The 139,078-nt window shown below is 39.2% G+C and overlaps 15 protein-coding genes across 26 annotated transcripts; 8 read left to right on the top strand and 7 right to left on the bottom strand.

The window, feature by feature from the left end:
• Positions 1 to 1,500: 1,500 nt before the first annotated feature.
• Positions 1,501 to 8,508, top strand: RB195_013435 (uncharacterized protein; the record flags this gene model as incomplete). Of its 3 annotated transcripts, XM_064203244.1 has the most annotated exons (12): positions 1,792 to 1,899; positions 1,968 to 2,042; positions 3,524 to 3,637; positions 3,756 to 3,806; positions 4,504 to 4,556; positions 4,644 to 4,759; positions 4,832 to 4,938; positions 7,709 to 7,805; positions 7,921 to 7,992; positions 8,050 to 8,153; positions 8,216 to 8,378; positions 8,435 to 8,508. In XM_064203244.1, the coding sequence occupies 12 exons, from the start codon at positions 1,792 to 1,794 to the stop codon at positions 8,506 to 8,508; spliced, it is 1,134 nt and encodes a 377-aa protein (XP_064059123.1). The 3 variants fall into 3 exon arrangements, with proteins under 3 accessions (XP_064059125.1, XP_064059123.1, XP_064059124.1); XM_064203243.1 differs by lacking the exons at positions 7,709 to 7,805; positions 7,921 to 7,992; positions 8,050 to 8,153; positions 8,216 to 8,378; positions 8,435 to 8,508 and adding exons at positions 1,501 to 1,529; positions 5,012 to 5,104 and having other exon boundaries at positions 1,737 to 1,899; XM_064203242.1 differs by lacking the exons at positions 1,792 to 1,899; positions 1,968 to 2,042; positions 3,524 to 3,637; ... (2 more) ...; positions 4,644 to 4,759; positions 4,832 to 4,938 and adding an exon at positions 6,482 to 6,496.
• A 44,651-nt stretch (positions 8,509 to 53,159) lies between these two features.
• On the top strand, positions 53,160 to 60,365 carry RB195_013434 (uncharacterized protein; the record flags this gene model as incomplete). 3 transcript variants are annotated; one of them, XM_064203241.1, is made up of 9 exons in its annotated part: positions 53,160 to 53,181; positions 53,865 to 53,997; positions 55,022 to 55,103; positions 57,586 to 57,718; positions 58,253 to 58,429; positions 58,570 to 58,648; positions 58,893 to 58,981; positions 60,116 to 60,242; positions 60,311 to 60,365. In XM_064203241.1, the coding sequence occupies 9 exons, from the start codon at positions 53,160 to 53,162 to the stop codon at positions 60,363 to 60,365; spliced, it is 897 nt and encodes a 298-aa protein (XP_064059120.1). The 3 variants fall into 3 exon arrangements, with proteins under 3 accessions (XP_064059120.1, XP_064059122.1, XP_064059121.1); XM_064203240.1 differs by lacking the exons at positions 60,116 to 60,242; positions 60,311 to 60,365 and adding an exon at positions 59,111 to 59,145; XM_064203239.1 differs by lacking the exons at positions 53,160 to 53,181; positions 53,865 to 53,997; positions 55,022 to 55,103; ... (2 more) ...; positions 58,570 to 58,648; positions 58,893 to 58,981 and adding an exon at positions 59,186 to 59,210.
• Positions 60,366 to 62,299: 1,934 nt separating this feature from the next.
• RB195_013433 (uncharacterized protein) lies at positions 62,300 to 71,325 on the bottom strand (the record flags this gene model as incomplete). Of its 2 annotated transcripts, XM_064203238.1 has the most annotated exons (16): positions 62,300 to 62,416; positions 63,375 to 63,463; positions 63,530 to 63,611; positions 63,669 to 63,775; positions 63,874 to 64,025; positions 64,312 to 64,464; positions 64,539 to 64,660; positions 65,786 to 65,962; positions 66,022 to 66,138; positions 66,225 to 66,326; positions 66,411 to 66,514; positions 66,731 to 66,859; positions 67,210 to 67,279; positions 67,403 to 67,521; positions 67,642 to 67,681; positions 71,197 to 71,325. In XM_064203238.1, the coding sequence occupies 16 exons, from the start codon at positions 71,323 to 71,325 to the stop codon at positions 62,300 to 62,302; spliced, it is 1,809 nt and encodes a 602-aa protein (XP_064059118.1). The 2 variants fall into 2 exon arrangements, with proteins under 2 accessions (XP_064059118.1, XP_064059119.1); XM_064203237.1 differs by lacking the exons at positions 67,642 to 67,681; positions 71,197 to 71,325 and adding an exon at positions 68,188 to 68,206.
• Positions 71,326 to 71,511: 186 nt separating this feature from the next.
• Positions 71,512 to 72,069, bottom strand: RB195_013432 (uncharacterized protein; the record flags this gene model as incomplete). Its single annotated transcript, XM_064203236.1, has 1 exon — positions 71,512 to 72,069. The coding sequence occupies one exon, from the start codon at positions 72,067 to 72,069 to the stop codon at positions 71,512 to 71,514; it is 558 nt and encodes a 185-aa protein (XP_064059117.1).
• Positions 72,070 to 72,361: 292 nt separating this feature from the next.
• On the bottom strand, positions 72,362 to 73,165 carry RB195_013431 (uncharacterized protein; the record flags this gene model as incomplete). The annotated part of the gene is made up of 1 exon (XM_064203235.1): positions 72,362 to 73,165. The coding sequence occupies one exon, from the start codon at positions 73,163 to 73,165 to the stop codon at positions 72,362 to 72,364; it is 804 nt and encodes a 267-aa protein (XP_064059116.1).
• A 200-nt stretch (positions 73,166 to 73,365) lies between these two features.
• Positions 73,366 to 74,121, bottom strand: RB195_013430 (uncharacterized protein; the record flags this gene model as incomplete). Its single annotated transcript, XM_064203234.1, has 1 exon — positions 73,366 to 74,121. One exon carries the CDS (start codon positions 74,119 to 74,121, stop codon positions 73,366 to 73,368), a length of 756 nt encoding a protein of 251 aa, XP_064059115.1.
• A 242-nt stretch (positions 74,122 to 74,363) lies between these two features.
• RB195_013429 (uncharacterized protein) lies at positions 74,364 to 79,237 on the top strand (the record flags this gene model as incomplete). Its single annotated transcript, XM_064203233.1, has 11 exons — positions 74,364 to 74,474; positions 75,191 to 75,319; positions 75,395 to 75,483; positions 75,740 to 75,884; positions 76,526 to 76,600; positions 76,689 to 76,811; positions 76,869 to 76,989; positions 78,359 to 78,476; positions 78,590 to 78,736; positions 78,801 to 78,921; positions 79,127 to 79,237. 11 exons carry the CDS (start codon positions 74,364 to 74,366, stop codon positions 79,235 to 79,237), a joined length of 1,290 nt encoding a protein of 429 aa, XP_064059114.1.
• A 3,022-nt stretch (positions 79,238 to 82,259) lies between these two features.
• On the top strand, positions 82,260 to 85,301 carry RB195_013428 (uncharacterized protein; the record flags this gene model as incomplete). Of its 2 annotated transcripts, none has more annotated exons than XM_064203232.1 (1): positions 82,260 to 85,301. In XM_064203232.1, one exon carries the CDS (start codon positions 82,260 to 82,262, stop codon positions 85,299 to 85,301), a length of 3,042 nt encoding a protein of 1,013 aa, XP_064059112.1. The 2 variants fall into 2 exon arrangements, with proteins under 2 accessions (XP_064059112.1, XP_064059113.1); XM_064203231.1 differs by having other exon boundaries at positions 82,461 to 85,301.
• Positions 85,302 to 85,387: 86 nt separating this feature from the next.
• On the top strand, positions 85,388 to 87,624 carry RB195_013427 (uncharacterized protein; the record flags this gene model as incomplete). The annotated part of the gene is made up of 3 exons (XM_064203230.1): positions 85,388 to 85,469; positions 87,413 to 87,428; positions 87,513 to 87,624. 3 exons carry the CDS (start codon positions 85,388 to 85,390, stop codon positions 87,622 to 87,624), a joined length of 210 nt encoding a protein of 69 aa, XP_064059111.1.
• A 2,564-nt stretch (positions 87,625 to 90,188) lies between these two features.
• On the bottom strand, positions 90,189 to 90,939 carry RB195_013426 (uncharacterized protein; the record flags this gene model as incomplete). Its single annotated transcript, XM_064203229.1, has 5 exons — positions 90,189 to 90,278; positions 90,378 to 90,453; positions 90,516 to 90,622; positions 90,726 to 90,857; positions 90,913 to 90,939. 5 exons carry the CDS (start codon positions 90,937 to 90,939, stop codon positions 90,189 to 90,191), a joined length of 432 nt encoding a protein of 143 aa, XP_064059110.1.
• Positions 90,940 to 97,870: 6,931 nt separating this feature from the next.
• RB195_013425 (uncharacterized protein) lies at positions 97,871 to 98,618 on the top strand (the record flags this gene model as incomplete). Its single annotated transcript, XM_064203228.1, has 5 exons — positions 97,871 to 97,897; positions 97,953 to 98,084; positions 98,188 to 98,294; positions 98,357 to 98,432; positions 98,529 to 98,618. 5 exons carry the CDS (start codon positions 97,871 to 97,873, stop codon positions 98,616 to 98,618), a joined length of 432 nt encoding a protein of 143 aa, XP_064059109.1.
• A 2,468-nt stretch (positions 98,619 to 101,086) lies between these two features.
• Positions 101,087 to 106,428, bottom strand: RB195_013424 (uncharacterized protein; the record flags this gene model as incomplete). 2 transcript variants are annotated; one of them, XM_064203226.1, is made up of 6 exons in its annotated part: positions 101,087 to 101,176; positions 101,276 to 101,351; positions 101,414 to 101,520; positions 101,624 to 101,755; positions 101,811 to 101,847; positions 106,283 to 106,428. In XM_064203226.1, the coding sequence occupies 6 exons, from the start codon at positions 106,426 to 106,428 to the stop codon at positions 101,087 to 101,089; spliced, it is 588 nt and encodes a 195-aa protein (XP_064059107.1). The 2 variants fall into 2 exon arrangements, with proteins under 2 accessions (XP_064059107.1, XP_064059108.1); XM_064203227.1 differs by lacking the exons at positions 101,811 to 101,847; positions 106,283 to 106,428 and having other exon boundaries at positions 101,624 to 101,644.
• Positions 101,674 to 115,696, bottom strand: RB195_013423 (uncharacterized protein; the record flags this gene model as incomplete). 3 transcript variants are annotated; one of them, XM_064203225.1, is made up of 16 exons in its annotated part: positions 101,674 to 101,755; positions 101,811 to 101,847; positions 102,116 to 102,180; positions 105,631 to 105,740; positions 106,643 to 106,668; positions 107,557 to 107,628; positions 107,826 to 107,933; positions 108,257 to 108,368; positions 108,447 to 108,586; positions 109,129 to 109,260; positions 110,391 to 110,474; positions 111,056 to 111,172; positions 111,235 to 111,293; positions 111,351 to 111,461; positions 113,272 to 113,330; positions 115,688 to 115,696. In XM_064203225.1, 16 exons carry the CDS (start codon positions 115,694 to 115,696, stop codon positions 101,674 to 101,676), a joined length of 1,323 nt encoding a protein of 440 aa, XP_064059104.1. The 3 variants fall into 3 exon arrangements, with proteins under 3 accessions (XP_064059104.1, XP_064059106.1, XP_064059105.1); XM_064203223.1 differs by lacking the exons at positions 101,674 to 101,755; positions 101,811 to 101,847; positions 102,116 to 102,180; ... (3 more) ...; positions 113,272 to 113,330; positions 115,688 to 115,696 and adding exons at positions 107,710 to 107,783; positions 111,518 to 111,588; XM_064203224.1 differs by lacking the exons at positions 101,674 to 101,755; positions 101,811 to 101,847; positions 102,116 to 102,180; ... (9 more) ...; positions 113,272 to 113,330; positions 115,688 to 115,696 and having other exon boundaries at positions 106,502 to 106,668; positions 107,557 to 107,671.
• Positions 115,697 to 119,476: 3,780 nt separating this feature from the next.
• On the top strand, positions 119,477 to 126,146 carry RB195_013422 (uncharacterized protein; the record flags this gene model as incomplete). 2 transcript variants are annotated; one of them, XM_064203222.1, is made up of 12 exons in its annotated part: positions 119,477 to 119,593; positions 119,685 to 119,781; positions 122,788 to 122,867; positions 123,000 to 123,230; positions 123,310 to 123,458; positions 123,540 to 123,657; positions 123,756 to 123,872; positions 124,163 to 124,260; positions 124,398 to 124,531; positions 124,619 to 124,778; positions 125,934 to 125,984; positions 126,044 to 126,146. In XM_064203222.1, the coding sequence occupies 12 exons, from the start codon at positions 119,477 to 119,479 to the stop codon at positions 126,144 to 126,146; spliced, it is 1,455 nt and encodes a 484-aa protein (XP_064059103.1). The 2 variants fall into 2 exon arrangements, with proteins under 2 accessions (XP_064059103.1, XP_064059102.1); XM_064203221.1 differs by lacking the exon at positions 125,934 to 125,984.
• A 3,072-nt stretch (positions 126,147 to 129,218) lies between these two features.
• RB195_013421 (uncharacterized protein) lies at positions 129,219 to 133,228 on the top strand (the record flags this gene model as incomplete). Of its 2 annotated transcripts, none has more annotated exons than XM_064203220.1 (12): positions 129,219 to 129,255; positions 129,524 to 129,607; positions 130,417 to 130,503; positions 130,576 to 130,626; positions 130,697 to 130,768; positions 130,847 to 130,939; positions 131,058 to 131,150; positions 131,420 to 131,548; positions 131,603 to 131,665; positions 131,712 to 131,722; positions 133,092 to 133,152; positions 133,215 to 133,228. In XM_064203220.1, 12 exons carry the CDS (start codon positions 129,219 to 129,221, stop codon positions 133,226 to 133,228), a joined length of 795 nt encoding a protein of 264 aa, XP_064059100.1. The 2 variants fall into 2 exon arrangements, with proteins under 2 accessions (XP_064059100.1, XP_064059101.1); XM_064203219.1 differs by adding an exon at positions 131,774 to 131,838 and having other exon boundaries at positions 131,603 to 131,722.
• Positions 133,229 to 139,078: the final 5,850 nt, after the last annotated feature.

The raw sequence follows: 139,078 nt of genomic DNA, 5'->3' as shown, positions 1-139,078 counted from the left end.
GCACCACCTCAGATTCGTGGTATGCTGCCTTCAATTTCAGAAAAAAAGCGAAAAAATCATGAGCGCCAGACTGGTCAATTGGACACAATTGGATTGACAAACAGGATATATCTAAATGGTTGAAAAGACCGTAACGATTTGGAGTGGATATATCCTCTCAAACTTGACTCATACTCAGTAAAATACCAAAACTGGAGTTGCTCTCCATATCATCAGCGCTTTGAAAGTCATATTAAAGAAACAAAAACGAATTAATCATTAGAAAAAAGAAAAAAGTTAACAGGAAAACAGGCATCAACTAAATTTTAGGTCGTCATTAGGATTGAAACGATACAAATTTTGCCTGAACGGCCACTAAGCTGAACTCATCTTTTTCTCTCACGAATACATTGTCACATTACACTGCAATTGTAATTGTAATTTGGTCTTTAAAATTTTCATTCAAGGAAATTAACGCAATGATTGTACGTAACTCACCTTCTTTTCCTGTCCACAAGGCTTTTGCTAATTTTTAAAATTTATTTTACAGACATTTTTTTTAAAAATTCCATTGACAATTGTGGTAAATTTTGTAGTTTCCATCTTGTTACACATATTTATTGAGTCGTATACAAAAGATCAAATAGCAAGAAGTAACCAATATGCTAGTAAAGATCAATACCAATATTGGCCACAGTTCAAGCAAATCAATAAAAAAAGTACTTATTCAAAAAATTTGAAAATTGTGGACCAGAACAAATGTGATTGAAAAAACGCTTATGTTTCTTGCTTTTTGATTCACAGAAAAGGTGTACACTGTTATTCTTCATTTGTCCAAATCGACGAAAGAATAATTTGTAATTTTGATCGATTGAATATGTTATAATAGTTGTTGTTGTTGTTGTTGTGGTTATATTTATGTTCGGAGCTTATCGGTATACACATCTTGGATTGTATTTTGTATATAAGCGGTTGATTAACCGGTTTGGGACCTTGAACGCAATAAGAATAAATTTTAATAAGAGGATAGTGTTCTGTTCTCCTGAACAAGTTTATTTAATTTGACACTACGAGTAGACTATGACTTGCTTAGCTCAACACTTTCCTAAACGTTCTTGTTGGAGTCATCCAGTACATACATACATGAGGTAGTCGGACATTTTATTAGTGGTTGCCTTTAAACTGCAGTTTGTAGATTGCGGGATCTATGTACATACATGGGCGCATATCGCAATTATCATCGTAAAAATTGTTGTGGATGGTCGTTTACATTCATAAATCCACAAAATCGACCAACGAGGCCAAACATGGATACATGGTGGTAATTCATAAATCGCTTGTAATTCTTGATGTAAGTTTCTAGGTTTAACACACACGGTTTCATTTTGCAAAAAAAAAGTTAATTTTCGCAGGACGCATAAAATTGCGTGTGAATAATCTTCAAAAAGTATAAATCACACCTTGAACTCATCTAATGTAATTTTTCCACTTGTTCATTCTATCGTTTACCGTTAGAATCGAATGGTTTCCGGAACATCCATAAATGTTAGGTGTGGCTTTCGGATGTTAGATCCGTGTCCGAGTGAAATCGTAAACGGCCCACCTACTGTGTCGGACACACATCTCCGATCCAATAATAGAACAAACGTTGCGCCTTACGTATCCACTAGTCAAAAATAATGTCCATACTCCTGTCGTTATTTCTTTCTTCCAGTCCATTCTTAATTTTTTTTTGTCTACAAGTTACTTGTTTTCAGAGCTATGAAATTCTGGATTACTGTAAGAAACCATGCTTCCTTGGTAATGGTCACTATGACAAGTTTCTGTACGATTGGTGGATGTTTGCTGCTGATGTTTCTTGTCCGAGATGAGCTAAAAAATGTAGAAAGCTGTATTTCTCAAGTAAACCGTGATATTGATGTATGTCCATTTCTATACGCACTATTTTTCCGCTCTGCTACTTTTACAATCTCTTTGAAATTTTGCAGGAGCAGAGTACTAAATCGTGGAAAATTCTACGCGAACTCAACGTGGATTCTTCGATTATTCGCGAGCGTAGAGAAGTATGTACCCAATTTTGTTTATAGTTAAACGTTCTCTAAGAAGAAATAATTTTCCTTAAATCATGTCCTCAAGAATAGAGTGAGGAATAGGTGGCAAACAAAAAGATGCTATTCCTACTACCTGTTTTTATCCGCACGGTAGCATCGCACACGCTGAAACTCACATTCGTTCCCTTCGCAAGAGTTTTTCTTAATTTTGTCTCATAATTCACAACTTTTTAACGTGCTTTCACTTTATTTATTACCTTATTATTCTACATTAATTTTGAGTTGGTTGTTGTTGTTGTTAAGAGGCTAACACCTGAGAATTTCAGTCACACTTTTCTGTTTGACTCAGTTGCTAAAACAAACGGCGTGAAAATATGAAGAAAATGTCCATGATTGCGCTTTTTTCTTTTTTAAAAATGCCAAAGATAAAGAAATAATCTAGCTATTACTCAATGTTTGTGCGGGTTCTCTCTGTTTTTTTTTATGACAGGGTTAATAGTTAAAAAAGGCTTTACCCCTCATGCTGGTTTGAATTTCCAGCGGTAAGATCGTCGATAGGTTTTTTCTTCTTTTTTTTCGGAAGAAATCCTTCCAATTTTCTATAAAATTCGTCTTTGCCTCCATATAACAAAAGATCCCTTGTTCTGTGAAGTGTTTACGTCGTCGTCTGGGGCTCTACTAAACGATTGCATGTAAGCCTCATGGAAACAGCTTCAGATGTGACAAGTTAAGTCGTAGCGATATTCTTAGAACACTTTTTGAAGGACTTGAATATGAGGAAACGATGACGAGAATTTAAAGTAAAGTATATCTCAACGATACTATATTACTATGCTGCATAGCATTACTATGTACTTCTACTCTCTTAAAGGCATCACCGCACGAATCTGGGGTGGTGCGGTTCCCATTTGGGGGTTGCCTATGCGAGGTCCTAGATTATGGGGAAGAGAGTGATTCCGTCCATTTCTTCCTAATTGCCATAAAAAACGCCCCGGAAGATGTGGCGTTGAGCGTTTCGGAGCGCTGCCTACAAAGAGTTCAATTGGAGCGCGCCAGCCTTGTGCACGCGCCGCATCTTATATGCGACCCATTTGAAACCCCTACCACCCAGATTTATGAGCTGATGCTTTTAAATCGGATTAAGGGTAGATCCGTCAAATCATCAGGAGAGGCAGCAAAGCTCCTATTGATTAGTCAGATCATTAGTTGCATTTTGAATGGTTTTTATCACACATCAGACGCAAAGTCTATCAATCAGCTTTCTATGAACAGTCGCATAGTATTCCGCCGTACATTAGTTGAGACATAAATAACATTACTCCAAGCCTTTCTTGGAATCTTTCTGGGGACCTCTGACACCTTTTCAAATATCAAGAAAAGCTTTGGAGATTCCTATCAGCTAAAATTTTTCGGGATCGTAATTTGAGCAAAAAAATATACAGTTTGCTCTTGTATGGATTTCAAGCGCTGATCGTCCATTGTTGTTTTTACAGGCACTTCGAAAGCTGCACAGGTTGTCGACAGCGTCAGCTATAGGGATCAGCCGAAAAAGAGTAGTCGTTTCACCGATCGAACGTGAGGCATCGATAAACACTCGTGATGGATATGTACGTCATTTTTGCGAAGAGTTTTCGGCTTAGAGCTATTTTTGAACACTTTGTTACAGAAATAATAACGATTTTTTTATTTCAAACACACAACCCCCTACAAAAATCTTCTTTACAGGTCGAAGAATCCAAAGGCGGTCTTGATCAGCAGCCGGGAACGGATAGCGTGGTATGCAATTAATTGCATAAATATAATATTGAATATAAGTTTTTTCTTCTGAAAACAAACTAACTGCCAAAAAAAAAATTACAATCGTATGTGGCACTGGCGACTCACTCCAGACCTTGGATTGTAAAGCAGGAGGTTGAATTATAGAGAATAAGGAGTTAGAGGATATTAACTCAGATGATTGCGGAGAAAGTAAACATATTAGAGGCAGCTACCCACGAAATTGACGTTGTTGGGACGTCTCCCCGAAAAGATAGGGTGTAGCGATGTAATTACGAAGGTGAGCTTTATTTTCCCCCTAGTCGTCTTGAAATACAAGGTGTGAAAGGCCTCCGAGGGCAAATTTCCCCACGAGATACCTCGAAACGTGACACCCCCGCACACAAACTTTCCGCATCTCTGAGTGAGCGAACGATAACAAATGAGGTTTCTCCAGTAGCCTGTTCAATCAAATGCAATAGATATGCTGCTAAGTAGACGGCGCGCATACAGCAGCGACGTCGTGAGGTGCCTCGTCCGAAAATTCGTACAGGTGGGCCGTTTCCCATTCCATTTTTCGGAACGATTAGGGGGAATTCAGTGCAATCACGCTCATACCCGTAATCCACACACTCAGCCCTTTCTTGTCGCGGAGAGATGTGGTGTATTCCTTTTGATAGAAGTGAAAGTTTAAGAGAGATTAAAGCACTCAATTTAGGGTCCCATAAACGGCTACGCCTCAGCGACTTACTCATATTCGCCTCCTTCCAGGTGAGCTACACCTTTTCTAGCATTATTTTCTACATTGCAACTGAATACGGAAAAACTCACGAAACACAAGCGTATTCTGAATTTCAGTTTCCCGAACGCAAATCCAACGAGTAGTCAATCCAACCCGTACAGTTCCACAGGTTATGGCGGATCGACTGAATACGGTGCACAAGTAGAAGCCATTAAAAAGGCCCCAGAATGCAGTAAGAGAAAAATGTGTCGTTGCAATAAACCCGACAATCCCACCAACAAGTTCAACAACATCCTTCTTTTAGAATGTTCGTTGACAAACAACTGTCCGCCTGGCCCTGAAGGCCCCAAGGGTACTCCGGGAATGAATGGAATTGATGGTGATGCTGGATTTGAAGGAGTCAATGGGAAGGTAAGAAAAGTGAAATTTTTTTGCGTAAATATTTTCAGTTATTCAATATTCAGTTAATAATTGTAAAGTTTAGTCCGGGGAAGTGAACCATTCCAGTTCGCATGTTTTTGTTTTGTTTCCAAGAGATTCGGAAAAATCAAAATCAGCTCTCATTGATACTAACTGAGGTCACATGAAATTCGCATGATTTTCTCTGCTCGTAAACAAAGTTGAACAACACGAAATCGCAACTAAATGTTGGTAGTGACAGAATTAAGGGACGCATTAGTGCTGAAAGTGTTTGATTATTTCGTTAAATAATAAAATGAACGCTTAATATTAATTTTTTTAGAAGCCGTCGTCTGTTAGCGTAGGGCGCGCAACTAGTGATAGTTTGCTCATTAAATTCTGCTGAAATTCCTCAATCTTGGTACGAGAATGAGGGAAAAACAAAACTGAGCTTTGCAAACGATCGGTCCAAAGCAATGACAATCAGTTGATAAGTGTTGCCTGTCACTTTTTTTGTCTCACATCCAATTTTCCACAATATCACAACTTTTTTGCATCATTTTCAAAACCTCCGGGAGCAAAATGATTTCACCAAAAGACAACCAGAAAGGAAAATAGTATTTCACATAAAAAAAAAATATCACAGGATGCGGCAAAAATATTGGCCTCTTGAAAAAGCGTAGGTAAAACTAGAAATACAGATAAAACAACATGAATTTTGTATGAAAAGGTAATGGTACCAGAATCTAATTTTATCATTTCGGTTTGATCAAAGCACCTTTTTTAATTTCCCCAGAAGTAAAATTTCTCTGGAAAAATTCTTCTTCCCGTGAATATTACCTCCACCCAAAGACAATCCAGCGTCGTATCAAAATTCTTGGCTTGCTATTTGGCAAGCGATGCCTTTAATTTCCGGAACGGATAGACTCCATTCTTTATGCAATCGCTAAGAAATCTTTCTGTTACACTCTGTTGCACAGCTCAGATGAATAAATCTTCCATTTATAATCGGAAGTCGCGTCAAAAACAGCGATCGTAGGGAAGATACGAAAAGGTACCCATTAAAATGCGAAGTTGTTTTAACTTGAAGGAAAAGCGTAACGATCTGCGCCGAACGAATTCTATGTAGTATAATGATCGCAATTTCACGAGTTCACAAATAAAAAATCAGAAGAAGAATTTTCATCTTCTTCACTTACGATAAAATATCACTAAGATGGAAATTCAAGTTAATTTTTTTTTAATTGAGAACTCTTTCTTCCTAGTGAAAGCTCGCGAAACTCTGGTGATCCTGTTCTCAGTTCAAACGTGAATGAAGTGTAGGATATCTGAAATTCTATTAAACTTTTGCCATGTCTGGAATAGAAAGCGATCGACTTACGCTAACGTAGAATAATTAAATGAGAAACGTCTGATTTATTTAGATAATTAATTAGAATAATAAATAATTAAATGATTGGAAGATAAATTTTCACTTAAATAAGAAAATTTCCCACAATTCTTAAAATGTAAAAATATGTAGTGAATAGGGGCCGCACCGAAAGATCACAATATTATGCTAGAGCAACAGGTAAAGATTTTCTGAATGCTAAGATTTTTTTAAAGATTTAATCTTATTTCTCAATACAAACAATAGCTAGGTACTTGAAAATTAAGGATCTTATTATTTTTTTTTATGAATTATGAGGTTTCTTAGGGTATGCATGAAGGGACTCATTCTTTATACACAGAAAACTTAGTAGATGTAAAAACCGTCGTTTTCCGTAAAATTATTCATCCAGAAAATTCCATGTGCTGCAAACCTTGGACTTCTTAGATGTTCAACCAACTCATTTCTATCATAGGAGTACTTTAGACGTTTTTCCTCCCCAACAAAAAGAAATTTTCTGGTAAGACTATAGTCATTTGGATTCGTTGGATTTCCCTCAATTCACTCCTCATTTATTCTCACCATCGCTCCTCCTAATGTGAATTGTCAATAGCGTGCGTTGCAATGGTATGCAGATGTCACACATTGTTGTCCAGATGTTCTATCACTATACAAGATTCCGTTTCAAATCAATCACTGTGAATAGAGATTTCCAATTAATAGGGAATTCTCACGGCCACATACGATTCTGTCACTCATCTACAGTACACCGAATGATACTGTACAATAAAGTGGCAGTTATCGCGGTTCACGTCACAGCTCATGTGGAGAATTTTAGCGGACGATTGTCATCTTTGAATGCGTGGTCCTTACTGTCAACTATCTCTACTGCTACTTACTGGAAAAAAATCAATAAAATCAATAAGTGTGCTTCAGCTCTGGATAGACTATAGGACAGATAATATAAAATGCATGGAACATGCTCAAAACTCAAGCAGCTATAAAACGAGACTCAGATTTTTTTCAAATTCCTTTTTCTCCCCTTGAAAACATCGATTGTTCGTGAATTCGTAAAAGATACACGAACTGGAGTAAAAAAAATTCATCCACTTCTCGATTTTGAAAATCCAACAAGACATCAGCAATTGTATTGTATACCAATTCAGGATGAATTTCGAATTCATCAATGAAGCACAGGCAAAATATTGATTACCAATATGAACTAAGTGATGCTAAAAAGGATGGGCTTCTGGCAATATACTGGATTATATTAGGAAAAAAAATCATTAGAATGGACATATGGTACAATTGGTCCACTGTGGCTGAGAACTCTGAGAATTGTTATAGGATGACAGCATTGCCAGATGACAGCCTTCTCGTAGTTAATACGTTTTTTGTACATCAATATTACAGGACTTTGACGACATCGTCGAATATACTCCACTTCTAAACTCTTGTGTAACATGCCCTGAAGGAGAGCGAGGACCTCCAGGAAAGCTTGGAAAACGAGGTTAGTTTCCCTTTGCAAATTTCGGAGAAACTGTGCAAGATTTAGAGAAATTGAATTTTTCATTTCTTTCACTTTCCTTCAATTTTACACGTACCCAATTTGCATTCAATTTTAGGTGCTCGTGGTTTAAGAGGACCTGGAGGCTTAGCCGGTATTCCCGGAAGAAGTGGCATTCCAGGCATACCAGGTAAATAAAGATCATAATCACTAATGTTTGGAGAAGTAGATTTGTCCCTATATACAGGAACGATTGGGGCGGATGGCGCTCCGGGACCAGATGGGGAAGTTGGCCCGCCTGGTTCACCTGGCATGGACGGAATTAGAGGTCAAGGAAAGACCGGAGCAAAGGTGATTGGGGGATCGAGCTAACTTTTCTCAGTCATTAAATGAAAATTAACTTGAATTTTCAGGGACCACAAGGTCCTCAAGGGATTATGGGACCACCGGGTGATGATGGTGAAGATGGTGGTGATGGTACTTTTGGACCAATCGGTGAACGAGGGGCGCCAGGAGAAAAAGGAGAAACTGGCAAGAATGGTGAAATCGGTGCGGTTGGTGTTGAGGGTGAGCCAGGTAAGATGAGCTCTTGTTTTCTGCCGTTACACATTCCTGCTCATATAATTTTTCAGGAATTGACGGAGAATATTGCCGTTGTCCACGACATATCTCTCAGTACGCCAGCCCTGTCAATAGAATCTTATAAAGTTTTTCTTCGATAATATTTCAACCTGCTCCTTTATTTATTCGATGATTAATCATAGAATTTTTTTATTACTAACCTTGTACAATCCACGTACAGTCGGCTTAGAATTCCTACATCTGAGATAAATCGCGCCGCATCAGTCGCGACGCATGCAGTTCCCTACTTCTCTGACATTTTCTTTTCCATGTGCTCTGTTCCAATAAAGCGCAAATCATGACCGTCCAGTTAAAGAATTTCCCCTAATTGTGGCTCTCTCGTAGCAAAATATCACTCTCTGCCTATATTCTAGAAGATTTCTTTTTTAATGTATTTTTTATGAGTTTTTTTTTTTAATTTTCATCCGTATCCGTCCACTTTCCTCATTGATTATTATTTTTTTCTATTCGAATAAATAGCCATTTATTTCAACTACTTTAATGTATTTTTTTAATGGATTTTGGCAATAATACTTTAAAGGCAGCGTATCAAAATTTTGACGTGGTGCGGAATCCGCAACAAAGCCGTCGAGTTTGGGAAGAAGATTGCGGAACTCAGCGTTTTTCCGCCCATTTCCCTTAGTCCTAGAAAAAAAACGACGTCGACGATGCGACTTTCTTTCCTACAAAATCAGTTGTAACTCGTCGCCTTTGCGCACGCACCGCGTCCACGAGCGAGCGGTCGAAGATCAATGCGGTGCCCTCAGCAGCCTATTCAAGTGAAACAAATGAATAGGCTGCTGAGGACCGAACCATGCACAAGGGTGAGCGTTCTAAAATATCTCGCAGCGACTAAAGCGGTTACCGCGCCGCTTTTGAGGACGAGTAGGGGCAATTGAGCGTGACCAGGCTCTGTTTTGTAATCTGTAATTTGTAATTATTATTAATTGTAATTTTGATTGTAATTTGTAGTTTGTTCTCTACGCTTTCCTTGGGGTTTCCGTTTAGACCTCGTTTTTGACGACGATTTCAGCTGCAACGCGCTGCGTTCAAGCGCGAGCGCTCAAAAATCAATGATGTCTTCTCACCAAAAGAATAAGCTGCCGAAGGAACCGGAACGTGCACATAGAAGCGCGTCCTAACGTTTCTCGTAGGAACAAAAGCGGTTCTCACGCCGTTTTTTGCGACGATTAGGGAAGGTTGAGCAAAGCCACGTTGGGTTCCGCAAATTACTACCCGAACTCTACGTTTCCGCTGTTGGTTCCGCACCACGTCAAAATCGTGATACTCTGCCTTGAATAGGACAAAAAAATTGACAATTGCACTTTTTTACTTGAAAGAAACTGCGAAACTACCCGTAAACGCATAGTGCCGATCAATCTACGGGTTTCTTCTACTTTGTGATAAAAGAGACCTGAAATAACGCAAGTCGACTGGTCGATGCCTGTCACTGGTTAGTAGCAATAGGTTAGAGATGTATGATAATTCTAGCGACGTGAAAATGTCCCGAATGTGTGTAAACATTGGGAAGTCTAAATTGAGCTTTGGTTTAAGGATCTCACGGTGATTTTTAAACTATGGTCCATCACTCGGCGTAAATATCCAGTGTGATTTTGCAAAAATACAGTGAACTGACTTTGAGTGAGTCAAGTACTACCCAGCTGAAAGAATTCGATTTTTGCAGCCTGACAAAGATATCGTAAAAAGATGCCGACAACGCCGAAACGTTAGCCGTAATAAAATTTGTTAACAATCTTGGCTGTTGCTTAAATTTGACTATCGACATGCACGATTGTTTTCTGCTTACAGTGGCTCACCATTTAGTTAACGTGGTACTGAGCAGCAGATAAAAAAAAAGCGACATTCGACTATATGCTCTTAGCACGCGCGAGCTTCCATAACGTGGAAAGTTATATGGTGGAAGTTATCCAGATATTGCAAAAAAGGTACTGTTGTCCGGAACATTGCCAAAGCTCAACCCAAGTTGGTGAAGTACCTAGGAGGGAGCGTGAGATCTTTGCCAACAACTCTCCGCTCTGCTGAACTGACCGACGTTCCCGCCCTGAGGAAACTCGGGTCACTCGGTGTCGGTAGGAAGCTCATGCAGGCTGCTAGGTTTCGTGAGCTCTGGAATAGTGAAGAATGAATGAATTCCGTGTAAGCTCCTACCACAACTTGAGAAGGTATGGTAGCGCTCTGCTGGGTTTATACAATTTAACTTATCGGGTAAACGGTTACCTGCGGAGTGCAATGGTCTACAAAAGTTATTTTTCTTGATGGCAGGTACGAATTTCCTGGTCGCATACGTTTTCTGTCACCATACGTGATTAAATATTGGTTCTTACCATTGTATGTGGGTTCTAGGCAAAAAAAGAGATCACAGGTGTGCTGCACCGTCCAGATGGCTACAGTAGATTTGTCTAATGTAGACACGTGACAAACGCGGTAGCGAGGACGTCGCATTTCGCCGGCCGTACTGTGTGTACTTCTTCATTGTATCGTTACTGTGATTACGTGGAACTGTGGTCATCATAGCCTGGCTGTGGTTTCTTCGTTGGTATTTATCACGTGCTAGCACATATCAAGCGAGGGAACGACCACGACGGGGTGATTTATGGTGCAACATCGCGTTAGGTGTTACGTACGATGGGGTAAGATTTTCAACCGTCTGCAGATGACTAGGTATGAACCATTGTAGCAAATCGCCGTTTTCTCCCATCTCGAGGACGGAACTATGCGAAGGTCCCACAACTTCGCTTAGTCATTGCCTTTTTGGTCCGTCAAAAAGTAAGACAGGGGACCCTGGATTATGGATCGCAAAATTTGACCCTAACTATAAACATCCTTCCTCTGTCACCGAAAGCGAATTCGTAGCTTTTGCAGTGCTACTGTATCGTAAAATACGGTAAGAAACTAAAGTAAGGAAATAAGGTGAATTTTGCACCTCCTACCAATGAACGTACAATCATATAAATTCTAACTTGTAAAAAAAAACAGCAAAAATGTGCTAAGCTTTTCAATACACCTGTTACCTATTCAGCTGGTTATTTCATGTGCTAATCCAAATGCTGCGTGGACGGAATTTAATGAGGTAGCACGAGGACTCAGCTGTTTTCACCTCGTTTTCCGATGTTTTTCAGCACTCCAATCCTAATTTTTCTCTACTATCTTTCATTTTCCCATCTGTTAGCTATTAGAAATCACGATTTTTAAAAGATTCCGTAGATTTCTAATAGTTGTATATTCTAATAAATTCAATAGATTTTTGAAAGATTTAACAGGTTTCTTTGGACTAAAAAAATCGAGGTCCCAGTATCTGAAATCATTTTGGATTATTTTTGTAAATAAGTGCCTTAATCAAACAAGTCAATTTAAAGACAGTATCTGCGACAGACTCTTTTACTTTCGTTTTGTAATGAGACTGGACGAGTTGTAACGTCTGGTCCGCGAAGATAAGTGGGTCTCGCGCAGAATTTCTGCCGCTCCCAAGTTTCCCTGCTAAATCTCGTCTGATAGTGCACGTACGATAAACGTAAAGGACAAATTTATGATGGTGACAGTTCATGATATTTTCAAGTGACATGTTTGGACGTACGTGAGTACATCTATCATTTATTGAGGTGAAAAAGTACAGGTGAACGGTTCTGCAGCGAACTCGTCCGCGTAGATCAAAATTGACAGAGGTGATGCCATTCTGATCTGCTTTCACAGTCTATGGGTCCCTTTAAAAAATTGAAGATTTTTTATTTTTTCTGATTTCTCGAAATCCTCGAAGCGTTTGGAACATGGAAATTCTAAATCACCAAGCTTATCAACATGAGTTCTGTCTTTATCTCCTTTTGTTTACTTACTTGTTTACTGGGCTGAACAGGAATCTTATTCTACATGTATCGATCTACAATTCAACTTAGAGCAAGATATGAAATCCGGAAGTAGATGTGGGGCTTTTTTTTGCTGGACAGATGAGACATTTGTCCGGGGATAAGTCACTTTCGATCCGCTCCGCATCCATCCTTTTATGCTGTGAAGAAGGCGAACTCGTGGAAACGTTTGTAGGAATAAAAGATTATGACAACTTCCTGGACGGCTCAATTCAAGAAGACATACTGTTTAACGTTTTATTTATGTTTTATATTTGTATTTATGCATTTATGTGCGCGTATATATATATTTATTTATTTATTTGTTTTTCTATTTAACCTTATTATGCTCTCGTGAAATTTTCTTTTTTTCTTAAAAATAAATGGAAAATTTGTTTAAAAAACCCTGTTTTTTTAAAAATGGAAAAAGTGAAATTGTTCAAGGAGAGATGAATATTTTCGCTCATCACTTCGTGTATGTACTTCCCTAACTTCACGCAACACTGCCCATAATCAAATTGTCAATTCAATTACAATCACCACACTACGCGTACGCGGCCAATCATCGCAAAACTCGTAATTTGACCCTTCGTCTTTTTCTCAAAAGTGGGAAAAAAACAAACATTGGTCTCTCTTGTCTTTGTTTTTTACATTTTATAAGAGTCACATAAGTTTTTATACGTGAATAAAATAGTTTTCTCTAGTATTATTCGACTAGCATAATAATCTTTTAATACCATATAATATACCATAAAAGAAAAAAATGTAAAAAAAAAGAAAAAAAAGAAGAAAAATAACATACAAGAAACTACATACGATTTTTGCATTAAAAAAATTTTACTCTTACAAAATGTTTTGTTCATTTTCGCTTCTAATAAATCTAAGCACCCCTGTTTGCTTATGTTTCCATGGTTTCGAGTCGAGAATGATCGTATTTCAGATATTTACATATGTTGTGGCGCCCGACTTGTTCACTATTCTTGCCGTTAAAGAACGCAAAGTGAAGATTAACGTGAAAATTTCCTGATATCATTAATTTTTACAAATATCCAACAGTGGATTTATGCGAGATCTTCAAATTTGGTGAAATTCTCTACAACTTACGCACCTACGCTCTGAAATACGGTACTTAAAACAAAAAGAACTTTTGTAGTCGCAATTTTTCCCCAAACGCCCTGTATTTTTTGCATTCTTGATAGTTTCGTTGAAACAGAGTGATTTGCAATGCATTTAAAGTTTTAAAAAGTTCAAAACTGTTAAATTACATGGATTTAAAAAAATAGAACTTTTAGAAGGAGAATAATTTTCGTTTTGTTGAATTCATGTGCCTTCAGAATTTCTGTTTCCAAGTGCTAGATGGAAGGAAAACACCTATTGTTCTTCTCAACTCTCAGAAAATTGCTGAAAGAGCCGTCTTTTGGATTGCATATGACTTCCTGGCTGCTTCCGGCCTTGATTGTTTTCGAGGACTTTTCAGAATTCTTATATTTTTTCTACGTTCTGTGATTTTCCAGCATCTCTGCCTTTAGTTCTTCTTATGGTAACTGATTTTGACTTTGGAAATTTTTCGCCAGTGTTAAAATGTTCTTAACTTCAGTCCTGAATTATTTGTTCCTCCAGTATTATTTGTTTGGAGTAGAAGTGAAAGAATTATGAGAGCTTACTGTCTTCCATTTCTATTCATTTATTTCATTTCATTTTCTTTCTATTCATTTATTATTATTTATTTATTCATTACTTTTTTCATTTGAAAAAATCCTAGCGAAATTCTGTGGAAATTGTTTGGAGAAAGGTTTTGAAAAGTTTTTACTTGAATGCTGTATAGATTCCCAGGATTAGTACCCAGGCACAAATTTCCTTTCTGGATGAGAATGACCCTGAAGCGTTTTTTGGTATTTTTTTCAGGACAGCTATCTGGAAGTGTGTGGTAGGGTAAAAATGAGAAACTTTCTGCTAAAAAAACACAACACACACTCACTCACTCACTCACAATCGATCCCTCGTCCAACTTTGCCACATAACGATGCCAATGCAAATGCAGCATCTTCGAACTGCCCGCGCTCCTCCTCCTCGCCGCCGTCGAAGCATAAGCCAGCGTTTTTTTTTCGCACGCTCATCGCATACATTCACATAATAGCTTCGATTTATCCATATAAGATGCTTCGTGGATGACAAACGTCGTCGATGCGCGCATACCTCGAGAGCTCTTCGCTGAAGGCTGGAAGCAGTTTCGATAACTCTTCTTTTTTCCGCTTCGGATATCCTTGATCAATAGCGCATTTCTTCTGGATAATCTTCACTCTGAAGTTACTTAATTCGAAATAACCACGACTTTTTTCCACTACTTTTACTGGATCAAGGTGAGTTACACACATATTTTCTCGAATAAATCAAATTTGAAATCTCTCACAACTGTTATGTAGCATTTTTCGGAAAATAAAGTAATATTTCTGCCATTGTTGTTTCTATTTTTAAATTCTAGAATTGCTTCCTTCAACCAGTTTTTTTTTGAAAAGAATTTATCTCGTGGTTGTTTAAAAGTTCAGAAAGTCTCGTTCTGAAACCTATTTTCTGCCATTGTTGTGTCCATTTTTAAATTTTGTGAGACACATTCGAAATTTCGTTTACTTTATCGATATCAACCTCCACCAAGTATTTTTTTTAGAATAAACTAATATTTGAAAATGTGCATCCAAATATCTACGGAAAAAGGAGATATCCGGAAAGATTAAATAAGGAAAAAAAAGTTTTTTGAAAATTTCATCGGAAATTACCTCTGCCTTTCCTTTCGTAGGTGCTCCACAACTCATATCGAATACCTCAAATTGTTTTGTCTACATAAAAAAATGTTGTACTTGACAAAATTCACATATAGTTCCTCTTATTTAGACAATTATTCTCTCCGAAATAAATTCCCTCCCTATGGTAAAAATCCGCTTGGTTACTTAGCTGCTATCCATTTACTTTGTAGCAAGTTGAAGTGTATGCACTTGCGAAGTTCATTTTTCATCTCTTTTCTCGGATATGGGGTTTTTTTCTCGTTGAAGTGCAGTAGAAACGAGGAAGATTAAATGTTACTAGCTGAGCATGACGTCATTGCGAAGCCGTTATACGAACATTCTCCCTTCTCCTGTTCCAGTGTTTTTATTGCGATTAAAATTTATTGGGAAAATTATTGAAAGTCATCTCTCTCTCTCAAAACTACCTATTAATTATATCCAACTGTAATGCTAGGATTATTCAATGAGGTGAACGAGCAGTGATCCCAATGAAACGGGTGAAGGAAAAAAACAACATATCTCCTCTAATTGCCCAATTACCCGCGGTCTTACTGATTTTGAAAACCGTGTTTTTCTCGTCGATTTGACAACGAAACCAATTTTTAATCAATTTTTTAACCAGTTTTTAATCTAATAACCGATTATTTTTCAAATTTGATTCTATTTTTAATTGATTTTTCCTCAAGGCAATCTTATCTCTTATTTCCAAAAATGGAGTAGTCATAGTTAATATTTATGTTAAGAGACAATTAAATAAACAAACAAATAAAGTGGAATAGAATTATTGTGATATAATTGTACCTGTAGGAGGGCTGATTTTATTCCGAAGCAATATGATCGCACGAATTTCCAGAATACTAGGTTCGGAGGAGAGAGAACTGTAGGACTCAGTTTTTGAGCTTTTTTCAGGTTTTTGAGTTCTTTCAGTTTTCGAGTTTTTTTTTTTGCAATTTCGCTTCACAGTTTTTTTTTTTTGCAATTTCGCTTCACATTTACTTTCCATAGTTCTCCAGTTAGGGACTTTATGAAGTGTAAACATGAAGGAGTGCTGGCGATAATCAACTCCCACGAGCTCGGATTCAATTCAGGAATTTAGAGGTAATACAAATTATGTACAATATAAATGGATAACTAATTAAATAAATACGTGTAAATAAATAGAAACTGTATGCCATCCGTACAACTTGTGAAGGACCGTCGATGTGTCGATTCAGTCATTTTCATCCTCTCCAGATGAGTCTGGCACCTGCAAATTGACTTCAGAGGAGCTTGTAGTTTGGTTGCTGTGGGACGGTTTCGAACCATCGACCGTGTGGACGTTGTGGAAACATCAAACTAGTGTGCTAAAACCACCAAAAGACGCTATATTAGTAAAAAAAAAGCCACTTTTTTCCTTTACATGTTTACTGTTTTCATTTATCACAGTTTTTATAGAATTCACTCATTTTCTACATTACAAAATAAAATCTCTAAAAAAGTTGTATTGCTTCTCATGACAAAGGCTGCTCGCACGCTTACAGACCTGAAACGAGGTCAAAATTGTGACGGTCGAAAGTGTTGACGCATAGTGATTGATCAATGCCGTGCACTTTATGTGAAATAAATAAATAAATAACAAATAGTGAATAAAAATGCGAGGATATGTTGAAAATCTGTAACATCCGAGGAGTTGAGAAACAAAATCCCTTCAATTTATTAAAAAAATAGTTTATCATCACGTAGGCTTCGATGAACACAACCGCAATGTAATTAATTATGTGTTTTTATCATTTTTTTGTACTATTCTTTCCCATTACTCAATCAATCTTTTCCATCAATTTACAGGATCATACAGCAATGAAAATCAGGTGATCACATTGTTGTCAGCTAATCCGAATTATAATCTTTTGATGTTAGAATTCTGCTCATTTCCATTAATTTCGACCAACGTCCTACCCTCCTTATGTACAGATGTCTAACGATGATTTTATGTAAGTTTTTTTTCTTTCGTTACGCCGTCTCCGCGTACGGAGCAGATGTCTTCCGTTGGTTTCGTAGCATTTATGCCTTTTTGAAGACCAATAGGAAAAATAATGCCGAAAGTTGTAGCTGTTTGCAAGTTGCCGCATCACTACTTCAATTTCGATTTTTTTGAAAAGACTTAAATTTTAGGGAAACAAGGCCAAAAATGATGAGAAGTAGAGATGAGGGAAAACTTTCTGGTATTTTGTAGCTTTTTGAACGAGGTGAAGAAAAACTGATATTGGGATATTGATAATTATCCTAATTGAGAACTTCATCATGGTAGATCAGGTTTTATTCCATCCTAGAAAATTCACGTGGAGAATTTCTCGCTCAGCCTTTGCATACCTCTGTTGACTCTTGAGTCACGTAAAAGAAAAACAAAAAAAAAGAAGGAAAATCTTGATGACTTTTCCTCAAAGAAGAGACATTGGGCAAATATTCGGGGCAGTATGTACATATCTCATGCTTCAAGTCGAATTCTAGCGAACTGTTAAGAATCTGGGCTTATTTTGAGAGATGTGTTTGCTCACCCCATGATTCCTTTGCTTACTAACGGCAACGGGAAACGATCAGAAAACATTCTGTTGACTAGAAACAGTATTAGCGAAAATATCCGCAATAAGTCGTGGATTCTTTTGTGAACTAAGTACACATCGGTCACCAAAAAGTATCGCATAATCCATACATACAAAGTACAAAAGTACAAAATTCCAGTTTAATGTTGTTATTGAGTTAGCGGACAAGCTGGCAACTTACCAACATTCTGGCTGCTGTAGTTTCAATGAGTTCCTGCCTATAGCTCCTCATTTCCCCCTCGACTAACTATTTCCCGTAACTCAAAGCGATTTAAGAGGTGCTCAGCACATCCACGACCGACATGGATCTCTGAAAATCCCCATGAAGCTTTATCGAATTTCACATGAATTAATTCTGTGCAGGCACGTCCTTCTTATCCTGTAAATTTTTTTTTTAAAAAATGAGAGCTAGCATCCTTAATTGATTAAATTTTTTTAGTTCTTTATTATTTTATCTGTGTTAGGCCTTGCAAGTTTATTCTTAGAACAACCGATATTTTAGCCTCCTTTTTCGGATAAAACATGTGGTTTGTGTGCAAAGCTCGTCAATGTTTATAAAATGTTTGCAAAAATCGAGTCCAATCAATAAATATCAAGATACAATTGAATTATGATAGCACTTTAGTGGATCTGTACAGTCTGGACTTAGTAGAGGAATCTTTTGAGATCAACAAGGATTCTACACTACTATGCTCCCTCACCGACACAGACACCACAAAGAAACGCGCTTATAAAAATAAAATAAAATAATAAAATAAAAATAAAACACTAACATGACGCATCTTATTCAGAAAAAATATTTTGAGAAATTTCGGCCGACATGTGGTAGAAAAAATATTTGTATTGTATTATTTGTACAGATAGTGACAAGAGAAAACTCTCGACAGCAAATAATTGCGAAAACAAAACAAATTTATTAATAACAGTATAGTAGCGAGTCATAGAAGAATAATTAAAGGACGATATAGTAATTATTGAGCGGAGCGTTACTGAAAATAACAGAAATAATTATTAGTTTTCGCTGCTAAGCTGCGAAATCTTACAGTAGAATAGTGCTAGTAGAATTTTTTATTCTATGTTTTGTTCTTATTATTACATTCTATTATATTTTATATTATATTTTCTACAAATAGTATATTTGTTTGTATATTATTTATTTAAATTTGCCGTAATGCATCTCTAATATTCCAGTAAGACTGAAAATTCCAGAAGAATACATAGCTGTTCATCTGGAGTGGCGCCAGAAACTTTTGATTTGTGAAACGTCGGGCAGTTTTTCCGAACTTAATCGATGAATATCGAAGGAAAATTATTTTAGTAGTTTTTTGGATGAGATGAAACGTTAGATGATTCGTTTACAATTTTACCGTAATGACTTAAATCCAACATTTCAAACTAGTCCTGTGGTCCTGGTGGCATCGTACATAGATTGCACTTTCTCTTGTCATTTTATGATTGCATTGTGTTGATTGTGTGGTGTACGGATCGATTTCGATCGCCACGTCTATCAGGCCCACCCACGATACTGATTTCAATTCCATAACAAGTTTTTCATTATCTTTTTGTATTACGTGCTCGGTAGTTTACGAGCTGGCCAGCGTCGTCCTTATCTCAAATTTTCACCGCTCCCTTCTCCATCATCTCCCCTGGATAAACTTCTTCCATGCATATTTCTTTCTTTTTACGCTCTCCATACCATTAGCAAGACGCTTCTCGCAGCGCTTCCGTCGAATGCAAAGTCAATCTTAGTTTGGACGTTGAAATTAGATTAGGAGATGCTAGGTTAGCGTGAATTTCGTTCTCGTTTCTCTCTTCGCGCTTTTTCAATGTGAATGGGCGTGGTTTTTGGGATCTGTGGAAAGGTTAAGTCCACACTTGACCCGCTTATTCTATTATATCTCCATACTTCCGTTCGTTCCTACCGTTGACGGCTGAGGTTCAGTTGGCATTTCATTGACAACTTGTCAACGTGAATTATTTGCACTGTTACTTACAGGATTACTGCAGATCAATTTAAAGCGAGTCAAAAAATTTTCTTTTCACTTTAAGGACAGAATTTAGAAGTGGAACGCTTATTTTGACGTCGTTCTATGATATTTCTTATTTTGATAAAAAAAAATCATTTCTGCATCGGAGAAATTATGGAATTTTTCGTTTTATGTACCTCGGTAATGTTGTTACATTTCTTATTTTCTCTTCAATTCAGATACTATTTCACTTTTCGAATCGAACTTTCATCAATTTCGTTAATAATACAGTTAACATCTCCTTTCCTAATCACAACACTCTGAAATTAAACTATCATTCTTTTTTAGAACATAGAGTCATATTTTCCTACTTGCCAAGAAAATCCCAGTTTCTCTACCGTTTTCCATCATTTTCAATTTTGTTTCTGTTCTCTTCAAATCCTAGAACTATAATCATATCAGTTCCATTGCTACAGTAACATATTTTTCAAATAACAGTCTCAGGCTTTGAAAGAAAATTTATTTTTATTTTTTGATATTTAATCATTTCCTATTTCTATCTATTTTAGTTGAGCCGTCTGCGGCGTGTATGTTTCATGGGGGACTTGCAAATTGTGCGTGTGCTGAATAAATAATAGAAAATGATATAAACAAGACTTACCCCGTGAGTCACGTGATATGCAAAAACAATTCGATAAACACTGTAAGGGAAGTTCCTCTAATATTTCCATCACTTCTTTTTGTAATTTTCTTAAAATCATTGCACTTATAAGTACATACGTATTTCAGTGTTGAAGCGGATTCTGTTGGGGATATCGACCTCCTTTTTTTTGTTTTTAGTCACAAATCCGCTTTCCTGCCGCTAATTGGCAGCAGAAAGCAAATTTCCGTTCTCTCACCCGGCTGTAATCGAGTAAATCTCATTTTTCATTCTCACCATTTTATTGATTTTTCTGGTGCTGTCGAACAAATACGATCATTCATTGAGATAGTGGAGATCAAACAGATTTTTTTCTGACCTTCTTCAGATCAGATTTTATGATTTGCATTTTTCAGTGAGGTTTGAGAAATTTTGGGGAGGTTTCCAGAAAAAGGGAAGATATTATTGATTGATTGATTGATTGGTGATTTCGTAGTGTTTTAAACGAAAGCTTTAGGTTCTTTGCTTATGCTTTTTTCTCGAAAAAAAAAACAGTTACAATAGGTTCCATTTCCAAAAGGGCATATTTCTATTATTTTTCTTTTTTTTCCGAGGATTATGCATATCAAGTTGCTTTGTGATTAGTTTGGAGAAAAAATGACACATGTCTCATGGAGGGAAAGTATCCACTTCCTTTCACTCTTTAATTAAAATATCCAAGAACATGCATAGCGGGCGGGACGTTGTACTCTTCCGGTACTTTGATGAGTCCCGAAACGAAACGTGAATATGATCTACATGCCTGTACATTCCAGTTCTATAACAAACATTGTATATGTTGTGAAAACGAGCTGCTCGCCAAGATAATGAAGCCAGCCGGCAATTTGTCCCTCGGGATTTATGGAGGTGTCATCAAACATCCTCACCAAACCTTCGCTTCAATGGTTGTTGGTTTGTTTAACGACATTTTTGTAAAGACATATTTATCTATATGTTTATTTTCCGCAAATTTTTTCTTCGTTAGAACAATAACTATAACTATCGGAAAAAAAGCTCGGGAAAAGATATTCCTGAGATTTTTAAGCTGAAGTGTTTTTTGTATTGGTGAATCTTCCTGAAGAAGATCTTTATTTTGAGATTCTGATATATTATTCTGATATCTTTACAGACATATGTTTTTTAATCGAACAACATGCTTCCTGGATTAAGAATTACTAGAAAAAATTTAACTCGAACGTATATACTCTTCACACTCTCTCACTCTTCTCCTCTTAGTGTTCCCTTTTATCGTTCGGTTCGTTTTTTTGATTTCGATCTCATTATATGGCTGCTCTCAATCTTTCCAAGGTTCTTCTAGGAAAGCCGAATACGATTTTCTTGGGAATCTAGAAAAGCAGCAGGCAGGTTTCCTTAATCTTTTTCTCTTTTCAGTCATTTTTTTTAGAGTATTAGGGAAAGTGAGAGATAATATTAAATTGATCCATGTCACTTTCATTGCCTTATAGGTAGGTTTCGTATAAAATGTAGTATTAGAGGAGGAACAAAGTCTTTCGGCCAGATTTTTCGGATATTTTTGGAAGAATTAGGGTTTTCCAAACAAGCAGCTCCTACCCCTCCCAAAGTGCATAGCAAACCACTGACAAAAAGTCTTGGGGAAGTCTTTCCGTCCTTTAAGGGCAATATCAACGAAAATTACATACTGAAAGGGTAGCTAACGAGCAGCAATTCACTTCAAATAATTTATTCCTTGATTACGGTAATTTTAGCAATTAACTTCAGGTAATTGTAAAAAGTGGTCTCACCGCGGAGAGAAATCCATGCCCATCCTCGACATTTTTCCCGTATCGATTGATTATCTAGGAAAAATTAAACGTATTTAATCTGTGGCTCCATGGAGAAAATATATGTAGACGAAGGGAACGAAACGAGATCCAATTCCTAAGTTCTGCTCGATGTTGGAAATATCGATGAAAATTAATACGTATGGTTCTTATAGGGTATCATGTATCAAAAAGTGGATTGCTTGGAAATAGCCATCTTTTCGAGGATTTCGTCGCTATTCATTTCTTTTCTATTTGCCCCAAGCATCCAACTGAACGGACAAGTTCCAGAAGATTGGGACTGTTTTTGTGGGATCTCACGAATGTCATAGCGGTTAGCGATTTCTGGAAATTGTGGGAAAGCCTTAGGGATAGCACCGACAATGGATACGTCGCTCAGATGTCCTGGTTTCTGTTTCGCTGGGAATTTTGTTTAATAGGGTAGTTCTATTCGTGTATATTTTCATAGATTTGAAAAGCTTACCAGAACTTCGATTTTTCACAAAAATTTTGTTTTTTTTAATAGGAGTGCGAGAACCTCGTCCAGGGGACTCCTTTGGACTGCGTTTTCCACTAAACGAACCACGAAATTACGAAACCATACCCAATTCGGAGTGTGAAAAATGAAAATTGGAACGGATGGAAAGCCGGATGGAAAGAAAGATGGAAATCAATGGATAAAAAAAGGAAAATTGGAATCATGTATATATAGAAACAACTAAATGAAGAAAATAATAATTTGTCTGTGGAAAAAATTCTACGCACACAAAATTACATGAGAAGTCAGAATCGCGAAGAAGAGTTGGGCATCATGATGGAAATAATTTTTTTTTCTGGAAACATTTCACTGCTTCTATTCCCTGTGGCTGTGTGTTTCCTCCTCTTGGTTTTCAATTTCTTCATTTCCATGACTCAACTGGAGAGTCAGGATCACTTTTTTTTCTCCTTTCACTCAGTATTAATGGATGTTTTGTGTAGCGGCTGACCACATGTGCTGCCTTCACTTTTCTTTCCGGTGAGAAACTGAACTGGGCGTGGTTTAGTGCTGCTGTGTCAATTTCTGGGAGCAATTACGAAAAGAATATCTTGGCCCGACTGACTGTTACGGTAGGAGATTTTCTCTTTCACGGGCTCTCGCTTTAGCTCTAACGTTTTCTTTAAAGATTCTTTTCTTTTATTTATTTTATTATATTATATTCTTGTACAGTTATTATATTATATTACATTCTTCTATTTTATTTACATCAAGAATAATTTCTATTCTCGGCCACGACATGAAAAAATTCTCAGATTGAGGAACAGATAAGACATAGTCTGTTTACGAAGAATTTTTTTAACCTTAGAAAAGTTCCTTAGAAAAGTATTATATTCTTGTACAATTATTATATTATATTGCACTCTTCTATTTTTTTATTAAGAATAGAATTTTGTTTACCTGTGACGTTGAATTTTGCCTCAAACGTACCTGTGACGTCAAGAATAACTTCTATTCTCGGCCAAGACATGAAAAATTCTCAGATTGAGGAACAGAGAAGACACAGTCCCTTTAGGAGGAATTTTTTAACCTTAGAAAAGTTACTTAGAAAAGTTAATCTTTATTTAAAAAAAGTTGTGTCTCAGCGTTGGACAGAAAACTCATTAACTTTGCAAGTACGTATATTCAGGTTTATTGTTATTGGAAATGACTTTACAACTTCAGATTCCTTCTGAGCAATGGAGGTGTAAAGAGCAAACAACACTGAACAATCCTCAACATTATTCTCAACATCCTCATTATTTTCCCAAGATTTTCGAGAATTTTATCTTTACGAAAACACAAGGAAACGTGGAAGTGTTGATAAAAGAAAAAAATCTCAAATCCGTAGGTATTTGCAGTACTAAAGTTGTTTAGCGTTACATTTTCCTTTTTGGAATGAAAACAAAGGAAATGAATTGAAAAAATTCCAAGTATTATTTTTTTTTGAGTTTTCGATATCTCGACCTTCGGCGGAGGGATTAGTTTCCATATTCAGTTTGAAATCTATTCACCTTCATAAAAAAAACCCGTATCTATCGTATTGCGGACCGGTATTCATTTATTTACTTGCTTATTTATTTACTCATTCATCAATTTGACACATGTTAGGGCTGAGAGAACTTGTTTTTTCACAGATCCATACGTAAAAAAGTACTGAGGATTGTTCACTGAGGAGAAAAGTTAGCTATGAGTAGAACAATTAAATTTAAAGAAGTAGGATCTAAACGTTAGAAGATCAAACACTATCGGTGGACAGAGTTAATCTCAAAATCTAGAAAAAAAATTGCCACGAAAATTCTCAAAGTTATTCCACCCACGTGTCCAGCTATCCTCAACGCGACATTCATTTTTCCTCACTTACAACGTGTTAGAAGCAATAAATTGTGACTGAGCACAATTTTTCGTCACTATTGATCGATACGCTGAGTTTTGTGGTACTGTTTTATTTGTGGGTAACGGAAAAATTTTTATTTTTAAATTAGTAGCTTTTAATTGAATACGTATGACACTGGATTGGTGATAAAACTGAGCAAAAATTTGAGCCATAACAAATTAAATAACGTAAATTAATTGAATAAATAACGTAAATTAATTAAATCAAATAACGTAAATTAATTTTTAACGTAAATTTAACGTTAACTCCTTAAACAACACCTATGGTAGGTAGATCAAATAGTTCACTCGGAACTATATCGATTGGTCGATGTGAACATGTTAAGCGATGGAATGATTTATTGGTGGTTTATGGATTTACTGGATTAGCGATACCCTCCGGATTTGCAGTGGAAAGGATCTTCAAGGTTATTTTTATTTCTGACTGGTTTCACTCTAGGCCTTCTAACTGATTTTATTCGATTCTTCAACTTAGAACTGGGAAAAAAATCGGAATTTCTCTTTCATAGTCACTGTTTTCTTTTGTTATTACTGTTTTCCATCACACTATTTAAATACAGATATATATTGCAGGGAAATTAAATTAATCATTGATACTGATATTTTCTTTATTCATTTCGTTTTTTTTCTTCTTTTCCGAACCAGTTGAAAGAGAGAAAAAAAAGATGCTTTCAAGATTTCGTTTCGACACGAAATTGATTCCTGGTTTTTTTCTTTTCCGTAGTCTCGTATTTCACGCAATTTTGCGGTTATGACATCGGGGAACGACGTGGAGACGATAGGTTCAGGGTTTGTCGGTCGGAGCTTTCGAACAAAGCGAAGGTCTCTCTTCGTCCACGTACAACGCGTACTCTCTGCTGTTAATGGGCGCGTTTTCGGCGGCTCATTCAAATTTCTCGCTTCATTTCCATTCATTGTCGCCGTTACTGTCCGTACACCATTATCTTCCTATCTTGGATATAGTCCATTAAATCCCATCGCCGCATATCCCTTAACGTTTCTAGAGGATGCCAAATCATAGAATGAACTATTTTGCGAGAAAAAACAACAGTGTATCGTCCTTTTAGTAGCAGAAAAGAAAAAACGATTGATAAGACGATAACAGTACTCTCCTTTTTACGATCTCTCCCAACGGGCGATCGGCTTAGAATCAGCGCCAATTTTACGAGTGTTTGTTCCGACTCTTCGCCGTCCGTCGGCTTCCTGTGTTTCGCGAGAAAACACTCTTAAAATTCTGGTTGAAGAGTACGCTCGTGCTAATTTTTTCCGCCCGTTATCCTCTTAACACAAACTTTAACTCACTGTTCGTGTGGTGTTGTGCTCGGTTTTTACAGAATTTGATGCTCGTTCGAATTTCTTCGTGTTATCCTCTTAACGTGAACTCGCGAAAGAATTGTGTTCTTGCAAGATTTCATATTATAAAAAACAAATAAAAATGAGATAATAATATTGATAACAATATAAATAGATTTATTAGTGATAATTTGATAATGCACTATGTATAAATGAAAATATTAACCAAATTGTAGAAAAAAATCCCTGAAAAAAGTGAAGCGAGTAGTTCTTGCGTTAGAATTTGTAGTACGTCTGTATTTTCAAACTCATTTCTTCGTTTGAATTCTCCAACATAATTCTATTTGTTTTCAAATTCCATTTGCTTAGCTTTACTTACTCGGAGCAATTTTTTCTTTTCATTAGTTGAACGATATTTTACTCCTTTTTATCGTACTTCCTTATTTTACTTTAAGGTGAGTTTAATAAGCAATCATTATGGCTGGCCAGCTCAGAATTTGAGCGGAATCTACGTTTTCTGGGAAATCCAAATATTTTTTTATAGTTATTTAGTTAATTGTAGTATACGGTTGTATATATAGGTGCCAGCGTATTTGTAAAGGGAGGCGCATTCGGTCAGAGGTCGCTGGGGTCCCACAGTTCGAAACCGCCCTGATGTAAACCAAGCCTTACATCCCTCCGGGGTCGACAAATTATCACCAGACCTGTGTGTGTGGATAAATACACGAACCTTATCCATCGCCTAGACCCGTAAGTCACTTTATACGCTAACACACGTTCCAAAACCTCAACGATTACGAATTGCAATGAAACACGTTGGCGCATCCCGATAGGATTTGTACGCTAGTGACTTTATCCTCTATCCTTTTATCCTTATTTGTAAATATTTGTGAAAAAGAACGTTTTGCTTAAGACGTCATAACAGCAAATTCGATAGATCAGCAACAAAGATACTGGTAGTGGTGGGAACGCGGTGCCACTTCGTAACTCCAGACGATCGGGCCTATTTCCCCGAAGGCCAAAATGTGCAGTTTCCTCTAAATTTACGGTCGATGTTCGTCTAAAACGCCAATTGTGCACATTCAGTTTAAAAACGGCTTATTTGTAATGCAAATATGAGGACCATGGATCAATATTTATTTATTTATCTATTCTCTTTTTCATTTACGCATTCATTAATTTTTGCCTCAACATACCTATCTCTTAAAGAGATCGCTTCCCAATCAAAATTTTCGTAGATCTAGAAAAATTGCTGGAGATTTTTTCTATAGAGAAAAATCAAATACAAGAATAGGGATCTAAGGGAGTAGTGGGGATTTATCAGGGCAGTTCGTCTAATTTTTCACTTGCTTACTTTTAATCATTTTTTAAACATTTTTAAACTTTATCTGTATGTATTCTTGATATCGTTAATGAAACTATATATACACATGCTGGTTACGTTTTTGCTAGAATAAAATTAATGAAATGAAAAATTCCCTCACAATTACGATAATCTAATTTAACAATTAATAATTAATTTAATTAATTAATTGATAATTTTGTTGGAAATGCTCCATGACTAACTTTTAAACATTGCTACACTATCTACTTAGGGATCTTCCCATACTCCTAGAAGTAAAATCTTCTGAGCCTTAATCATTCAAAGTTTTTTTTTCTTTCATTCTCTTCCCCTTCTTCTCCTCCCTCTTTGACTCATTTTACAAAATGAAAGCTCATCTTGCTCATATGACTTCGTTTATAGCTCTGACACTAAGAATGTCCATCAAAAAAAGGTGAAAATAGGAGATAAAGGAGTCTCCTTTGTTAATAAATGTTTCGAATAGTAATCGGAAGAAAAAAATCTGGATACAGCAAGTTATTTGAGAGTGAGAATTATTATATTATATTATTATTTGAGAGCTGTTTTTGTAGTCGCTCAAATGTTATCAACATGATTATTTTCCTAGAAAACAAAGGTTTTTGGAGGCATCCACAGCGCAGTGTCGCAGAGGAATCTCTTACGGGCTAAGCTACGCTAATTTACTTAATTTATTTAACTTACTGTAAATTATTTATTATTATTTATTTATTACTTTATTTATTTATTTAGTTTACTGAAAATGTTTCAACTGTAGTAGCGCTAATTTTGCAGTGATTGGGCACATCCATTGGACTGTTAAGAATCTCAGTGAGATCGATGAGTCACCGGTGTCTCATCTGATCAGGTTTTTGTTTCACAGTTGTTCTACAGTAATTCAGCGACCTCGTCATCAACGTGAATTCGAATCGTTGCGATAATACGAAACAGCGAGCGATGTGCGAAAAGGTGTTGGAAGCGGCGGGGCGTCGCCGTCGCGGTATTAGCATGTTTGTGGTTAAGTTCATGTGACACACCCCGCACAAATAAATCGCATATCGGGCGTTTCTTTTTCTTTTCACGCATGAATGATGTTTAGATGACAGCTGTTCACAGTTCGAGAATGACATTCCACAGATAATCATAGTCGCTTTTTTCCACCTAATTTGATAACGGTCTACTTCACGGGGAAAGGCCGTTGATTTATCTCTTTCTTTGAACTCTACCTTTACCCTTTTATCGAAAATCCTAGTCCCATAAAAATGGAGGGAGAATAATATTTAGGCGAAATTTTCCAAAGGAGACTTTTCAGTTAGCAATTTTATCTTTTTTTTTGGATTTTTTGATTGAAATTTTGAATTAGAGTGATTTTTACCTCTTTTTATTTATTTGCTTATTATGCGTTAGCAAATGCTTTATCAGTGCCATTTCAGTACTTTTTCTTCCTCTTTTTTTCCTCAGAATTACTACGATAAGACAAATTTCTGGCGACTCTCTTCTCCGGGAAAACTTCTACATATATCGTAAGCTCCCTAAAACTCACAGCAATTTCCAGAGCGTGAAATCGGTCTTCTTCAAATTCTCTACTACTAGGATTTACTTTTCCTTAATGATCCTCGTCCTTAACGAATCCCTCGTTACTTTTTTTCGTGCTCGCTCATATGTTTTTTTCTGCTGCTGATTTCGCTTCCTAAAGCGTTAAAAGAATATTTCGGAGAAAATCTAAAATTATTTTCTTCTACATAGACGATTAATGCGGCCAATCTACAAAATCTGTTAGATTACTGGCCGTGGACTGTTCTTAGGACTACGCCAGTACTTTATGCGAACTTGAGAGATTTCTTCTACGTATTCGAACAGGTTTGAGGATAATTCAAATGCGGAACATTTCGCGGACGATAATTCCACCTTCACCCAGCAAGTAAGTAATGGAGGGAATTTGTTCAGGACTGAAGTTAGTTCTAAAAATACATTGCAATAAAAATGTGTTCCTAAGCTAAGCAGCGAAAAAGGACTGCCCACTTCTAAGTTTTATGGATTTCTGAGAGAATATCACATTCAGATTCACATAGTCATCTCAGCAGGAGTAACCTTTCCTTAGCCTTTTATTAGTCGAAGTTACAGAAAATATGAAGTGATTTAGCATCAACGTGGACTATTATGTATGAAGATAACATTTGTTCTGAACAAATTGCTTTTGGCGATGGAATTCCCGATACTATCGCGTATCTGACAGTCGTTGAAGGAACTTAAAGGCATCACCCCACTAATCGGTGGTGCGGATTTCACGTGGAGTATTCGTATACGGGATAGTAGATTATGGAGAGGGGCTGATTCCGTCCATTTCTCACTAATTGCCGTAAAAAACAGCCCGGAAGATGCGACGTGTGCACAAGGCTGGCGCGCTCCAATCGAAAATCTTATGGAAAAGAGCGCGCCGGAACGCTCGAAGCCGTATCTTTCGGGCCGTTTTTTACGGCAATTAGCAAGAAATGGACGGGATCATCCTTCTCTCCATAATCTACGATCCCGTATACGAATACTTCACCTGAAATCCGTACCACCTCAGAGTCGTGGAGTGATGCCTTTAAAATATGACAGGAGCTCTCAGCTAAAAATTTAACAATGTCATCACTTTTTTCCAGTTTTCAGGAAATGACCGGAAACCCCCTTCAAGAAGATTCAAAAAACTGTTCTACCTACGGTTTTTTCCCATGAAACATGAGCCCTATCCCCGAGAACGCTTCTTCTCTGGCCGTTTCCCATTTCATAAACAAGAATTGAGCGAATTTAACGTGACTTCGAGCATGTTCACATAGCAAAAATACCAATAAAACCAGTTAAAAGCTCATATTACGGGAGTTCTTAACATGTGCTGGATGTGCCGCGTGTTCCTAGGCTTACAGCCATCCACGAGATTACGAAATGTGTGCAGAAGAATTTCCGAGCCTGAGATCACTAATTCAAATTTGACTTCAAAATAATAAAATAGCCAACAAATAAATAATGAACAAAGGAACGGGGTCAGATACGTATGAAGATGACAAAAGTGTACCTTTTCATATGCACATACACCAAATCCTTGTACACTTTTTAAAGAAATTCGAAATGTGGATTTGCACAATTTTTTGGAAATGCTTGGTTGCTTATTTTGAGACGCTTTAATAGCGGTTGGAAACACTTCATTTGACAGTCATTTTCTAGTTTTATTTCGGTATTTTTGTCTTTATTTATGTTATATACATTATATTACTGTGAGTTGAATATTTTTATTACTATTATATCGTTTTTCAACATTTTTTTCACCTTATTTTATTTGTCCCTCATTCTATACAGCACGTGTAATGAAATAGTATTTGTCATGTTCATTTCCAAGAAAATATTATTTCGTTCCTCTCCTTCCCTAGTCCGATTCATCTTCTTCATTTTTTTTTTGAAGAAGAATGAAGAGGAGAACATGAGGATTCACGAAAATTGAAGGAGGGAAACCCCTCCAAGAAAAAATTTAAGAAGAATGTGAATGGAAATGACAATAGAACTGAAGTGTTTTAGAAATACACATTTTCAAACGTATGTCATCAAAAATGATATTCGAAAAAAATTTTGTTTGATTTCTCTGGGAATTTTTGCAAAGATTTACTTTTTGCTTCAAGATAATGAAGAGTTTTTCTTCAGTTTCTCACTTTTTATTTGTATAAATGATTTCAAAAAAAAAACATTCAGCGCTTTAACTTAACATAAGGTTTATTTTGCAGATTCTAAGGTGTTTTATGGTTACGTACTTCTGAAATTTTTTTCTGTTTCGGAAAAGAAAAATCTGTCAATTATTTTTCTGAGTATATGAAAGTACACATTTGCCGGAATAATTCAATTCCTTCAATTAACATGTATTTATATTTACAGGTTTCAAACTATTTTAAAGAAACTAGTTTATTCCATTTTATTTTAAGGATTTACACATTTTGCAATATGTACTACGTACTAACTAACTCCCTATGCACGAATATCCAGAAGATTGACTGTGTAGCGGGAGGTTGAGCATTGTTGCGGAACACTGAGTAAGCAGCGCAAACATCTCTTGGTTTTGTGACAAATAGTGATCTGCTATTCTTCGAAAGTTTAGTCATATCCAGAAAATCTAAGGCATTTTTCTTCAATAACTAGGATGATTCATCGATACGATTGTTCTAGACTCTAATCACACAACTAAAGTGCAGACGTATCCGGAAAACTGTCAGACTGCTCACTAATTAAATTCCTCAAAGTTACATCACTGCAGTTATATTTCCTTTTTTCCTTTTTTCTGCGACTTATTAAAGGATTAAGTTCCTGGCGTTAATCAATCCGCTTGGGATGCGCCCCCACGTTCACTTCAATTCAGAATCGTTTGAGGTTCACGAACGTACCTCGCCCTTACAATTACATGCGGGGGCTAGCCGATGTGTCAAGTCAGTGTTTTTATCCTCCCAGACAAGTCTGGCACCAATTCATCGACCCCGGAGGGATGAAGGGCTTGGTGAGCACTAGGGCGGATTCGAACCTCCGATCGATCGTGCAGGAAGCGGAACCTCTAACCGCTACACTACACCCGCACCCCTACTGCTTATTACTGATTATTTATATATGCATATTTAATTTTTGATACCGAATATTATTTTTCTTCTGGATTGTTTCCTCTTCTCTCAACTCCTTTTTTCCTTGTTCTCCGACATAATTGTTCATCTTCAAAGTTCACTAATCTATTCCTAAACGGCCTTCTACCGGAGCAATGACCTCCTAATGTGGAAACTCTTAATGTGGAAAAATCCTTGTCTATGCTATTTCTCGAGGTTGTTTTACCTCATCCATTGTTCTTTGCTAATTTCGCAATTGTTCGGTCGATGCGGTCCGATTAAGGCGCTGCAGGGGCAAAAAAACGGGATAGATGGATCGAGCGCAGCGTCTCTGACCTCTAACTGTTCGAATATTTCTCACCACAGATGTTCACCACGTGTATTCTTACGAAGTTCGTTTAATGACTATGGAAATCATTAAAATTGCTTTCCTCTCTTTTTTTTTTGCGGACGTCTGGATAACCTTCACGGTAATGATCGTTGAGAGGTCAGAACGAGAGCATGCGCGTATTCATGCCACTATAATCCTCTTAGACCCTTTAAACCTATTTCGAAGAGAGTCATCGTTCGAATTTTGTTGTTGAGAAAAACAGTTGGGGAAGGATTCCATAACCGTTTATATTATCCGTTGACTCATTCAAGAAATAAATTGAATAGATTTAAAACAAGTTCTTTTACCTTTTCCTTTCCATGACTAATGCATTGGTCTCAAGTGGTCTTAGGTGAACCAATACGATCCAGTAGTTGAACTTGTTGGTCGAACTTTCGTTGCTATTCGTTGGGTTCGTTTTGAACCAGAGCTTTCACTAAATGACTTCGTTTTGCTTGCTATTTAACCTCTGTTTGAGTTAGAAAAAAAGTAGAAGAGCCGGCCACAAACCCGTCCACGCAGCTTACAACTGAGAAACTTAAAGGCAGCATACCACTAATCTGGAGTGGTGCAGATTTCCGGTGGAGTATTCGTATACGGGGTCGTAGATTATGGGGAGGAGGGTGGTCCCGTCCAATTTTTCCTAATTGCCGTAAAAAACTGCCCGGACGATACGGCTTTGGGCGTTCTGGCGCGCTATTTTCGACAAGGAGTTCGATTGGAGCGCGCTAGCCTTGTGCAGGTGCCGCAACCGCGGCTTTTTAATAAGAAAAAAAAGAAGAAACCCCCCCTCCCCTAAATATCTTTCCCCAAAAAAAAAAAACAACCCCAAAAAAAAAACAACAAAAAATTTTTTTTTTTATTTTTTTTTTAAAAAGTGGTTGGGTTTTTTTTTTTTTTTTAATAATATTAATAATAAAAAAAAAAAAATATTTTTTTTTTTTTTTTTTTTTTTTTTTTTAAAAAAAAAAAAAAATAAAATTTTTTTTTAAAATTTTTTTAAAATTTTTTTTAAAATTTTTTTTTTTTTTCTCCTTTTTTTTTATAAAAAAAAAAAAAAAAAAAAAATTAAAAAATTTGTCCCATTCGCCTAGGATTCCACATTTTCGTTCCGCCGCAGCTGCGGGTCGTTCTGACCCTTTTTTACGGCAATTAGGAAGAAATGGCACGGAAGATCCCCCTCACTTAATAGGAAGGAAGCTCTTCCGTTTCGGAATCACCGTCCTCTCCATAGTCTCCTATCCCGTATACGAATACTCCACCTGAAATCCGTACCACCTCAGATTCGTGGAGTGATGCCTTTAACTTGGTCATTTAAACCTTGGGTCCGAGAATCCGTTTATCTACTGTAGGGTGCTGGGTTTGGGAAAAAGATCTCGTGTGAGGATTTCTCACGTTCTGTAGCGGGAGAATGACCTGCCAACTCACCACAAATTGTGCTGTGAAGGGTCAGGCTTTGCTGTGTAAAACTTAGGCGAAATTCTAGTAAGCCCTTCTCCATCTTGTTATTTGTTTTATGGCACATCTGGGACCGTCTTCGAATAAACAAATAAATAAATATTTATGTTTTTTTATTATGCCAACGATTTTTTTATTCGCCGGACCTTCCGACAAACTCGTCTTTATCAAAGGCTGAAAATTGTTCGAGGTCCTTGAACCCATGCATATCCTATCAAACTCCTCCTCTCTCTTCGCCAAGCCTTGATATTGTTCTAAGTACACCCCACAAGACCTTCAAAAGGAAAACAAACTGATCAGCCCCGCTAGTCGGTGAGACTGGTCAGTTTGTTTTCCTTTTGTAGATCTTGCGGGGTGTACTTAGAACAATATCAAGGCTTGGTGAGAAGAGAGGAGGAGTTTGATGGGGTGTGCATGACATCGAAGTCCTCGAACCATTTTCAGGCCTTCGATGAGGACGAGTTTGTCGAAACATCAGGCCAATAATAAAGTTTCACCTAAACCTCGTTGGTATAGCAAGAAAACATAAATACATTTCCAAATGCCGGGGTTTCAAGAAGAGAGGACTTGGAGATGGTTGGGCAATAAATAAATAAATTTGAACCTGTTATAGGTACACGTTAAGCGGTTGTGCTGTAAACTCGTACACAGAATTGATCTGGCTGATATTTCTTAGAGAAATTTAATCAGACTAAAATGAAGACTAAAATGGCACTGTATCGCCAGAGATAGTCCGTGTGGATTTCGTCGATGATGCTTTTGAAATAATTTTGGTTGGCATCGGGAAGCTACAACCTTTAGCCTCGGATATGTGTAATGGTGGTGTTGATGCAAAACCGAAGAAATATGGATCGAACAGCTGGAATACACCTGCGGAACAAACAGTAATTATATATTATCTGAGAAAAGACAGTAAACCGGAAAAGATTTCAAACGCCAATGATTTTTTCAAGTTCTAACGTGGTTTTCCTGCTCAAAACCATGTTTTATTCGATTCCAAGCAATTCTTCCCGGGAAATACACGAACAGCAGCTGATTGAGTTCTCTGTGCAGAACGTGGACACATTGAGCAGAACTGATTTATTTTTCCCTCCAGCTTAACAAGACAGATGCGATTTGTGTACACCACTCTGATAATTTCGTGCCAGGAACAATAACTGTGTGTGCCTTTAGTACGAGCTCAGCGCGAAGATTTTAACCGTGTGTAAACATACATAAAAACCTATGTTCTCTTTGTTTTAATTCTTTTTCGAATAATTACAAAATGCGGATTATTTCAATTGATTTGGCTGTGGCGCAGTTGGTTAGGGGTCCGTTGTAGCCACACAGTCGAAGGTTCGAATCCGCCCTAGCGCTCACCAAGCCTTTCATCCCTCCGTGGTCGATAAATTGGTACCAGACTTGTCTGGGAGGATAAAAACACTGACTTGATCATCGGCTGGCCCCCGCAAGTCACTGTATAGGCCAACACGTGTTCTAAAACCTCAACGATTACGAATTCCAGTAAAACGCGTTGGCGCATCTGAAGTGGATTGACACGCCGGTGACTTTATCTTTACTTTTTTAACAGCTAAGGTTTCGGTGCTTTCACCTTCGTCAGAGCCTCTTGAGAACCTTATCACCCTTCAGAAAGCATTTTCATTTTTGAAAATTTTTTCGTAATCTTACTGGGTTAAAATTGTTCGAGTGATTTTACTCGTTCAATGCAAAAAAAAGAGGACAGATTTGAAAATCAAAATCTTAAGTAAGTAGCGATTGTGAGGAAGAGAAGTTGTTCTGGTTTTTTCGTACACTTCAAAAATTAAACTAAAATTTTCTTTTATTACGCGACTGTATTTTAAAAAGATAGATTATCTTTGACAAACAGGTGTCACTAACATCTGGACACTATGAAAAGGAATTATTGTGGAAAAGTTTGGTGGTTGAATGAGATTTTGCTCATTCTATCCAGAAATACAAGAACTGTAAGCGAACGGGGTAGGCTTAATGTAATTTTATACGAGGTTAAATACCGGACTAACTTCATGTGTGTACTGTTTTTGTTTCCCTATTTCTTGCGATAAACATTACAAATTACTAAACTTTTTAAAATGTTACCTAAATTTTATATTAACCTTATTCATATATCATCACTTTTGAGTTTATTTGAGCTTTATTTGAGGTTTGTATACACCCTATATGTTAAAATATGCTCAAAGGTACAGAAGCGAAGGGGAACACCGAAAAACCAACGAATCAGGACAAAAAATGCTCATTCATCGACTTATTGGTGGTAGAATAATTCTCAGGATACGAGATCCCAGACTAACTAATCTAATCAGAATACAAAGTCCCAAATAATATATAATTTTACTTTGGTTATTCATTTAAAAAAAACTACTTATATACTAATACTTAAAAAACTACTTATATACTAATACTATAATAGTTACTACCGAAATAAACAAAATCTTTTCAGGCACAAAGTTTTTAGATCCCTCAATTATATATACAGAAAGATTTCGAAATAAATAATTAATTAATAATTCAAAACAATCAATAAATAATGATCATATAATGATCAATAATAATAATTCAAAATGACCAATAAATCAATAATTCGAAATAATTTATGTGTTGCGATGTCCTAACCTACGACAATGTTAACGGATTAAAATAGGTTCTTAAGAGTTTAAGACATTAAACCGTTCATTAATCTGTCCCACTTCCATACATTTCTCTACATATGTGCGTTGCTCGTTTTTCCCACCGTTAAACCACGTAAATGTTCCTCCGATCGTTCGTACAGATGTCGGCGTGAATTGAGCGGTTTCGGGTCCCGCTTTTTTTATGGATGCTATATGTTGTAGCACGAGGAAAACAATGAATGTTCTATGATACTTAGCATTTGCATCGATTCTACTGTTCCTCAGTTCGAATCCTCCTCCTCTTCCTCCTCCTCCTCATCGGTTCCGTTTGTTTTGTTGCTGTTCCGTTGCTTGGCGAGGAGGAATTCAATAGCATGCTAGCTGACTGGCTGGCTAGCCGGCTGAACTCCATCTATCTGGGCATTTTCCTCGAAAGTTTTAACGCTCAGCTGATTTGCGCTGTTTTTTTCTTCGCGTGCGGAGACCTACAACGGGCGGGTCCTGCCGCGTTCGAATCCTGCACCGCTTTCGTTCTTCTTCTCAACACGATCACGAAAGCAGATGGTCACGCGGTTCAGAGCGTTTGACCTACTTCACAAATCTCATTCTAAGCTAATTTAGAACTTTGAATTCTACCAATGGAGCAGTGACCGGTAACGGTGTTCCGATCGTTCCTCCTTCCCCACAATCTTCTTTCTATTCCTTTTGAACGTGACCTTGTGACGCTGCACCTTCTATGACTCATCCCTCATTTATATACTTTCCGTTTCCAATGCGCGACCGTATGTACTTATTCCTGGGAATGGTAGCAATTTTGATTTTCTCATGAAGGATGACAATTAAAAAATTCCTTAAGTGTAACGTTAAGTATTTTCTTATCGCTTCGAACTCAGTTTTCTTCATTTCAATTCAATAAATTTGAATTTCTATTTTATATCAGTCTCATTTCTTTTTCTGGAATTTCGTGACTCACGGACAAATCCACCCACACACACTCGGACTAAGCGCGTAATTACATATCATTATTACTTCATTTTCCTCAATCTACCTCATTTTGTTATCTTTTATCCGATATATTTGATTGCAAATTTCCAAAATCTCTAGCTGTACAACTTTTACTAGTATACTAATACTTTCTATACTTCCATGAGATCAATCAATACCTATGTGTCATATTTTTACAGCAGAAAAAAAATTCGTAAAATTTGTAATTTTAGAGTTATTTACATTCGTAGAAAAAAGCTTCGTTTAAAGTGTAGAGTGTAAAGTGGAAAGCAAAAAAAAATTCTGCTTTAGTACAATTCTAACGTTGATTAGTGCATATACACTTCTTATCGACTACGTGGAAAAATCGCACTCGTAATTCATTTAATGAATCATTTGACTGCTGCGGAATTACTTGACGGTCAAAACAATGAAAAAATCGGATGAAATGAAAATGCACTACACACTAGTAGTACGCTCTTTCCATTATTCTATCGCATATCTCGTTTATAGTTTTCTACAAAATTTCTGCCTCTTTGGCTACCGTGGCGCGACCTCTACGAAAAAGCAAAAAAGAAGTACGTTTTCGTATATTTCGCAAGAAAATTCGTATAATAAATGGTATCACGTGGCGCTTCCCGAAAAAAACGGAACAGCCACCACGATCGAACTATGATCCCCATCGAATGAATCTAAAGGGAAAATTTTCCCGACTGTTAGTCGTGCGGACCCGCCCACATATTCCGGATATCTTCCAGGCGCTTTGTTTTCTGTAATTTTGCGTGGTGCGGTGCTGGTTTAACACCCGGTGGGAGTTATGGAAAAAAAAGCCTAAATCTTCCTCAACAACATGACGATTGTGAGGGTCTCTAAAGTTAATTAGATAATCAAAGGATTTTCTTTAAAACAATGTTTTCACTTTTTTGAAACTTTTTTGAACAACTTTTTTTTTTGGAGCACTTCTACGAGTGGGAAAAAATCGCCCAAAAAATGCGCAACGTACGTGATTCGCCTGACCGTAGGCTTCAGCAAGGTGTGGGTTTCAGGATAATCAGAAACACGGCAAGGTTCCATTATAATTCATACGTGGTCAGCAACCGAGCATCTCTAATGAGCTGCCTGTCGCTTGCCGATTTCGTCAATGTGTTGTTGTCCTAGAAATCCATATTGATTCCCCGTTTCGTATCGATTTCTAGGACTATTTTCTGATTTTATTCTGGCTCTTAGCGCGAATATAAAATTCTTCTCTTTCCCTTCCTGGGATCAGAGCGAAACGTTATTGCTAGTGAAGCATTTTGTTCAACTTCGATAGATTAACCTCATCTCCTCTTTATTCCAATATTTTCGTAATCCTAAGCAAATAGTGTTATCAAATTTTCTGTAGTCAACCGTTTTTCCTTCTTTTCTCTCCTCTTCTTTTTTCTTCAAAATTCAAGAAATTGAGCTCATTTATATTCGATTCTCGTTCCCACAAGATTATTAACTTTTTATCCATGGTTATGACTTGAATTGACGTACTGCTTCATAAGTTAGTTATACGACAGAGTATTGAATTTCATTGAAATTTAATGGATTTCACTGAATTAAATATGTTAAGAGGTTGACTGTAACTCCATGAAATATTGTAGTCTGTATTAGAACACATTCAAGTTTTTCCTAACTCTCTTACAATTATACGCTTTTCCCAATATTTGATTGATGAGAAAGTACACAAAAAATTTTGGGCGGAGAGAATTCGAAAAAGGAGCGAGTACGATGCTCACAGTATGTAACTTGTGCAACCAAAAAGTGTGTACCAGGAAGACTAATCAATCACATTTGTACGATTGCTGCGGTCCTCCCGTTACGACCCGAGAAGAAGTGGAGAAAGAACTGCTTTGGTGCAATTTCCGTACTCTCCGTTTTTATTTGACTTCTTCAGTTTTTCCTGTGGTAAGAAAGTGTGGTAAAAAATGAAGTAAGTCCACTCAAGGACATCATAGACCCACATCAATTTTCGTTTGGATTATCTTTGTCTCTTATCTCGTCTGTTTTTCCACTTCACTTCATTTTCATTGCCTCTTTCTGTTTTTTCTGTGTTTTACGGTACTTTGCCCTTTCACATGATCATTTACTTAATGTAATAAACAATTATTATTATGAGTGGGAGATATATTAGAAAAAACAAGTGGAGTGGTAATAATTATCCTGAAAAGAAATGAAAGAAAAATGAAGTGAGCGGTGAAATTGAAGGTTAGAACAGTGTAAGCGAGTAAAATAATTCAAGAAAGTTAATGCACGCAGTTCCTTTGAAATGTGGGTGATGAATGGAAAGAACCAGTTCTCGCTCTAGGTTGCTTTTCAAATTTTATCCTCTTAGTCTTAATTTAGAGATATTATTAGTGTCCTATGATGAAAATCCGGAGTGGCGCAGTCGGTAAGAAGTCCGACTGTTACTGCACGATCGATCGATGGTTCGAAACCGCGCTAACGCCAACCAAGCCTTCATCCGTCCGCAATCGATAAATTGGTGCTAGACTCGTCTGGGAGGATAAAAACACTGAATTGACTTATCGGCTGGCCACCGCAAGTCATTGTATAGGCCAACACGCGTCCCAAAACCTCAACGATTATGAATTGCAGTAAAAACTCGTTGGCGCATCTTGAGCGGATTGATACGCCAGTGACTTTAGCCTTTATTACGAAAATTGGGGATACTACTGGTTCTTTCTTTTCAAAAATTTCAATCCCCATTAAGTGAATTTCTCATTTTTCTGAGCTTAAACCTTTTTCTTTGTTAGGGGACAAAATCAATGTGTGAGGAGGCTTCGCTGCGACGCTGAGGCTGTGGTAGTTAGTCACACCATCACAGGCGGGTGTTGATGATTCAGGTTCAACGGTCGTCGGGCACCGCCCTCACTCACTCACTATTCACTTCAACCTATCGGTTCTTGTCCCGATGCCAATTCTTCTGCACTCTAGTCGTCTTGTTCTGGATTGTTTGAACTTGAGTGTGAGACGAGTTCACATAGTTCAAATATTTTTGCCAATCTTCTATTTTTATTTTATTTATTTTATTTATTCATTATTTATTTATTTTTATATTTTTATTTACTTTTATTTATTTTTATTTCTTTTTAAAGGGGCAGCTTTCATACTGTAATTGGAGTACTTAAGTAAGTAAGAAAGTGAACGATATGAAATGAAAATTTTCTGCTCGCTCTTTCTGCTGCGTACTTTCTCATTCACTTGTTACAGAGTAATTACTAAGCAGTAAATGTTTAATGTTGATCCTATTTTTTGTTATCTGCTATGTAGTCATTGTTTACATTACCGTAACCAATACACCAACAAGTGGAAATAAAATGCTGCTCTACTCGACGTATCCATCACAGCGGGGAATTCTCCCAACCAATCCGGGAATTTGCCGATCATTTTCTTGCCTCTTAATGGTGTTTTTTCACAAACATGTTTTTATTTATTCGTTTTTTCGTTATTTTTACTGTTTTCTTTAATATTTGTTTTGTCAAAGAAAATTATTGATATCAAAAATATAGTAATAAAAATAATAATGATAATAATAATAAATATCAATTTATTCAAAATCTGTTTGTCTCATTTGCCCCCAGCAATTTTTTACAGCTCTATTTTTACGCTCATTTTTTTCATCCGCCTACCGCCTGCCTGTCTTATTTATCCTAAAAGACTCACTGAAAGTGCAATCTGTTGTCCGCTAATGTTGCATCCGCATTCATTTCGTTTGATTCATGTTCTTCCGGTCCATGCAATTTTCAGCTATTTTTTTCTCTCCCAACATTCGTTGCATCCAACCAATCCAGAAAAAAAAATTCCACAATGACTCTCTCTGTCGATATTCTTGTTCCTCCTACACCAGAACACCAATTGAAGTTTGTTGAAGAAAAAGCTAGAAAATCTAATTGTTAAGTTTCCGTAACCCGGCTAAATCGTCGTTCTTCTTCCGCCTTCCTCTTAAACTGGAAATGTCTACTCCCAGCAGTTTAGGAACGCTCTTAAGGTTTTTAAGCTACGTTGAACGAAATTTGAGGTGCACTGAGGCGAACGGCGATACACTGCGGTACTTTAGTTTCTTTTCAACCCACCCACCCACCTCGAGGGTCTCGCCAATTTAGTTCCCGTCATGAGAGGGAGTTTAATGGGTGCTTCCGAGAGAATCGAATTTCTTTTCGAGTTTTTCGAATGTTGGAAAAATTTTCCACATTCTTTCCTAAGCAGTCGCTACATTCTACACCTGGACAGTTTCTTCAAATTGAAAATTAAATATATGTAATACGTAATATACATGTTTTCATATAAAATTACATATAAAGAAGTAAAATAAATGTTAAATAAATAATTATAAATTACGAGATGAAAAAAATTTAAGAAATGTGCATTTATAATACGAATAAATGAAATATTAGTATAATAGTAAAAAGTTAAAAAATAAAGTGTCGAAAAATATTAAACAAACGAAAATAATTAAATTATGAATGAATTATGATAAAGTATGGACAAAAAAGAAATCAAAAGAAATTGTTAAGCCAATGTCCTATTGAATTCGAGGACAGGAAAATGGTAAGAGAAAATAAATATTATTTTATTCTAGAATATTAATGCAGCTCTTTCAGTGCTCCCGAATCAAATTTAATACGGTCGCTATGAACTAATCATTTCCTCCTTCTTTTCGTTTATTATCATAGCATAGTGTTTTTCTTCTTTTTTCAATTCAAAAAATGAGGTCCATAAAGAGATCCAACAACAAAATCTAGTTCCACGACCTGAACGCACTAGATAGGATTCATTTTCATACGAATAAAATTCGGAAATTTTCTGGTCACTCTCGATCGAAATCCTCCTGGTCTTCCAGTAGGTTTAGGATTCTGATCTATGTATTACTCACGCTTCACCCCATTGATTTCTTCATTGAGGAAGAAATTATGCCTCTTTGTTAAATTCATACATATTCATTAACTAATTGCACCATTCTTTCGATTGTTTTTTGGTATTTTTATGATCTAAGGAAAACACCATTCGAACGTTAGTAATACTGCTTGTCCTTATTTCCATAGGGACTCATTTGGAGTCGTTGTTTACCAGCGCAGCGTCTCTTCTGAAAGCTGTTCAAATCCAATTTATAGGAGGAAAGCTACGGGGATTCGGCCATCTTGATCTTTGCTATTTTATATCATCTGGGTGGTGAATGATGTCATCCTCTTTTCTCCTAATTCTTGACTCCAGACGTTTTCTTCTAATTTTCTTCCGTTAGGTCACCGTTGATAAATCGGTTAAAATTTTTTGTCGCATTACAACTACACCCTGATTAATTGTAAAGAGACACGGTAGCGGGGGAAAAACGGGAATCTTGAGTCACGAACTCCTAATCACATTCAGCAATGATTTTTGGTAGGTTGCCGTTCGTCAAACTTTACATATGTCCATATTGAAAAACATTGTATCAGGAAACTGGTTTCTGGACATATTTTAGGTAGGTACCAATTCGATATTTCGCTGCGCTGAAACCTTTGAACTGCATTAGATTATTGGATGGTATTGGAAACTTCATTGTGCTTTTTTTCGACTATTACATCACTGAAAATCATGGGAACTCATCCAGAAATAAATTTAAAAAAAAGAATCTTTCTTCACTTTTGGATAGTTTTTTTTGGTTCTATGAACTCCGTTCGGGATTTTCTTCCACCTCTTTGGAAACTCTTCTACCTGTGGAAAATGTTCTTCTAACTTAATCATTTAGTCGTTTACAACTGTTCTGAAATGTAATACTTCAGTATTTCAAAAAAAGAGGGACCGATTAATTACCAATCAGAAAATGTGCTATTTATCTTAGCGTATGTTGGGCAATGTGCATATGTTAAAGACATCAAACCACGAATTTGAGGTGGTGCAAATTTCAGGTGGAGTATTCTTATAAGGGATAGTGGATTATAGAGAGGAGGGTGATTCCGTCCATTTCTTTCTAATTGCCATAAAAAACGGCCTGGAAGATGCGGCTCGTGCACACTGCTGGCGCGCTCCAATCGAACTCCTTGTGGAAAATAGTACGTCGGAACGCTCGAAGCCGTATCTTCCGGGGCGTTTTCTGAGGCAGTTGGGAAAAAATGAACGGAATCACTCTACTCCCCATAATTTACTATGCCGTATACAAATACTCCACCGGAAATCCGTACCACTCCAGATTCGTGGGTGTGTCAGGATTAAAGTTGGAAGTATGGATAAAAGTAGTGAAATTTATTCGCCTTTATAAAATCTTTACTAAATTTCATTTTTACATTTTTGAAACCACGCAAATATATGCAAGTTGACTCGTAGAATATTGCGTTCCGAGCAGAACTCACAAATGTGGGCGGGACTTTTATTTTAAGCGCAGTCCATAAAAATAAGGATATTTTTCCTTGATAGCTCCAGCTATCTGAACTATTTTCCAAATAGTTAAAGTCAAAGAGAAAACAGTCATGTGTTCCTCCTGAAAATTGTGGTCGTGGAAAAATTTGAGCTCTGCCCACTTTCAAAATGCTGGAAAAGAAGCAGTAGTACTAAAAGTAGGTCTGAAAAAAATTACTAATTGTAGCTCATAGAGCAAAACTTCTATTACAACAAAAATTTGAAAAGGATTTGAAGTCTTCATAGTCACATTTATCCTCTATAGTCCTTTAGAAAAGAAGAAAACAAAAGTTTTCCACCTTCTCCTTCTATACATAGGTATGTGGGATCGATGTGACCACAGAGACATATCCCTAGCATAAAAATCCATAGAAAAAGACATTAAAAAAGGCATATCCATAGAAAGAGAGTTTCATCAAATATTTCTTTATGCTCGGAATTTAAAGTGCCTGTTTATGCTGATGAACCAGTAATTTCTCAACGACACGTCAAAAATCTATCAAGTCGTTGATTCCAGTACATTTCTTCTTCACACCAAAAGTGCATCGAAAACGAAGTGATTTTTCGTGAAAAACGGCGAAAACGGTGCATGACCATCGATATTATCAACATTGACGGCGAAGATGATGACTAGCGCCTGCCTCGCTAACGCCTCATATATCATTTCTATGATGCGAATTTCGATCTAACGGGAGATTTTCTTACGATTCTTTGAGGGTCAGATTTGTCTGCATCATAGACTTTTTTGAAATTCACGGTCATCTACACGTCTCCCCCTGTCCCCCTCCCCGCTGTTGGGTTTGTTCGGATTAACCCACTTATTGAAAGCATGCTTTTCTTTGCTACTAACAACTGTCCGGCACTCGTTTTCACTACATAGCTGTTTTTCCGTGTGACTCGACTCCAAGTCAAATAAATAGTGGAATGATAGCATGTCTAGCTGGCTTTCTTCTTCATTGACTCGCCTTTAACCCTCGAGATGCTCTCGTTCGGTATCGGTTTCGCTGCTATTTACACTTTTAAATTTTAAACTAATTTTTTTCTAATCACTTTGAAATTTCGTTAATCTTTGAGACCCCCTCCCCTCCTCCCCCGGTGGCTAGTTTCAGTCCTGAACTTTTTCTGAGAGTTTCCACTAGTTTTTCGCTGTAATCTAGCCGAAATAGTCTCATTCTATGAATTCCACAGTAAGCATCCTTAGCAAAAGTGCGAACACTTAAGGGAGTTCCTGGAGAGAGAGATCCGAAGAAAACTATGCATAGAAAAGAATGGCATGCAAATAAACACCATTATCGATTCTCTATCGCCTTCAAACGGCTTCCTATTAACTTAGACATCTTCTCTCCTGATGGAAAAAAAAACAAAAAATATAAGAATATTATGAAAAAAACTGTGAAGATATTTTGAAAAAATTTATTTGGTCGTCAACTTCTTTTTGAAAGCGTATTTCGTTCGTTTATTACGTCACTCTTTTTATGTATTACGTTCTTACTTCATTTCTAAAGTTGAAATTTGTTTTTTTTTCCAAAATTTCAAACACTTTTATGTGTATCGAAGCATTCCCGTGTGCATATTTGTTTTCTGTGCTCTCTAATCACCATAACTTTCTCTTTTTTCTTTGACTAAATTGTTTTGAAATTGCAATCTGTTGAATTTTTGAAGATTTTTTATCCCAGAAAAACCTTTTCTCTGTTAAATAATCGAAAAACTAGCTACTAGTAAATAATAGAAGGTAGTAGTGAGACTAAGAGATGATAATTAATTAAAAATAATGAGATAAAGTGATAATAATTAATTAAAAATAAAATTGTTCAAATCATGGTAAAATTTTCTTCTCTAAAAAATTTTTAAAAAATCAGTTTCTTTTCGTTTCATTTCATTTTTACTTTGTTTCGATACCTTGTACACAGACATATACTAAAAATATTTGCCACTATTAAAAAAATGGAAATAATACTGACATGAAATAAATAAATTAGGATGAACAACATTTGTTTCACGTCATAAAATTTATATTTATTTTATAATAATTATGGTATAAATAATTTTGGAAAATGGGAAATATGTGTGACATTTCATTTCCAACATATGGATATTCTTAATCGCAGATCGCTGGCTTAGCGGAGAAGGGAACCGCAGGGGATTTATCATTGTCTTCCAGAACAGACGAAAAAGTCTGCGCTGATGCAGTCGACGGCTAACACATGCTGCTCAGTCCGTTCTGCACCAATTTGTCCAGCTGATGGAGGAGTGTTCCTTCCCATCTCCTGTTTTCTCAAATCCTTTCCGCTCTCTCTGGAACTTTTTTTCCTGAATTTAAAAGCTTAGAAATAATAGAAATGATGAACATAAAGAGCTGTGTTTTCAGAAAATAACTAAGAACAACCAAGAAATTTTTGCATTTGACATTTCTATCTTTTTTTTTCTATCATTTCTTTGAATCACAAAATCTTCGTATTTGCTATTTCTATGCTCTTTTTACCGTTAAAAAATCTATCTACCCAGAAAGAACATAGAAGTAATAACTAAGTAACGTTTATTCATTGAATTCCCGAATTCTGTGTTCATTGATAACTCCACCGATGGTTTCGTTGTCGACGGAGCCCTTATCACTACCGACAGGCACTTATTTGCCGATCATTTCGATTTGTTTCAGGCCGTACATTCTTTTATATGGGGATTTTTCAAAATTTTCTACTTCTACTTTTCCTACTTTAAGTTTTTGAATGCAGCGTTCAGGTTTTTCTGAGGTTTTTTCCTTCCCTTTCAGCAATTTTCTGCCCAGCAGAACTCAATTCATATGCATTTTTTACTCTTTATCGCGGAATCTATTCACTTCAACTTATTCCGTTTTTAAGCGGGACTCCTTCTAAATATTCAATTCATCGTTTCAGTGCAGTTTCGAGTTAAAAATTCCGAGCAGAAAATCGTTCTTTTCTTCCTTTTCTCTACTATTCCGTCTAGCTTCCTCTACTGCTTCGGCTTTTTCCCCGATGTTTGCATTGTTCGTTCCAACGGGAAACTTGTATTCAACTCGGCTTCCAACCACACAAATGCTTCGAAAGAAGGCAGCGACTGCTGGCTGTGTCAAAGAAAAACGGACAACTGTGTGTGTGTTTGTCGGTGCAAAAATCGGTCACAAATGTGAATATTTTTGAGTTGAACTCAAAAATGTTCACATGGTCTATTTTTGTGTACACAAGTATCTTCGTTCCTAGTGTAAATATTTGTCATGTATTACATCGGCGTTGGCGTTTTCATTCCGCATGTTTTAATGCTTTTCCCCTTCCCCATGCCTCATTTGAAAAGTTCTGGATGTTGCATTTTTATCAATGTTTGATCAAAGATTTATCTGGAAAAAAAAGCTTCAAATTCAAATTTATTCGTTGACGAATTCTTTTCCCTGACAGTGAATCAACATTTGCCCTTCTTTCCTTGCTTTTCTCTGTGCCGTGAAGTCTAGCAGCCTGTCTCCTTGCAATGTTTTTTTTTCGTTAAAATTTAAATCCATACCACGTAAGGACATTAGCATCAGCTATGCTCGGATGGGTCACCGCAGCGCCTTCATATTCACGCTTTTCCTCTCTCAGATAGAAAATTAACAAGTTGAATAAATGGAGCGGGTGTAGCGCTGTCGGTAAGAGGCTCCGACGTGACTGTGCGATTGATCGATGGTTCAAAACCGCCCTAGTGCCAACCAAACTTTTTATTCCTTTGGGGTTGATAAATTGATAACGTACTTGTCTGGAAGGATAAAAACATTAACTTTGCATATCGAATCGCCCGCGCAAGTCATGCTGTAATTCTGCGCACGCGTTCATAAACCTCTAACGAATCTGAAATGAGGTCGAACGCTTAGGCGCATCCCTAGAGGACTGACTAACGCCAGAAACTTTATCCTTGAAGCGAAGAAGAAGCCAAAATGAGACGAAGAAGAAACTAAACTCTGCACGGATAAATTAGTGGTAGAACGCAGCTACATGGGAATAGTGATTTTAAGAAAAATTCCGGCCCCATTTCCCAAAAAAACATGCGTACATACGGTGGCATTTGTCTTGCAAAGAGTGGCAAAAGAGATCGAGCACATACCTCTCGACAAGCTGTATAATTATGAATAAGGGTGAAATGCAGGAATTTTTCGAGTGTTATCTCATAATGTTCTGGAAAATTCAGTTAGAAATGAGTAGAATTCCAGTGCGTTCCTAGCACTTCTTCGTTATCTGGCAGTTCATGCGTAATCTAATAGCTTGTTAGGGAAATAGCAGAAATTCTTACCGTTCTTTTGACGTGTCTCCCTTTTCTTCGGGAAATTTCATTGTTTCGCAAGTCTTAGTCTGCTATCCTCCTCTCCTCATCCTCCTCTCCCCCACATCTGTCCGGTTTCGTTTTTCTATTCTCCGCAACAGAAAGGCTTCAGTTCCCCGTCATTTTTCATCCTTCCTCTTCCTTGTCTTTTTTTTATCCTCGAGTGCAGTTCAAGGATATGCAAGACAACAACTATGAGTATACATCTTTAAAAAAAGATGAAAAAAGAATGTGTTGGAAGATTTTCAACTTCACCACAAGTTCAAGTTCCTCCCAGAGGCAGAGAGAATTTTCAATCAGTTCATAGATAACGGTCTATGGTTATCGAGTTATTATGACCTTCCCTGTTGCGAAAAGCGTTGACATGCCTCGTATTTTTTTTTCGTGGATGGATGTCTGTGCCGGATATTCATCAAGCTGGCATGTCAGCAAACAAAAAGGACAGCAAGAATTGTGTTGTTGTCGAAATGAAACAGTGGGATTTCTCCGACAACGGAGAAAATGGAAAATCCTTTCATTAGTCAGCGAATTGCTGGAAGGATGGCGAGATTATGGAAACAGACACGAAGGAGAGATAAATCTATAATTCTCCCTTAGAGTCTTGTTCTTGTAGAAAATTTGTGTTAACCAACACTCGTTTCGGAGCGTTTTCCAGTGATAAAAATAGTTATTTTTAAAATGCAATTTTTCCGGAAAAGAAAGAGAAAGAAATTTATAAAAATAGTTGCGAAAAAAAGTAGGCGAATTAAATGTTTTAACTAAAATCGCTAAAAAAAAATTCAAGTACCTCTAGTAACATTTGTTCAAAAACGAACGTCTACAACTCTGTGTCCTTTCAGAAATTTTCATATTGTATTATGCTATTATTAGACTGTTTATTTCCAGAAACTACTCCTTGTTTTTGAAGCAGGAGCACATTTTTCCTCAGATTACAGCAGAATCTTTTCGAGTCTGCGGTTAGCACGTGCACTAACAGAATCGTTTCGTGTAAAATGCGGCAAATTTCATAAAATTCAACAGAAAAATCTCTCTGAGCATAAATTCAACAACAAGAGTTCTATAATTTCGACAGGTGGACGGTTTCATCCACTTGCATGTCTTCAGGACAATAATTATTATGTTGGGCTCGAAATTATTACGTATTTTATTATTGTTATTATTATTATTACTGTTGTTATTATTGTTATTACTATTATTATTACTATTATTATTATGTTGGGCTGTTGGGTATTTCAAAGGTCAAAATGCATTTAAACTACTACGATAAATCCTGACGCATCTCTGCTCAACTTCCCTTAATTTTAAGGACGTTAACTGTGCTTTAAAGCAAACTGCATTTCTCAAAGGCAGAAGTAGCGGTGATGTGTTTTCCACATTTTGAGCGGACGATTTTCAGACATAAATACGTTGAAGGTGAAGGTGACAAGACTGGGGGGTTCATTATAAGGGATCTTCAACGCTTCAGAAAAGTTGTTAGTTTGTTTGTTTTGGTTTACATTCTGCAGTTACAAATATATATATATATATTTTTTCTCACTTTATTCATCCATAAATTGTTTTTTTTAATTAGGTTATTTTATCTTTTTAAAGCATTGAGATGACGTCGGGTTAGTGCGTCGGCACCAGAATGCTACAAATTGTGGTGAGACGGGTCCCACGGTTTCGGATTGGTATGCTAGCGCTGAAAAAATGGTGAAATAGGATTTATCTTTTGATATTTTTGCAATTATATTACTATTACTATTACAATATTAGACCGAGTTCTTTATGTTTGGGCATCAGAGAAAAAAAAAACCGAAAAATTACCATATGAAAGTTCTACTTGAAAGTCTGCTGCTAAACTCGCTTAGTCTGTTGGGAAAAAGTTTTAGCCCTTTTGTTAATAGTTTTTGCTCACCCGATTCAATCTCTTTCTCAACACGATACTTGTTTTTTTTCTAAATTATGTAGTTGTTTCTATGTTTTTTTTCCTCAGTTCTCATAAACGCAGTTCATCTTCAAGCATCTGTTGCCTTCCTTTTTCCAGCAACCGGCCTCTCTTCTAATAGTTACTACTAAACTTCTTGATTTGTCGACTTCTTGATTTTTTTCGACCTTGCTCGATTTTTATTTGCCTTGAAAAAGCATTTGGATTTAGCATAACACTCAGGAAAATATTCATCTATTCTTATAAGGTTAAGAGATAATCGAACATGACTTCACTAACACAGGTATGAGAAATATTTGGTTTTAATATATCACCATGGTTCTTTTCTGTTACTCTTCCACCTACTGTTTCTCCTTTTTGGGCGAAGAAAAATCACAGTAACATCGCTTATCTACAGTCTAGAATTCTCGTCGGGACCCGTGTTGGCAAAAGAAGTTCGATGGAGGAATCTGCGACAAAGTCATCGCCTCGAGGAATGGCTCAACCGCATCTTAAGGACATCACCCCACGAATCTGAGGTGGTACGGATTTCAGGTGGAGTATTCGTATACGGGACCGTAGATTAAGGAGAGGGGGTGATTCCGTCCATTTCTTCCTAGTTGCCGTAAAAAACGGCCCGGAAGATGCGCAAGGCTGCACAAGGCTGGCGCGCTCCAATCGAACTCGTTGTGGAAAATAACGCGCCGAAACGCTCGAAGCCGTATCTTCCGGGCCGTTTTTACGGCAATTAGGAAGAAATGGACGGAATCACCATTCTCTCCATAATCTACGATCCGCATACGAATACTCCACCTGAAACCCGTACCACCTCAGATTCGTGGGGTGATGCCTTTAATCGCAATGCATTTGATAGAATGGGCGGAGCGAAGCGCTTTCTTACGCCTTGCGGATCCTGAGGATTTCTTGGTGTAGATAACATTTCGCCGCTCTACTGCCACTTTTTAGGGAACCAGCTGTTCATTTCTTTGCTTTCTTGTTTTCCTAACGAGGTTTTCGTGAAATTTTATCAGTTTATCAAAGGCTTGACGTTTCGATAATCTCATCTTTATCAAATGCCTACGAATTGTTTGAGGTTTTTGATACTATGCATGTCTCATCGAACTCTTCCTCTCTCCTTGTCAATCCTTGAAAGCCTTCAACGTATACCACGCAAGAAATCCAAGAAGAAAGGCAAACTGACCAGTCTGACGGACACTGGGGCTGGTGAACCACTGCAACTTACAGATTCTCACGCAAGGCGGAAAAGATCTACGCACTTTTTTCGTTTGGACTCTTTGTGTGGTGCAGTCACAACGATATCGAGGCTTAGCAAGGACAGGGAAGGTGTTTGACGGGATTTGTTTAGCATCGAAAACCATTTTGAGGCCTTTGATAAAGACGAATTTTTCGTAACGTCAGGCCAATAATAAGGTTTCACCAAAACTTCGCAGAGAAAAAAAAGAAAACATAAATCCAGTTCCAATCCCGCGATTTCAAGAAGAGAGAAGTTGGAAACTATTCATTTTCGGATCCATGTTCAGATTTTCATCCCAGATTCAGTTTCTCTTCCCATCCCGCTACGCCTTGAGGACTTTTCAGAATGTACTGATGAAAAATCTCGTTGAAAAACAATAATCCTAGAGAAAAAAACATTTGTTACCTTTATCATTTGTTCTTTTATAAGAATGCATTGTAATACATCTTCATTTTTTCCAGTCAAGATCCGAAACTTTGCCTTTGTTATGGGGGGCCACATTTTTTTTATCTGCTAATGGATAGTTTCTGTTCGTGGCAGTACCGCCGTCAGACCGAAATTATCTTTTCAAGGATTTTCTCTGCACTATAAACTTCTGGATACATTATCCTGTCATTTTCAGTCGATCTCCTACTGACCTCGTACATTTCTCAGCTCCTTTTTTAGCTACTTTTTTCCACTTTGCAACCTTTTTTCCATATGCTATTCTATATATTCTCCCATATTTTTCCACACATTGTCAAATTTCTATCCTAAAAATCACATTCACAGATTTGACACTCATTTTATCCTCGAAACCAACATTTTCTATTATCTATCGTCAACTGACAATGACCTTGCAAATATATGTTGCGAATAGGACATGTCACCTCAAAATTGAACTCAAAAAAAACTGGTTCTGAATGCTCCGAAAGAAAAACATGATTGATGTTCCAAAAACCCTGTTTGGCTTTTCAAACATGATTTCAATGTGACACTAGACCATATTATCGTGAAAATAACTCGTATTCTAGCTATCCATTCATTCATGAGAATCCAGCATCACTGAAAAAACGGAACCGGAACGGAGAAGTCTACCATGAGAAGCATGTAAGAAAAAATGCGGTTGGATTTTACAAAAGCCTCCGAAACAATTTATTTTTTGAGATTTTGCTACATCCGTGCAAAATCGTAGTAATCCGTAAATATTTTCTAATGCCGTTATGTACCTAGTTAAAGAGTACTGAGATTCTAACTTAGCTCTTGATATCTTATTCTTCCTCTTTAGGGAAAAATTGTACATCTAGCGCTTTATTCACTTGATATTTATTTTTGAGGTTCCTACTCCTCCTTCTTCCATTTCCTCAACTTTACTTCAATTCTTCTTAAGATGCATACTTCTTTGTAGTTTATTAAGAACTTATTTACCCACGATGTGCATTAGAGCCAGTCTACAGAGGAAATCAGGCAAAAATTGATTCTAAACTTCTGGCGCTTGGTCAAGTTGAGATTTCTGACCTTCCAATTCTCTGGAGACGAGGAAATTTTCTAGAGAATAACCGCAAATATGTTTCTGTTAACCAATTTTTTTTGCACTATCATTCCGATACTTTCTTTAGGTTATTTTTATTGACCACTGGCTGGATTAAGTTCATTTCACGTATGCTTACTAACTTATTCACTTTGATTCTCATGAATCGAGACGTAGGATAGGAAATTGAGGTTTCCAGACTTGTCCACGCTAAACTCAACTCAACTATGAACCCAACCACAGTTTCTTTGGAAATTGCTCGTGGTGCCACAACGATTACCACCCTTATCACTGCCATAAGTCTCTCCTAAAAAGTCAGCAATCGATAATTGAGCACGAACTTTGATTATCTGCAGCCCACCTCATAATTGACGCCCATTTAAATTTTCTTTTTCAAGGCATTCACTTGCAAGTTTCGTAGTTTCTTTCTCTTTTTCCAAATGTGCTCTTCATAAAAGTACCGTTTCTTTCGCTTCTTCTCTGTTCACTGTTGAAGTATCGGTCTACTTTTCGTTTTCGGTCAAAATCGAAACATTTTATGCATTTCTCTAAACAATATACACACTTCCAGACGACCGTTGCTTATCTGATGTGCCCAGTGGGTTGAATTGGTTGCTTACGATGCTGTTGCAATTTTTATTCAGTGAGTTAATTTTCTTCTTTTTTAAGTATTCAAAGACGAATGTAGCGCAGTCGGTAGAAGTTTCGGCTGTGACTGCACGATCAATCAGTGGTTCCAAATCGCTTTAGTGCCAACCAAATCTTTCATTCCTTCGGGGTCAATAAATTGGCCCTAGACTTGCCTGGGAGGACAAAAATACTGGTCTGACGCACGGACTCGCCCCCGGATCTCATTCTATGGCTGCACCCGTGTTCATAAACCTCTTATGATACTGAATTGAAGTCGAACGCGTAGGCGTCAAACCCATAGGGATTAATCATCGCCATGCGTGTTCGTCCTCTTACCTTTAGTGCATAGAATCGCATCCTATTAGGACATTGCTTTAACTACTGTAAAAAAGGCATTGTTTAACACCGTATTCACATCGTACACCCATACAAATTCCGGAGAAAGGGTAGAAAGAAGTGGGAGCACGTTTTAAAAAGTTGTTGGAAATTTACACGGTCTACCGCTTCTGATATCAGCTTATCAGCGCAGCTTCGTTAATAACCGCTAATAAAGTTTATCGCAAGCTAGTTTCAAAAACGATACCATCGCAAGCAAGGTACGAAAATTCAGGAGAGGTTGAAATGAAAAAAGAAGACCACGGCAGTCTTTTTAAAGAAATAAATATTTGATCAATTAATGACTAGTTATTTTTCTAGGATTTCTGGTTACCACTGTGGTCACAATCTCGGCCAATACCGTTGCGCTAGGCAACTTGGCGGTAGTAATTCGAGGCGAAGGAGTTCTATCCACTGACGAAAATCCGATCAAAGCTCCCACATCCGATTTATGGTGGGTTTTATTGATTTGTTTGCTGATTACTAGAACATTCTTCTTCTTTCTAGACTATTTTGCAAAAGTCAGCATCATCTTATGCGATGTATTTAAGTTATTTAAAGATGTCCGCAAAAACACACCACCTTTCGTTTGTATTATACTCCACTTCTCATCGTTTTCCACTGGCTTGAAATGCTGTAAAGCATTTTCTACCATAAATACATGGAAAATAGGAAGTTCCAGAAAAAGAATATGATTTTTGAATATTAGAATGTTTTGATTGGATGCATCTTTTCCTCCAGGACATAAAATCTGGAGAGGAACTTTTGGTGCTGAACATTCAAGATTTTCAATTTTAGTTCCCGTATTTATTTCATTATTTAAAGAAGAAAAGGACAATGGAATTGATCTCTATTTTATACTTTCCTTTTTCTCTCTTTCATTGTAGCGGTTTCAAAAAACAGATTTCGCATAGACATAAATGAATAAGATGTTCAAGTGGCCAGTATGAAGGTACGGTAGGTACGTTTTCAAACGTTCCTATTGAGAACAACATCTGACAGGACTTTCAGCGCATAATCTCTTCTCTCATGAAATTTCGTTACAAAATCTTTCTTTTGATTGAAAAGTAATACCAGCGCTATATGCTATGTTACATATGCTTCTGGAAAATACTCTTTGCCATTTCCTTTTTTCCCCCAAGTATACGAAAGTACTTAGTGTACTCCTATATACACACGTACATTTATCTCTTTTTTCCATAACAAATTTAACTTTTCCACTACTTTTTTTCCTTTTCCCATTTCCTCTTACATGGAACAATCCATTACTTTGGACTTGTACTTTTACGACATGTCAACATATTTCACTTCTTTTCCTGAAAAATCATGGATTATCATGGATTTCATGGATTTCTTCGAAATCTTGAGGCACTTTCAGACAAGATGATGAAATTGTGCCACTCGTTTAGGGGCCATCAGAGGTTTATTCTTAAAGGAGGGAATTTCAATAGTTTCTATTAAACTCGATTGAATTTTAGGTGCCAAGCTAGAAAGGATGGTGAGATTCAACAAATCGCATGGGCTCGATTTATACGAACGAAGGATAGAAAAGTTTTAGAGGTGAGATGATGACTACCAAATTTAAGTGGGGCTATGGAGTTAGATTAAAGTAATCTTAATATTATATAATAATATCTTAATATTCTTAATATTATAATATTAAATAATAATATTAATATCTTAATATTTCTTAATATTGCCAATATTTACTCAGATCACTAAGAGGAAATCTTTCCAATCGATAGTAAATCGATAGCGATCCTCTTCAGTAGCGTTCAGTCGCCTGTCTATACTTCTCGCTAACGAAAACTACCTGTGTATGTAGCTGTGCAGTATTTCAGCTGGAATGATTCTCTTTGGATGATTCAATATTTACGTCGTAAAAAAGTCTAATATTCGACGTTACTGATAACAACGAATCGATTCTTTAGTAGAATAACAACTTTTTACTAAAGATCTTTTCGAGATAAATAGGCATCGTTTTTTCTCCGCTATGGTCTACGAAAAGCATTTTCACAGCCGCAATCTCTACCAGATGAATTTAGCGTGCAATAAAAACATTATTTTGTTTTTTTATTCATTTAAGAGATGTTCCAGAAGATTAGCAAGTGAAGAGTGTTAACAATCCCAGCTCCTGGTTCCCAATGATAACTTACAAGTTCTAGTAGATTTTCTTTCACTAAAATTGAAGAGATTTATTCCCTTCCATATTTATTTTAAAAGTACGATTTTAATTTTTCTTCCAGAAAATGTAGGTAAACATTGAAAGCTCAGCCTTAAAACTGCAAACCTCTCACCGCATACTAGTTTTGGATAAATTACTGCAAAAATTATTAAATCAATAAACAGAGGTCGTAAAAGTATGCCAATTGTCAATTGGTTGGAATATTAGCTAAAACAATTGTACAGGCCTTATTCGAAATTTTTATTCACAGCGCATTTTTGCTGAGCAACCAGCGCACAACGATTTCCTTCGTTTAAATAGAAAACGTTGCTGTCTGTATGTTTATCTGTATGTTATTTGATGGACATATTAGGCATTAGTATAGATGGAAGACATTTAATGATTCTACTCATCATGATTCAAGTGCATTTGTATTCCCATTCGTTGTTGAGTAGGTGCGTGCGAATACGACTGATACTTTCGAAAACAAAGCGCCAGCGTAGAACCGTGGAAAATATTTGGTGGATCTAAACAAACAAATGCTATCGTTTCAATTCCTGGACGAAAAAAACACCCGCAACGTATTAATCTATCACAAATCATAGTTTTGCTGTTACATATTTCTTAAAGGCATCACCCCACGAATCTGAGGTGGTACGGATTTTGTGTGGAGTATTCGTATACGGGATCGTAGATTATGGAGAAGAGGGTGATTCCGTCCATTTCTTCCTAATTGCCGTAAAAACGGTCCGGAAGATACGGCTTCAAGCGCTCCGGTGTGCTTTGAGCGCTTCGTTACTATCCCATATACGAATACTCCACCTGAAATCCGTGATACCTCAGATGCGTGGGCTGATGCCTTTACTTCAAGTGTTCGATAACTGTTGTAGTCGATGGACGACGGCAAAAATGTCGATAAGCAAAATTTTCATCATTATCTGTTTTTGCGGTGAAAAAAATATAATTGACAGATTTTTCATAATTTTAGACGTGAGGAACAACAGCATTGAATCTCATGTTAGGATCAGATTCAATGGATGTTCTTTATGAGAACGTTGTAGAATTTCGAGAATTTACATTTCATTGTGTCCAATACCACAAGTATTTTTTAATGGTGCTTCAAAAATGTGATATTCTGTGACGGGTACATCAAGAGATTCTTCACTTCCTTTTATAAAAATATGCGATAAGTGTAAGTATAATATGTAAGAGCATCCTAAAAATCTCCCCTTTATATGGGAAATTGGCGGCATGAAGAAAATTTCCAGAAAATATAAATATGACATGCATATACAGATTTTATATACCCAAATAATCTAAGACAATTTGAGCTGGTTTTTTAGAAGTGTATCGGAGTGCTTAAGTTTTGAAATATGGGAAAATATTATTTTCAGGGCCATTAGTCAAGTTAATTTTTTGTTGTTAAGCAGAACAACGCTACAGTTGTTTTCTGGGTTTTTCAAGCGTTTTTTTTCTTTTGTTTCCTGAATTTCGAAACAAAGTCAATTAATCAAGGTTTTCAGCACAGCTGTAGAGGCGAAAACACTCATCTATTATAAGAGTGGTGTTTTCGTTGCTTGTACGTGACTACACAACTTCCTACAGATTTTGAAATCCCATTTTTCAGGAATTACACACTGTGTTCATTCCCAAAAAGAAACAAAAAGAGAATTTCTCGATTTCAAAATTCGAAATTTCCAAAAAAAAACCATGGCAAAAGTGTCCCAATGGTGGACCGAGACGAAAACTGGGCCTCGACAATCATCCAAAGCTTCTAATTTCTGTTTTACTAAAAAGTACAATACATCTATTGCCGACTATGTCTAGTTTCTGGATCGTAAAGGCCTCGCATACACTTTATCAGAGTTTTCCTTCCAGGCACAAATAGATCCTGATAACCGACGGGCTCGACTTATTTTCGGTGATGCATCGGCAGCGGATTCCGGAAAATATCGTTGTGAAATTCGAATCGATGAAGGAGAACTGGTATTCGGAAATATGTTCGCATATTGTAAGTCGTATTGATGTCAGAGCTCTGTTAGTTAAAGGCAGCGTATAACGAATCTGTCGTGGTATGGGTTTCCCCTGGATATTTTCTATACAGGGTCATAAATTGTGGATACGCGCGTGGTTCCGCTCACTTCTCACTGGATCACTGTAAACAGACGGTCTGGGAACGCCATTTTTTTTGTGACCAGTTCTATTGCAACGCGCCATCCTTGTGCACGCGACGCGTCCAAGTGCGATCGGCCTAAGATCAATGATGTCTTCTCACCAGCCTGTTCAAGTGAAAACAATGAAGAGGCTGCTGGGGAGACTGGAATTTGTGCACAGAGGAGCGTTCCAACGCTCCTCGTAGGAACTAAAGCAGTTCCCACGCCGTTTTTTTCCGGCGATTAGGGAAAGATGAGCGAAACTACCCCGGATCCCCCAGTCTACAACCCCATCTCTAGCTTTTCCCACGAATTCCCTCACCACGTCTGATTCGTGGTATGATGCCTCCAATATGAACGATCTCTCATGCTAAGAAATCAGTTTGTTCCAGCACGTCCTGTGGTACACACGAACTCGTCCGAGACGATGAAAGTCTCGCCTTCCGATCCTACCCTTGTTATCGCTCCAACAATATCTCTCGCCAAAGATTCCAATGCTCACCTTGTCTGCCCGATTCATGCATATCCACATCCTAACGTTGTTTGGTATAAGGATGGAATACCACTTGGTTTGTTATTAGATTATTAAAGCTTTCTATAGTAAATAACAGTTCATTCTGCCAAAAAAAAGTTACTAAATAGCTTGCTCATCCTATTTCGACCCTACATTTCGAAAATCTCCGCCTTCAATAAGTAGTGCTTCTTACAGAAGCCTCAGCAAAAATTATACTCCACAAAAACACACTCGAAATAAATGGTTTAGAAGACGGGGACGCTGGTATGTACAGGTGAGCGGAATTTTCCTACGTTCAAAAATTTATTTCTAGGTTTTTTTTTGGTTTCCTTAGATTTTCTTGAAAGAACTCTCATTCTCTAAGCGTTTCCTTTCTTTGTAAGGAGGTCACAAAAAGTGTTTTTTTTCCTGGTTTTCAACAAGAAATATTTCTTCGAGAGATACATAAATCCAGTGATATCCATAATTTCTGAAAGCGTTTAGATTCACAAACAAAATCGAAAGCAACTAAATTTTAGATGTGTCGCCTCGAACCAATTTCCTATCTACGTGGATGGGCCTGAACAAGAATTTGAGGTGAAAGTCGACCGGGAGTTGAAGATCAGTGGTGGGTCTTTCAAAGGAATAATAACAGTTTTACATAATTTAGTGTAAAATCAACAAAATACAATGGTACAAGGATAGGATATAAAAGTAAACGCTTCAGAATGTTTATTGTTAATCGACGACTTTTTAGGGGATCTGAGGTCCAAGGATCAGGCTGCCATTTAAAATCTAACTTAAATGAGCGTATAGTAAAGCAAAAGAAAGCATGTTCCCAGAATTTGGCGACAAAGGTCAAGCCGCAAACTATTCGTTTTATCAAAAACAATAAAATAACTCCGCAAATGTGAACAATATATTTTTTAAAAAACCGTTTCAGCGACCATAGGAACTTACGCCTACAACGTATACTTTTTTCCGAAAAAGTGACGTTTACAATCGTTCAGCATAGCTTAATCGTTTTCCGGCAGTAAATTTCGAAATCGCATTGAATTTTCGAAACCCTTTCCTCTAGAATGACTAAACGTTTGAAAGTCTGCTCGAAAACAAAAGAGGATGGGGGTATGAAATGAACTGAAATCCATCTGGACCTCTTTTATTTATAATTATTGTCTAAAACATTTTTCTACACGACAGTTTTAATAAATGTTAGGGTTTTTTCTGCCACTGTCACCCATTCGCAAGCATTCTTAAATCTTAGGCAAGAAAAAAAAATTATTGTTTCCAATGATAGTTTTAAAAGTAGTTACAGTTCCCCGGAAGAACCATTTTACAGCACCGCTGCACTCATTTTTTTGCTGCACAAAAAGCGTTGAAACTTTAGCTGAAAAAATTTGATAATATGGGAAAAATAGCACTAAAACTTCAAATATTGTAAGAAATTCAAGATGGATCCGAGAAATTCCTTAGCTAAGGGCATATCATATCATTATTTTCTATTGTCCTTGTTTTTGGATAATAAAATGGCCTGAACTAATTTTAAAAAAACAACGAAGACCAAATAGCAAAAAGGTCATTCTGAATGCTTGTGCCACCTTTCAGAACGTAATAAAGGGAGGGAAACGTAGGGAGGGAAAATGAGTCCAATCCCATATAGAAAAAAGAGGGAATGGTGCAGTTGTGTTTGTATCCTGAGCTCAAAGATGATTTTTTTTTTCGAAAGAATCTATTTCAATCTTTATAATCCTACATATTTCAGGAAGTTACGGATGGTTGCTACCTCTTATAGTCATATTCGTCATTTTACTTCTTCTTTTCATCATTATTTACTCTTGTCAAGCATGTAAGCGATATAAGGCGGATCAATATCACGTGGCCGAAAGAGAGTAAGTTTTTTTTTCTTCGCTTATTTCCTCAACATCTATAGCTGTACAAAATAAATCCGTTATTTCAGACGAAACTATCGAAATGTTGAGGATCAACGACTGACCGACAACAAGAATTACTAGTTATTTGTGGGCTAGTAATTACTTCTCTATCAGTTAACAAATATCTCGACATAGTTTATGTTGTAATGCGTTGGATTGCTAATTAGTTACAAGTTCGAACAGTGTCCCCATCGTTGAAACGAGGGTGATAGTCTCCCCCCTCCCCCATCGATTTTATAGCAGCAGGCATTTTTCGATACTCACACTGCCGTGCTTTTCTTTTATTATGCGGAAAAATCAACCATTGTCTCTAGTTTTTATCCAACAGCTAGAAAAGGAAAACTCCAAGGACAACACAATGTTTAATTTTTGATTCCCACTATGTATATATGATGCTATTGTAATGTGTAGATGGTTTGAGTTAATATTTTATGGCCTACTAATGTTGGTGGCCATACTAATCTGGCAGAAATTGGTGGACAGGTTATCGGATGAATTGCATCCTTTTCATTGGGTTTTAATATGTAAACTAAAATTTATGGATAGGGAAGTTGTTCTCATATATAAATCCTAACGAACCTGTTGGTTCGTTGTACTGTTAGTCTTTAATCTGTTCTCCTTTTTTTTGTCACTAATGGGCTTTGCATGTAAACACACCTTTCTCGTATTTTATATTATCAGATTTTGAGATTTTCCGTACTTTTTATGGAATTTCAAAGAATCGCCATGAAGAGAAAAACTGTCATAGACTTCACAGCTCAAATTTTCCCAAACCATATTCGATTTTTTGAGAGAATTTTTTTTTCGGACAGCAACGGAAATATATCGTTTTTTCTTCATCGTAGAAGAATAGACTCTAAATGTTGAAACTATACTCATCTTCCGTGTGGATCAAAAAGAAAATGCATGAAAGGTAATTAAACGCCTACGGCCACAAAGAATGCATTTGCCATATGACAGCATAAAAGAATTACGGTACAGGTTAGGAATATGAAAACTGTACTACTCGAAAAAGTAAATTCTCCTCAGTTATTGAGGGAAATCTCGTCCCCGAACTCAATGAGCTCGTCCACCGGTGTTTTGCCAAAAATTCGCATCAGTTTCATTTCACACGATGCTTTCTCGCCTTTGCCTCAGATGAATCGCCTTATAAGTCAGTTTTAGACTCCAATCCCATGTGTAAGCACCTGTCCCAGCTTTATCTGTCGCTCTATTCATGTGAGTTGTAAGAGCGACCTAATCACTTCCCACTACCAAACTTAATTGCACCTCTTTTTTTTTCAAATGCTTATCGATATAGTTTCTTCCGGTTCATTCATTGAAAACGATCAATTGCTATTCACAGTTTGTTTATTCATACCTATTTTGTGCGTTTCCTGCCAGGTGTTTTCGCGAAGTCACAATCTTCACTTAATTGGATTTTCATTTAAGTGAATCTACTTAGAATGTATCTGTTTATGATAAATATTTGAAACATGCAAATGTTAGAATGTTCGATGAGATGATTTAGTGGAACTAAAGTGTTAAAAATGGGAATGTTGCTTCAGTACCATAAACTCCCGCAAACTAAGAGCGATAATTACGTTTTTCTTTGGAAAGATTTCCGATCACCGTTGTTAATAAGAATTTAATTATTCTTAAAAATGCAAAGTCACTTCTTGCCACATGCATTGCAGTAATAAGAGACATTGCCACAGCGCTGATTGCAAGATCGAATTTCATTATCTGTTAGCAAGACGAACCGCATGTTTATGCGAACAACAAACAAGGCGTTAACAAAATAACATTGCGCGGAAATGATCGACCTCATCTGTAATGCGACAAGGAACAGTGGAGCTCGGAAAAGGGGTTGAGCTAAAGCAAAAAACTAGGATCAATTCACCGCAAAACTTATTAGGACTTAAGATCATTGATAAAGACGACTAAACAGAGGATCAAAGATGTATTACGTGCAATTCCGTGAAAATGTGGCACAGCAGATCATAAACACGCTTGCGGAAGATTTTTTAAAGTGCTTATTGCATTCCTGGCAGTCCTGGCATTTGTCCACCTGACGGGGTCCGCACGTTTTTCACTGTCTGATCGATCGACAGGACAAGGCATACGGCTTCTGTTGCAGCAATAATAGCATTCTGAAAGGAGAAGATTTCGGATTTCTTGGACGGGAAACTTAGAGGAGGACCAGAGAATTAAAGTCAGACAAGCAATTCAGCTCTCCCTATTGAAATCCTACGAGATGTAACAATGCCTGCAATAAGGGGTGCTCCAGTCATAATAAATGCATAGCTCCACATCGGAAAACTATCCTCCTCCTATTGCAACTCTCTTACCATAGATAAACATTTGAATATGTCTACCACTAGGTAAAAAGATGATACATTGCTGAATCTAATCAATTTTCACTTGGAATGCATAATAATAAACAATGCAAAGATTCGCACAAAAAAATCAACCGTGAAATTTCGTATAGTTATAGAGAGATTTGGCGAACCCATCCATCCTATTTGTAATCGTTGAAATATCGTTTTCAAATAGACTCATTACTTGAAAGTTCAAAGTTCCTTGATATAATCCCAAAAATTGATGCATATTAAATGCAATTTACTTTTGATCTGAGTACTTTTTAGTCAGTGCAGTTGAACAAAATTAATGTTTTTCTTGAAAAAAAATCTCTTAAATAATGCTTTTAGGCTATATTTCTCAGAAAGAAAGTGTATCCTAACCTTTACAGCTGATCAATAATAGATGTAAAAATTCTGTCCTACTTGTACCTATACAAGAACGTGTAGAAGGAAAAGTGAAGTAGAGGAAAGGATGACCACCTATGCATCAATTAATCACGTAGAATTACATAGTCTGGATGCCCGCGATCCCAATGAGACACTGTCTGGTCACTTCAAATATCTGAGATTTCCATCAAAATGAGCATTGTTATGAATATTGTTATAAACCAACAAACTACACTTTCGTTTAGTGATCACCTCTCAGGGCGCGGTAATATCACCGCAAAAAAATAATGAAGGTCCAGAGTAAAATTCAAGATAAGAGAGAGCATATGCAGAAAAAAAGAAACGTAAGAAATGTTGTTACCTTCTTGACTAAACTCGGTTCCCAAATGCATGCGGCAAGATTGTCACCTACTTCCTCTTTGTGGATATCAATTCCTGCCCAGATTTCACCTTTAACACCAATGATTGCAAGCTAATAGACCACATTTCAAATTAGAGTGGAACATTTCTCCATACCAACAGAATGTCGGTGACGCAGCTTGTTCAAAATATCAACAGCATCAATACCAGCATTGTAACACAATTGCTGCGGGATGATCTACAAAAAGGAATAAATGGAACCCACAAGAATAATGATCAAACATTAGCGCTTCACCTCAAAACTACGAGCAAAAGCATTCCAGAAAAACTGCTCTTTCCCAGCGATTGTTTTCGCCTTTGCACGCAAATGGCGCGATAACTCCATCTCAATTGCGCCACCGCCTATAATTTTCGCATTTCGTGAAAAAGATAGAACAGTTAAGCGGGGACCAATTCAAATAAAAAGATGCAAGAATTCAAGAAAATGCAGTTGCAGTTACCGGCAACAATCGAGTCATTTTTCTTAGCACGACGAACGATCATAATTGCATCATGAAGGGAACGTTCTGTTTCAGCAATAAACTGTTCCGCGCCACCACGAAGAAGAAGCGTGCAGGCATGAGCACGAGCACACTCCTCGAAAAAGTTGTACCTGAACAGAAGATAAAATTAACACAGGGACAGATCGAATAAATGGGAAGGAAAATGAGACACTGAGGAAGTTTACCGCCATTTTGAAACAACTATAATTATTACAAGAAAATACTAGAACAATACACGGGATGAACGCGATAAGAACTCTTATGAAGGTTCGAGTTTTATCAAACCTTTTATTTTAGAACCAAAAGGAAAATAAGATAGATAGATAATAAAATATGCGCATCGAATACTTATAAAATTCACAGAATACGTTGAACTTTAATGCAAAAGTCGCATACCTTTCGCTGCCTACTTGCTGTTCGTAGAACTTGCCACACTTTCCCAAGACAGAATTGTCTATCTGCGAAACAGTAGTGAGGATGGAACCACCACATGCTGCCATTACACGATCCAAATCTTCCTGAGGGATACGACCAGCGCAGAACATATCTCTGGAAGTGAATGCTATGTTATTTGAGAATATTCAACATGTCCCGATCCATCAAAAAGAAAAGTGCATAAGTACCTGTCGGCAAACCATTGAGTAGCAACATCTCCAATCGGCAATTTAGATAATACAACCTTTGCACCGCTATCGTGGATCTTTTGCAGTTTATCGTAGAGAATGTTCCACTCGGCATCAACAACCTTAAGACAGGTAGGAATGAAGAATAACGCTTAGAAATAATTAATATTTACAAGTACAGTCTAAAAATTCACATGATCTAACCACTGAAAAGTTAGTTATCATTTCAATTTCGTTTATTAGAAATCGACACGAAAATGTTTTCGGCACTTGATGCAGAAGCACACATTGGACTATCGAAGAAGCCAAAAACTATGTTTATGAGAGGTTGGTGGTTGAACTTTGGAAGGAAGCAACTTCCTCAAAAGCCTTCAATGGATAAAAGACATTGCACCTTTAAAAAAATATTGTCTTGGATGATCCAAAGAGTAGCATTAAAAAATAGTGCGGCATTCCCTGTCTATGACTGGAATAAACGCAACAGAGAGGTTTAGATTATATCTCTTCACACGTCCAATAAAGAAAAGTGAGAGAATTTTTGGGAATTTAGTTGCAGAAAATACAAAAACGAAAACAAAGAAGTGTAAGTTCATTTTTCTGGTTGTTACAGTGCACAAAACGGGTTAAGTTACGTGAAAAGTAACGATGTAACATGATTAGATGCAGAAAATAAGATTATAACATATATTAGGAAAAATTCCAAGACAGTACTTGGGAAAATGATAGTTAGGTTTAACTGCAAGTATTACAAATCTGTATTCAATCTAGCCGTTTATCGAAAGATGACTGGGTGATTGTAGAGTCACTCTCCGATGCTCCTTAGCCGGATATGATTAAAACCCGGTCGAAAAAAAATCACTTTTCCGCCTTGTCTTGAAATATGGATGACCCAACGAAATACGTGACACTTGGACTTCATTCACACAATGTATCTTCTTTTTTGATACCTTACGTCAAAACGTAACGTTAGATATCAAAAAATTCTCTCTTCACGTGCATTGATTGCATACTTGCCCAACTCAGAGAAAAGTACAGGTTCCACGTGTCTTTTTTTTCCAAAGATATCTCATGAGAAAGGAGCCTGTGGGGGAATTCGAAATTCATGAGAGATAGAAACCATAATAAAACCATAACACCCGCAAAAACACGAAATCCAGGAACGGCTCACGACTTTGAAACGTGTAAAGAAGGAAACGGTCATAGAGAACAACAATATAAAATATTAAGAAGAAGAATAATGAACTCACCGCTTGGAAGTCTTCCACAGTAGTCAGGCGCATTTCTGCATTGTCTTTCTCGGCTTTCAACTCCAGCTCAATATTAAGCAACGCAACAAGAGGATGAGCATAATGTTTGGGTTGCATTTCAAATCCAGCATAGCTGAATGCCTTCTGGAAGGCTACACCCTTTACAAGACGAGATTCCTAAACAAAAAAAGATTCGCTTAAAGGGGATCAAGAAATCGAATAATACGTCAACTTACGTTTAAATTACCACCATTAACTTTCTTAATTCCTATCATATTTAGCGGCAAAGACTCGTCAAGAGTGTTAACAGCATCTACCACCATTTCCGCAAAGAACTGGCGTTCTTGGCTAACCTGAATCGTTGATTTTCTGATTGAAAAAGCTAGCATCTTCTAATAAAACAATGAAAAATAAGAATTCCAAGCAGAAAAAGACTGACAAGTTTGCTGCTCAACGTGGTCATCGCACACTTGACGAGCATTTCTCTCAACTCCTTTTCGCCTTCAATTTTGATAGCTAATTCAGAAAGATACTTCAGAGCCTATAATTGTAGTCATTGCATCAATTACACAACTGACATTCCAAGAAAGTAATTGTCGCACTGAAAAAAGGTGGAATAACATACCTCTTCGCTAGCTTTACTTATAGCACGGATGAGTAGTTGTGGGTGAACACCATCTTCAATAAAAGGCTTCATACGTTTCAGAATCTCAGCAGCTAGCACAACCACTGTAATTCAATGATTCTAATCAAAAAGAATAAAATCAAAATATTATAAATACAAATTCAATGAAATGTTTAAAATGGCCAAGATTAATCTATACTGCCTACAAACCAGACAAAATGTAAGTACCTGGAGAAGATTTGAAGAGGAAGAAGAAAGTTCCAAAGTCGTCACACATTATTTCCGTGACAATTTCGTAAAAGAGATCCAAATAAATTTACCCGATGTAGTTCCATCTCCAACTTCGGCATCTTGTGACTTCGCGATATCGACCATAACATTCGCGGCAGGGAAAACAATATCCAGGAGCTTCAATATGGTAGCACCATCATTGGAAATAGTTGTTTTCCCTAAAAGCACCACCATCCAATTGCACTACCGATAACAAGGCTCACCACAATTATGAATAAAAAATCTAGCAAGTCTGTTCCTTTGTGAAGAGAGGATTACTTCCTTTAAGTATGAATAGCTGAGTGATGCCATGCTTATAATAACACTTAAGTCCTGGAAGAAATCTCCAAGAATCGTCCTAGAAAATCCTGAACCGGATACTTCCCTTTTCTGCCCTTTCCTTCCCATAATTCTTTCTTAAAATGATAGAAATTGTAAGATTATTAGAGTCTTTAGGAGAATCTTCCACTTAAACTGCGAAGTATTAAAATAAGGAGTTACGCATACGAAAAATGATTGGAATATTCACCTTTGCTGTCAACAATCAACTTATCCAAGCCACGAGGACCCAATGTAGTGCGAATGCTGTCAGCAACCACCTAAAAATAAAGCCTGAAAGATGCAATGTGATAATGACCAGTGTATTTGTCCCAGGACAATTGGAGAATTCAAGGTATGACCAGAACAAGAACGGTTTAAAGAATGAAAGGAACCCAACGAACCTGGCAAGCATTGATGTTAGAAATGATCTGCTGCTTCCCTTGCTTATTCTCAGTTCCTTCTTTAAGCAGAATAATCGGAGGGCGCATCATCTTGCCAAGATGAGTAACCAGCACACGTCCTAGAAATGTTCCTACGAAAAAAGTACGGACAATAACAAAGAAAATGGAGAATTTTATGCCGAGACTGACGAATGAAAAATCGAAAAAGTCTCATAAATGGAGAAAAATCCAGCTGCTACCTCCAAATTCCTTCTGGAATGATATACGGTATCCGCCGACCTTTAATATTGAATGGAGCGCGGAAACATGCGCAGGGTTTTTGCCTCCGGTCGAGTTCGAGGTTAGTCGCCAAGAATTCTGATAATTTCCATGACATTTTCTTGCTTCAAAGATCAGAGGGATGTTTGAAGCCTATGGTCTAGTATTATGAGGAGCATAGACGATAGATGGACTAAAACAACCTTAGAGAGTATCCCGTTAGATGTTAAATAGCCTTAAAGGACCGTCAACGAGATGGACTGGTGTGCTCGCTACACGGATGATCTAGGGCTAAGGGGTAAGGCGTACATTGCTCGAGGACCTCGTCAACGTCACTCATGAAACCTGAAAATCTCATGGATGTCAATGGCGAGGGAACAAAACGAGTGGAAAGGATGCTGGGGGCTCCCACGTACAGTGAAGACGGGCCATTCAAGTAAATATGGCTTAAAGCTTTTACTGATTGCTGGACACTTGTACTAGTTTGTGTCGTACTGGCAATGAAACTCCACCACTTAAAGAAGAACCTCGTCCTATGAACTCCATGATAAATGAATGTTGTAAATGAAATGACAATTGCTGGAGTTACTGCGTGTACACAGCTCATAGGTCAAGGTAAATATGCGGTTCTAAAGAAACGGTACGTTCAATATGAATTAGAGTATTGAGTGAAAATTAAGAATGTGGACGGTGTCACCAAGAAGATAATCAAAGATGGCTGTGTGGATATTGGATACTGGACGTATGCGGCATTTTTGCGATGTCACGTATGATTTCATCCATGTATGGGACCCTTGTAGTTAGGAAAAGTTCGAAAAACTCCTTTTTTTCATAAAAGCAACTATTTATCGCTGATAATGATTGGGGGTTTAAGACTGGCCAAATTCTACTATCGATTAGTTTTGAGCACTGTCAGACCCTACATGTGTTTATTTTATAATTAGGGGACTGTCAGTTGTAATGTTAGAATGGGAGTAGCGGAATATTTAACAAAATGTTCTGTGTAATCGTTTAAGAAAAAAATCTGACTCAATACCTTATGACTTCGTTTATTTTTTTAAATTTTATTTCATATATGAAACATAATTATTTATGTCAGCAATTTTTCGAAATGGAATAGTTAAAGAATCTTCATAACCTTTCAGTATAATATTTAGCACTGTCTTCCCTCTACTCTCATACATTCATTATTTTTTAAAATCTAAATTCGCTGATTAAAAACACGATCTTACATCAATACAATAATTTAAAATTGTTCTTATTTGCACAAATTATTGCACATATTTCTACTCTATATTTCATATTTCAGAGGATAAAAGTTGAAGTAAGGATAAAGTGTCTGGCGTTAATGAATCCGCTTGGGATGCGTCCCCACGTTCACTTCAATTCAGAATCGTTTGAGGTGTACAAATGGGTAACTGGCCTATAGAATGACTTCAGGGGCCAAGCCGATGTATCAGGTCAGTGATTTTATCCTCCCAGACAAGTCTGGCACCAATTTATCGACACCAGAGGGATGAAAAGCTTGGTTGAAATTGGGGCGGTTTTGAACCATCGACCTCGCGGAAACAGCGGACCTCTAACCGACCCGCGCCACAGCCGCCACATTTCATATTTTATGTTTTTTTTTTCCAGAAGCCTCTAAGAAACACAAGTCCAATCTTATAACCTTTTTATTGCAGAAGCAGATAATTTCTCGATCATACTACGGACATTTTCGACCATGTACCTCCTAGTAGCACAGTGCTGATAGTGACGCACTCTTCGTATCTCTTTGCGCGCAGTTATCAATTCCTCCGGTTTCTTTGCTCAAAAATCGCATTCGTAGAAAAAACCATGGCAGAAAATGTGTCTCAGTCCTTTTTTTCTTTAGATGCAAATTTGTTTGTTTGTGGTTAATTAGTTCACTTCAAAAACATTCGCTGGAGTGCTGGTTTCCTCAGTACCTCTAATTCTTGCCCATTTTTTTTTCTAATAATCGTTCCAAAAATTTTGTTAATTTGTTTCTTTTTCGTTTATTTTTATTCGTTTTTTCGCGTAAACCAATGCTGCACTAATATTCTATCAAAAAGACATGGAACTAGCGAGAGATGTCATTCTGGATGCCCACAATAGGGCCGTGGAATTGCTTCGACCAATCAATCCACTTCTATTAACTTCAGCTACTGTGTTATCTACATATTCTTTCCTTTACTTGTGGAATCTTCATAGAGATGATATAGGTGAGAGGACAATCAATACAAAATTGAATCATGTTGTTATTAAGTCCAATTGGATAAGTTTAAAATAAAATTGGATCGAGTTCTAACGTTAAAAATATCGTTGGAAAGTAATATTTTAAAAGATGACCCATTTCGTTTCCTTTGAGTAGAAAAAATCGACTTGCCAGAAAAGAAATCGAAAATACTGCAGTTGTAAAATCAGCGACAATCCTTGCTTTCTTAGTACCGCTGACTGAATTTTGTGTATAACGTTGTACTCTGTAGCTTTAGGAAATTTGTATAGAAAATTTTCAGTTTCTCAGCTCAATTTTCTTGTCAGCTGAAGAATCAGGCTAAGAAGATTTTTTTTTATAAATTTGTAAAATTTGCAACTTTGCCAATCTTAACGTTCATTTTGCTGTACTGGCTCGTGACGAGAATCTCTCAAAACTATCAAATTGTTAGGTACGAAAAATTGGTAATAACTACATAGATCTCATAGATCCATGAGTGCATTCTTTTATATGGAACAATTACAGTCCTTTAACATTTTCACGCTAGTGGAGAACTCTACGCATATTACGCAAATTCCATAGAAAAACGCATTCATTCCAGGAATCAGGAGGAGACTACTGAGACAGTTTTTTTCACTAGTTAAACGTATTCCATGGGTGAAAAGAAAGATTAACGTAAGTTCTAGCTTTTTTCATGAGAACATTGAAATTTCTGACGTGAACTAAAATAAAAGATTGAAACTAAAGATGAAGTAGATAGGAAGAAATTTTATAATGTTTCCAGAACGAAATCTCTAAAGTCAGAAATTCACTGGAAAGCACCATCCACGAGCACGATGGGGAGCTACCATTTATGTGCCAAATTCCTAACGAAGCTCTAGCTGCCGATGATCTAATAAAACTAGTTGAAAAATACAATAATCTAGGCAAGACATGAACTTTTCTGTTTTTTTTTTGCGCGCTTAGATTTTCGGTGTTTTCATAATTCCAGAAGGTCCACGTTATCTTGAGGGAAAGGTTTCCGGTGCTGTGTTCAATGACGAAAAAGATATGGAGGAAATGCGAGTCTACACAGAGGTCTGTAAGCAATCTAGCTGGGCTTGTTCAAATTGTTTCTAACTGTTTTTGATCAAATTCTTTTTATAATCCCGAGTTTTTCCAATTATCTTTAAAAAAGGAGTCATGTGCTCCTTGAGAGGAACCGTTTAGGTTCCAACCGTAAGTGCTGAAATGTTAAATTATGAATTATGAACTGTTAAGTGTTATTGTAATTACAATTACTTACTTACTTAGATACTTAGATGGCCCGTCTTCACTGGACGTGCGGGCCCCAGCATCTCTTCCACTCGTTTCGTTCCCTCGCCATTGTCATCCAAGATGTTCTCAAGTTTCGTGAGTGACGTTGACGAGGTCCTTGAGCCGTATCCAGCTGAGCTCTCAGCTGGTCCATCTGTGTAGCAAACACGTCACCCCATCTCGTTGGCGGTCTCCCTCGGGGGCATTTAGCATTTATTGGGATCCACTCTAGCGTTCTTTTAGTCCATCTATCGTCGATTCTTCTCATGATGTGACCGGCACATCTATGTTTTGCTTTCGATACATATTCCGCTGGGTCGTGAAGACGGGACATTCCTCTTTAGTCGGAGCTACGAAAACCGGCTAGGTGTTGTGTGCGCCGGTTAAATTTCAGAAGGCATCTCTCAAGGGCTCGGTGGGTAGTAAGTAGCTTCCTAGACGTGGCCGCGGTGTCTGCCCACGTCTCCGCTGCGTAACAGAGCGCTGGAAGGACTGTCGAGTCGAACAGATGGGCACGAAGATCTTGGTCCGTCAGTTGGTCCGTAGCTTCCCTGACGGCTGCGAATGCTGCCCATGCTGCTCTCATTCTTCTATTCAGTTCTTCCTTCAAGTCGTTTTCCATGTTCATAGAACGTCCGAGGTATACGTATGACGGAGTTTCCACGATTTGGGAGCCTTCAAGTTGTACTCCTCCGTCCTCGCAATAGGCGTTCTTCATGAACAGTGTCTTCTTTCTGTTTATTCGTAGTCCTATTCTCTTCCCTGCCTCGTTCAATTCGTTGAGCATCGTTTCTGCTTCATCGGTCGAAAAGAGAACGATGTCGTCCGCGAAACGAAGGTTCGAAAGAAATCTTCCATCAACACGTATGCCCCTTTCTTTCCAGGATAGTGATTTCATTATCCATTGCAATGCAGCCGTGAACAGCTTCGGCGATATAGTATCGCCTTGTCATTCCCCCTTTCCAATGGGTATGGTGAGAGGGCTGTGGAAAAGCTGTATCCTAGTCTTGCATCGCATTGGCTTTGCATTTGGCTAATGTCCTCACATACGACGCGTCCACACCTTGGTCGACCAGCGCCGACAGTATTGCATTCGTTTCTACGCTGTCAAAGGCTTTCTCATAGTCGACGAAGGTTAGAACAAGGGGCAGGCGGTATTCCCGGCAAACCTCTATGAGCCTCGACACGGTCTAGATGTGGTCCAAGCAGCTGAACCCCTGGCGGAATCCAGCTTGTTCTTGAGGCTGGGCTTCATCCAGCGTCCTAGATATGCGCGTGAGGATGATCTTGGTGAATACTTTGTATAACACGCTCAGCAAGCATATCAGACGGTAGTTCCGAAGGTCCTCTCGGTCACCTTTCTTATGGATAAGAACGGTTCGCGAGGTCTTCCACTGGTCTGGGATCCTTTTGTTCTGAAGGTAGGATGTCATGTGCGCTGCCAAGATTACATGAAGCGGATGGCCACCAGCCCGAAGAAAGTCTGCTGATATAAAATCAGGTCCGGGGGCTGTGCCAGATTTCATGCTCTTGATAGCGACTCGTACTTCCGAAGGGAGAATCCGTGGTGGAGCTTCGCCAGTGGGGATGTTCGGGCTTGACACAGGAGTTGATGAACGGAAAAGGTTCGAGTAGAACCTCTCCGTAATGATTTCCATCTCACGACGAGAAGACGTGCGAGTCCCGTCTTCGCTCAGCAAGGCTGCTAGCGGAATATTATATTCGCGGAGATCCCTGCGGCACTTCTTTAGACTCGTTCTTCTTTGTGCTGCTTCCAGAATCTTCTTCTGCCTGTATTTCAAAAGATCCTCCTGCAACGCTTTTCTGCAGCTAGTGTTTGCTACTAACCGCCCAATGTGCGATGCATTCGGATCAAGCCTCAAAGCCCTTCTTCTTTCCAACAATTCCTTGGTGGTCTTCGAAATTCGATCCAAGTTTGTCGTGCACGGCTTCGAGGCACGTTCAGCACAGGCTCGTAATACTCTTAGCAGCATCTCGTAGTCACATTTGGGTCCTCCTTGATGTGCCAGTCACCTTGGGACAAGGAGTCCTCGAGTACGCAATCGTCGTAGACGACTTCTTTTCTCCTTCGTTGCCGATAGCAGATGTTCTTTCCATCGTGTGGCTAAGTCGTATTTTCGCACGAAGGAGACGGTGATCAGAACCACTACAAAAGGATGGTACTACTGAGACGTCAAGTAGACACCACTTCCGGTTGGTGAGTATGTGGTCGATCTCTGCACGAGTCGTGGCATTCCCATGTCCACCGACGATGATCTTTTTTCATGAAAAGAGAGTTCCCATGAAAGAGGCGAGCGGCGGACAACAGCCCGGCGAGACGATTGCCATTTTCATTCCGGTCCCCTAGTCCAAATCTTCCAATCCTGTATTCCTCTTCTGTGGCCTTTCCTAGTTTTGCGTTGAAGTCTCCGACAACGAATTTGTAGAAGGACTTCTCGTTGCGGACTACTTCCTCCAGCTCCTCGTAAAACGCGTCCAGTTCGGATTCATCAGCTGCTGATGTTGGTGGGTAGCAGTTGATGATATTGATGGATTTTTGGCGCAGAGGGCGGAGGCGAAGAATCGCCAGACGAGGTGACAGGATCTCGTGAGAATCGACGAGATGGACGACAGATGGGTGCACAACAAAACCAACACCGCCTACATTTCGCGACGGAACCTTCTCTCCACGAATGACGAGTGTACCGTCATTCATCTGTCGTACGACGCTCCTTCTGCACTTGGTCTCCTGCAGAGCAATCACGTAAACTTTGATACGCTCTGCAGCTCCGAGAAGGGCATGCAGGTCAGCGTCTGTGGACACTGTTCTCGCGTTGTAAGTACACAGTCTGCGACAGTCTCCATGGCGAGTCGTGCGTGTGTCGGCTTGGTCCAGAATCAATGACGTCCTGAGCAACCTGAGATTTGATCGCCTCTCACCGGTCGCCATACCGTCCGACGTCTGAGACGGCAGGGCCCAGTGTGCAGGGTACTGAGGCAGTGAATATGCTGGAGTGGCAAAAAGACTTTTCCCCAAACTAAGCAGCCAAGCCACGGCGAGCTTAGCTTTCACCACAGGTCGTCGCCCGACCTATATGGATCAGGAAACCACCTTGCGACATTTTGCCAAGACGGTGGTGAATCTTAGCAGTGGTTTACTCTTATCTAAGCTTCCGATTCCGAGAAGTCGGAATGTCGGATGTGTCGAACTCCTTCTCAGCTTGGGAGACGTTGCCGGAGGACGAACCTCCGCTGTGCATCGCAGTTCGACGCTCAGTGTCACCTCCACGCCCCTATGAGGCGGTAAACCGTTGTGGAGGGTAATTACAATTAACTATTGCAATTATGTTAATTACCATTTTATAGTAATCTAAAAAAATGCTTGCTAACTAAATTAGACCGATCCATGGGTTGTTCATAATTGCTGAGTATCACAATTAATAAGGACATCCACACCATCGTCCTTGTGGAGACCTAAAACGCGTTCGTCTACTAGTATTGGAACTGTGCAGATCAATAATCCAAAATAACACAGTAGCCAATGTAGCCCACATGTAGACTTCAGTTTTTTTTTGTTTTTTTTTTTAATTTGATTTAGCTACACAGCTTCCACATTTTTGTTTCTTCACGAATAATTGGTATTTAAAATAATTAGTCAATTCTAAGTGAAGCTATGTAATGCGTTCTCTGAAGAAAATTCATTTTTTGAATTTGAATGATGATAATAATAACATGTGGGCTGCAGTGGCGGACGAAAAAAATAGGCTCCGGTCCCTCATGGCTAATTTTTCCCAGAACACGATTGTCGTCAAGTTGTTGATGGATGAAAATCTAGTCCAACTCTACGATAATCATTTAAAAGCGATCCTTGCTTCCTATTTAAGGCTATTTGAGGCCTACGAAACGAAGAAGATGAGATCACAGCTCTCACATCAATTCTCACTATAAAAATTTCGTTGAGAAAACAATGTCACTTACGATCAAGGGTAGTCTCAACTACTGAACATTTTTTCTTCTAGGTGTTCAAGCGTTTTGCTTGGTCCAACCCACTGTGGCCAAAATTATTCCCCGGTGTTCGAAAAATGGAAGCTGAAGTTGTTCGAATGTGTTGTACACTTATGCATGGCGATGAAAATAGTTGTGGGACGGTAAGATACCGGTATAGAGCGTTTGTTCCTCTTGCATAGATTTACGTTCATATTATCTGCTAAGATATATTTCAGATGTCCACAGGAGGTACGATATCGATCCTATTGGCCTGCTTAGCACATCGTAACAGAGCTCTCAAAAAAGGAATACTGTTCCCAGAAATGTGAGTATTTTTAATTGAGATACTTAGAGTTAGAACTACATTTGCACTAGCGTACAATACAGAAAAATCAAAATCGGCATACCAAGTGAAATGAGCCGATCACTCCCAATGGGTAGCTTTTTGGACTATCATTGCTATGCTATGCGAACAAATCAAAAAAATCTATGGAAACAACTTAGAAAAGTCTTACTCATTATAAGAGAAGAGTACTTTGTGACTGAGAAATTCGTGGGATGAAATCAACTGAGTAATTCAGGATAATTCCAACATCAGCTCATGCAGCATTCACGAAAGCAGCTGAAGTTTTCCGAATTCGCGTCGTTCGAGTCTCGGTCGATCCTCAAACATTCAAAGTTGATCTACAGAAGATGAGATCAGCAATAACAGCCAGGACATGCATGGTAAGTGGATAAAAAAAAGAAAAGGTAGAAATGAAGAAAAAAGCAGTGCTGAGAAAGTTGAGAGATCTGTTAATATGTGTACTGTTAAGCATTCAACAGCACATTAATAAATAGCAATATAAATAATAACAAAATTATAATATGTATAAAAATATGAAATATATGAATAATAAGTATAAAAAATAACAAAAAAATAGCAAAATCACAAAAAATAACGCCAGTGGCAAAATTACTTACTTTTTTATTACGTGATTATATTACATATTTAGAAATTTATACTTATTATTCATATATTTCATATTTTTATACATATTATAATTATGTTATTATTTATATTGCTATTTATTTATCTATCTATATTAGTGCTTGTGCTATGTACTATATATTACATGCAATAGTGTTATTATATTAGTATTATATATTTATACTTATTATTACTACTTTAAAACATTTCTTTGTGCAGTTTCACCGGTTTTGTTTTGTTTTGTTGCTGAAATCAGTTACCTACGTACAGACCTCGAACAACCGGCAAAAAAGAAAACAAGGTTTTTACGAGAGCCACTATTATTCGCGTAATTGTTAGATCAAGTAGATCACTGCTTTTTTTATCTTCTTTGCAGAAAAATCTAGAAAGTTTTCAGCTTGTTGGTTCAGCACCGAACTTTCCATTCGGTACTGTCGATGACATCGTTGGAATAGGAAAACTTGGGCTAGAAGTACGTCTTTCTTCGTACTTTTCTCATTTCTTTAATAAACTTTTATATAAGTTTGGAAAAAAAAACCAATAACACCAGCTACGTTAAGTATGACATTCCGGTTCACGTTGATGCATGTCTGGGTGGTTTCATCCTTCCATTCCTTACGGATCCACATCGATTCGACTTCAGTGTTCCTGGCGTTTGTTCAATATCAGCCGATACTCATAAGGTATATCCATTGGTTTTCTGATATCAATTTGGTAATTGCTTCAACATTCGATTTCAGTACGGATTATCACCAAAAGGTTCTTCGGTAGTTCTCTACAGAAACAAGGAATATTTACACAATCAATATTTCTGTGATGCCGACTGGCAGGGTGGGATTTATGCATCGTCCACTTTAGAAGGTGAGTACAAGTGGGGAATTTTTTCCGCTTGTGTTGATGACCACGATGAGTTTTCTTCAGTCATTCCTACAACAAGGACTACATAGTTAAAGGAGGGGTAAAATATATTTATTTGCTTGCTTCAAAACAACCGTTTGTAGGTGTTCCTTAAAACAGAACAAAAAAGCAAAAGAAGAGCGGAAGTCACTGGAATTTCTCCTAAACGCTGTACAGCAAAGTTGACTCTATTTTACCTTTCGACTTAGCAAATTTTCTGGCAAACATACTTTAAAATTGTATGGACTCTAGTACTTTGCAGCGGTAATTTCTAGGAAAAAAATGTATTTTTGCTTTCAACCTTGCAAACCTTTTCTGGAAACAATTCTCCAAAAACCTAGATACTCCGATGTGATAGTTTTTTTTTTTTGAAAAAAATTAGAACTATTGCGGAAAAATGAATTGGAAATTTACTCAGATGTAAATGGGTTTCTCTACTGTAACCATAAACATCCGTTTCATACGTTTCCGTGGGGTATCTTCTGCGAAATTGTTCTCTTTTGTTTTTTTATTTTGTTATGTACTGCCGAGGGAATGGACCTGCACTAACACACTAACATTTGTTGTTCCATATAAAGGATAAAGGATACAGTGTCTGCCTTTAATCATTCCTCTTGGGATGCGCCTCCACGTTCACCTCAATTCAGAATCGTTTGAGGTTTATGGTCCTGCAAGTAGTCTTCACAGTGACTTGATGAGGGCTAGCCGATGTATCAAGTTACTGTTTTTATCCTCCCAGACCAAACTATCGATCTCAGGGGGATGAAAGTCTTGGTGAGCACCAGGCCGGATTTGAAACACCGGTCGGTCGCGCGGACAACGGAACCTCTTACCTACTGCGCTACACCCGCCCATGTTGCTCCATTAAAGGCATCGCCCCACGAATCTGGGGTGGTGCGGGCTTTAGGAGGAGAGTTCCTATACGGGGTCGTAAATAGTGGAGAGAAGGGTGATTCCGTCCATTTCTTCCTAATTGCCGTAAAAACGGCCCGGAAGATGCGGCGCATGCACAAGGCTGGCGCGCTCCAATCGAACTCGTTGTAGAAAATAGTGCGCCGGAACGCTCGAAGCCGTATTTTCCGGGTAGTTTTTTACGGCAATTAGGAAGAAATGGACGCAATCACCCTTCTCTCCAGAATCTACGACTCCGTATAGGCATAATTCACCTGAAAGCCACACCACCCCAGATTCGTGGGGTGATGCCTTTAGGTACAGTTTTCAACACCTTTTTAAGTAGGGGTTATCGAACAGGTTTCTTTGGATTTTCTCGATCATATGGTGCGTATACAATCAGAAAAGATCATTGCTCCCAATCTCAGAGTGATCGTTCTAGGAAGTCGTTGCGGATTGAATATCGCTTTGTGTTGGTCCTCACTACTATTTCAAGGTGTAAATAAATATAAACAACATGCAAAAAAGATAGCTGAAACTACAAAGAAAATCCGGAAAGGGTAGGTCACCTTGCTAGCGTGTTGTTCTTTTTCTTGATACTACTGTTTCTAGATTACTTACGTTGGCTCAGGTGATTACAGAAGAATTTTGAGCTGATCTTCTTTGCTTCCAGGATAAGTGAAATGCCAGAACTTCGCCTTCAAGGAGCTTCCGATGTTTGTATTGTAAGTTGGACAAGTGATACAATCGATATTCATCGTCTATACGATCTTATTGGTAAAAAAGGCTGGCAACTGACAAATCTACAATTTCCATCAGGGTGCGATCGATTATTTGCAGCTCCTAGTTACATACATTAAACTTGTCGATCCTTCCTTTTTCAGGATACATATTATGGTAACTTTGAACCATACGGGGAATGGAGTAGCCGAAAATCTTCTCGCGGACATAAAGAAATCTATTGACGAGATTAAAGCTAACCCAACGACCAAATTAGAGGAAGCGGTAAGTGCAAATTCGAACGCAAAATACCTGTTGCAGTTACAAACTCAAAGGAGTGACATCATTTCTTTTGAGAAAAAACCTCGTTAGTTTCGGAACAATTCGTTTTTGATCGAGAACGACATTTTCTTATTATTGGTTCACCATTTTCTTATTAGTGGTGAACTTCCCTTAGAGCGTCTTGTATTTATGATGGAATCCTTTTCAGGCAGCTCTTTACGGAATGGCACAAAAAATCCCGGATCGATCAATAGTGCAAGAGTTCGCCTACACATATTTGGATGCATGTTATTCTAGTCCTAAAGATGTTCAGGGATAAATATTCTAACACGTTGTTTTTGATAGTAGGGTGGTTGTGATAAAGTGGTAAGAGGTTCTGCTGGCCGTCTCGAGTAACCGCTTTCCGGAAACCAACCAAACCTCTCATCTCTTCGTTTTGAATAAATTAATATCAGATGTGTTTACGAGAATGAAAACGGCGATATAAAGGAGCGGTTCGCAATCACAATTGCTTACATAGACTACATAAGATCTCATTATTCTCCACGATTTTGAATTAAAAACTAACTGTTTAGGCTATCTTTGAGGAAATAAACAACGCCAAGCAATTTCGCTATTTTCATATTTTGTTCTTGATGGCACGCGAATGTGAACGTATTTTTGTGAACAAATATGCTCTTTCGCCGCTGAAGTCCAGCACGACTAGACATTCCATCTCATGGGAGGTTAGCACGCATGCACTCTGTAAAACTACTCATAGGAAACTGTTCACGAGAAATTCGACCTGGTCAGAATTTTCCATGATCTTTCCTAACTGCATAAATCTTGAAGGAATGGTGGAGAGCATTGGAGAGATGAAAAGATGAAAATTGTCGGATTAGTAGGACATAGATGTAGAATAGACATAGAAAATTAGCAGAGTTCATCACATAGGCAACAACTCTGTAGACCTGACCCTCTGTAGACCCAAGGACTTCGAATGTGCTCGCAGCATTTTATCGCTGCACTCAAGAGGCTAAAGTACATAGTCCTTCGACTAGGAAGTGTTCAAAAGATCCATATAGTCCAGAAGAAAGAATAAGAGGAGGTTTCACAAAAGGAAGAGGATGAAATGCTCCTGTGGATGTGCTTCAGTAGTTATCTGCGAATTGAAGGTTCAGAACAGCAGCAGATCAACAATGGAGAGGATATTTATTAAATTATTTATTAAATATTATCAATTATTATTTATTTAATTTGAATGCTCCTTCCTGTCTTCTCTCGTTCTTTCAGTCTTCTTTCTCGAGAACACATATGTATTTGTGATATCCATCTTCGCAGACGTAGTTGCATCCGGCCGATTTCTTATCCACCAGCTAAAACAGTAACGGATGATGATCTCATTAGAAAATTGCTTCGAATATGCTAAAATATTTCGAAATAAAAAAATGGCTCCTCACGCCAGGCATGTATTTTTCCCATGGTTCCGTACATGGGAAAACCTTCTTGTTTACACCTTCCCTGGTGTCTGAGAGACTTTCACTGAATTCCAATATGAAAATTTGAAAGTTATACTTACCTGATAAAATGCAGAAGAACGAACATCTACGTGCCGCGGACGCGAAAAGCTAGAAACCCTTATTGGGATCAGCGAGGATTAGTCCTCCAACTAAATCCAGTTAGCATTTGTACTTCTAGAAAAACAGGGATGGTCTATTTCTTCAGACAAGCATTTGGTAATTTTTATATTGTGCGTTAATCCTCAACCAAAAAAAACATGGGCGAATTTCATGGTCAAGGTTTGCATCCTCAAAGGACAAGAATGCGTCGCAGTAACATTTTGACGCCATTTTGGATGTGGTATATTTTTACAAATACATGAAAATCTAACATCATCTTCGCCTTATTTGACTTTGAAGTTCAGTACGGTAGAGGTTTACAAAACTTCTAGGCGACTCACAGTATCGGAAAGAAAGAAGACAATTGTGTTCTCATAGTATTGTTCAGAGCTTACTCTCCTACATATATTATCGTATTTGGGAGATTTCTGGAGACTTCCCGGAAGAGAAACAGCGAAGACAACCTGTAACCTTCCTTCTGCGAAAAAAAAACAGCAAGACATATGAAACGTCGACTTGCAAGAAAGAGTGCGTACTGCATCATCACTTACTGCCTTAGGTTTCTGGAAAAAATTAGATTAGACAAGAAATTATTTGGAAAAATGTCTCGAAGAGATGTATTCAAGAATGAATACTATTTAATTAATAATAATTAGTATGATTATTACTTTATTTTATATCTGAAACTGAAGATTTACTTGCACAATTTCAAATATGAATCTAAACCGTAGAACTATAGAAATGAGGTTTTTCGCAAAGGTGGTAGTTTCTAAGCCACCATTACTTCGTTTATAGCATTGGAACACATTTATATCATTTAGAAAAGTCTCATCTACGTCCTAACTGAGCTGAGACGATGTAGTTATGGAAGAACATATAATTATACCATTTACATTGGAAAATGGTTGTTATCCAGTGTTGAACGAATAGTTTAGCCTAATTTTACAGGTGATTTATAGGGGACCACATGAGAAAATTCGAACAGATGCATTGTTGAGATTTCTGCGGTTCGAATCAAATCTCCATTTTTCATTCTCTTTTTTTTCCTTTCACTGTATTTCTCTCTTTTGTCCATTATTTTGTCCATTTTTCTTTCACCACTCAGTTATATGTAAACTTCTGGTGATGACGATGTAAGATTCCCTTTGAAGCATTTACTGGTGCAATAATGATGTTCGAGCTTCTGTATCCGATGAAATAAAGACGATCCATTCTTGGCCTACTACGTAGCGGGGATAAAATAAGCATCTCTCTCTGATTACGAAACTGTTGTGCTTACGATTTCAACGTTTCTTCTCATTACTTTATGGAAACACAGTCTTTCACAATTCTCCACAAGTGACTTACCATTATCCTTGAGATAAGGAATAATATCAATAACAAAGGAGACTTCCATGAACAGGTAGATCCACGATACTTCTGAAAATTCGAACAAATTCCAGTCCATTATGATGAAATCGTCCACGGATCTCCCTCACTAGAGGGATCACAGCCGGTTAGTCGCGAGGCTACGTGGCGCGTCCCCAGGTGGCGGATAGGGGGCTAACCGCGGACCAAAAGCGACCTTGTGCTTGCCCAGAGACGCAGGTGGATTCAGGGGATGGACTCCCTGCTTCTGCTGTGCCAGGACTGACTCGTAAAATCATTGTATCCCGCACGTCGGTCCGGCCAAAAGCCTGCAATCAATTGACTGGGAGGTGCAAGGGAGGCGGTTTGGAGTCGCCTCCAACAAATAAGCTCCACATGTCCACTCTGGGAGAACGGAAGTTCTCCCAAAAACCCATGGGACTAGAGGCTTGCAACCTGCCCGTGGGTTTTAAATTTCATGCAAAAAACAGTAATAGAAAAGAGTCTCCTGACTCCGGTAGAAAGCCTGGTACGGTAGCGCCAGGTAGGACGGGGTTGCAGGAGTCATGTAGGCTACCGAAACGGAAAAGGACTAGGATGACGATCTGTACTTATAACGCACGCACGCTTGCATCGGAAGCGGCCATCGAAGATCTGATGGTGCAAGCCAAGAAGATCAAGTACGACGTCATCGGACTGACCGAGACGAGACGACGTCACTCTCTCAACGCTGTATTTGAAACTGGAGAAGAACTGTTCTTAGGAACATGCGACAGTAGAGGTGTTGGTGGAGTTGGCGTCCTCGTCAACACGAGTATGGCACAGAACATCGACTCTTTCGAACAACTCACGACCCGAATCGGACGTCTGCGGATGAGAAGATGTGGTCCCACACCGGCTTTGACTATCTTCGTCGCTTACGCTCCAACATCAAGCTACGAAGAAGAAGAAGTCGAAGCTTTCTATATGGACCTGGAGAAGTTCTACCGAGAAGATCATGCCTTTTACAAGGTCATAATTGGCGACTTCAACGCCAAAGTTGGCCCAAGAAGAACGCCGGAGGAACTTCACATCGGGACCCACGGCCTACAATGGAATGACCAGGGGGAGAGGCTTTCCGAGTTCATCATGACGACTAAGACCATCCATGGGAACTCGCAATTCCAGAAGCCCTCCTCTCTACGCTGGACGTGGGAGTCACCCGGTGGAGGGTACCGTAATGAAATAGGCCACATCATCGTCAATAAAAGGTTCTGCCTGACGGACGTCGGTGTTGTACCAAGGTTCTATACGGGATCGGACCATCGCCTCCTCCGAGGAAGATTTTCCTTCACAAGGAGAGCAGAGAAAGCCGCCAAGTTCAGCAAGAGAAATCCCAGAACTACCATCAACTGGGATCTCTTCGCTACGTTAGCCGGCTTTTGGGAAGATTCCGCAATGGACAACATCGACGAGGAATACGACCGGCTTGTCAAACACCTTCATGACTGCGCGAAGAAGGCTGAGAGTATTAAAACAACCAAGAGACGCCTGTCTCTTGAAACTCTTGAGCTGATACGCCAGCGTGGAGCAGCACGAGCCGCAGGGAACCAAGAGCTCACGTCCGAGCTCGCAAGGCTTTGCAGAGAGGCGATAAAGAAAGACCTTAAAGAGAGAAGAGCAGAAGTGCTGGCTGAAGCAGCAGAGGCGGGAAAAAGCATCCGCTATGCCCGCCGAGACTTCGCCAGTCGCAAGACAAGGATGACAGCTCTCCGGAACCCGAAGGGAACAACCATTGCATCGAGAAGGGGAATGGAGAAAATCATCTACGACTTCTACTCTGATCTCTTCGACAGCCGTGCCCACTTGCCTCCTCACCATCTGAGGGAAGATGGACATGTCATTCCAGCGGTTCTCCCGTCCGAAATACGACATGCTATCATGTCGGTGAGAAATCGTACAGCAGCCGGTCCCGACAGAATAAAACCAGAACACCTGAAGAACCTTCCGCCAGTACTCATCAACACCCTGGCGAGGATCTTCACACGTTACCTGTCGGAATGCAAGGTCCCTAAACAGTGGAAGACCAGCAAGACCGTGTTGCTGTATAAAAAGGGAGATCCACATGACATCGGCAACTATCGCCCAATCTGCTTACTGTCCGTCATCTACAAGCTCTTCACAAGAGTGATCCTTAATAGGATTGAAAAGGTCTTGGATGAAGGACAACCATGCGAGCAAGCAGGGTTTCGAAAAGGATTCAGCACGATCGACCATATTCACACTGTTTCGAGACTCATCGAGGTATCACGAGAGTACAAGATGCCGCTCTGTCTCACTTTCATCGACTTGAAGAAGGCCTTTGACTCAGTTGAGACGGAAGCGGTCGTGGAAGCCTTGGACAACCAAGGCGTTCCCACTCAGTACATAAAGGTGCTTCGAGAGTTGTACAGTAACTTCACGACCGGAATCTCGCCATTCTACAAGAATATCATCATTGACGTGAAGAGGGGGGTTCGACAGGGTGATACAATCTCACCCAAAATATTCACAGCCACCCTCGAGAACGCAATGCGAAAGTTGGAATGGGACGACATGGGAGTGAAGATCGATGGTCGGCAGCTACACCATTTGCGCTTTGCTGATGACATCGTACTGATAACACCTAGCATCAGCCAAGCGGAACGAATGCTGACCGAATTCGCCGAAACATGTGGATGCATCGGTCTTGAGCTGAATCTTCAAAAGACGATGTTCATGCGGAACGGATGGATCTCGGATGCCCCATTCACGCTCAACGGAACGAACATATCCGAATGCACCAGCTACGTCTATCTGGGTCGGGAATTGAACATGATGAACGACCTGGCCCCCGAGCTGGGCAGGAGGAGAAGAGCGGCTTGGGGAGCGTACAAGAGCATCGAGGACGTAGTGAAGAAGACCAAGAACACCCGGCTCCGTGCTCACCTCTTCAACACCACCGTACTTCCTGCTTTGACCTATGCCTCAGAAACCTGGGCACTTCGCAAGCAGGAAGAAAACGCGGTGAGCGTCATTGAACGCGCAATTGAGAGAGTGATGCTAGGAGTATCCCGTTTCAAGCAAGTGAGAGACGGGATTCGAAGTTCTCTCCTACGTCAGCGATCGAAGATCAGAGACGCCGCCGCGTTTGCCAAGGAAAGTAAAATAAGGTGGGCCGGACACGTGATGCGCTTTAACGACAACCGTTGGACCAGAGCCGTGAGCGACTGGATTCCCCGCGATATTAAGCGCAATACAGGAAGACCGCCGACCCGATGGTCAGATTTCTTCACGAAGTCCTTCAAAGAAAATTACGATGCTCTTCGTGTCCCACGCGAAAGGAGGAACCACTGGGCTACTCTGGCACGCGACCGGGACAAATGGAAGAATTACTGGCGCCCGCTCGACCGGTTCGAAGACCAACGGGAGTCAAGGTGATCAAGGTGATGATGAAATCGTGACAATTTAATAACAGTTATACTTCTCAGGAATTTAAGATACTCTTCTCCTATTATTATATCGGCATGGATAATCAGTCTGCACAAAATGTGAGAGAGAAGAGAGACTGTTTGGCTTGGCTTAGAAGGCCTATAGAGGACTATTTAGGTGACTTAAGTTCAACAGTTTGACATTGCTATGCAAATTCTGTTTTACCCGTGCTGAGCAAGGCTTTTGTATAGTTCCGGAAAGTAGTATAGGCTGATTGCGATGAGCTTCACGCAAATATAATCAACTATACAAATTGATTGGAATAAAGAAAAAATGTTGATATATAACAGTGGGCTTATTCTGTCACGTGTATGTATGTATGTGTGTGTGTATGTGTATGTGTATGTGTATGTGTGATAGCCACAAAATGGGGTGAGATGGGTCCCGTGGCATCGAAATGGTGAGCAATGACTTCGTGTGCATGTTGCAAAAGGTAAATGGGATATTTCATAGCCGTCGGCACTGGGCGCGTTGCTTTTCACCTTTACGACTCACTCGTGTATCTATATCCTTCTCCGTTCGCCTCAAGTTGGTAGCATGCCTTCCTCAGAAAGTGGAAACATGCATGCAAACGGCTGCTTAAATAGTAGCGAACATGTTTACATGATCTGACGTAGAACGTAATCTTTATCAGCAGGATAAAGTCTTTCACGTCATTCTGTGCTAAAGCATCATTCATTAATAACTTTTGGAGGGAAACAGGAGAACCCAAAATTCGTCTAATACTTTCAAATTGTGTCTACATTATACTGGTATCGACGGAGTGTTTGAAGCTGAAGTTTGAATATTCTCCAAATGTAGAACTGACGCGGTTAGGAAGAAAACTATGAAATCTTTTCCCTTTATTTATAATAAAAAAAGATGAAGAAATATTGTTAGAGATGCACAATTCTAATTACAATTTTAATTACACAGAAAAGGGCATAAATATTGATTTTCGTTTATCAATGAAGGGGAGCGAAGCGAACACCACAGAAAGTCTGAAGTCCGGCTTTAGCCGGAAGTTCATACTGGTTTTTTTTTAAAAACCCTTTTTTTTTATATTCCTTAAAAAAAAAAAAAAAAAAAAACTAAAAAAAAAAAAAAATATCTCAGAGCGAAAAAAGGCACTTGTCATCGACATTGGATAATAATTGTTTTTCTGTCTAACTATCGTTTTCAGAAAGTTTTTTGCAACTCTCCTGGCCCACTTGAAGATCTGCTTGGTACAGTTTCGATAGATCGACATCAAACAGAGTCCAAAACATTTATATGACCTATTGATGAACCAAGTTTCGGTAAATGTTTAGCAAAACATGTCAAGAAATGGAATCATAAAAGCCGAGTAGTGCAAATTTCTTACGCCCTAGCGTCTTTCGCTTAGTCATATTTTCGCCTCGTTTCGCTTAGTCATATTTGTTACGCATGAAAGTTTCTGTTCCGTTTCTAGAGCAACATTAAGAGGGATACCTTAGCGATACGCTTCTTTCTTGGTAAGTCATTTCCCTGCCTTTCTTTAACCACAGTTCATTCAGAGAGCTTCAGGTGATCTTCGCTGTTTCTCTTTTTTGAAACCTCCAGGAGGTTCGGTTGTCAAATGCTCTGATGAGAAATATGCGTTGAACGAAACCATGACGGACCAGAGTACAAAGGTTTCAAACCACTAATTCCCTCTGGGAACCTGGTAAGTTCCTAAGAACATTATCCAACAAGCTCCATTGAGATAGCAAGCTTCCACGGACTTGTCAGTCATTTCTGCAGTTTTTTTCGAAGCAGTGAGGATAATTTTTTCAGTTCCTTTTTGTATGATGATATAATGCAGCCTCATTTTTTAAGGCATACAGATGCGAACTCCGAGTAGCTGCATAATTGAGGGTCACTCCAGGGGGGGGGGTTTGGGGGGGTTTTTAAAGGGGGGGGAGGGAAGGAGGGGGGGGGTTTTTATTAAAAAAAAAAACCGGAAAAAAATTTTAAAAAAAAAGATTAAAAAGGGCCCGCCCCCCCCCGGGGCGCCCCCTTTTTTATAAAAAAAAAAAAAAAAAAAACCCTTAATCTCGGATAATCCCTACAACGATTTTCAGTTCACGGAATCTACCGGTGCGTATCCCTTCATCACCGAGGTGTGATGAGCTTGCGACCTTAAATTTCGTGGGTTTTGATTATTCGCATCTTGAATTTTAGTGAAGCAAGAGACGTTGACACCAACGCTACTGTAATCGAAGCTGTTCACAAACTCTGTAAGATTTCCATTCGTGATGTGAGCAGAAATTGCGTTCTCAAATCTCTTGCCTAACACTATGTACGGTTTTCACTTTTCTCATGCGTTTTTAACAAAGGTTACATTTTCATTTTTGGTTGTTTCGGCAGAGGCCATCAAGAAAAGCAGTCGGATGCAACCACGTCATCCAGTGAGATCACCCCGAATATATTTCCCTCTTCGAAAATAATGAGCGATCATAGCATTAGGTGACAGATAAAGATTTCATCTAAACGAGATGAGTGAAATAACATGTGATAGCAAACATTCACAAGCTGAATATTGATATCTGGAAATTTTGTTGATTTTAGTTTACCTAAAATCTGTTCAGTGTTGGTAAAACAAAAAACAGATGCAGGTGGAACGATTTTTTCGCCATTGCAATTTAATTTGAGCTCCAGTTGAGATGTTGACTAGGTCTACGATTCAGGTAATCTTTCAACTCTCTGCCGCCTCTTCGAAGCGACTTTTTCTGCAAACCTAAAGGTCGCAGGTCGCGACAAGGTTCCAGGAGTGCTCCTCCATTGCGCACGCTATTTGCTCCGCCCACTTCTGCCTCTATGAGAACCGCAGTTCCTCGTTTCGAAATCGTTTGTCAATCCCATCGTCGTACTTAGCGCCCATTAAAGAGAGGATGTGAACGGTCAAAAGTGAAACAAGCGCAGTTCTTGATTAGTACCAGCAGCACAAAGGGAGGAGACGGAGCTGCTGCGAGCTGGAGGTAACAGGGGTCCCTGAGATTCAAAAGCAGCGTGGAGCATACGCTTTTCTGCTCAGGCTTTGCCCCTACTTCCATTCCTTGTACCTACCATCCCCGTTGTGAGTTGCTTCAGGTTCCTGTCCAGTTTAATTTTAGTGGTTTAGTATGCGCATAGGGCGAGCTATGGAGTGGTACATACACATTGTGCACTGCATGAAGATGGCTAAAGGCTATTATTGTGCGGGTGAGTTGTGATGCTCACGATAATATGGGATATGGGATATAATATGGGATTTTATACCCAAGAAAGAAGACAGTGTTTCAGTGGTAATGTTTATCAAATAGATGCAAAGAAGTTAAGGGCATAGAAAAGATTGCCGGCCTGTTCCGGCTAGTACAAAAGCAACATTCTCATTCAAGAGCGCCGCCTCCTTGCCATATGGTCGGCAAGAAGGGGACAGTATTGCAACGAACATTACAATCTATCAATTGTCGTATTCCGAGATCGGAACAATTATAACATTCAGCCTGTAAGGAGCCATTATCGGCTAAGATCGCATGAGCTGTAAAGTTCAGCCTACTACAGTGGTAGCTTAGGGCTTTCAAATGTACTGCTTTCGTATTGCAATACATGCACCATTATATGCCGAAGCAATCTTCGATAGCTGCTGATTCCTTGTGCAGAAGCAATGCTATACCCGCACTCAACAACAGCGTTCTTATGGCTGCGTCGTTGCCTGTATCAGTGTCTGCCAAGAACCTACATATCAATAAGTCGGATCTGGGAAACATGCACTCTTTTTACACTCCAACTTCCCTGTGTTGTAAAAATTGCCGGTTTTTCTCAAATTCTGACCGTCCCATCAATGCGATGGGAACTTTAGTTACGAAAAGTTAGCGTTAGGGGTGTAGAGGTCACGAGCACACTCACCCCCCCCCCCCCTTAACGGTCCTGGAAAGCGGCTTGAAAAGCGACCTTCGCGACACAATCTTCCTACAAATCGGTCAGTAAAGCCACATTAGCGAGCGCAAGCATACGCGCCGCCAGCACCCGGACAATACGACGACGCTAGTGTGCTGCTGACGCTGTCTCTCATGCCTCTCTCGTAAGTTTGTGGTATATTACCTTTAAATGTAATTTCGGCGGATTTTAAAATGAAACAAGCCCGAAACATTAGCTTCGTACAATTTTAATAGAGCCCTTGAGCTGGCCAAGCTTTTCTCCGATAAGATGGCACCAGATCTGTCTGACAGCATAAAAATAGAGACACAAAACATGTTGTCAAATTAACATTTTCATGGAACTATCAAAACGTTACAAAAAACAGTTTCTATTCAAACAATATTTCCGCTCCATAGTTTCTTGTGAGTAGAGTACCCATGTAAGATTCCAAGTAGTTAGAGCATTTTCCCTTTTTAGACCGTGAAATAAGACATCTATTTTTTTTAGAGTAGAAGAAGTGAGAATTACATCTGTTGCGTTTCTGCATATGCCAAGACATGAAAAAATCTGCTAGAAAAATGATTTCTTTGATATTTTTCAAGTTACTGTATTTCCTTCTAGGGAAGGATAAATTAGTTACAGTCGAGAATCCTTTCTTCACGTTGGATTTGCTTTTTCAATAATGGATCTTACCCTTTCAACTTCTCATCGGAGATGATATTCCAAATACGAACAATATAGTAAAATATTCCGAATACGGTCTTTTCTTCTGTATCTATGCTGGCAATAAGCGATTAGCTACTTGCGTGAGTACGTAAGAAAAACCACTACCAGATCAATCCACTAACTGAATAATGTCATCAATTTCGACTTCAAAAGATTGTTAAATGAAGGTTTATGAAGCTGTGAAAGACGACAATCTCCATTTAGGAAAGAAGCTTTATTCATTGCCCAAGATTACGCCTTGTCGTCGAAGAGGCAACAGAATTTGTGGTATCCCCACTGGAGCAGGTAGCTGCATCCGGCAGCTTTTCTTGAAGAGCTCAGCTGAAACAAAGATTATCAAGAATGTAGCGAGTGTCATGGAATTATAAGGGAAAAGTTGAGAGTTAGAAAATGTCAGAGAAATATCTGAAAATATCTTACTCCAGAAATGTACTGATTCCAGAATTTGAGGGCAGCTTCGTCCAGGCTAGAAGGGGTGTCACCGTCCTTCGCCTCACTAGAATTTAAAATGCAAATGATCAAAATCAACAAAATTGAAGAATAACGAGAGCTCAGTACACTTCAAAGAAGATGGGGTACGTATTGGTTTTTTGCGTGAACTCGAAGTCCTTGTAGGGATCCTCCAGGATCAATCCGGCGGCTATTTCGAATTCGCATTTGTATTCCTTAAAAAATAAGGCGGCATTGTATCGCCGTACAGACCGTACCAGGAAGGTCACACTCACTACTTCAAATGGACCTAACGGGACAGTGATTCCGGAAACTCACCAGCTGCCCAGATTTCATCATAGGCTTGAGACCCTTGTACAACTCTTCTCTCATGGTGCTGTTGAGCCCGTACTTATCCTCAGGGCAATTGGCCTGCTGGAGGCTTCCAGAAAGAGAAACAGCGAAGACGAACTGCAACGTTCTTTTTAATTCTATGAATAGCTAAGTGTAGGAAAAAGTTTCTTACAAGGAACAGAGCGTATTGTTGAGACATCTTTGGGTGGCTGAAAAAAATGGGATTAACACATTAAGCAGAAAGTAGGACAAGGCTGCATGTGCACTTATTTTTTCAAGAAGTGGTCGTTTTGAAATAAAAATTGTGAAGAATTCACAAAGCTTTAATTCTTAGCACTTTGAGTAAAACACTTATTCAAATTAAGATCTTTTAAAGGTTATCTGAGAAACATCGGCTATTATTCGATGTTATATTGTGTCTGATTTGCTTCGCAGACGATTTATAGCAAATGGAGGAGCATACGTCACAATTTGAACAGATGTAATACTGAATTTTCTGCAATTCGGTGCAAACATCGGAAAGTGGTTCTTTCTGATCTCAGTCGTATGTCGTAAGCTTGCTATTCTGATGCCTAAATTTTATATCGATGCAATTTACAATGTAATAAATATAATAATAGTGCATCTGATGATGATGGTTGATAATAATATTAAAAGTGAACAATCCTAACATGCTATCGCTTCATTTTTAAACTGGACTTAGAAAGCATGAAAAAGAGGATTTTTGCCACTGTAGGCAGAACTCTTTTTTTTTTTCTTCACCGTCTCTTTGACAACGGCAAGTGGTTACATCCTGAACGATTCTTCTTTCTTTCTTGAGGTTACTTCTTTCTGTCTCGTTTTGTGTGCAAAATCTCGCTCCATGGAGGCAAACGAACTCATAGCTACCTTTTTATTTTTATCTTTCTTTCCGATTCCCTTGGATTTTCCGGTTACCTGATTCCTGGTTAATGCAGGATAAAATTGCAAGATAGAATATAAAAACACGAGTGAATAGACATGACATCAACAAGTAGATGGGAGGCAGATTCACTTGAGAGATTGGAAATCAGCCAATTCACAGTAAAACACGCCACTTTTCTGAGAGCTGCCATCATGGGAAAGAAAGTGGAATGATCAGGTGAAAGGAAGTCCTCCAAGAAAAAAATCCTTTGGATGCCACTGCTAAAAGAAAGTGTCTTCACAAGCTCTCTCTCTCTCTCGGATCTTCTATTAACTGAAGTCTAATTCCAACAATGTGCCTGCATTGTCAAACTATGTATTACATTTCAACTCTTATGTTTTATCGCCTTTTCGATGAAGATGGTCCCATTGCTTCATCAATTCACTCTAAATGTTAGAAATCTCAAGCGCACTATCCTCCATTAGCATTTCATGCGGATGACACTAAGAAACCAAAGTAAAGGGACCAACAACAACAATAATCACGTCAAGGTCCTCGAGTTTATCTAATAACTCTACAAAAGATTCCCTCGTATCGTATCGCTGATAAAATCTTTTTTTTTCAATAATCCAGAAAAATGAGGATCCCACTCTTTGTTCTAATTTAGAAAAACAAATAATTTGGTCTCGCTGGAACCTAGCTATGCTGCAGTCAATTTTCATAGCTGACGTTTCCTTCGTAAACGGTTTAACATCCCAATGCTGTATCAATATAACTATCGAAGCATAGCCAGTTTGTTGGTTCCTATCAAATTATGTCCGAAATATTGACATATTCAAAAGTAGCAGCTGTGCTCATGAACAGAAGTAGCATATCTCCTAACCGTTCTTTTTCTCAGTAATCTGACGACATACGACGAGTTTACACAGCAAAACTGTATAGCAGCGTGGGCAGTGCATAATAGTGTTTTTTATATCAACTGCATTTTGAACCAGTTCTTCATCAGCCTCAAATTTGGGCTTTGAGTTGCACGAATGCTTACGTTTCGATTCCGCTTCGATTGAATACGTTGATAATTTCCTGGATTTGGTTCTAGAAAGAATGGCGATGTGATTGAAGGTCGTTTTTTTCCAATTATCATTCAAGCACTTTTTTAAACTTTTGTAAGCCTTTCGTTTGATTCGCAGCACGGCTGTATGTAGCAACTAAGAGCAGTCTTTGCGCTGATGCCGATGAATGCCCATGTGATTGAGGGTCGTTTTTTTACAATTATCGTTCAAGCACTTTTTTGAACCACAACATGAAACTTTTTGTAAGCCTTTCGTTTGATTCGCAGCACTCCACTGGTCAATTTTTATGGAAAACGATGATACTCAACATTGACATAAGAAACATCTGTCAATACCTCCAGTATGCGCAGGTAGAGCCAACCGTCAAACGTGAACAACGGGCTTAGATGATACTTTCTGATGAACATTCTGATGAACTTGAATAATGAGCATCCGGGAAATTAGTCTCAGAATGCCTTCAATCAGAGAGTTCTCCATCGATCCAGCACTTTTCCCTCAAGCGAAGCGATATTCGAGAGCAGGAGCTGATGAACATTCTGATGAACTTGAATAATGAGCAGACCCACAAGAATCATGCAAATTGGACAAAAAGACAAACTGCGAAAGGAACAGCGAAAATGCTGATGCTACACTTAAAATATGTTCCCATACGCTTGTTTCACCCGGGAATTAACCTGCTCTGTCTTCTTTGGGTGCAACACCATTGTCTTTAGTCTGTTAGAATTCACTTTATTGCTACAAAATTAAAATTTTCTCCATTTTCAGCTGATTTGTCTGGTTGCTCTGGCATGTATCCAGCAGCTCGGGGACCAAATCGACAGAACGTGCATGAATGAAGATGGTTGCTCGAAAGAGCATAAACGTATGATGGGCCTATTCTTTGATTTCTGTTGCATCAAGGCGAAGGAAGGTAGGGGTGTACTGGGCCGAACTGACTGTCATCACGCTCATAGTCGTGTAACACTAACTCACGCTTACGCCTATCTATTCGTGAAGAGTTCCTAACCCAGTCAATTTTGTGCTCTGCTGGTCTTCAAGGGAACGAAAAATGGAAAGCCGCCTGAAGAAGGTTGCCGAAAAAATCAGCGTATAAACTACTGAATACCAATCTGGACATCCGGCCATCTCAGGACTTCAGGGCTCTTGTGGTATCCGCTTCGCTCGCCCTTACTTATAAAAAACGTTAGATGTAGCGGTAGGTATTTTCTGTAAGATAATGTTTGTGTTCCCCTCTGTTTTTCTAATATTTTTGATTATCGACAGGTGATGGGTGTAGCGCAGTCGGTTAGAGGTTCTGTTGTCTGTACGATCGATCGGAGGTTCGAATCCGCCATAGTGCTCACCGAGCATTTTATCTCTCCGGGGTCGCTAAATTGGTACCAGACTTGTCTGGGAGGATAAAAACACTGAATTAACATATCGGCTAGCCCCCGCAACTCATTGTATAGGCCAGTTATACGTTCGTGAACCTCAAACGATTCTGAATTGAAGTGGACGTTGTGGCGCATCCCTACCGGATTGGTTAACGCCAGACAATTTATCCAGCTTATGCAATCTAATCATTGATAAAAGACTCATAAAATAAAAGATAAAAGATCTTCGCAGTTTTCTTGCTGAGTTTGCCACTGATACATTTGGAAAATATTCAATTTTGACTTTACACCCACATACCAACTATACCATAGTTTATAAACTTGTCCTCAACAATTAGCACAGAACATTAACATCATTATCATACTGGTGAAGATAAAGTTCTACTTCAGATCTGGATTGAGAAACTGCTAGCTGCTATTTAAGTAGCCGTTTGTGTGTCTCCAGTTTCTGAAGAACGGGTGATACCAACCTGAAGAGGCAAAAGGGGGAGTGCACAGGGATAAAATGCGACACATACTATTATCACTGCTATGAAACGGTTCACAACATCTTGTTTACTTTAAGATCCACTCAAGTCATTGCGCGGTTCTACTGCACCAATGACAGCACTGATTTCAATTCTTGCGCAGTAGCCTCAATCCCATTCTGTGAACCCCTTTTCAGCGTTTTCTGGCGCCAGCGCACTAATTCGACGCCGTAGGACCCGCCTTCCTGTTCTAGGGGACTTTGTTTCATATACAGACGTGACGGACTGAGTGTGTTATTATATAGCGACCACTACAAGAAGTCTGAATGTCCGGCTGAAGCCGCATTTCAAAAGTGTGGGGAATAGACATGCGGTAATGCAGCAGATGCGGTTTTCACGACTATGAAACCGTTCACATCGTCTCATTTAACTCTTAAGGAAGTTACTGCACGTTACTAGAGCAGCACGGCGCACCAAACCAATTACCACCACTTATTGTTGATCCATGTTACACCGGGATGTGAATTACATAAACAACACGATCGCAATGCGATCTAACTCTGTTCATCCAGAATCAGTTGTTTCCGAACACTATTACGAACGTGGCTAGTTGGTCGGTAAAAATTTGACTGAAGCTATGTCTCAAAACTGGGCAGGCAGTGAACTCCTCCATCTATCTAGCATCTAAAGAACGGTTTTCAAAGGCGTGTCTGTTCGAAGAACTCTCAAAGAAAAAGGAGAGAACATTTAAATGGGTCAGGTCGGTACGGCATAATATGTACAAGTGTAAAATGATTTCAGTTCATCCATTTCACAGCTTATCATGATCCCCCTATCAAACTGAGGCGTAGAAACATGCTCACAAAATTTCGTTGCAGTTGACAACAGACTAAAGTAGTCCTTCGACGAAGAACTGTTCAAAGAAAGTTCTTGCGGTTTAGAAAATAGGGTATCATGAAGATTTCTACAAGGCAAAAAGAAGCGCTGTTCCACGTGTGCTCCATTATTTCCCTGACAATTGAAGGTTTAGATCAACAATAGATCAACGCTAGAGGAAATTCCAATTTATTCCCGAATGCTCCTTCTTTTGTCGTGTCTTTTCTCGTTCTTCCATTCTTTTCTGCCAAAAAAAAATATTTGTGATTTCCATCTTCACAGACGTAGTTGCATCCAACCGATTTTACAGTCTCTTCCAGCTGAAACAGTAACGAATGAGGACTTCATTAAAGAATTGTATTGAATATGCGTAGGCGTTTCAAAATAAAAATTGTTCCTCACGCCAGGAATTCTGTAGTTTCCAGGAATTTCAGATACCCTTTGTTCACACTGTCGACGTGTCAGTTGGTTTCCTTTTACTGAATTCGAACTGTAAATAAGTGGTGGTAATATGATAAAATGTAGAGTTGAAAAACTCAAATCCTTTTATGTTCGGAAAATCAGGGGGAATGTCTCGCTAGACCTCAGAATTCAGAAATTCAGAAAATTCAGGACTTCGAATTCGGAACTGTATTTCTTAGAAAACGTGGATGCAATGCTTAAGCAAACCAAATTTGTGAGAATTTGTTGGTCGTTTGCGTCTTTAAACGAGAAGAATGCGAATAAGTTAATTTATGACGCTGTTCTTTATGTATATACTATGTTCTAACAAACACATTTGAATCAAACAACATCATATCAATGTTTGACTTTGAAGTTCAATACATTTGAAGATTACAGAACATTCAGGCGACCCACCATGTGTACAGAAGGTAGGATACCACGGAAAAAACTGCTCTATAGTCTGATTCAGAGCGTACCCTCCTAAATCATCACATCTAGGAGTTTCCTGTAGATATTCCGGGAGAGGAACGGCGAAGACATTCTGCAACCTTCCGTGTGCGAAAAAAAGCAAGACCTATGATGACGACGACTTACAAAGCAGTGTGCACACTGCATCATCACCGAGTGCTTGAAGCTTCTGGAAAAATAGACTGGGTAAAAAAATGTGTGGAAAAAATGCAGTCAAGGTAGAATTTCACGGGGAAACACATGGTGCAAGAATTTGTCTCTAAACATTCACTCTTACACTCTTGAATATGAATCTGAAATATACGACTGTCAAATTAGTGATTTTTACAGAGCTGGAAGTTTTCAAGCGTACACTCTATCTCAAAGTAGGAGAACTAGCTTAATTTCCTCTTCAGAAAGCCCCAGCTCAGAATTTTTTTAATTGCGACTTCGTTGGTCAAATTTTTGTAGAAGAAAACCACTAAGTTGTCATCTACACCGCCAAGTAATGTTATCCGATGCTGAGGGAATCCGTTAGCTTCATTATGGAGGTAACTTATTCGAATAGTGGAGCACATATCACAATTTAAACAGTTGCAGTGCTGATATCTCTGCAGCTGCAAGCGAATCTCGAAAACCATTCTTCTTTCACTACACCCACACAATCATACGTGGCCCTGTGCCGATGACGAAGCTTTGATTTAGTTCGGCGCATCTGATACGGTAAATGTTACAAGATCACATTGTTAGCGTCCTAAGTTCAGGCTTCTAAATCCTTGAACAGTGTAGATACCCTCACTTTGTTTTCAAAGTTGCCTGGAAAAAGGCCGTTATGGGTTCAAATAACCCCAAACTCTGCCTCCAGAACAGAACGGCCAGTGGTAGTAGTTGTCCCGCATGCAGTGGAGACGTGTGTTGAAGAAATGGGAACAGAGAGGCAAGAGCCTGTTTTAGGATGCCTACCGTGGGCCTTGAAAACTCGCTGTTTTGGGAGACATCATTGCTTAGTGTACCAAAGTAATTTGCAAAATTGTCAGTCGTATCACCTCATCAGAAGCGCTGAGCTGAACCTAAACGTCATCAACAACGCAAGTTTATTGCAGTGAAAGATGTTATGCAGGGGAGTAGTTTTTATGTTTGCTTCTAATAACAGGCATTCCAACAGTGCAACTGTTCAAACTATGACATATGTTCATCTATTCGTATAAATAACCCCAAAGTGAAACAGATACTCACCATCGACACCGACAATAACCGTTTTCTGGTGCAACCAACGCATAAGTCTTCATAAGCGTCAGTACAACTCTCTCAACGTCTTATCAGTTAAAATCTTCCTGGAAAGACGTCTTAGAGGAAAAAGATACCTTAACGAGCTCTATCACATTCAAATAACTTTTCGAAGACCCTGATGAGGACATGTGTTTAACTCAAAATGTCAAAGCTTGAAAGCTTTGTGAATTCTTCACAATTCTTATTTCAAAACGACCACTTCTTGAAAACATACGTGCACATGCAGCCTTGTCCTACTTTCTGCTTAATGTGTTAATCCCATTTTTTCAGCCACCCAAAGATGTCTCAACAATACGCTCTGTTCCTTGTAAGAAACTTTTTCCTACACTTAGCTATTCATAGAATTAAAAAGAACGTTGCAGTTCGTCTTCGCTGTTTCTCTTTCTGGAAGCCTCCAGCAGGCCAATTGCCCTGAGGATAAGTACGGGCTCAACAGCACCATGAGAGAAGAGTTGTACAAAGGTCTCAAGCCTATGATGAAATCTGGGCAGCTGGTGAGTTTCTGGAATCACTGTCCCGTTAGGTCCATTTGAAGTAGTGAGTGTGACCTTCCTGGTACGGTCTGTACGGCGATACAATGCCGCCTTATTTTTTAAGGAATACAAATGCGAATTCGAAATAGCCGCCGGATTGATCCTGGAGGATCCCTACAAGGACTTCGAGTTCACGCAAAAAACCAATACGTACCCGATCTTCTTTGAAGTGTACTGACCTCTCGTTATTCTTCAATTTTGTTGATTTTGGTCATTTGCATTTTAAATTCTAGTGAAGCGAAGGACGGTGACACCCCCTCTAGCCTGGACGAAGCTGCCCTCAAATTCTGGAATCAGTACATTTCTGGAGTAAGATATTTGCAGATATTTCTCTGACATTTTCTAACTTTCAACTCCCTTATAATTCCATGACACTCGCTACATTCTTGATAATCTTTGTTTCAGCTGAGCTCTTCAAGAAAAGCTGCCGGATGCAGCTACCTGCTCCAGTGGGGATACCACAAATTCTGTTGCCTCTTCGACGACAAGGCGTAATCTAGACACTAGGTGCTTGATAAAGATTCTTTTCTCCAGATGAATTAAGTTGCATATGCAATCGACTTTCATACATACATGCTTTCATACTACATTCAACTATATAATTGGGACCGTATGTCATTATTTTTCCGAATTTCTCCATCCATTAACGTTTGATGTGAGCAGAAGAATGTGGAGGAATGATTTTGCTAACATCGGGGGTTGCGCAATGAGAATATCAGTCCAGTACCAGAATACCAAAAACCGTCGTGCGAAATGTTTGAAAGTCAGTGCAAGGAGTCACATATGAACAGTAATTCAACTGCAAACACTCATCAAAACAAGGACCAGACGAAACAAATGGTCCGAGTCAACTCCTAGAAGTAGCGGTGGACATTGGTGGTGTAACCTAGACACGATTACCCGTATGAGGAGCAAAAAAACTAGGATCCCATTCGGGGACTAAACCGCCGGATGGGGACGTCCTCTTCCAACAGGACCCTTCTGTGGAATACAATAATTAAATATGTAAAAACACCTGAATCACCTAATTCTCAGCGTTTTCTGGCGCCAGCGCACTAATTCGACGCCGTAGGACCCGCCTCCCTGCTCTATGGGACTTTGTTTCATATACAGACGTGACGGACTGAGTGTGTTATTATACAGCGACCACTACAAGAAGTCTGAATGTCCGGCTGAAGCCGCATTTCAGAAGTGTGGGGAATAGACATGCGGTAGTGTGAAATGCAGCAGATGCGGTTTTCACGACTATGAAACATCTTTTTACTCTCTGCCGCCTCTCATTTTCATTCTTCATTTGTCAATTCCATTGAACGGTCAAAAGTGAAACAAGCGCATTTCTTGATTAGTACCAGCAGCACAAAGGGAGGAGACAGAGCTGCTGCGAGCTGGAGGTAACCGAGGTCCCTGAGATTCAAAAGCAGTAAGGAGCATACGCTTTCCGCTCAGGCTTTGCCCATACTTCTTTGCACCTACCATCCCCGTTGTGAGTGGCTGGTTGGTTCCTGTCCAGTTTAATTTTAGTTTTTTAGTAGGTGCATAGGGCGGGCTATGGAGTGTGTACATATGTCACAGAGAATTGGCTAAAGACTATTATTGTGCGGGTGAGTGGTGATGCTCAGGATAATATGGGATATGGGATATAATATAGGATATAATGTAGGGTTTTATACCCAAGAAAGAAGACAGTGTTTCAGTGGTAATGTTTATCAAATAGATGCAAAGAAGTTAAGGGCATAGAAAAGATTGCCGGCCTGTTCCGGCTAGTACAGAAGCAACATTCTCATTCAAGCGCGCCGCCTCCTTGCCATATGGTCGGCAAGAAGGGGACAGTATTGCAACGAACATTACAAATTATCAATTGTCGTATTCCGAGATCGGAACAATTATAACATTCAGCCTGTAAGGAGCCATTATCAGCTAAGATCGCATGAGCTGTAAAGTTCAGCCTACTACAGTGGTAGCTTAGGGCCTTCAAATGTACTGCTTTCGTATTGCAATACATGAACCATTATATGCCGAAGCAATCCTCGATAGTTGCCGATTCCTTGTGCAGAAGTAATGCTATACCCGCACTCAGCTACCGCGTTCTTATGGCTGTGTCGTTGCCTGTATCAATGTCTGCCAAGAACCTACATATCAATAAGTCGAAGCACTGGACCTGGGAACCATGCACTCTTTTTACACTCCAACTTCCCTGTGTTGTAAAAATTGCCTGTTTTCCTCAAATTCTGACCGTCCCATCAATGCGATGGGAACTTTAGTTACGAAAAGTTAGGGCTAGGGGTGTAGAGGTTACGAGTATGACCGCGATCACATACACCTCCCCCTCCCCCCTAACGGCCCTGGAAAGCGGCTTGAAAAGCGACCTTCGCTATTCCTTCGCTTTCTTCTATTCAAACAATATCTCCGCTCCATAGGTTCTTGTGAGTAGAGTACCTATGTAAAATTCCAAGTGGTTAGAGCATTTTCCCTTTTTAGACAGTAAAATAAGACATCTATTATTTTTAGAGTAGAAGAAGTGAGAATTACATCTGTTGCGTTTCTGCATATGCCAAGACATGAAAAAATCTGCTAGAAAAATGATTTTTTTGATATTTTTAAGTTGCTGTATTTCCTTGTAGGGAAGGATAAATTAGTTACAGTCGAGAATCCTTTCTTCACGTTGGATTTGCTTTTTCAATAATGGATCTTACCCTTTCAACTTCTCATCGGAGATGATATTCCAAATACGAACAATATAGTGAAATATTCCGAATACGAGCGTCTTTTCTTCTGTATCTATGCTGGCAATAAGCGATTAGCTACTTGCGTGAGCTACGCAAGAAAAACCAGAACCAGATCAATCCACTAACTGAATAATGTCTATCCAATTTCGACTTCAAAAGATTGTTAAATGAAGATTTATGAAGCTGTGAAAGACGACAATCTCCATTTAGGAAAGAAGCTTTATTCATTGCCCAAGATTACGCCTTGTCGTCGAAGAGGCAACAGAATTTGTGGTATCCCCACTGGAGCAGGTAGCTGCATCCGGCAGCTTTTCTTGAAGAGCTCAGCTGAAACAAAGATTATCAAGAATGTAGCGAGTATCATGGGATTATAAGGGAAAAGTTGAGAGTTAGAAAATGTCAGAGAAATATCTGAAAATATCTTACTCCAGAAATGTACTGATTCCAGAATTTGAGGGCAGCTTCGTCCAGGCTAGAAGGGGTGTCACCGTCCTTCGCCTCACTAGAATTTAAAATGCAAATGATCAAAATCAACAAAATTGAAGAATAACGAGAGCTCAGTACACTTCAAAGAAGATAGGGTACGTATTGGTTTTTTGCGTGAACTCGAAGTCCTTGTAGGGATCCTCCAGGATCAATCCGGCGGCTATTTCGAATTCGCATTTGTATTCCTTAAAAAATAAGGCGGCATTGTATCGCCGTACAGACCGTACCAGGAAGGTCACACTCACTACTTCAAATGGACCTAACGGGACAGTGATTCCAGAAACTCACCAGCTGCCCAGATTTCATCATAGGCTTGAGACCTTTGTACAACTCTTCTCTCATGGTGCTGTTGAGCCCGTACTTATCCTCAGGGCAATTGGCCTGCTGGAGGCTTCCAGAAAGAGAAACAGCGAAGACGAACTGCAACGTTCTTTTTAATTCTATGAATAGCTAGGTGTAGGAAAAAGTTTCTTACAAGGAACAGAGCGTATTGTTGAGACATCTTTGGGTGGCTGAAAAAATGGGATTAACAGATTAAGCAGAAAGTAGGACAAGGCTGCATGTGCACTTATGTTTTCAAGAAGTGGTCGTTTTGAAATAAGAATTGTGAAGAATTCACAAAGCTTTCAAGCTTTGACATTTTGAGTTAAACAAATCTCCTCATCAGGGTCTTCGAAAAGTTATCTGAATGTGATAGAGCTCGTTAAGGTATCTTTTTTCCTCTAAGACGTCTTTCCAGGAAGATTTTAAGTGATAAGACGTTGAGAGAGTTATACTGACGCTTATGAAGACTTATACGTTGGTTGCACCAGAAAACGGTTATTGTCGGTGTCGATGGTGAGTATCTGTTTCACTTTGGGGTTATTTATACGAATAGATGAACATATGTCATAGTTTGAACAGTTGCACTGTTGGAATGCCTGTTATTAGAAGCAAACATAAAAACTACTCCCCTGCATAACATGTTTCATTGCAATAAGCTTGCGTTGTTGATGACGTTTAGGTTCAGCTCAGCGCTTCTGATGAGGTGATACGACTGACAATTTTGCAAATTACTTTGGTACACTAAGCAATGATGTCTCCCAAAACAGCGAGTTTTCAAGGCCCACGGTAGGCATCCTAAAACAGGCTCTTGCCTCTCTGTTCCCATTTCTTCAACACACGTCTCCACTGCATGCGGGGCAACTACTACCACCGGCCGCTCTATTCTGGAGGCAGAGTTTGGGGTTATTTCAACCCATAACGGCCTTTTTCCAGGCAAATTTGAAAACAAAGTGAGGGTATCTACACTGTTCAAGGATTTAGAAGCCTGAACTTAGGACGCTAACAATGTGATCTTGTAACATTTACCGTATCAGATGCGCCGAACTAAATCAAAGCTTCGTCATCGGCACAGGGCCACGTATGATTGTGTGGGTGTAGTGAAAGAAGAATGGTTTTCGAGATTCGCTTGCAGCTGCAGAGATATCAGCACTGCAACTGTTTAAATTGTGATATGTGCTCCACTATTCGAATAAGTTACCTCCATAATGAAGCTAACGGATTCCCTCAACATCGGATAACATTACTTGGCGGTGTAGATGACATCTTAGTGGTTTTCTTCTACAAAAATTTGACCAACAACGTCGCAGTTAAAAAAGCTGGGGCTTTCTGAAGAGGAAATTAAGCTAGTTCTCCTACTATGAGATAGAGTGTACGCTTGAAAACTTCCAGCTCTGTAAAAATCACTAATTTGACAGTCGTATATTTCAGATTTATATTTAAGAGTGTAAGAGTGAATGTTCAGAGACAAATTCTTGTGTTTTCCCGTGAAATTCTACCTTGACTGCATTTTTTCCACACATTTTTTCACCCAGTCTATTTTTCCAGAAGCTTCAAGCATTCGGTGACGATGCAGTGTGCACACTGCTTTGTAAGTCGTCGTCATCAAAGGTCTTGCTTTTTTTCGCACACGGAAGGTTGCAGAATGTCTTCGCCGTTTCTCTCCCGGAATATCTCCAGGAAACTCCTGGATGTGATGATTTAGGAGGGTACGCTCTGAATCAGACTATAGAGCAGTTTTTCCCTGGTATCCTACCTTCTGTACACATGGTGGGTCGCCTGAATGTTCTGTAATCTTCAAATGTATTGAACTTCAAACTCAAACATTGCTATGATGTTGTTTATTAGAACATAGTGTATACATAAAGAACAGCGTCATGAATTAACTTATTCGCATTCTTCTCGTTTAAAGACGCAAACTACCAACAAATTCTCACAAATTTGGTTTGTTTAAGCATTGCATCCACGTTTTCTAAGAAATACGGTTCCGAATTCGAAGTCCTGAATTTTCTGAATTTCTGAATTCTGAGGTCTAGCGAGACATTCCCTCTGATTTTCCGAACATAAAAGGATTTGAGTTTTTCAATTCGACATTTTATCATATTACCACCACTTGTTTACAGTTCGAATTCAGTAAAAGGAAACCAACTGACACGTCGACAGTGTGAACACAGGGTATTTGAAATTCCTGGAAACTACATTCCTGGCGTGAGGAACAATTTTTATTTTGAAACGCCACCAAACCACCAAAACCGCAGAGCCGCCATACCGCGCCCCCACGCGGCTGTTAACTCTGCGAACAGCTTTAAAGACATCATACGACGAATTGGGGTGGTGCGGATTTCAGATGAGTTACCTGAAACCTGTCGCGATGCAGCCGCTGACTACTGACATGCATCAGGTGTTGTCAGAGGCAGTCCGCCAACGAGACAGCAGTCTCGTCTTCTCGGCCATGCCACCCGGCTGGTGCGAGCCCCTCTTTCCCCCTTCCCACTTTTGATGTCTTAAACATGTAACAATAAATAATTATAATATATGTTTGAACTCCCCGAACACATCAAGAATAGGAAGAGCTCCCTATTATCTTGATAAACACCACCCCAGATTCGTAGGAGGAACTCCACGAATGCTCGAAGCCGTATCTTCGTTTTTTAAGGGAATTGGGAAAAAACGAACGGAATCACCTTTCTCTCAATAATCTACGATCCCGTATACGAATATTCCACCGGAAGTCCGCACCACCTCAGATTCGTGCCTATGCTGCCTTTAACTGAGACGCTGTGAACCGTATCACATTCATGGCCACAGCACGTGTTGCGCTTCACCACTATGACTCCGCATATCTGTTTCCTTACACATTCTCCTCAGCTTTGTAACTTCACAGTCTTTTCTTCACACATATGAAGCAGGCAAACGGCTGCTCAGATTGCAGCCAACAGTTTGCGTGGTCTGACGTAGAACGTCATCTTTATCAGTACCATAATGATATTCACGTCATTTCAGGTTAGTACACTATTCTGTACTAATTGCTGAATAAGAAAGAATATTCTTAGTTCAAATAATGTTTCCAAAACGTGTGTGGAGGTTTTGAAGAAATATAAGCGTACAATCAAGTTTAAATGTTCTCCAAATGTAGAACTGACGCGTTCAGGAAAAAAAAAACTATGACATCTATCATGTAGGAAACCTGTCTGAATTCCTGAGGGAAAAAATTGAAGAAAGTTTTGACTAAAAAGCAGAAAAAATAAAATAGTTTCACAGAAAATGTTTTTACTGTTTACTGTTGATTTTTATTGATCGGTGAAGGCAAGCGGAGCGAACACCATACAGAAGATCTGAAGCCGAGCTTTAGCCGGACTTTCAGACTGGTATATATATATATATATATAAAGTTGGAAGACACGTTTTGAAACATTTAGTTTGCATTGTTTTCGGGGTTTTCCTGAACTCTCTGGAAACTTCCATGTGATGTATATAAAAGGGACGGTCTGTGCTGCATACACTGTTCCAGTCAACTTTCCCAAAAATGTCGTCTTTGTCGCACAAAATCTACTTTGAACTACCATGAGATGCAGACGCGGGCGGACATCTGCACCGTTCATATCCCGTCGTAAGCAATGAGGATTGGGTGCGCCATGTAGTCACTGGCGACGAAAAGTGGGTCTGCCACTTTAACCATACGCGCAAGAGGATCGGAGTCCGCGAATTGGAGTTTTAACACTTTGGCTTGACATCCACGGAAAGAAGATGATGATGTCGTGTTTTTGGAATTGTGACGGGATCATCTACTGGAATATTCTACTTGCAGGATAGACGGTGACAACCGCTGCCGGTTCTCATCTGCTTCACATGGTTGCGGAAGTTTTGCGGAAAACGGCGCCAAACCAATCCGCTCCACAACAATGCACGTGTATTCGATCACAGGACATCACATCACGCCAGAAGATTCTCGATCATTTCTAGTCCGCAGTCACCCTGTCGCCGTATTCACCAGACCCGTCTCCAACCGACTTTCCCACCCGCCTTTCTTTTCCTGTCGCTCACCCATCTCATAGAAAATAAAAAGTTCGACGATGTAAAGGACCTAAAATCGGTCATTCAAGAATTTTTGACGAGAAATCCTTTGAGTTCGACAAACTTGGTATCTGCCGGCGCTTGAACGTTGGGATATTTTTCCCGACTACGTTCTCGCTCCCTTCCGTTCGTTCAAGTTAGTAGCGGGATGGACATTAGACGCAGAATGAATGAGTTGGACTTAAAACTACATACTACGTCACACTAACCTGACTTTACACTTTCCATCTTTCTCTCCTGCTCCTTTAAAAACTCTTTGAACACTTAGGGTTCCGGCCATATCAAATTTTCATTCCCATCCTATGACCAAGACAGATTCTAATTGGAAGACTCTAGTTTTCTGTCGAATCTTATTCTATATTAATATGTTTTACGTTATAATATTTATTCCTTTACTCATTTATATTTAAATGGTTAAGTTGTGAAATTTTGTAGTTGGATTGTGAGGTACACGATCCAACCCAGTCGACCTCCAGAGTGTACGCTGATCCGGGACCATACTTGGTAGTTGTAGATAACATGATGTTACCATGCTATGGTAAAATCAAACACCTGTTTTGTGAGAATGCATATATCGGTGATTGTAACGGCACCGATGAACAGGATTTTGAAGATTTGGCTATGTTGTTTCCGGAAAGGATTGCTTGGTAGTGATATTTATTTAGAATTTCATTTGTTATTGTGATTGTGATAAGCATATGAGCGAATCTATGATCACTTGATAGTTTATGGCAAAATTATTATCAAAGTACATAGTGCTGTACAAGCGCTTTAGCAACAATATGAGAATATATCAGCATCTTGACATTTGTATCCAGATGGGCAGAAATTGTCATTGCAACTCTTTCCAAATCGTATCTCTCGAAAGCCGTCACGCATCTCTGAATACGGCTGTCGACCATTTGAGCATACCGGATGATATGCAGCGTTATAGCGATCTGAATGAAATTCTCATATGTGTATATCGTCTCTATGTGTATATGTACAACTACAGAAAAAACTGATACAAATGTTCCATGGTTTGAAAGCTCAGAATATTTGAGATTGTCTATGTGTTAAACTCTAGTAGTCGATGGAGAAGACCCACATGGAGGACAGTAAATATGAGGTCAAGAAACGGTGAACCTAATTAGATTCTATTCGTGCACGTTCGACCCTTTCCTTCTCCATCTAAACACATTTACAACAACGCAGATGAAAGAGAACTTAAGTAACCCCTTTTCAAACTTCGGTGCTACCCAAATCCTTAAGTGACTCCTTTATATCCACACAACGCTTGGGTCTTATCTTTTTCCACATTCCAGTGACTAGAGCAGATAGGTCTTGTAACTTTTGCATTGTTCTAATCAGGAATGTCAATCGACAAAAGCAAAGCTGTCGCTTTCTACAGCGAAAAAGATTACCTTGTCTGGATGTTATTTTTGAGAACAGCAAGAAAAAGAAAAAATCAACAGAGCAGTTTTGAGAAATTGCTTGAGTTAAATTTGAACCGACAACAATCTACTGAAGTTAGTGATAGTATTCGCAAACAATAGATTTTGGATGTACACAGTTAGCTCGTATTGCAACGCAATTTGTGTAATTAGCATCCAGGTGTAGCTTGAATTCCTGTCATACTAATCGGGTCTAAACCACAGTATATACTTTATCCTGAACGTAGTCGCGAAAACAGACTGAGGTGAATGTGTTGAATAGAGATTTCAGACAATAGAAAATTTAAAAAAAGAAAAAAAAGACATCAGTCAAAGCTGCACCGTTACTTCAAATAACTGTAGATGAACTGCGGTAGGTAGTAACAAGACATATTCTATAATTACACCACATACCTTCGTTCGCCTTATTGCAACAGAATCCGAAGAATGCACCCATCACACATTTATGATCTTTAGGGCAACCATCTTCATTCAGTTTCGGTGCATGTTTTGGTTGAGCAGTTGTCATGGGACATGAAATAGGTATAGGTGAAATAGGTAAAAGAGTCAAAAGAATCGCACAAACCACAAACATGCTAAGTAGTCAGGGGAAAATGAATGTGCATTAGCTAAGGAATCGTCTAAAATACAACAACAATAAAAATTCGAATGAATTATCAAACCTGCTGGACCAATTTGGCTCATCATCATCCCTGGGGGGCCACAGGTCATTGCCTGTCCATTTGGTCCCCGAGCTGCTGGATACATGCCAGAACAACCAGACAAATCAGCTGAAAACAGATAAAATTTTAAATGAGTAGTAATAAGGTGAATTCCAGCAGTCTAAAGACTATGATTTTGCACCCAAATAGGAAAGGGCAAGTTAGTTCCAGGATGAAACGAGCTTTTGGTAACACATTTTAAATGTAGTTTCAATGAAGAGCTGTATTAGAGCCAAAGAATATGAAGAGGTTCCGATTTCAACACTAAGGATATCAAACACTACTACTTGTCATAGCGAGTTACATCGAACAGATGTAAATTATACAGAGCAGCGACGTGCTGCTTAGAAAAAAGGATTGGACGAAAGAAATACATTCAAAATGCAACGTACGCAGCAGACAAGCAGAAGAACATTCAGACGAAGTACGATGGTTATTGGCATTTCCACCGCATCCAAGATACTCAAAAGCCAAACAGGCAAATGTTTTGTAGTCGAAGAAGTACTGAAAGGTTACGTTTATTCATACAGAAGTCGAATGTATTGAATATTCCTAAGAAAAAAGTCATCACGACCTACGAACCCTAACTGAACGGGTTGCGTTACGGCAAGCAGTTCCTCGATTTCTGTCCAGTTTGCATGATTCTTGTGCGACTGGATAGCGTTCCTGCTCACCGGATATCCCTTCAGTTGAAGGAAATTGTCCCGGATCGAGTGAGAAATCTGTGATTGAAGGGTATGAGACTAATTTTCCGGATGTTCATCATTCAAGTCCATCAGAATCTAGGTATCTAAAGGTGTTTAACGGTTAGGTTCAGCTGTACTGACAGATACTACTTATGTTATTGCTGAGTATAATCATTAACGACCATCAGCCTCATAAAGCCAATATTTCCGGAAAATAAGAGAAGAACTTAGGCAATTATCAAAAGATTTCATCGAAACATGAGCATCTTCGCAATAAGAAGCAAAAAAAAATTGAAAAAAAAATTGGAGGGTTCCCATTTACCAGACCATATGAGCACAGGAAGAGACGACAACGCCTGTTCCTGCTCCTTCCTGAATTACCTTTCCTGCATTACCCTACTGACGATGACGGAAACAATTCCCAAACATTTCATCCCATAATTCGAATTCGATTACTAAAGGTGAACTAGTCAATATTGACATGCCTGGAAATCTACATCGTAGTCGGTCACTATCTTCGCCGAACGAACTTCTCAAAAAAGTTGGTGACAACCTTTCAATCTTTCCTCCCAACTAACCGGTATTATCGCATCTAATTCTTTGATTCTTCTCCTTCCTCTTCCTTGTGTTCGGCAACTCTTTGCCAGTAACAGGATCGACACAGTAGCACCAGACTTGTTTAGCATCGCACTGCATTGGCTCATAGTTGCCTTAAATTACGTATATTTAAACAACAATAAAAATGTCAAGACATTTTTTCAAAAAGGTTTTTTCATAATTGAAATAAAGAGTATCCGAAGTACATTAGCCAACACTAAACGGAGAAAACAGGAAGTTGAAAACGGACATCTTAGCATTGTTAGCGGAGGACGTTGGTCGTCGCGAAGATGTTGTCGCCCCTCGTTTCTCTCAGTTCTTCTGACATCCACCATTTGATTGCTGATTTCCTCATGATTCAAGTTCAGTTACGTCAAGCGCTCTTTTGAGAGCTAACTATTATCTCTGAGCGCTTGAAGAGCTGATCTCTCTCCAGCCAATCAGCATTTACTCGTGGACACCATTGTATTCATTCACCATATTATTTTCAACCCTAAGGCCCTGCACCATGAGAGTACTTGTAGGTGTACTCTTTGCACTTACACATTTGTATCTGCCCTTTTCTATTCATTAGAGCTCTACTGATCTCGCTACGTGGTATTTTTTTTGTGCGCCCACACCGTAGTATCGTCGGGTTAAAACGCAATGAAGCACGGTGAGGTGGAGCGTTGCATCACAGGCTAGGATTCAATTCACCAGCTACAACTTTTTTTTTTGAGAATCAGACATTCACTTTAAAGTTGTGATGTGAGGTTAGCTTAAAACCGTACCCTGAGGAGGAGAAACCCTTACGTGAAATATGGGAGAAAAATGGATCTAGTAGTTTCAAATATGATAATTTTCGTTAAGAACGGAGAACACTAGCTTTCAAAAGTAACGGGTATGAAAATTATCGTTATCCTGTAGATCAATTTTTTGTAGCCTAATTTATTTCCAGACAGGATTTTCCGTATCTCTGATCTATTGCTAGAAAAAGAGTTCATTTGATAAGATTCGCAGATTCCATTTTTGACTTTACCGTATGAGCCTCTGAACCAATTTGTACAATGGAATTTGTGTCAATCAACTCTCATATTATTGCAGAATCAACAAATTTTGTTATCAAACGTCAATAGTGAGTTGTAGAGAAATCCACAAAGGGAAGAAACTCACAAAACTCCAGTTCATTTCGCTATTGGGAAACAAAGGTAATATCTCGCTGAAAAGCTTGAAACATAAATCCTCTATAAAAAATAAGTCTCACCTAGGGACATGTCACATTTCGGTATAGCAGTATCCACAGGTGGACTTCCGGCAGCAAAGAGATTTTTTAGTACGTTATGACAGTCTGAAAAAGAAACTGTCACACCACCTTAAATATCGGTCACAGGATTTTTTTGCATCTGTTATTAAAGGTCAACGGGAAACTATACTAATAGTATACTTTCCAAGATAACTATACTTCAGTAATCACAGTTGAAGGCAGGAAATCATGAGACTTACGACGTTAGGACTTCCCATGCCTAGCAGGCGGTCCAGGGTACATGTTATTATTATGAGCGTCATCACACTCAGTTCTTCCCTGTCACGCCGAAAACGGCGTCGAAACGGCCTAACCGAGCGTTTGTTCCTACGAGGCACGTTAGAACGCGCCGCGTCCATGAACGAGCGAACGAAAATCAATGAGGACTTTCCAGCCGCCTATCCAAGTAAAACCGATTATTTAGCGGGAAATTGGCGCTGTAGAATTGTGCAAGGGCGGTGCGTTCTAACGTATCTCTTAGGAACAAAGGACCGGTAAGGCTGTTCCCACGCCGTAACCTATACCCCGAACCATACACAGTCCATGAGAGACTCCAATATCGTCAATGTCGTGATATGCTGCCTTTACAGGAAGCGCAAAGAAAACAACAACAAGCGAACACTTACTTGAACACTTCGGAGCAATTTTATTGCTTTCGGTACGAGTGTCATACGCAGCGAAACCATTATGAGCAGAAACACAGAAACAACCACGCGCATCACATTGGACTGTTTCGTAGTATCCTTGAAAGTGGGGTACAAAAATACACAACTTGGGTCATAAAAGGGATATACTACCAGCTTACCGTTCTCGGTACACTTCATACCATCGTCGTTTAAAACGCATGGTCCTGTTTTCGGTAATCTTAACTGACAGCATAATTGATGAAAAGGAGTGAAAAACTAACTCTAAATTACTCACACTGGATTTTTACCAGCTGAAAAGCAAGACTGGACTCCAAAATAGGCAAAAAACAGAAGTATGAACGGGGAAACCCTCGTATTTGTCATTTGGTTGGCTGCTAAGACACTGCTGTAATAACTGACGTAAAAAACAGAACTCGGACGTAAATCAATGAGACTTCGTACGCTTTGGTAGGGTGTAAATGGCGGAAGACGAACGGGAAAACAAAGTGTCCTTGAGAGAAGAAAGAAAACATGCAATGAAGTTTTTTTCTTTACGTGGATGTTGCAGTTGGAGATGTAAAATATGGCGCAGCGGCGACTAACATGAACAGTGGATACATTTTTATAGTCATTTCACTCTATAGAGGAGAAGGAAGCTAAATAGATGGAGACCTCATCACATGACCGATTGCGATTCAGAAAAAGGACTTCAAGGTATTTTGTACTCCCATCTGTGAAAACACATTATAAACAACCATCGAATCCAAGTAGAAGCAGTAATATGAAACTTGCAGGAGCAATTTAAAAAATTATACTATGACAAACATGAATCTATGGATACCACTTCTATATTCACTTTACTTTAAGCACATGATAGGAAAACACGGGGAAAATGTGTTTGGGAGGGAGGGAGAGGGGGCACTCAGTGGGGATCTTATTTCTGGACGCTCTATCTTTCTTTTTTATCTTAGGAGCTTTAGCTTACGTGTCATAGATCCTCTAAGACTAATGCTTAGGCCTTAGTTCCCTGACTGCTTTAGTTATTTACTTCCAGAAATAACTACGCCACTGAGTGCGCCTCACTGAATTTTACCTGGAAAAGGCAGTTAAAGAGGTAAAGGCGCATCACATAACCGACCATGATTCAGAAAAAATACATCAAAGTAGATCGTACTTGCATCTACGAACAAACATTATAAACTCTTATCCAAACGGTGTGGAAGCAGGAATATAAATCATGCAGAAGCAAAACGCAGTTTAAACAAAGTGAATCCTAGAGGAGAGTGAAAAACTGAAACTGACTTTTCGGGCGAAACTATCATTCAAAACTGTTTCCGTTAAAAAAAGTAATGATGACAGTGTAGTTTACTATGGCTCCAGAAGAATAATTAAGTTCCATTGCACACGACCATAACGCTACGTTAGAGTTAAAAGCAGAGGATCGGTGCGTGCGTTGCGGCTGACGCGTCGCATTCAACTGGATGAACACATTCCTGGAGCCGACTCTATATGCTGAGCGCTTCTGAACTAATGCTTGCGAGCCACGTGACTGGAAATCTGTTTCGAAAGAGGAGAGGAGAGGGGACCAGTTTTGCAGTCACCCACAATGTTGAGCAGAAAATTGGCCATCGCAGAATAGTGGTAGCCAATTTTCTGGTGGATTTCTTTCCGTAATCTCCCCTAGTTTAGTGTCATTTAGCTTCCAGGAAAATGAATGAAAAAATCCCTGCCTAGCCCCCTCCCCTTCCCACGGAGCAAAAACAACGGGAACATAGCGCCAAAAAAAAAACAAAGATAATGCTTGGAAATCTCAGGACAACTTCGGTTCCTTGGAGATTACATTGTGGGCACTTTATTTTACCATACCAGTCAAATAATTTAACTCCTGCAAACTTTTGCCTTAAAAGTCATAATTAGTCTGATGACGTCAAGAGTTAAAAGGTGCGCACAACGAATCTTAAATGTGGTGAGGGAACCCGCGGGAAAAGCTAGAGACAAAGTTGTAGATTTCCGGAGTGGTTCGCTCACCCCTCCCTTCCTAATCGTCGCAAAAAAAAAATGCGGTTTTTAAGACGATTGCAGTTGGAGCACGCCACCCTCGTGCACGCCCCGCAACCAAGTGTGAGCGGTCGAAGATCAATGATATCTCCTCAAGTGAAACCAATGAACATACTGCTGAAAAATGTGTACATAGACATAATAACATTGTAACGTACCTCGTAAGAACTAAAGGTGTTCCCACGTTTCTTCTAGGGCGATGAAGGGATCCCGCAAACTACAACCTCTAGCTTTTCTCGTGAGATCCCTCACCACGTCAGATTCGTGGTATGCTGTCTTTAGACAGCAATGTGGAAGAATTTAGGACGGTTACCGTATTTTTGTGCAGCGAACTACGAAACACAGTACCACATAAGTAAAATAGGTGAGAAACCTGAAGAAATCATCTTGAGAGCGAATAATGGCTGCGTAACTTTGAAAATGGCCGATTATGTACTTAAGAAGTTTCTTTTACTTAAAAGTAAACGCCAAAGAACAGTACAGGAACCTCCATAGAGATGAGTTCAGCAGAAGTGTATACATATTAGGGTGAAAACGTCATGAAACACGGTGAAGTTGCGTAAGCGGCTGCGCTCGAATCGGCGCGGTGAAAATGACGGATGGAATCGAGGTGGGACCGTCGCGAACTACAACAAGGAATGGCATCAGGAAGGGTCCTCCCTAGGTTCTAACCGCTACGTTTCGCCGCCCCGCTTCGAGCGCGGCCGCTTACGTAATTGCACCGTGCTTCATGTCGTTTGACCACATTAACATTAGTTAGTTTTGCTTCTTTCTTAAGACGCAGGACAGAAATGCGAGAGGTTAGTAGGAAAATATACAACCTCAATTGGAAGAGTCTTGAAGCACCTCACATGTAGTTAGTGCACAGATTATAGCATAAATTGAAGATTGTTATAGATAACAATTTAGGGGTATCCCATGGATAGATTTCAAGGTTCAACATTAACTATTCCTTATTAAGGGGACAGTAAGAACTTTCCTCTAAGGAGAAAAACATTCGAAGGCTCATAGAACTAAACTGCATTAATACAATTACAAGGAACAGCTAGTGAATTGGCGTGCTGCATGGTCCTACAACGATTCGCAGTGCCAATACGAGTCAGTAAAGGTTTTGAGGGAAACTCTAGGAAAGGAGAAGTTCAAAGATAGTACATAGGATCTCTTTTACTAGTGTGCTTTTCCAGTGGAAATACAGTGGTTTTGAATTAAAAGCGACGACAAACGAGGATTTTAACAAATCAATCAATTTATCAATCAAGTTAATCTCCAAAGAATGAACAAATAAAAAGGGAAAGACAAGCAAAGAACAAAGACTAGTCTAAGCGGAAAAAGACAAAGAGAAACTCCAAACCGGACTAGCTGACTCTCAAATCTATGTTCGGTCGGCAATCAATAGATGGACAGATCAAGTAGTACAGTCGCATGGAATTTCCCCAGCTAGGGTGTACATACCTACCTCACAAGTAACGCATTGTACGCAAGAACTAGTTGTGTGCAGGTTTTCGGCGCAAATTACATCTGTCGCTTGCGTGAAATGGTAACAATGAAAAACTAGCGGAATCGTCTCGTTTTTCTCCTCCTTGTGGTGGTGCTCCCGAAGAAACGGCAGTACATTGGAGGACTAAACGAAAGTTCGTAGAGCGGGGCCGACATCGTGTTCGATGAATGTTCATGTTCATAATCGCGATGTTTTCAGGATACGTTGTAAAGATGACTAGGACCTGAAAGTTAAGTGGTAGTGAAGGCAAGTGTTATTGAAAAACTTGAACGATTAACTGGAATCACAGATCATCTCAGTATTTATCACATCAGCTTAGCTGAGAACTAATCCTTAACATGATTCGAATGTCAGAACAGTTGAGAAATTGAGGGTAAAACCGGTTTTTTTTTTTACTTTTTTTGTGCAAAGGCTACAAAGCACAGTTCAATTTCTGAGCGTGGACTGGACTGGTTATCGAGTAGAATCACAAAGTTGTTTCGCATTCACCTTCCTCTAACTTCTATTCAACTCTAATTTACTTTTTCCTGTAACTGGGAGAACTATTTTATTTTTTATATGCAGAATGCATATATGATAAGAAAAAACAGTGGCAGGAAAATCAAATGTGAAGTTCCGGCAGAACACCACCTTAAATGCGTGCGCACAAATTCGATATGAAAGGCTAAATGAGGATTCTAAAATGTTAAAAAAAAGAGGGAATGTCAAATGTAGCCAGATGTTTGGAATGAAACTGTCAGTTGAGGAAGCAGACCTGATCACAGCATCGAGATGAACTTGTTCCACTGATGTTGTCTTGATTTCCTTTCAGTGCTATCACTACACCTCCGAATTGCTTCCCTAATCATTTAGAATCCTAAGCAGTACGGTAATTTATTACGGTTAAACATCCAAAATAAATTTATAGTTTGGGTACTCTTCAAAAAAAAACATTCTCGAGAAAGAATCTCTATTTCACTAGAGTTTTAGAAACTCTAGTCATGGAACAATCATGCTATAGAATAACGCGCTTAGTCTGTGTGTGTTTCTCTGTGTGTCACGAAAAAACTCCATAATGATGTAAAACTCTGCCGAACCATCGGCATGCTGAACTGAAAGGCGAGCACTCTACCTCTTCACCATTGTCCAAAGCTATGCAATTATGTATGTTATCTTTGATAGGGCTAATTAGTTTCCCTCATATGTTCATAGTGAGGGTAAATAAACTTTTATGTGAATGTATACTTCCAAATTTGCAAACTCTCATGCTGTATAATAACGGGCGTATTCTGTCACTTGTGTGCGTAGGTGTATGTGTGTGTCTCAGTCAAGAAATCCCAAAAAGAGAGGGAGATACCATGGAGTCGGTTTGGTGCGCTGGAGCCCCACGCGGTAAAATTGGGTGGGACGGGTCCTACAGCGTCGAATTCGTGCCATGGAGCCAGACAGCTGTAGAATGGGGTGGGACGGGTCCCACACGGTCGGAATGGTGCCAGGAAGCTATAGAGTGGGAAGAGATGGGTTCCACTGCTTCGGATTGGTGCGCGGGAGTCCCAACGAGGTAGGTAGGTGCGTTTCTACGGTTCTTTCGGATATCTACCTCCCAGCATGTCTCTTGATCACGTACGAACGGCTGATCAAGTACAACACATAGTAGCCAACAGTTTACGCGATCTGAAGTAGAACGTTATTTTTGTCACTAAGATAGTGATATTCACGTCTTCATGTTAGCACATCATTCTTTGCTAACAGCTGAGAACGGAGGAAACTCATACTTCGAATGATGCTTCCAAATAGTGGAAGTTTGAGAGAAACATAGATGCAAAATCAAGATTGATTGTTCTCCAATATATAGAAATGAGCGTTTAGGGAAAATCTTCCATCTATGCTTAAATTTTCGGGTAAAAAAAATTGAAGAAAGCGTTGATAGAAAAAAGCAATTGTAATTTCATAAAGTTGTAATTGTAATTCTACTGTTATTTCTTATTGATCGGTGAAGGCAGGCGAAGCGAACAGCAAAAAAAGCCTGAAGTCCGGCTTTAGCCGGACGTTCAGGCTGGTAAATAATAGAGGAGGAAAAAAATTTCATTGATGCAAAACCAGAAAAAAAAGTGGATTGCTGTGGGGAAGTATGCGTTGTGGTCAAGACAACGTTAGTGGAGGAAATCTTAAGAAAATAACTTTTGGTATGGTATTGATACACATATGCACATATATACAAGACCACATCATAAATTTTTTTTCAGCGAGCGATCCTGGTGGGACAGCGGGAGCCGAAGTGCGGATGCTCAGCAATTTATCGACAACGTGAAAATGTGATTGTTTACAGTGTGAGGAGAAACTTGTTCAATGTGCGCATTCTTATGCAAATACCGTGCGATGATCTATTCGTGTAGACAAGTTTTCGGGATCAAGGCACTGTTTTTTGTTTGTTTCTCTCTCCGAATAAAAAAAAAACAAAATCTGGAGAATAATAATCGCCTTAATGCATTTTGTTCCGGTAACGTTTAACTAGCCTTGAATCTAAATTTAAAAAAAAGAAAAACAGAAAAGCTTAATGGATACTCTATCATTTTCATTATCATTTAATTTTTCACTAGAATATTCAGAAATCCATCCCTTTACTCGAGAAGTTTCCCAAATCTCCAATTTCAGTTCAATGTTCCAATTTTCTAAGAAAATTACAACCAGTCTTCGTTGATAATGCGCATTACTGTGCGGACTACGTGGTGAATTTATTCGATTTATTGATTTGAATGAACTGGACGAATTCATCAATCAACAGTGATAAATTGTGTCTCATTAATTTGCAGTGAAAACGTCAACGTTTGTAGAACAGTTCAAACATAACTATTGATCTGCTTAAGACTACTGCTGTATTTATCTTAAGGAAAAAACGAATAATGGTGTTTAGAATAGAACTTAAGAGTTGTCGGTAGCACATTCTCAACCGATTAACTGTGTACAAATCAAAAAATACTCCAGTAAATTCGACCCGGAAAGTATTTTTTTGAAGGGTGTTCGTGCCTAATTCGATTGAGATCAGCAGGAATGCGAAACAAAAAGCTACACAGGGGAGCGATATCTCTTCCGAAACTATTCTTTCCTCACAGATTGACTGAGCAGTCGGTGAAATTGTAGCGAAACCCTCAGTTAAACATCTAATTGATTTTAATAGATCGCAATTGATTGTTAGTGATCTTCCGCTAAAGCATAAGATTAGTTTTAAAACAAACTAAACGGCCCAGAAGAGAAGTGCAAAGAGTTATCTGGACTATTCCCGAGTCAAATTTCGACCTTTTAACATAAACAATTACTTATAACTACGTTAAAACTTACTCTAAAACCATCGACTTTATTATCTGTTCGCCAAACAGTGACGGTGACGAATAAATGATTGCGTAGATTAGCAAACAATGAACAGAATTAGTTTTCGTCATCAAAAAAGTTATAAAGTCAACGTTGGGTGAACAACAGTAATGGCAACCTCACAAGAATAACTTCACAGTCAGAATTTCGATCTCCACATGTACTATTTTTTAAGGGGTTTACATTCATTGATGAATTCAAAAATTCACATACATTGGAATATAATGGAGCTACAATAATTGCTAAAATATTCCAGCACAACTGGAGAGCAAGATAACAAAAAAGACGAGGACCATAAATCACAGCCAAGTAGACATGTGGAAACAATTTAGCAAAAGTTGTAAAGACAATAATGAAGAGGAAGCTGAAACGGAATGTGAAAAATCTTGAAGAGATCCGAAAAGTTCAAGGATATGTTTTGTGCTATCTGACTGGATAAGAAAAAAGGCTAACAAATGCCTGTCCTGATCATAAACAATGGAATCGTCGCTATTTTATCGAAACTAAGAAATGCTAGCGGAGGAAGTTATGAGGCAAACATATCAAGAAAATGATTCCTGAAAAAAAAATAAGAATAAAATAAAAATGAAAATGAAGGAATATTGCGGATGCATTGTGCCATTCTTCATACCAATAAAGCAACCACAAAAAAATGAGTTCGAGAAAAAATTGTACTTGAGTTATTACGGAAGAGTTACGTGAGTTTTTGTACCAGAAGAGCCATGAGAAGAAAAATTAGTTTCGAAAAAATCTGGTTCAGCGCTTTAAATAATAAAGTAGTGAGAAGGAGAAATTAAATTCAGAAAAATTACTTATTTTTCGTCGAGGACAAAAACCAGTAAGGCGAAGTACTTTACTGGTCTGACTTATCGTCTCTCGATCGAACGCAGCTCATTCGCTTGTCATTGCGTGGGTGCGCAAATGACCTTGTCCCGACTGCAGTTTAGTGATGGTCCAAGTTGGCTGCTTTACTACTGACAAGTCCACACATAACCTGATTTTCCTCTTTTCCGAACTCTCCCTCAACATGTCGTTAATGAACCGATTAGGAACCACTGAGAGTTCGTTTAACTAGTCTTGATCCTTATACACTAGCAAAAATTTTTTTGAAGATGACTCATCTCCTGAATAATTAGAATTATACAATATTTACCATCTTTATTTTTTACGTTATCCAGAAAAACTTTTAAATTTTCATTCGTTCTTTGCATGCATAGTAGTTTCCTCGCTTCCTCATTTACATTCTTTCCACACTTTGCCGAAATGCTACAATGTTTACATACATTGAATATTCCACATTACTTGTTCCACGTGGTCTATTTTTTTGTTATTCTCGGAAGACACATGCACTGATCCGATATTATGCACGATTTATGGTTTTTACAATCTCATCCTATAACATGTGGTAAACAATCACAACCACTATTGTAACCTGTAGTGAAAACGTGCTCTTCTTCCAAAGAAAAAAAAAACAAATAATCACTACAAAAAATAGCTGGCAAAGATTCTATGGCGTGATGAACGAGGATAGATCAAAAAAGTTCGTGATCATCGGTAGCGGACCCACAGCTCTCGGAGCAGCATATCGACTCCATGAATTAATCGTGAGCGGTCGGTTGCCAAATTCTACTGAAGTGAGTGAATTTCAAGCTTTAACCCGATAATCCTTATGTTTGCAGCTAACGATGGACTATTTTAATCCTTGGTGATGAATAGTGATTTAAGGTACTAGTGATCGAAAAAGAGGATGAGGTTGGAGGTTTGGCACGTTCTGTGACCGATCGACGAGGTTTCACATGGGATCTCGGTGTTCATGTTACCGGTTCGTGGATAGTATCAAATAGTTAAGTTAGGAATACTTGACATGTGAGGACGGCAGGATCCACTGTTTTAGCCAATTTCAATTTTTCCCAATTTCCTCGACCAAATATAAAGAAATGCTTATTTCTCGGTATTACCCTAAATAACCTAAATGACAAGTAGTTAGCAGAGAATGGGACTGTATACATATAATATGGAGGAAAGGTTAAGTAGATCAAGTATGGATTGACTAGTGTTTCTCCAAAGGCTTTTCTGTAATTACGGGATCTTCTCTGGCAACTATTGGGAACCTTTATGAGTAATTTCGTTAAAATTCAGCAAACCCTTACATCTATTTATTTCTTTATTTTTTATTCACGAGTAAAAAGTTATGTATGAAATTGTTGCATTTTGAGCGCACTTACTAAGTCTAGGCAGTTTAGTTGATAATGAACAAAAGACATAGTATTAGAACAATTTGTTAAGAAAAGAAGGATAAGTAGTTACATTATAAAGAATCTGTAGCTATTGTAGAGCTTCCTCCTTGCAATCTTAAGCAAAGGTTCATACGCAGTGGCCTATATGACTATATCTGCACTACACCATGCCCAAATAACAAGGAGTCTGGATGAGCGTATGAGTTGCTTATCTGATTTCCTGTATGCAATGCAGTGACGTATACATAGAAACGGATACGGGTTCAAGTTAAAGAACACTTGGACGGGAGAAAGAAATCACGTGACTCTATGGAACTATGTGTCCTAGGCTGCGACATCACAACGGAAAAGATTTTGAAGCCAATATCACGATTTCGGCGCACTGACTTAGTATTGCCGCGCGAAAGCATCTGGCAGCGTTTTGGATCCATTCCACGAGCCCAAAGATGAATCCCAAAGGGAATGATTCTGTTTTGGGCAACTATACAATGCACCAATATCAAGAAATGTTTGTCGAAAGATGTTTCGTGTTAATAGCTTTTGGAGGAACGACTTTGTAAGACAATAGTGGGTAGGTCGATTTCTTATGTGATTCTATCGGGTTGATGATTACTGAAGACTAAGTCTAAAATGCAGAAAAAGTTCGACAGTTCGCTAAACAGATCATTTCGTGATAGTGCAAAGAGGTGTCCTAAAGAAGTCTGCTTTGACTTTAGCGATCGCGAAATCAATGCCAGCTAACAATATCTGTCTGTCAACTCTTGATTTACTGTACTTTCTATGTCAATAAACGTGCAACCAGGGCTTGAACTAGAGCCTAGTTTGTCACCATCTCAATCTGTTTCTACAGCAGTTCTCCCAAATCTTATGCAGTTCAGAAGAACATTGAGATCGCCTCCGTCACGAATCAGAATCAAATAGCACTGAAATTGCCCAATATTCTAAAACGTTCCCCCTCCCATACCCTTCCCACATACATTCTTAGGACAACAGGAATTTGATGCCGTTGTAGATATTAGTTCCTGTCCACTTACACAAGGACTATTAAAAGTTATAAATTGCTACAGACGGAGAAAGTGTAATCCAAGCATCGCACTGAAATAGCGCTCAGTCATTTGGGAAATCCGTGAGCTTTATAAGTCAAAAAATAGCAGATGATCTACTTGCTGATACTAATTACCTCACATTATGTCACTTCCAATATAGCTTCCTTTATCATTCTTCCACTGTAATTTCTAGCACAAAATTAACAACTTAATCGGGTGTGGATGAGTATCAGTTAATGAACGCATTTCCCACGCTTCACTGCAACCCGCTTCAAAACAGAGTTACTCGTGGGTCCTGTCTTCTACCTTCTTAGAAAAACACACAAGTTGACCTCTGACAGCGAGCTTGCCTCTAAAGATCTCTCAACGTTCAAGGTGAGACCTATCATCAGCCACGTAGGAGGCCCTACAGACAGATCGCTTGGTTCATAAGCTTAATGCTGCTTCAGCTTCTGAAATTTCTGCCAGCTCATTAAACGAACACCCGTACGTTTCTGTTTTTAATAACTGATGTGTAATGGAGCCTTTCGTTGTTTGTGCAGTGTACAGGAATCTCCTATACAGTGGATTCTTGATCTTTTAACTGAACATCAGAGTCCAATCAACTTGTTTGCCTTTTTCGGTGAACAACTGATGATTGCACTGAGAAAATGCCTCAAATGCACAGTTTTTAGATGGTAGGGCAACTATTTTGCACAAATCAGGTGTCTTGCCATGGGGCAACGATTGGCGCCTACGTTCACCATTGGCTTCATGGCTAAAAATGAGGCGTCGATTTCGAAAATACGCTCATTTGCTGCTTTGCTCTTTTTGAGAGGTTTCGCTGTGGTTACATGATAGATCGGAGATTCGATTCCGCCCTAGTGCTAACCAAGCCTTTCTCTACCCGGGGTCGATAAATTGGTACCAGACGTGTCTAGGAGGATAAAAACACTAACTTGATACATTGGCCAGCTCTGGCAAATCATAGTAATGGTTAGTCACGCGTTTATGAAGTTCAAGCTATTCCGAATTGAATTGAATGGATCTCAAGCGGATTGATTAACGCCAGACACTTAATCCTTTATCTTTCAACTCATTACCTTCTGCTCATCCAACCTAATTTAAGAGGTCGGTTGCGGGAAATATTTTCCGCACCTCGTTTGCACTGGAAGAGAGGAAAAACAATAATCGTTCGAGCTTGGTTTGAAAGTCGCTTTACCACGGTGTCTGAGGAAAAAAAGCTTGAAGGATCTGTTGCGAGTGTGATGCTCTTTGCTGACAATCTTAAGCAAAGACCCATACGTAATCGCCTCTGTGAACGCATTCGCGCTATACCGGAGTGCAAAATATGTAGCATATAGCAGGGAAGGTGACAGCATGTGTACATGTAAAATAACTACTGATTTACTTTATATTTCTTTCTTCTGAGTATTACTGTTAAAGACATCTTATTCGATTTTTTTTTTGGATTTGAAATATCAGGAAGTTTTCATATAAGAGTTGATACATGTTTCAATTCTTATGTCCTATTGCAGTTATTTGCATTATTAAGTTTATTTACAGGGTTTTCTAAATATCAGAAATTCACAAATGTCATTAACCGGGCAGTGAGTCAGTGGAACAATGTGCCAAGATGTGTAAAGGTGAGCGTGGATATTACATATTTGGAACATTAATCCCTCCTTACAGAACATTTCTACTTTTGCCAGTGTTCTTGATTTCTTTTTTTTAAATAAAGGTATTCTTTGCTCCATAAAATTTTTTCTTTTTTACAGGCTTACATGAGGCATATAATAAAGAACGATGATAATGTGGAGGCGAATTACATTCCCTATCCAGTACAGGATTCCATACCGTACTTCCCTGCGGGCATTAAAATGCAGTGTTTACATGAGATCTCGTCTACTTCCACGGCTACGGATCTAGCTAGAAATTTTGACGAGTTCACTTTATACACTTTCGGACCTACCCTTCAAAAAGTATTCATCAAACCATATAATGAGAAGGTTCTGCACCATTTCAAAAGGATTTTTTTTGGACATTTTGCCCTATAATGTGCTACAGCAAGATTAGTTTGTGAAATAGGTGTGGACAGTGTCATTGGCCGAAATGAACTGTGCATGGGTGGAGAACAGAGTACCTCGGACAAGTATCGAGGATTTGAAGAGAAGATGTCAACTAACTCGCGGTGAGCTTGACGAAGAAGAGAATAAGAAGGCCAAGTCAATGTTTAGGTGAACCATTTTAGTTAGTAACTTTTTAAAGCTGTAGGAAAAACATAGAATATCTATGACTTTTTAAAATTTGCGTTAAAGGTATCCACGAGACTTCCGAGGTATAGGAGAACTTTGGAAGACAGTCGCTTCTGAATTACCAGCTCATTGGTTCCGATTAGGTTGTCCAGTTATAGGAATTGATCCACGAAAGAAAGAGGTGTGCAACATTGGTGGATTGGATTCCTGAGCTTCGTTTTTTCCTGTGAACCTTCTTGTTTTGCGTATATTTTATTTCTTTATTTCTATTTTGTTTAGGTTTTGCTAGGTAACGGATACGTGATTGGGTATGATTATGTGATTTCAACGATGCCAATTGTGGAATTAGGGCGAATGTCCGGTCTCTGCCCAAAAATTAACCTCCGCCATTCGAAGGTACACAGGTTTTTCCAGTTTTTTTTTTTTCAGCAAACATGCTTGACCTTATTCCATCTTTTCAGGGATTAGGGTAGACTGACATTGCGTTTTTGACGTCAATAACGTCGGCGGAAATTTCACAAGTTGAGAGATCGAAAAAATGACTTATGCTGCTCTGATTTTTTGTGGGCATTACAAGTTCCATGTATACAGTGATAATACCCAGTTCATGTCCAGCTTGTCTAATTTTAAGGGGAAATGAAATTTTGGATGTGGAATTGATGACGTAAGAATATATTCTTATCTAGGTGGTCCTTGTTGGAATTGGAATGCGACGACCACAGCCAGAATTTACTGAACAACTATCATGGCTTTATTTCCCGCAACCTGATATTATTTTCTACAGGTGACTCAGAGACTCTACATATGTTTTGAGATAGTTTCAGTAACACAACATAGTACTAATTATCGCAAAATTCTCTAGGTGATATTATCTAATGTAGGATCGTTTTCTATACCCTTTCATGTGAATTTTTTTTGAAGGTGCACCTTTATGTCGAATTTCAACGAACGTCTCACTCCCAACGCGGCATTGTTTTGGTCGGTGCTTGTAGAAATCGGGATGGCAATCGATGAACCCGTAGATAAAGACACTATTATTGAGTCAACAATTAGAGGTAGAAATCCTAGCAAGCGTTTTTGAAAAGTTTTTTTCAAAAAGAAAAAAGAAAGGTGCTTTCATTTGCTTTTGGTATTCATTTCAGATCTCATCGAACATGGAATCATCTACCCTACAAATAGGATTGAGTCAAAATGGTTACATGTACTACCTTATGGCTATCCAATCCCCACACTAAACAGGGATGAAGAGCTGAAGAACGTTCACAGAACACTTGAAAATGAGCATATTTATTCACGTGGGAGGTAAGAAGACTCTCTAGATGTCGAGAAAAATCAGATCAGAGACGGCCATGGTTCAGCTGTTATCAGTTTTCTTAGATCGGTTGAGAGAAGCTAAAGTGTCTCTATGGGGGATTTCCGAGAAACTTATATTGTTAGACTTCTTTTTGTAAAAAAGTATCCTGTTGCTGCTCAAAGTCATCACTCCACGAATCTGGCGTGGTATGGATGTCCGTTGGAATATACATATGTCAAGTCGTAGATTGTGAGTATAGAGGTAGTTCCGCTCATCTCTCTCCATCACTGTAAACAGACGGTTCCGGAACGCTGTTTCTTCCGACGTCCTCTATTTTAGCGCACCACCCTTGCGCCCTGCCTCCGCCTGCGATTCGTCAAAAATCCATTCGGACACCCCAAAGAGCAATTTATTTCATTCGACGAATCGCAGGCGGGGGGAGGCGCAAGGGTGGCGCGTTGCAGTAAAGGATGTCATAAGGAATTCCGAAGCCGTCTGTTTACAGTGATGCAGGGAGAGACGAGCGGAACCCCCTGTATTCATAATCTACAACCCGATATTGGTATACTTCAACGAAAATCTATACCACGCTAGACTCGTGGGGTGATGTATTTGATGGCAGCTACCACGAATCTGATGTGACGGGGGAAAAGCTAGAGATGGGGTTGCAGAGTCTGGGATTCCATTATTCAAGGTGGTTTTGCTCATCTCTCTCTAACCTTTGTAAAAAAACGTTGTGGAATATACAGCATTTTTGGCATTTAGCATTTTTTCACCAGCCTATTCAAGTGAACCTAATAAATAAGCCAGTAAAGGGACGCGGATGTGTACATAAAGGAGCGTTCTAACGTTCTTCTTAGGTACTAAAGCGGTTCCCAGGGGTCTTTTACGTCAACTAGAGAGAGAAACGAGAAGAACCACGCCGGAATCCGCAGTCTGCATCCCCAACTCTAGTTTTTCCGCGGATTCCCTCACTACAACAAATTCGTGGTATGCTGCCTCTAATTAAACGGTTATATATACATACAAATTAAATCAAATTAAATTAAATTAAATTAAATGTTATCTCTCTTGAAGCTACACTAAGAAAAACTGTGTGTGCCGCATCTTTTGTGTAAAATCCTAAATTTCATGTCATAAATAACGAATAGTTATTAGTTCAGAACGACTAATCTCAGAGAGAAAAGCATGCTAATGTTTCGAAGATGTCCGGTGTAATTCTTCTTTCATCCCTAATTGGTTGGGCGCGTTTCCATTTAAATGTATAATCCAGATTTGGAAGTTGGCGATACGAGGTTGCAAACCAGGACCACAGCTTCACTATGGGTATAGACGTTGTGGACAAGATTCTCTATGGAACGGATGAAACTGTTTGATTTTGCACGATATAAAAACATTGTGTTATGATGGATTTTTTATTTTCCATTTTTTTTTGGTTTTTTATCACATGTTTTTTTCATGAAAGGAAGTAATCATCAAATCAAATAATGAATGATCTTCTTCTGCTCTCGATCCCGAATGTGTTGAAGCGCAAAACTCAAAACAAAACTTTTAAAATTCTTCACTATTACTTCACTCGAACTCAGTCTCCTCTCTGTACTTCAACAATCGAAAGTGATCTGGGCTCCCATACCTGACGCCGACTATAGCCTAACACTAACGACGAGTTGCGAAGGTTAATCTGCGACCAGTGTAGAGAACGGAGAGGACCCATTGATGACAATAACTTAAACGTTCCATTTACCTCAGCTGCGGTGCACTTCAACGGTAGAATTTAATCTGTTCAGGGTCTCCTCTCATGCAGTTTTCAGGCGTGAGTACGTTTGAGAACAGTGATATTTTGCAGTTTCATTCTCACTTGCTCGCAAAGAAGAACCAATAGCCAGCACTCTCTTCTCCGGCTTTTTTCACTTTAATTTCTGCTAGGCAGTGGCATAGATAAGTAGCTACATAACACTTCTCCAAAATGCCCCTCGTTTCGCCGTATTCTCAGTACTCAGATGCGACCAATAATTAAGTTGTGTGGGAGAACCAACGGATCGGATCTCGCCGTTCCTTAATAAAACTGTGAGTCAAATTTTGCCTAAAATACCATCTTACTTGTCGAACACGCACCATTTCCTTGAACAGTTACGCAATGCAAGAGTTGAGAGCAACTGTGTAATAGAGTCCTTTGATGTGACCTCACTCTACATGAATGTAAAAAACAGTGAGGCGCTGCAAGCTCTCTCTGAGATCATAAATTTACATGGCAACAACTTGGAAAAATATGGGCTTAGTAAAACTCGCGCAATAACACTTATCAAGGTATGCCTGAAATGTAATATCTTCAGGTGATCAGGAAATTATTTCGCACAACTGAGAGGGCCAGCAATGGGTCAAAGACTAGCACCAGTACTGGCGATCTGTTTCATGAGCAGAATCGAAAAACCAGTGCTTTCGCGTAGACCAATAATGTATTGCAGATGTATTGGCGACTGTTGCATCATCACATTAACACACCCCGAAATGGACGAGTGTTTCCGAATACTCAACCAACAATCGCAACACATAAGACTCACACGAAAAATCCCAAAAGAAGGATGTCTTCCATACCTCAACACACAAGTGCTTCAAATGGCATTATTAGGGTAAAGTGTTATCACAAAAAATGTTCCAAGAACATCTTATTGCACGCCAAATCTGCACATCCGAATGCAGCTAAACGTGCACTGAATCGTGATATGTTTAAAGCCGCCAGTGGAATATACCCTGGTAAACAGGAACGACACGAATCAAGAAGGCTAGCTATGAAAATCGCATGTGCTAATGGCCGAAGAACCCGCACTGTAAACAGCAATGTTCCTCGCGGAATCAAACTCTTTCGATTTCTCTTTGTCTTCCTTTTATCTGTGACAGTGTCGGTGCCACTGTTCGACGCAGCATTGTTCAAGCACAATTACAAGATGACGTGATCTTGGTGAATATTCCAAATGCAAATATCAAAAGCCAGCTTGTTAGAAACAGATTATACGATAGATACTGCATCTGTGGAAGATGTGTTATTTGTCCTTACGGCAAAACAGGCGACTGCGCACAAATGGGGGTAATATATGAGTGCTTGATGTGGAATGCAACTTACATTGAGGAGACCGGTAGGAATGTTGGAGTGAGAATTAATGAATATATCGCAGGAAAACGAAAACGAAACGAAAACGACGATGAAAAGGCTTGATAAAGCCACTAGGAAAGCGTTGGAGGCAGTTTGGATTCTTGAAAGAAACCCTTCAGTGAATAATAGGAATTATTGCTTGTCGAGGGCGGGTGTGGTGTAGCGGTTAGAGGTTCCGCTTCCTGCACGATCGATCGGAGGTTCGAATCCGCCCTAGTGCTCACCAAGCCTTTCATCCTTTCGGGGTCGATAAATTGGTACCAGACTTGTCTGGGAGGATAAAAGCACTGACTTGACACATCGGCTAGCCACCGCAAGTCATTGTATAGGCCAGATACACGTTCGTAAACCTCAAACGATTCTGAATTGAAGTGAACGTGGGGGCGCATCCCAAGCGGATTGATTAACGCCAGAAACTTTATCCTTTTATTGCTTGTCGATAACGAATGAGTTCTTGCAACTTGTACCGCTCTGTGACCTATACCTGCCTGATGTCGCTGGTACACTAACAAGTGTACTGTGTAACAAGTGCGTGCTACTAGCCGCACCACATCCGGTGGAACAACACGTAAGACTACTTTCAATGTAGACGAGTTCTGTTTTCAATATCTTGAACGATTATCAAAACACTTACCCAGGGTAGTGTGACACTTGACGGAATAACGTAGCGTTGCTCCAGTCATCCCCTATTTAGGTCTCCGAAGACGGCGAAAAAGCCGAAACTTCAGACAAAGAAAAAGTTCCATCTAAAAACTTCGCAGGCACACTACTACAAAATATAGACAGAATGTGCCGAGGTTTCAAGACAAGAGAACGTTTGAACTACTCTCAGTACTCACATTGGGTGCATCATAAAATGCACCCAAAACTAGGTACTTGTACGTGTGGTGTGCTAAGTGGACGATTAGCAAGATCAGGCGATGTTGACTTTGCTCCATGAATAGGGATCTATTCATGGAAGAAAGTCAACATCGTAATAAACTGCCTTTATTGTTTCTGCTTCAGAAAAGGTAAAAAAAAACGCAGTCGTGACTAGAATACATAGGAAACAAATAGAACAGGTTGGATTTAAACCACGATTCAACCAAAAAAGGAATCACTGTCTTGATGACGCGAAAACTTCTAGTACTGCACTTTCACCATCCAACTTTTGGAACTTGTAAATTAATTATGAAAGACGTGTCCGACATGATTTACCTTCAGTTTTGTGAACAAACTTATTTATTTTGTGTTCGTCCTTCCACAGGTATGGTCCATTCGTTATTCTATTGTTACCAAGACCACTTGGTGATTCAAAATGGAAACTCTGAGAACGGATAGCGAACACGATTACGGTAGGTTAAGCAGTTTCTTGTGGTCCATCTTCTTCTTCTTCTCCACCGTTTTCCTTCGTTTAATGGTGGGGTCCATTTTTTTTCTGGTTAAATACAATTCCCCTGTCGTGTCCTTGATTAGTGTGAATGTTAGCTGTATGCTATACTAGCCGTCGTTGTCTTTGGTTACGAGCCAGTATCCGCTACAGGTACAGGTTGAAAAGGTTATGTGACAAGTTCTATATATCATTAGTGTTCTGACATCTTTAATTGCGAATTGGGATTTCAGATGATACTTCTGAAACGACATTATCTCTATACGCTTTGGCGCCTACGGAAACCTACGTTGACAGTGAAGATCTGGAGTCGTTTGGTAGGTTTTGCTCTGGCTGCGAAGAGTCTCTACATCTATTGGTAGACTGTGAGCTGTAGTGAATATCTCTATATCTCTGTTACGTCCACAATAAATACCTATCTGCATTGAAATCATCATTTCTGTCGTTCCCATCGCTAATGTTGGTCGAAGCCGTCAGTGATGGTAGACCATGGTAGCTAAGTGGTGTTTAGCTAGACCCTGGACCAAGGATTCTGCTTTGCAGTACAATATGCATGCGGTTAAAGGCATCACTCCACGAATCTGAGGTGGTACGGATTTCAGGTGGAGTATTCGTATACGGGATGGGAGACCATGGGGGGGGGGGGGGGGGTGATTCTGTCCATTTTTCCCTAAATGCCGTAAAAAACGACCCGGAAGATATGGCTCCAGGCGTACTGGCGCACTACTTTCTACAGGGAGTTCGACTGGAGCGCGCCAGCCTTGTGCATGCGCCGCATCTTCCGGGCCGTTTTGTGCGGCAATTAGAAAGAAATGGACGGAATCACCCCCTCTCCATAGTCTCCCATCCCGTATACGAATACTCCACCTGGAATCCGCACCACCTCGGATTCGTGGGATGATGCCTTTAACAAAAGAGCGGTGCGGTTCAACGGTCGCAGGTAACTTTGTAAAACAGCTTGGTGGCTGACTAGATCCCAACTTACTAATAGGATTGAGATAGGGTCTAGCGTGCAAACGACTACTGCGGCGGAATGTGAGAAGTAGATTGAGAATTTTCACTGCTCTGTAAGTAGAGTGCGTGACGTTGGCTTTTGCAACCTTGACTTATGTCTGTACTTTTGCAGAGGAATTATCATATTCGGACATGGAAGCGAATTCCTGGGCGGGTTACGACTACGACTACGCCTATCCACGGCAATATTTGACAGACAGTGAGTTGTCAGCTTTTTATATAAAAATGAGTAAACATTTTCGAACTTTCGTCCGGAAATATGATAATTTAGGAACAGCAGAGTGTAGGGATCTCCATCAGTCCAGCGGATCTGATAGTTTAGGTAGTGGTGGTTGCCTTTAGATAGTTTACTTCGAAATGTTTATGAGTACAACAAATGAAGATGAACATAGATGAATCAAAAGAATATAACGATGCAGTTCCATCTGAAATAACAGATGAAGAGAAGGCGCTCAAGACGGCATGTTAGTTGTCTCAACATTTGCAGCAGCTATAATGATATGCTCCACTTAAACAATATAGTCTAGTCATATCATATTTAGCGTCATGCATTGATTTGGACACGGCGCTCTCAGAGAGTTCAATCTATTCGGAGTATACACCAGCGCCAAGCGAGACGAATGTCGAAATAGAATGTGAGTGATTTCCGGAAGGCAAAGACTCCTGATATGTTTTAAGATCCTACGGATTCGGTTCTTTTATGGTCATCCACGATGTGAAATGGCTTCTCCATCTAAGTTTCGCCTGATTCAGATGACATCATTGCTGAAGCGTCTCCTATGAGTACAGCTGTGAGTGGAAACGTCTCTTGGTACAGCTTACCAAAAACCGATGCGGAGATTGAAGGTGTGTTTAGCGAGCGGAACAACGTGGATCAGAGTTTGTCTCTATTAAGAAATAGTCGTCGCTGATCACTTTCGGCAAACGTCGGGATTGGCATCCAACCTTTCTGACTCACCTTCCCATCAATACAATCGATAGCAATCGCTTCGCTGTCAATAACAGCAGTTTCCCTGTTATAGATCGAATTTTCGGAGCATCAAAATCCGTGTCCAACGCAGACGCAGCACCTCATCTCGCTCAGCAAGGACTGGACTAATTTCCACTATTTACAGTGCAAGCTCCTCTCTACATTGGTGGCGCACGAGTAGTAGACTCCATTGAGTGCTTGAACATGCTCTCTGAAGCTAAGCTCATCCCAGTCGAGGACTTGGGCAATCCTACAATTAATTATCTTGGCTCTTGTGAGCATTTATAGGTCTGGTCCGTTACAAATCGATAAGATGTCCATTGCTTAGGTCCAATGAAAACGCCTAGTGAAATAGAAGAGGAAAAGTACGAGTATTCCTATTATTCTGATGGTCCATCGGAGACAAACGTCAGTATGGATGGAATCCATATGTTCAGCGACATTGACGGCAAGTTTTTGCTTTCTGTTTCCAGTAAGTGATGATACAAAATATGTTCAGGGGAAAACGACCTGAAACGAGGTCTAGCTGCTAGGCGGCTGCGCAAACGACAAAGTCGTCTTGTTGTCTGTACAGGCTACACGCACCGCACAACTATTTCCGAGATGGAAAATAATATCGCTCGATTTTCATTTCTACTTCTTCTATATTTTCAGTTGCTTCTTGTTCGCGTTTTTTTATATCTTTTGCTGTACACTCTCTCCTTGTTGTGATAATAGTCCGACCAACTTGCTTGGGAAGAGCCTCCTATAATGACTTGGTAGCATTCCTACAACTCTCTTATTCGCCTCAAAAATGTCAGATGAGAACGTTAAAGTGCACATCAGAACTTCCTCCTAAGATCATCAAATGGCCCAACACAAGGAAGGAGGGTGCATACAAACATACACAACGAGGCTTTAGGGGGGGGGGGGGGGGTGCAGAAAAAGATTTGTAGAACGTTGAAATCAGAATCTCACAATATTACGTTGCATGCCGTAAAAGGTAAAAAAGATCACGCGGTACGTGTAGTCAGCACAGCAATGCACATACATGACGCCTAATAGGCACCTACGCTAGGTTTGTAATTTATAATTTATCTCAGGATTGAGATGAAACCACAGGTTCGAGAGCGAGTAAAACTAGAGAGAGTGCCATCTCGATCCTAACCGCTTGCTCCAACCACCAACTGCTTAAGTCCGTTTTGACTTCGTTAGCGATCAGAAGAATCTTAAAGGCAGAAAAATGATGCCGTGCGAAAACCCCCAATAAAACATAGAGTTATAAATTACGGAAACGAGAGTGGCTCACTTCATTCTCCTCTTTTCGTCGTAAAAAACGGCTTGCAAGACGGATTGTTCCGTGAGAAGTCAGTTGCAAGAGACAACCTTTGTGCACCCACCGAGTCCACGAGGGAGAGGTCGAAGATCTACGATACCTCCTTGCCAACCTAGTGAAGTTAAAACGATGGTCGATTTGCTCTTGCTACGAAAGCTGAGGGGATTGGAGCTTGTATGAGCCGCGTTCTAACGCTCCTCGGAAAAACCATCGTAAAAAACCGCTTTAGTTCCTAGCGGTCTCCACGCAATTTTTTTTACGATAATTAAGCGAATGGGGGCAGCTGAGCTTGTTTCCGTAATCTTCAACCTGAACTCGACGTTTTCCTAGCAGTCTCCGCACTACTTCAATTTCGTGAAACGCTGTCTTCAAAAAAGCTGATAATTTTCCAAGAGTAAATTAACGTAAGGGTCTTCTAAGATTTCTCAAGACTTCTTGGTCCCTTCAAAAGAAGCAGCAAGACTGGACGTTAGGCCGACCCTATACTTAGCTACGCATTTAGAATCGGACTACAAAGCTGCATCACAAGTTCCTGACATTGATTCGTTGCGTGTTGAAACATGGTATAAGTTTGTGAACCTCGTTTATCATCTATCCATCCCTTTTTAATATTCTTTTTTTTCAGAAATTCGTTTTTGAAGGAGCAATAGTTCAAGTGCACTTACTTGTTTCGTAGATTTCTCGTAGTGTTTTTGAATAAACGCTTTACGAAATAAATGGTTTTGCAGAATGATATCTTGTTTTTTGCCACATATGGATGGATAATCATAAGTAAAAGATGCGCTTTCATCTCGCACAAGCTTCTGTTGTGCTGAAACTCTTGGGATCTCAGTTCAAATCCAGTGAATGAAGGCGCTTCAGTTGAAGTTTAATGTAGTTGGGGAGATGACCTCATGTTACCAAGGAAGGAAACGTTAAATGAAGCACGAAGAGTTAGGAAAACAGGTACACCCGTACACAGTTCGAGTGATCATGTGGTAACGGGCACTGACGCGAAGTCGGCGAGGAAGACGCAAACATGCCTCGACGAAGCCACACGCCAACCGATTATTGAGACGCAGGCAACCGTCTTAGATGCCTTATAGGGGCAGAGAACTAGAACTAACGGTTATCAGGAAATAGGTATGAAAAAAGTGATGAGAGTTGCCGAAATTACTGAGTTAATTAGTAAGCAATGTATTTATCAGTATATGGCATGTTGTGGTGGTCTACTGAGAAGAGACGAACTTCGCCTAAATATTACCTTCATGAAGTCTAAAAATCTCATCAAGTGAATACTCTTCCCAGAAGGTATGAGCAAGGTTTCTTTCTTAACAACCCTTTTTCCATCCTTACGTCTAGGTTTTTATCAACTTCCGTTCCTATTTGTTCACCAAGTTTTCTTGTTTCAGTCTTAACATTTCTGTTTCACAAGTCTTAACATTATTTTCAACTCTAATATTAGGGAAAACTCGAACTAGAAAGGATTGAAACGTACAGAACGTATATAATTCTCATTGCTTTTGAAAGTTGGAGTGTTACTTATTTTGGGCAAAAATTTTCACAACGTGAAGCTACTGAATGCGTCATTCTCTCATATTTCACATTTTCATATTTATTATTTCAATAAGTATTTCAATCAAAGCATTTATCAGAAAGTTCCCTTGGATTTTTCTGATACTAGTAGCTCATGAATTGTATCCCAGCCGTTGACAGTGTATGATCAGCAGTAGGTAGGTAGAGCAAGCTTTTTAGGTAGCAACTATGAATCTCCGCAGGATACACTCTGTAGCTAACTGCTCTGGCAGGGAATAGTTGGAGACACACTAGAATCCTTGCACGACCCTCTTTACAGGCTGCCATTGTTATCTTACGTTGAAATATCTCTGAAGATCTTGAAATAACTCTGAAGATAGATCTGATTTCAGAAATGTACTAAACTAGAAGGAAAAGGCCAATCAAAACCAGTAGGTCTCTTCCAGAGTCACAAATCGAATCGAAATCAGTCAAATTAATTAAGCCAGCGCAAAATGACAACATGTAAACTACGGCTCGACTACGTATAGAAAGAACTTCCTCTTGTCGGATATCCGAAAATCTAGAACGGTGTGAGACGTTCGATTCCGAGCACAACCCAATTCTTCTCTTTCTTGAAATTAGGGTCCCAGATTCGAGAGATGTCCAACTGTTCAACTTCGACCGGAGATCAACATGGCAGATGTGAAGGAATAAATATAGAAAGAAGCTACGCCAGCGAGTGTAGATAAGTGGTTAAGTACGGACCAAGGAGAAGCTTGAAGACCCCAACTCTCTCAGCAGTTGTGTTTAGAACGCTGCAAAGGTTTTGCAACGTTACCAATTTTGAACAAGAAGTTCGCATTTACATCTGTGGAGACGAGATCCAAGTGCAATCCTATCTGTGTCGCCCGCACTACAGGCGATTTTAGTGGGGAGAAGCTTCTGAGAAGAAACTTGCGTCGTCAGCTCGAAAGGATACCGGATTTATGAAGGCATTTTGTCATAATTCCTCTCCACAAGAAACTGTCTGTCACATTACCCAAGAACCATCGAGGAATATCTTTGCTACATGTAATGTACTGGGTCTTAGAGCAGATCATCCTGGATTGGCTTACCATCGCGAAGAAAGTACACATGGTGCACAGGCCGGCTTTCGTTCTGGTCGTTCTGCGATTGACCAGCTGTTCATTGTCAGCAGAGTGATCGAAATGGGGCAGCGGCTCTCGAAGCACCCTAGACTTCGAAGACGCTTTTGACGCTTCTCAACGAGAGTTTCATTTCAACATAAATGATGACATTCCAGGAAAGTTCAATCGCCTAATCATGAACAGAAGAATGCTGTTTAAACACCAGCTTGATTTACTCACACTACGAACGTCCTTTGGTGGACCTCGAGTACGCCGACGATGCAGCGATATTCGCAACAAGCAGCGTGAAGTTGCAACATGTTATCGACCCTGTGTTGAAACTAGCTTCAGCCTATGGATCACGCCTGCGACCTGAAAAGTGCAAGCAGATGTGAGTCTCCTCGAGAGCTTCAGGCAGCCGATCGAACTCGTAGATGAGTTCTGCTATCTGGGCTGTATGCTGAAGGACAACGGCAGCTGTAAAAACTATATACAGCATAGATGTGCTAAGGCCTGCTCTGCATTCAAGAGAGAGAAATCTTTTGATTTTACATGAGTGGACTATGTTGTAACGGATTATTTAATACTCATTTTTCCAATGAGAATAGTCACGCAAATAAGGTTCTACTACAGTTTACGTCGGATGTGCACAACGATAACGACCCAGCTTTAGGATCTCTTTAAGACATTTCACTTGCACTTTATCGTGCACCAGTCGATGGCGCGTTGCGTTTCACGGCTGAACATATTCAGTGCCCACAATGGTCGAGCACTAATGTCGCAGGCGCGACGATTAATCTGAGAGCAATGTGCAGAAGTTCCGTTCCGGAGTTCCGGTAGCTCCGGAGAGGAACTACTGTAATTGATGATGCTAACTGAAACGTTCTATTTACCTCGGCTGCTGCACATGTTAACGGCAGATTTCAATTTGATTAATCTGCCATCTTTTACGCATATGTTGGGTACACTAAAATAGAATACACTAGAGATGCGTAAAATTCCGCATCTAGCTACTTGTCTGCTGATTGTAAGGAAGAGTCAGCAATAACCACTCACGTTCCCGCTTCTTTTTAATTTCCGCGTAGCAGCAGCTTGCAAAAGTCGTACACAGAGGTTCCCTTGAAGGGCTGGTACTCTCAATCGGATTCCGGTTAAAGGGAGCATACTACGAATCTGGGGTGGTACGGATTTCGTGTGGAGTTTCCAGAGTCGTAGATTATGTAGACCGGGGTGGTTCCTCTCATCTCTCATTGAATCACTGCGAGCAGTCGGCCCTTGAATGCTGTTTTGTACGATACCTTCTATTGCAGCGCGCCACCCTTGCACGCGTAGCGTCCCTTACTGCCTATCAGGGCTGTTCGAGTTGATTTTCGATGAATCGCAGGGCGGAGGCGGCGCAAGGAGTGGAGCGTTGCAATAGATGGCGTCGTACAAAACAGCATTCTGAAGGCGGCTGTTTTCAGTGATGCAGGGAGAGATGAGCGGAATTACCCCTGTCTCCATAATGTACGACCCTTTATACGGATACTCCACCTGAAATCCGCACTACCTCAGCTTCGTGGTATGCTGCCTTTAAAAGCATAGCAGCATACCAGAAAATTGATCATGTTAGGATTTCTCTGCAAACTGATGACGTCAAAAGTGTAGATTACGATAATGAAATTGACTACGCTCTATTTCCTATCCTAATCCTAAATCACATATTTTAAAATAACAGAAAATACAGTTACTGCTATACTATTTATTTGTTGTGAACACCACCTAGCTGATTTCGGCTTATAAAATAGCAACAAAATAAATATTGTATTAGATATTTATATGTTGAAATTTCTCAAACTACGATATTTTTGGAAGAAGTTACCCATATGCGTTCGAGGTTTCCCAGGACAAGTATCACAAAATACGCTAGTCTTGCGTTGTTTTTTGTTATCTTGTCTGTTTGAACACACGACACATTCCCTTTTCTTTCCTTTTCGTAGTATGTGAAGTGAAAAAAGAAGTAAGAAGCAAAGCCGGCAACTGCAAGAGATCGAAATTCGCATCTTGAGAGCGGCACTGAAGACCATACAAGACTATATGTTTTCTATGTTGACCAAACGTGTGTTCAAGGAACAGTGTTGTCAACGCTTGGTGCCGGACGTTCTTTGGAGGAGAAGCGTAAGTGAGTCAAAGAACATATGTGATTCTATTCGCACTGAGGCCAAGCCAAGGCTGCAGGAGAAATTTGACAGACTGCTAGATCATAGGCAAGGTCAGAGGTCGCAGTTATCAGTTAGCACTAACCATTCGACCGTTAACGACCAAAACTCGAACGCTGCATCAGAAAATGCACCAGTTCAACCTCCTGTGTCACTTGTAGGTGATATAGGAACTTGTAGGATGTTTTTTTTATGAATGCGCTATCAATTTTGGACTTAGGAAACAGTTTCGTTTCATTTCAATCTATACACCCCGTGATATCGCGCAAGATATTTGGCAGAATACAATTAGTTCATGAACGTCTGCGATTGAGAGCTAAAAAGAACAGAATTACAGAGGGCAAAAAACCAACCTCTAGAGTTGCAGTTTTTCCTCCTATCTCTTTTCCTGCATTATTGTACAAGCAGCAGCAGGCAAATTCGTAGGTAGATACTAAGTGTCGCTTACTTGCTACGTCTGTTTTCTCGATTTTCTCGCGGTACTCACACAAACACGCTTTTGAAACTCTAACACCCACTCAACGCAAAGGTTTGTGCGAACTACGTAACGAACACACATGAGTTTGGTAGACAATATCGCCGCCTGAATAGGATATGGATGGAGACAATAAAATCAGTAGGTTTGCCAAAAACTATTTGGAATGTGATCGGCCCACTTGTCAGGTACGTTACGTCCTAATCAAGACCCACAAGCTCTCCGTTGCCGAATTTGGTTCAAACAACCCAGGGTATTTCAAGGTTAGGCTTATCATTAGCAATATTGGAGGTCCCACCGACGGAATATCCTGGTTCCTTAACTATTTACAGCCAGCTACACCAATACGTTCCCGCTCATCTCTCAAACACAAATACGTTCATAGAGCACCTTTCTTTTGATGGAGGTTGTGTCATCGAATCCTTCGATGTCACTTCGCTCTACTTCTCCACCGATGCTGTTCTGCAAGAAAAATCAGAGCTGCTTCTAGAGAACTAGGGGACTCCTAACATGAATGGGTTCGCGGTACAGCAAATGAGCAGTCTAAGGTGGGAAACTGGAACGCAAACCTCTTTTGTATTGCTGATAAATAGATGATTGCTGCATTATATGTCCAACGCAGACACTTGCTTCAATTTATTAAATAAACGTACGTAAAGTCACGAGGGAAAAACTTGAAGACAATTGGCTGCAGTTTCTCAATGTCCAGGTTCTTGTCCAGGGGAAACTGGAAAACAAAATGATACCGAAAACCGAGTTGTAGGAACATTCTGATTCACTACCAATCGACGCACCCTTGGAGGACCAAAAAGCACCTAGACGGACTCGTAAAATCAAGACATCAACCCCATTAGGTGTTCATCGCAGACAGTGTCACGGCAATACCCCTTTCAAGATAGCTGTCACGATCTCGGCATGCGAATCAGACGTTCTGACGCGAAAACATTGAAAGCGTTTTATATCACGGCCAAAAGTCCAATCATGAATCGTAAAAAAGAATGCATCACTGTGACCAATGACATGCGTCATATTAAGAGAGTTGCGGGTTTTGATCTACGCGGTCAGAGGCAGGGGCATGACATCGCTATTAATTACCATTAACGGCGCAACTCTAACAACTAATGGTCCTCTAACATCACGATTCTCTGGCTATCAAGGTGAGCACTATGGTGGTCTGTTTTTCTAACGTTGT

The sequence above is a fragment of the Necator americanus genome, chromosome V (genome assembly GCF_031761385.1).
Source record: "Necator americanus strain Aroian chromosome V, whole genome shotgun sequence".
Lineage (NCBI taxonomy): Eukaryota > Metazoa > Nematoda > Chromadorea > Rhabditida > Ancylostomatidae > Necator > Necator americanus.
This window is presented reverse-complemented; position numbering and strand designations above follow the sequence as displayed.